The following is a 144,179-nucleotide window of genomic DNA, read 5'->3' as shown; positions in this document are numbered from 1 at the left end:
TGAGTCCTGTCCTTAGAGCTCTACCACTTGAGCCTCAGCACCACTTCCGGCTTTTTGCTATGTATGTGGTACCGAGGAATCGAACCCGGGTCTTCGTGCATGCCAGGCAAGCACTTTAACCACTAGGCCAAACTCCCGGCCAAGACTATTAGACTCTTATCTCCATCTAACCATTGGTTATTAGAAATAGGATAGGGAATGGGGGGAAACAAGATGAGGGGCAGGAGGGAGGAGGGGAATGGAGACCAAGACATGAGAAAGGGTATCAATGTTTGTGAAGTAATGCACCTCCTATCTGGTGAATATAATGTAACCCTTCTATTAATTAAAAAATGTATGGAAAAAAAGAAAACTGGAAATGGTGCTGTGGCTCCAGGGGTAGGGCAGTAGCCTTGAGCTGAAGAGCTCAGGGAAAAAAAAAAATCAGCACATCTGATATTGCTAGTTCATACAACATAGATAAGAAACTAAAACAGCATCATACATATTTCTTCAAGCCCCTATTCAATCTGATGACAAAAAATATTTTCAATTCTTGCTAGTGTTATTTGAAATTGCAAGTCTGCCAGCTAGGTGTAGATGTCTTCGACCTGTAGTCATAACTACTTGGCAGGTTAAGAATGGAAAGATCACAGAGTTCAAGGCCAGTCAATCAAAAGATTTTGTTTATAATCCTTAGCTTGGCACAGTGGTACTTACCTATTACCCTAAGCTAACAGGGAAACTCAAATTGGGAGAACTACACTTAAAAGCCAGCTCAGGAAGAAATGTTCAGAAAACTTCATCTCCACAGAGGGAAGCTGGATGTGATAATGCACACCTGCTATGCCAGTGACTTCTAAAAACCTAAAAACAGGGAGTCCTCAACTTGCAGGTAGAAAATGTAACGAGTAAAAATTTAAGTCTGTGTAGTACAGAACCTGACTAGTATATATAAGATCCAGAATTCAACTTTCAGTACCAACAAGAAAAAAAAATAATTCTGTCTGTTTATGATTTCCTTTCTGGTTTTTTGCAAGGGTATATCTAATCTATGAGAGATTTACATTACATCATAAGGGAAGCATGTGGGCCTTATCTTTATCTATCTGAGGTGATATTATAAGATGAATGCATTTCTACTTACCAACATCTGTGTTCATATTTCCACTTCCTCCCCCCTCAACAACGCTGCAACCCTTGTTACTGTACTTGATAACTCTCCTTCTAAAAGAAAATAGGTATTCCACCCATAATATGTCTCAGATCTATATCTTCTATTTTATAATTCAAAATTTTCCCAAATTGAAAATCCCATCTTGCCAGTTGCTTGGGGTAAAACATTGAAGTTTTCTTTGAGGTATTTTTATCTTATAAAATTATATTGCTTCTTACCTCCCCCAAATATCCAGAGATTAATATCACTTATGTGAATCTACATTATAGCTCCCTCATCTAAGCCATATTAAATCTCATCTGAATAATTACAACAGTTTTCTGCTGCCTTTCTACTGTCTCTGATTCTCTCTTGACACTTCAAACTCAGAGCATCTAAAATGATCCTGGTAGGGGTCAGACCATATCATGTTGTCTTCGTGCTTGAAAGAGTGAAAGACATCCTATCTCACACAGACAATTCCCATGAGACAATATCTAAAAGGAATTACCTCCATGTTTGTATGAATGCATCCTCTGAATGCATATAATGTCTCTGAACTTGATCCCCAACTCTTTTCCCCTACACTGTGGCTATATCAGCTTCCTTGGTTCCTCTAATATGGAAAGCATACTCCTTATTCAGGAGCTCTTTATTGAAGTAGCACTTATTTGCTTTCCTTGTGAGCTGAGAAAATATCATGTCTAAGACACAAGAACTACTTTTTCTTCTTAGATGTCAAGTACTATTTATTGTCACTCAGGAATATCATGAAAAGTCCCAAGACTGGGGTTAGGAAGCATAGGCAGAATAAAAGAGAAAGTGTAGTGGCTCCGCTAAGAGGGATGTCTAAGAGGAGGTGGAGTCAAGGGACATCAAGGAGGAAGAGTTAACCTGGGGCATCACTTTTGATGCATTTCTAACACATCTGTCCTGTACACCCCAATTCTTCCATAATCCATGATGAGCTTAGGTTATGCAAACTCATTTTCATATCGGCAAGAAAGGATTAGGAAGGTAAATCTTCAGAGGAAGGAAATAGCATGGTGCATTTTGAAGTTGATGCAGTATAAATGATTTTTTAAATCCATTCTATTGTATTATTCATGCACTGAATGCCACTTGTGGCCACGAATAAATCAAATTTAACAAATATTGGTTAGCCCATGGTGGCCCAAAGTTACTCTAGAAGGCAGAGTTCAGCTAGAATACAGTCCTGGGTTTCATGAACAGTGAACATGAAGACCTTTGTCATAATTAAAATTAAGAAAGACACCCTCAGTCTCTTAATGAATCCCTTTGATAAACAGAAATTCACAGAGTCACATGTAATTGCATTTGAAATTCAAAGTAGATAAATATTGCAATGCCAAATCAGATAGATAGGAAAAAACTCATTGCTGTATATTTATACTGCCCATAACTTTCTGAAACTTTTGTAAATCCACCTTTGAAAACACTTTGAAAGTATGTCCTACCACTAACTTTCATATAGCCCTGGCCTGTGAACTAAAATTATATTTTACATGTAAAAGTAAGTGAGAAAAACTTGTAGAGCAAATGATCTGATCTCTATGATTCATAACATGTACATGGAATTCCAAATTTCAGTGTCCCGAAGACCCTGAAATAAGTCACATTCACCCACATTGTCTGTGGCTGCTACTAAAAAAAAAAAAGAAAATGAAAGAATAAAGAAAGAAGGGAAGAAAGAAAGGAAGAAAGAAAGAAGGAAAGGAAAGAAAGAAAGAAAGAAGGAAATGAAAAAGAGATTTGCCAGAGATCTCATAGCCTGCAAAGCCTGAAATATGTATTATTTAGCGTCTGTCAACAAAAGTTGCCCATCTCTAGTGAAAAAGTAATACCGTCTTTTTCTAATAAGAAATTAAAATCCATGGGGATATAACATCTTAAGGTTCCAAAGCTGATATATGTCAGAGACTTTAGATTTCAGTCAGCTTAAACCCATCCAGGGTCTTTCTCATTCTACTTCAGAGTACAGAGTACTGAGAGTACTAGAGAATATAAGAAAGTATCTAATCTATGAGAATCAGAGCACTTTAAAGTTTTAGGATGACAAGGTGTTGGCTCACTCCTGTAATTCTGGAAACTCAGGAGGCTAAGACTTGGGGATCAAGGTTTAAAGCCAGAACAGACAGATAAATCCATCAGACTTTTATTTCCAATTATCCAGCAAAAGGCTGAAAGTAGTGACATAGGTCAAGTGGTATGGGAAAAAGCCAAGTGAGAACAACAATAGGCCTTATTATGTGAGAGGGCAAGGTGACCTGTTAGTTTGGACTGAATTTGGTGGAGGTCTCCTGCTCAGAGAACCCAATTTGTTGTTTGCACGTTTTCCTCTCTGTTCACAAGTTTGAAAGGTCACAGATTCAGGGATGTGGAGCATTTCCTGTGATAGAAAGCATTACAAATATCCTGAGAGAGTTGGGTGTGGATGGGTCACACCCTTATTCCTAGCTACTCAGAAGGCTGAGATCTGAGGATGGTGATTCAAAGCCAGCACAGGCAAAAAAGTCCATGAGACTCTTATAGCTAATTACACACCAGAAAAATGTAATGCTTAGACTCTGAGTTCAAGCTCCACAACAACAACAACAACAACAACAACAAAAGAAAAATGAGGGGAGTTCTATATTTAGTCTTTTGAGGACTGCCATACTGTTTTCCATAGTGGTTGGACGAGTTTACAATCCCGCCAACAGTGTATTAGTGATCCCTCCTGTCCACATCCCCTCCAGCATCTGTTGTTATTAGATTTCTTGATCCTGGCCATTCTAACTGGAGTGAGGTGGAATCTTAGAGTTGTTTTAATTTGCATTTCTTTTATGAGAAGAAATGTCGAGCATTTCTTCATGTACCTATAGGCCATTCTTATTTCGTCTTCAGAGAAGTCTCTCTTTAAGTCTTTGGCCCATCTTTTAATGGGATGGTTGTTTCTTTGGAGATTAGGTTTGGGGGTGATTCAATTTTTTGAGCTGTTGACCCAGAAATTCCACTACTTGGCGTTTACCCAATCGTCCAGAAACAAGGACATACTAAATCCACTAGCACAACAATGTTCATTGCAGCACTATTTACCATAGCAAAGATGTGGAACCAACCCAGATGTCCCTCAGTTGATGAGTGGATCAACAAGATGTGATATTTATTCACAATGGAGTACTATGCTGCAGTCAGAAAAAAAACGAAATTGCCCATTTGTAAGGAAACGGAAAGACTTAGAAAAAAATCATATTAAGTGAAGTAAGCCAGACTCAAAGGAACATAGGCTCAATGGTTTCCCTCATTTGTCATAATCAGTAGAAACCTTGGGCTCTCCTAGCAGAGATTCACAATAGAACAAAATCTAGATACATAAGGCCATATAGAATGACACTAAATGTAAGGACCTCCAGGATAAGGAAACAAAGGCCATATAATGAGTGATTGTTGTCCTTAAGTACTATGTTATCTCTCAACTCTTATTGTCCCTTGGTTATCTGATATTGTTACAATATTCCACCTTGTTATCTGATATATTTTATATATGCTTAATTGGTTATTTGAAATAGGAGAGGGTAGAGGGGAAATCAAGTTGTGGGGGGAGAAGGGGGAGGGAAATGGGGACCATGACATGAGAAAGGGTATCAATATTTGTGAAGTAATGCACCTTCTATCTGGTGAATATAATGTAACCCTTCTATTAATTACAATAAAAATATATGAGAAAAAATAAATGAAAAATGAAAAAAGCAAAGAGAAGAGAAGAGAGAGAGACAGAGAGAGAGAGAGAGTATTTGGGAGAGATACACTCAGCTTTCTGCTGCAGGCCACATTTTTATTTTTATTTGGGAGGAGCTGACACACATCTCCTCTGTTTGAATAATGGAGGTAATTATACATTCAAGGGATCATATTTTAAGCCCCCTTAACATTTAAGAACCTTACTTCAGGCAATCATGAGAAAATATACAGGAGGATTACCCGAAGTAATGATGGAAATCATACTTCTTCCAGTCCATTGCTTAGCACCGAGACCTCTTCACCATTCCCCTCTGTTTCCCATAGCCTCTTTGTTGGTATCCCAGGCCTCTCAGGCCAACCCATGTTGTCACCTAAAGCCTGATAGTGTGAAGACACAGGCTTAGAGGAGAGCCTCTTGGGAAACTGCTGCTTCTTGAATTTTCACACTGACTTGTAGCCACAGCTCTGAGTACGACATCTTCCGTGTGTCAGCAAACTGGGAATAGAACTGAAGTTTTCCTTTTGTTCACACTGCAAGAGTCTGTGTAGGGAGGAAAGTTCCCTGTGGCTCATATACTCAAGGTGATAGACATTTATTTGTTGAGCAGCTACTCCATGGCAGCCACTTTAGAAACTAGGAATAAATCAGTGGCCAGAACACGGTCCCTAAGTCATCCAAAAGGCCTGTGATTAGTCAAGCCAGGAAGATAAAGAAATAAAGGGGAGATTCAAATTTGTGGTGAATTAGATATGAAAGATCTAAGTAAGGATTTCCCTCAAGTTGCTTAGATGTTTTTCTCCCAGAGCTAAATGACTCAAAATACGCTTAGAATTGGCCAGGTTAGGCAGTCACAAGAAATGTTTGTGCGGTAGAAGATAAGTCTGAAGTCCTGGTAAAAAAGCCAAGGGAAGGTTCAACAAATCTGTGGAGAACTGACTGAAAATCAGGTTGATCAGTAGGGAGAAGTGAAAAGAATAGAGATTCTAGAAAAGCTACTAAACCATTTCCCAACTGTGAATATAACCCTGAGGACAATACAGAGCTTCTGAAAGTTCTTGATCAGGACAGTCCCATACATAATAGGATGCAATTTGCTGCTTTCATTTTACCACGAGAAGATACTTTCCTCCCCAGAGATTACACATTTTGACCATGATTTCATTTATTGCAGATATATCGGACAATAGTGCTACTACTATGAAAATAATAATAATAATAATAATTAAAAGATCAGTATTGTTAACATGATGTAACACTTTGTTAAGCACATTATGGTTTCATTTAATTCTTCTTTTTTTTTTCTTTTTCTGATCCTGAGGCTTGAACTCAGGTTCAGAAAAGCTGAATGTTCTACCACTTGAGCCACAATGCCACTTCTGGCTTTTTTGTTGTTGGTGGTGGTGGTGGTTTTGGTAGCTAATTGGAGATAAGCTCTCATGGGCTTTCCTGCCTAAGCTGGCTTTGAACTGTGATTCTCAAATATCAGCTTCCTATATAACTAGTCTAATAAACATAAGCCACCAGTGCCTGGCTATTTCAGCTAATTCTTAACACTCTCTTATAGGACAGACATTATTTTTTTGTAACTACTAGATAAGGAAAGTGAAGAATGGAGGTTAAGTAGCATGCCTAAAAGGGTCCAAATCCTAAGCAGAGGAGTTGGAATTTAAATCCAATGTAGTTCAAAACCAGAGCTGAAGCTGAGCATAGTTTAAGAGTGAAAAGAAAGATCAAATTTAACTTCCAGCCAAGATTCTCAGTGAGTGTGAATGTGGCCTTGCTCTGACTTAATGTTTCATTGTATTTGAATGAAAGGATAGGCTACAGAAATTCAACATCAAGGTATTTTCTAAACCTAATATCAAGATAATTTTCATTGTTGTCAGCAGAAAACAAGGAATTCAATAGACCTTTCGGCCCTTACCTCCTGAAAGAGAAGAAATAATGAATAAACTTAAGTCTCTCTAGAAGACATAATTTACATAGGGTATAATTCCATTCCTCTCCTTTTCTTCCCTTACCCATCTGAGTCTTCATTCCCAGAGTTTGAGGTGGAAGCAAACTACAGAGTATAATTTCCATAAACACGTGTTGACTGTCAGTGGATCAGAAAAGACAAAAGCACTAGAACCTGTCCCTCCACTTGTCACTGTCAACAAGCTTTGTCTTCTTTATGGTCCATCAGCAGTGACAATAATCCGAAGCTATTTTCCCTCTGTCATTTACCCTTGAAGGTGGTCAGGATGAGATAGCTCATTAAAGAAAAATCAACACCAGGGAAAGGGAAGTAAGTGTTAAGAGATAACCAAAGAATTCAGTTAGGAAAATGCAAAAATTGTGTTTTTCTGGGTTGAAGTACTTAGATGTCTTTCCCTGAATTTCACACCTCTGTGTTCAGAGCAACAAAGAAGTTATGATTGACCAAAAAAAAAAAAAAAAAAAAAAAGCTGAGGAAAAGAAGAGAACCTTCTTGCTTCATTGTGCTCAGGCTGCCAGGATAGTATTAACATTCATTGTTGGCTTTAGGTACTAGAGACATAATTCAGTGGTCTCACCTTCAGAATTCTTAGACTTCCTGGAACCACGGTTTAAAGTCTTGGCAAGCTTGGGTCATGGCTTCAGTCTATATCTCTTTAGCAAATGCAGTGAAGAGTAAGTGATTTATGGTATGTTCTTCCTGAAATGCTCTCTAACCTCTGGCCACTCAGTGGACTTTGAAATATGCCCCCAAGGATCCTTTATCCAAAGACAATCTCTGGGTACTTATTATTCACTTTACTACTGTGGAAGCTCTTTAATCATTGTCTCTATATTTGCTTTAATCTAGAAACTGTCAATTTATTAGCTCATAATATGCCTGAAGCTTCTCAGCATCTTACAAAGGGAAAATCTAGTATAAATTTAGAAGATGATTCTGAAAAGCCAAATTGGTATGGGAGGAAGATATGTTGAGACAAAATAAGATAATTACAGTACAGAATTAAAGTTTATTTTTTAAAAAGTGCTTCATAGTTTAAATGTAGTAAGAATTTTTAATTGCAGGCTATAATAACAATGAGTGAGTGAGTAAAAGGATTATTATTTATTGTGTGCATGAAATGATTCAGTCCAAAGGATTTTTTAATATCAGAGTTTTTGAAGTTATCCTGAATGATTTCCTAGAGAAGACAGCCAGAAAGGAAGGAAGGAAGGAAGGAAGGAAGGAAGGAAGGAAGGAAGGAAGGAAGGAAGGAGAGAGAAAGGGAGGGATGAAGGGAGGGAGGGGAAAGAGGGAAGAAGGACAAAAAGGAGGATGGTGAGGAAGGAAGAAAGGAAGGAAGGAAGGAGAAAGAGATATGGAGAAAGAGAAAGAGAAGGAAGGAAGAGAATGAAGGGAGAGAGAATGATAATTAATGTAGAGGGTTAGCTCTGGTAACAGACCAGAATTGTAACTTGAACATGCTAAATAGAAGATAAAAGTGTTATAATAGGAAAGAGAGAGGATTACTTTAACTTCAAATTATACTGCTAGATTCTTGTCTGCTGATTATCCTAAGGACTGACCATAGCTAGATGTAATCTAGCTATCGTTCCTGTAATAAATAAGTAACCCTTGCTTTCACATCCTTAATCTCTGGCTATTCATGTCTGTCCATCTCCCAGAGTTGTTTTATTGTCAAGTGAAACATTTAGGATTTTGTTGTTGCTTGTTTTGCTTTGGTTTAGTTTTTTTTTTAACTTAGTAGACTATAAAATTCACCTAGTTCATAGCATTAACACGCTGTAAGTGAAGAAATTAGTATATGGATTTTTACACATGAAATTCCAGATAAAATATGACAAACAGGATTTAAATCCTGATCATCTACTTCCCCCCAAGACACTATACTCCCAAAACTTAATTCTCCCAAATAAGCATCACCTTCCTCTTTATCGAAGTAATAGTGTCTGCTAAGGCAGAAAAACATTAGACTTCAAAACCGTCATTGAAAATGATGCATCCATGTGTTGTAAAACCATTGCAATCATTTGCAAGAGGGTCTCAGCACAATATTTCAATTCGCTGGTTTAACAATGGGTTCTGCCTGCCTTTCCAATTAACCATCCCTGTCACTGTTATTTTACCAAAAATTGAACTTGGAGATTCAAGAGAACTTCAGTGCCATCTTCTTATGGACAAAAAGTCTGAATTTTAAAGAAAGTAACATACAATCATAAAATTTTAGAACTTGAAGGGGTACCAGCATTTTGTCTACCTTATTTCCAAATTTACAGAAATAGATATATGAAAGTGCTTAATTATTATAAACTTGTGTTTTTCATCATCCATAAGTAATAACTGTTCATATTACATGTATAAATGTCAAATCTTTTTGCAGGAAATATAATTAGATAGCCACAATTGAGAAATAATTTTCTCAATATAGTCTCTCTTCCTTTTCAAATGGGTAACAACTAGTATGACACATATAATTATGAATCTTACAATTGAATTTTTTGTTGTTTATGTGGCACTGAAGAATTGAACCCAGGGCTTCATTCATGCTAGGCAAGTACTCTACCACTAAGCCACATTCCCAGCTTACAATTTAATTTAAAAAATTGTATTATATTATTGTATTATAATTTCATTATATCATTATATATGATACAATATATACTCTATCTTTATAGTGACATACTATATACTATTTTATGTCTATATGATAAAGTACTATATATTTATATATTATCTATACTATAATATTAATGCATATAATGATATGAGTCATCATTAATGGACAAAAGATATTCTCTACTAGTTCTTGGAATTTAAAGACTTTTCATTTATTGGTAATAGTGAGGGCAAATGAATGGGGAGGGAAAAGGTGGGAGAATATGCTCATAACATTCATGTATGTATGTATGTATGTTAAAACGGATCCAAGTTACTTTAGTGAATGAATGGCATTGGAAGAGTTGGGGGAGGTTGACAGATACAAGGGGTGATATTAATAAGATACATTGTATGCATGTATCGACAAGGAAAGCTCTTTGTACAACTTCTTAGAGATAATAAAAACCAGCAAAAAAATTGAAATGTGTTTTAACTGTGTGTGATCATATATTATTATTCTTAGAGTAAGCCTTGTAAAATAATTTCAGTGATAGACATTTAGCAGATGAGTCCAGAAGGTTAAGTGATACATCTCACGTAATGTGTTGTTAATGTCTTCTCCCTTCACAGTTCTGATATTCTTCCCCCAAGTCCACATGATATTTTTCTAGAAAACCTCACCTGATTATCTTTTTTTCCTCCTACTTATAAAGTGCTTCAGATTTCCACCCCATTTCTCCTTGATGCCTCCATTCTGGGGCTGAGAAATTTCATACCAGCAACAATATACTCTGACTTTACAATTTGCTCTGAACAGCAGGGACAGCCAGGCAGACACCAGGCATCACACACCATTATGAATCTGTCAGCAATTAGAATTCTAAACCCCACTCGGTTTTTACTTGCTTCAATCAACTTGTCACTGCAGCAAGGATTATCTACTTTCTCAACATAAACATCAACAGAGTGAGTGCAAGGCTTGCCTCCTTTAGGGAAGGCTCTGCCAGCGAGAATGTTAAATAGCACATTCTGCAGATGAGAAGATCTGGGGCTTTAATGGGCCATAATTAGAGGGGGCAGAGCCCAAACTACCCTTTGTGTGAAACTTCAGAATTTTGTGCTTTAAGTTTGGGAGGCAGTTCAGAAGCTATAAGAAAGGCTGTGTCTCTTTCCCCTCCATAACTTCCATAACTTGAGCTAAAGAAAAAGAAACAAAAAAAGAAAAGAAGAAAATGCATCCAGTGCAGTGAGAATCAAAGGCTTTGGGAATCAAGTTGCCCACCCCCTCATTCAAGGGATTAGGAAACTGAGATCAAGGGAAGAAAAGGCTGGGGCCAAGGTCAAGCTTGAGACAGCCCAGAGCCTGACACCCAGCCTCCTTCACTTCCCACCCTATCCACTTCCCCTGCAAGAGTAGGATTGAAGCAATGTGTCCCTTTCTCTCGCCAGGTATGATTGCTGCTTTACATTACTTTCAAAAGACCAACTGAGGGCAACAAGTATGAGTGCAGAGCAAGTCCACTGAGGTACCTGGAGCAGTCTTATTTCATCTCAAATCCCTGTGAAGACAGACTGTGTAAATATCCAAGTCGAAATCAATTTCATTCTTTTGTCACAAGTCATTTGGTTTTAAAAATTGCCTGAGGAAGCCAGAGGTAAAGGACAAAGAGTTTGGTATCTTCTACCACCTCCAATACCTAACAGTTTGTCCATCTTCACAATGACTTCACAAATCATCATTTCTATTACCGCCTTTCATTTACAGCCAACTGAAGTACAGCATAACTTTGCAAGGTTATGGTAATGACAATGACAAAAACGTTCTGGTTCAAAAATCTTCACTGCAAGCATGTAAGTAAGATTCTAACAATCAGAGAAATCTTTCTTTCACAAAGATGTTCTGCTCCCTACTGGTATAGCTTTGGCATTCAGAAAATTCTGGAACACTGATATCAGTAACAAACTGGTAAAGAACCAAAAAAGTCACCATAGAAGAAAAGGGCATTCCGTTTGTAGGAAGGAAGCCAGAGATCTTGGAGGGATGTGATGTGTGAAATGCAGGCTGGGGGTTTAATGAGTTTGAGGCGAGAAAAACCCAAGCTTCAGGGTTACATTCCCTGGCAGCGTTGAGCCGGGCTGGTTTCCACATCCTCTGTGGCCAAGTTCTATTTTCGAATGTACCCTGCACCTCAATCTTCTCACACAGCTGTGGCTGTCTATTAACTTTTATGTATGGCCTTCCATTCAAGTAAAGAGATCTTGGTCATACTTGACAGATCTGGGGAAAAGGCAGCAGTGAGAGAAAGGCAGGTAGAAACAAACAGATGGAGATGGAGCAAACAGATCAGTGGGGCAGGCAATGATGACTCTATAAAGACTAACAGTAAGAATCAATGGGAGATAATACGGAACTGTCCCACTCCATAAGAAACATTTTATTCAGTACCCAAGAGCCCCTGAAAATTCATTTGCTCTTAATGTTCCTTTTCTAGCTCAGGTATATATCTCTTGAGATCTTAACTCATGGAAGAAAATGTGAGAGTTGAGTGGTTTCACCATGCTCTCACCCTCTACCCTTCAGGAATCCCTTCCAAAGTGCAGAGCTGTCAAGTTCTGCCCTGAATGCTTGGGCTAAGTAGATGCCCAGCCCAACTGAGGAAGCTATGTGCAGGCTGGGTTAGACGCTCCAGATGCTAGGCACCACAAGCCGGGTCATCATCACAACATCTACGCACCCATCACTTAGTAACTCCCAAGGAGACCCTTGGGGATACAAAGGGGGGTGAGGTCTCTAGAAAAATGATTCCTTTTGTTCCCTTAAAAAGAGCTTACTATACCGGGGCATAGATTGTTCATGCCTGTAACCTTAGCTACTCAGGAAGTTGAGATCTAAGGATGGTGATTCATAGCCTGAGTAAGAAGGTTCGTGAGACTCTTTACCTCCAATAAACTACTCAGAAAAAGATGCAAGCGGTGCTGTGGCTCAAGTGAGAGTGTGAGGTCCTTGAGCCAAAGGTCAGGAACAGTACCCAGACTCTGAGTTCAAGCCGAGGAACAAGTAAAGGAAAGGGAAAGGAAAGGAAAGGAAAGGAAAGGAAAGGAAAGGAAAGGAAAGGAAAGGAAAGGAAAGGAAAGGAAAGGAAAAAAGAGCTTACTACATTCATGAGACAAAAACAAAGAAACTTGAGGTGGAGTGGATACAGCTACGCTTGCCTCTGTGTTATACATCGAGAGGGTGACAAAGCCTCTATGTATAGGTCTTGGCTCCTGCACACACTTCACTCTGTTACAACTCAATGTCAGCAGTAGAAGAGCTCCTTCCCACTACCTTTTTTTAATAACTGACAATCATAGGGTGAATATCTTATTATGTTTTTTATTTTAGTCAGTCATGGGGCTTAACCTCTGGGCCTGGTACTGTCCATGAGTTCTTCAGCTCGTAGCTAGCATTTGAGCCACAGTGCCACTTCTGGTTTTCTGGTGATTAATTGGATCTAAGAATCTCACAGACTTCAGTGCCCGGCTACGATTATAGGATTGAGCCACAGGTGCCAGGCTGGGGTGAATAATTTGCCGATGGCCTGTGTAGCAAGTCACTAGAGAGCAAGTAATTTGGTTCTGAAGTCAATGCAGTTTACGCTAAATATGTTTCAGGCCTTCTACTACAATCTGAGTGGATTTTACTATGAAGCTAAAAAACCTTTCAGAATATTTCTCTTGAATGGTTTTTTTCTGAGGTTCTGAGACCTTAGCAATGTGCTCCTATGTGTTCTTTTCCTTCTCTAATTTTCAAAAGTTAAATATGTAAATAGTAATTGGTTAAGAATTCTGTTCCCTTCCAATGTACCTTCCTCTCCACCCATCCCTCTTCCTCTCCTGTCAGACATTAACATGATTGTTAACATGAATGAGATATGGTAGAGACATGGTACAAAATGGACTAGAATCTAAATTGATTAGTCCTCACATAGTTTTTTGCAGAATGGCTCATGGATAAAATTATATGATTCTAGCTAGGTGAGGATGGCTCATATCTGTAATGCCAGTTACTCAGAAGGCTAAGATCTAGATTCTGGTTCAAAGCCAGCTCAGGTAGGAAAATATGTGAGACTCTGCAGTTAACTAGCCAAAAGTCAGAAGTGGAGATATAACTCAAGTGGTACAGTGCCAGTAGTGTATAGAAAAAAAACTTAGTAAGAGTGCTAATGTTAGACTCTGGGTTCAAGCCCTAGTTGTGGTATACCCACAAAAAATACTAAATTAATAAAAGAAAATATAAAGAAAGAAAAATAATGTGCTTCTAAGTCACTTCAGGAAAGGTTGAGTTATTGCTTACCTTGCTATAGAATTGGACTCCAACAATACTTTTGCAACAAACTAGTAGGACTCAAAGGAAGGGCAGGGCCAAGCAAATTTCATATCTTGTAAAGAAATGAACATGCTCTAAGGAATTGCAGCCCAGAGAGCCAAAAAATAGTGGAGAAAAAGTTGAAATACACAAAATACACAATGCCAATTAGTATTCTCTTCAAATGCTTTCATAACTCATGTGTCTTATGTCAAACAAACTTCCTAAATGTTTACCCAAAGGAAAACAATTTTGAAAGAACCATTACCAATAATGAATTATGAACTGAGTAAAACCTACTTAAACTATCAATACTTTTATAAAAATTCATTTAATCATCTGAGAAAAGATTATTATAATTATAGAAAATGGTGACTTTTAAGTTGTTGTCATAAAAGAGTTCTATGCACGTGTATACAGCTTTATAAACAAAAATATGGTATTTTCAGGGGAGAATTCAAACTGTGATTCTCTAGAAAAACTAACAGTTCAACAAAATGAATACCAAGAAACTGGTGAGGGGTAAAAAGAAGAGAGTCAGATGAATGAAAGGGAGGAGAATACAGTCATAATATTCAATGTATATACCACAATATTAAGTGGGAAGTTTGGACTGGGAGAGGTGGGAGAGAATGATGAAAGTAGTGACATCAATCAAAATTCATTGTATTCATAAACTGATTGATTGAATGGTAACTCCTTTGGAAAACCACTTAAAGATTAAAAAAAGATACTACCCAATCTGATAAAAAATTGTTATATGAAAAAGTTATCAACTCATATGCAATCAGTAATGAGAAGAATATAAAATAATAATAGAGTAGTATATTAACAATGGTAGGGCTGTCTTCTAGATTTGGGCTTATCATTTTGAGTTTTTGTGTTTTTATGATTGTTTTATAATTAATTTTTGTCAACTAAGGAATATTAATTTGTGCCTAATTTTGCATTCATAATATTGTACACATTTTTCCTTAGGAAGCCTCCCCTTAGTTCATATTGGCATCTAGCTTCATGAAACTTAGATCTACCTTCTTTCTGACATACCTTTTGAGTGAGTTTCCATTAATCACAGGCTCACTGAGAATGTCAAGAACCTTCCTGGTTGGGAGAGGCGGGTGTTTGTATACCAGGAATCCAATCCCTCCAGTGCTATCTCCACTAGAATTTAACAGTTTGAAGGAGTATTAGAATCATGAACTTTATGCACAGGAAAAAAAAATCCCCAATGGCATTCTAGTTATGTTCATTCAAATGCTGGTTAGAGAAGTAAAGCCTTTTAATACTTCACTATTACTCATCAGTGTTGTGTTTGTATACTGCCTATCTCCAAAGCAACCAAATCATATAATATCTTTTCAGATTTTACCAAATTTTATTTAACTTTGCCCAAAACTTCTATTAATCTATGTCATTGTATAGAGAGAAGGGACCCAATTACAGTGACAGCATATTGAAATCTGATGTATTTTCTGCTTGGAGAGCTGAGATGAGGATAAAATAAGATGATGAGTTAAAATATTCTAGTTCAGATACCAACACATAAGTGCTTGGTAAATGTAAGCTTCTCATTGGATGATTCTGTACCCGCAGGTGAGCATTTTTCAACTTGGGTTCATGAAGCATCCTGATGCCCGGAGGCATGTTACAGTTCCTTGAAAGAAACTGTGGTCACAGCACACAAGCATTAGATTGCTTTGCTCCAACATGCACCATGGATTGTAAATATGAAGCAAGCAACCCAACCCATAGCATTTGTGCAAACATGAGTGGTTAGAAAACCTTACTGGAAACAGATTTTTGAAGCATTTGTCATCAGAATATCTAGTTGACTCAACTTTCCAACTCTCATTTATAGGACCTTGGTCAAGTCATTCTATTTCTCTCCATGTTCACTCTCCTATTGCAAAAGAAGGATACTAGTAACTTACGGACATATAGAAGTATTATAATTAAAAATGTGATAGATCTTTATAATCTAGAGATAAATAGGCAAGGAGAAAGCATTATTTTTGCACTAACAAAATTAGGCAGAACACCCAAGTAAATCAGCCAGAAAACTTAAATTTCATGTGCCCCTACTTCAGGAGAATTATCTCCTGATAATTTCTCTTTCAGAATCATCAGCAAAAGACAAGCCTGAAACACTGGGACAGGATGATTGTAAGTGTTTACAACCCCAGTAGTGTAAACATAAATACTTATCTAAGAAAAAGAAAAAAAAAGGTGTTGGAGAAAAGCAAAGTTGGTCACAGTATTATAATTTCACTGAGGAAAAAAGAAATAAAATATATCAAATTTGATTATATCAAATATAATCAAAAGATAACTGAAAATAATCATTTTAAGGAAAAGAGATATGAAATAGAGTGTTGGTGAATATCTTATTCTTTCAGGAGGCCAGCCAATAAATAGAAAAGTAATTTAGGTTTAAAAACTACTGGTTTCAACACAAGCTTTTCTATAATGGTTTATTTTCTTAAATAGTTGATAAAATATAAAAGATAATACAAGAAAATCATGAAGATTTGTGTGTGTTTTATATATGTTTAGAACCATCAAGACTTTCAATATCATTCTTCTATGGATTCCACTCGGAGTCATCCCTTTCCTTCATTCTATATCTATGTTGGCAATAGGTTAGCCTCTGGGCACATGGGGCTATATAATCTAAAAATAAAAATAAAATGGGCACTGATGGCTCCTGTCTGTAATCTTCACTAACAGGACACATCACTGTGGCTTATGATTCATGAGAACCTTACTTCCCATTAACAAGAACAAAAGATGAAAGAAGGAAGAAGGAAGGAAAGAACAAAGAGAGGAAGGGAGGGAGGGAAAGAGGAAAGATTAGTAAGGAAGGAAGGAAGGAGGCAGAAGTTGATGTGATACAGTGGTTTAGTGCCAGCCAGGGAATGAAAACTAAGTGAGAGTAGAAGGTGTTGAATTCAAGCCCCAGTACTAGAAATTAAGTAATAAATTAATTGACTAAATAGTTAATGTCCGCATTTTACTCTTAACTACCATATTCCTTACCCAGTAGCCTCTGTGGAGGGTATCATAGAATGAAAGCTTACAGAATTTTCCATACTTACAAAACTATCAGTATTATTATATAGTACTGGCCTATGTACTTACTCTAAACAATCTCATCCATTTTTCCAAGTTTTAACCAGTAGTATTCTACTATTCATAAATAGATAATTCTATCTATCAGCTAAGACCATGTCTGTTGAGCAATACACATGTACCAATTAGACAGGAACATTTTTACTTGATGACCTTCAAATTCAACTTACCTAAATATAGACATATTGTATTTCTGGTCACACACACACACACACACACACACACTTTTCTTTTCTCAATTCCTACCTCTACTGTTGAACCATCACCTGGAAAACTTGAGAGTTGGATGGCTGGTTACTGCTTGTTGCTCAATCTCCCCAAATAGTTGGCTGGAAGTTTATCTCCTTTTCCTGACACACCTCTTCTAACCTTAGTCTCTGCCAGGTCATCATGTTCTGATTGCTCTAGGGGTGACCTAGGCTTCCACGAACTGAACTCTATTTTGAAGTGGACAAGCTACTACTTACTGGTGCTCTGTATTTCACTCAGATGGTCATCCGTGTGATTTCTTTCCTTGTAACATGTCATCCCTCACTTCTTGTAGCTTTTAGGAATATATGGAGTGTCTGCTATATATTTTTTGATGTAACCACAATAAAGTATCTGGGAATAGAAAAGCCTTTGGTGAAATCAGGCCACTGTTCTTTACACAACCAGGGAGAAGGCCTGCTCAGTTTATACTGCTTTATAAAACTACACCACAAAAAGGCAATTGTTTCACAGATGCTTGAGCACAGATTACTCCATCAATATCAGAAAGCACATGTAGTAAATGTCTATTATAGGGAAAAGGCTGTGCTACAGGTGAAATTGAGATGCAACCAATTAGTTTGCACTCAATCAAGGGAGATGTAGTTTTATGCTACCTTTTACCTTGGTCAAGTTGTGGATCTTCTAGAATGGAGAGCTCAACTTTTAACTTTTTTACTAATAAGTCGTTGGTACCACAGAAGTTACAGAGCTGAATATTACAATTACAGATTTTTTAGCTAGATTTTTTGGATCATTATAGGATCATTATCCTATAGTTTATCCAAACTCTTTTACTAAGAACCATGTAAACCTGACTGTGTTTATTCACCTCATTAAACTTCACATTCTCCACCTCAATGTTAAAAATGGCATCATATTCTTTTTTTCATACCAGTACTGGTGCATGAACATAAGGCCTGGTGTTCTCACTTGGCTATTTGAGATCCAAGCTGGCACTCTTATCGCTAGAGCCATAGCTCCACTAATGGTTTTTTTGAAGCACAAAGCTCAAAAAGTTCGGCTCAAGCAGAAAAGTCTGGGAGATTCTAATCTCCAGTTAATCAGCAAAATCATTCTGGTCTGCAGTACCAGTTATGAGTAGACAGAACGCAGTGAAAGCATACCCCCAAAGCCCCCCTCACCCTCCACATACTGAGTCAGCATAATGCCAAAGAATAACTACTTATAATTTGCATTTCTCATATTAGGGTGGTAAACTAGACATTTGAGCTACTGTGCAAGCCATGGCATCCACAATTTTAGAATGAAATATTCTCAAGGTAGAATAGTACATACCAAAAAAAAAAAAGTCTCGCAAGACCCTTTGATAACGTACCACATAAAGAGTGTGTAGCAAATGGAAATTTCATGTCAAAAAAAAAAGAAAACTATCATCTTTACTTATTGAATCTCATCAGTTAATTGACTTTGCTGGAAGTATGACCACATGAAATAGGAAAGAAATTTACCTGGTGAAAACTCAAAGGGAAAACTAGGACAAAACCAATGGAGAAAACTCTTTAGTGTTTTGTGTTTTTTTTTTTCCCAAATGAAAAATTAAATAAAATTTGGAGAACACTTGATGTAGATACTTCAATGTAGAATTAACAGCTTCATAAAACTAATGACTGTACACTCTGCAAGAAGTTGATTCTCCATCTATATCTTTTCTTAATTAATTCATTTATTTTTGCCAGTCCTGGGGCTTTAACTCGGGGTCTGGGTACTATCATTGAGCTTTCTTGAAGGCTAGTGCTCTATCATTTGAGCCACAGCATGCTTCTGCTGGAGCCAGCTGGCAGCGAATGGGGATTCCTGATTTAGGGGGTGAGGACTTAGAAGACAAGAAACAAACAGCTCAAGTCAGCAGCCCAAGACTGCAGCCTAAGGTGAGTTTAAGACTATAGCCTAAGGCTGTGAGCTTAAGACTATAGCACCCTTTATTCTTTAGCTCCAGTCTTATATACTATTCTTAAAACCAGGAAAGTATCACGGGTTACATTCATACAAAATGGTATTCAAGTCTCAGATAAGTTAAACAAGAAGCGATTGACATAGCCCAAAGTCATCATGATAACAGCTTATTTCCTTGTGTACTCAGTTGTGCAGGTCCAAGGTCACTCTGACTCCACACTTGGCCCCAAACATGCTTCCAGCTTTTTCCTGGGTATGTAGTACCATGGAATCTAACCCAGGGCTTCACAAATGCTAGGCAAGCACTCTATTACTAGGCCATACTCCTGGCCCTCCATCCCTCCATCTATGTCTTCTGTAGGTGAAGGCATCCTTGCAATATACTCATACTTCCACATTCAGTTCCTCCATAAAGAGTGAACAAGGAATGTAAAAAGGAGGAAAAGGAATTTCTGACATGCATAGGATAAGCATTATCTTAATACACGTGTTGATGGTTGAAGAACTTCATTCCAAGGCATTCATTCTGCGTGTAGAATATAACCTACATTGAAAACACGAGAATGTGTTAAACTTGCATGCACATTCCACATGGGTTTACTAACAGGACAGTATCTTATTTGCTTGCTAAGATTTTTTTTTTGTCGGTTGTGGGCCTTGGGTGTTGTCCCTAAGCTCTTCAGCTCAAAGCTATCGCCCTACTCCTTGAGCCACAGCTCTACTTCTGGTTTTCTGGTCATTAATTGGAGATAAGAGTTTCATGGCCTTTAATTTCCGGGGCTGGTTTTGAATTGTGATCCTCGGATCGCAATTGAGTAGCTAGGATTTACAAGAGTGAACCACTGTGCCCAGCTAGGAATTTTTTTTTTTATTGGGTATAAAATAACATATGAGACAGATTTTGATTGAAACCAGCCTCATGGCTTTATCGTATTTCATATTGGCTGTGGCCCTGAAATAAAAGATGACTCATATTATTTTGTCTTGGATTGTTCTCTGTATAAGAACAAAACCATCCAGATCAGCTGCCATGATCAGGTGAAATGAGGTTCAGTTAGGCCTCAGCTCAGTATTGGTCAATCCTCAGTCCTTCTTAAGGCTCAAATACAGTTCTTCATTAGCCTCTGGAGAATGGTATCTGCAAGAAAATCAGTAGGGGTGGCCCCATAACTGCCTTCAGAGATCATTGTGGGAGGTGTAGAGCAAAGGTGAGTTTACACACCAGTGACTAAAGTTTCCTGCCACTAAGCATAAGAAGTCACTCATGAGCAGCGTCCCTAAACCACAGCTACAGGATGTGGGCACAAGCCCTTGTATAATTGTTGGCCAAAAGCCAATAAGCATTCATCCTTGTGCAAATACTTGGGCCTTTATTTTTGTTGTTGTTGTTAACCTTTGGAAACCACAGGCATTAGCCTCACTCTTTCTTCCCCTTGGCACAAGTCATCTTCTTTTCTCCAACTTGGTCTTATGTGTATAAAGAATTTCTGAGGAGCTTTTAAGGCTAAATTTAATACGTTTGCCCTCCCTCTTCTGCCTCACTAAATGCCAGGCAGAGGTAAAACTGCCTCACAAAATATCTGCTGGCTCTTCTGGCTTCCGCAGCTTTGTTTGGGTCTTTTGATCAGATAGGAAATCAGAGAGCTCTACGAGTGACCTTAGACTTTAACAAAATAATAGTAATTTCTGGAAATTCCCCCTAAACAACTGTACCCTATTGTTTTCAGAATTAACCTAGCAGCTAGTACATATTGATTCAAATGGCATGCTTTTCTTTGGAAATAGAGATCTTGTATTGAAAATAGCAATAGGTTCAAAAAAAAAAGAATGGGGAGAATTTTTTGTCTAACATTAATATTGCCAAGTATGTATGGTCTTTTTTTGGAACAATTTATTTCTAGTTTCTAGAGTTCCACTTCATCATCTGTGAAATGAAAGCATTGGATTAGAAGGTTTCTGTGCTTGCCTAGCCCTAGGGCTCTGTGAATTGGCTCTTGGTAAAGCTTCTATAAAAGAACAATGGCAGTGGGCATAAAGGCAAAAGATACAACAGCAGCCAACTTATAAATGGTCTTCTCTTTCTTGCTTTAAAAGATGGAGAAAAGTCAAGATTCCTGAGAGGCCTCACTGATAAGTAGAAGATTGGGCATAGTGAATTTTGACATCTCTACCTCTTAGAAATGTGAGAGATGGCATTACCCTTGACATCCCCATGTCCTACATCTTGGCATCAAAGCACAGCTATTCCCTACTCTAGTCATGCATAATTTCTTTTAAATAAAAGCTATGCCATTCAGACATAACTGCATCTAAGCTAACATAAGGAGAGTTTTGTAACCTTCAAAACTTTCTAAGATATATCTGAAGACTGAGGAAACACTCAATGAATATATTCAAGCAGTATATGAAAGAATATTTAGTAGATATTATTGATGGAAACACCTGGATAAAGAAATTATCAGATAAGGAAGACCACCAACCAAGACATTTTGTTGTATGATATGCCTGGTACTTAATGTCTCATGTGTCTAATCCAATTTCCCTAATTCATAGTTTCCTTTGGGGAAATCAATGGAAAAAATACAGATGTTCTCTTGATCTCCTGGTTTATGCCTGCTGGGTCAGCTTAAGGACATCCAGTGAAAAAGTCAGCCAGTAGGTCCCAGTGACTGCAAAATGTAGTTAGCTTAAAGACTGATTGTCCAGGGGCCAGGAGTTTGGCCTAGTGATAGAGTGCTTGCCTAACATGCACGAAGACCCAGGTTCGATTCTTCAGTACCACATACATAGAAAAAAGCCAGAAGTGGTGCTGAGGCTCAAGTGGTAGAGCTCTAGCCTTGAGAAAGTCCAAGGACAGTGCTCAGGCCCTGAGCTCAAGCCCAGGACTGGCAAAAAAAAAAAAAAAAAAAGATTGATTCTCCAGTGTTCTGCTTCAAAAGTCCCTCACTTGCTGGGCGAGTTGGTTCAGCCTCAGGAGGCTGAGATCTGAGAATCAAGGTTCAAAGCCAGCAGGGGCACAAAAGGACCTGAGACTCTTATCTCCAATGAACCTTTAGAAAATGGGAAGTGAGGCTTGGCTCAAGGGTAGGTCTGGTGGTAGCCTAACTGAAGTGCTCACTGTAGAGTGAAAGACCCAGTATTTTATATAAAAGAGTTTAATCTCCTTTAATTGATCCCTCCCAAGATCTTTATGATAATCAGAATAATGAGTATCACTATCATAAATGATAGGAAATCTAAGTCAGTTTTTCAAGATCTCACAGAACATATTCAGCCTTTTCCAAAGATAACAGAGACCTAATTATCTGAATATTTATCTATAAATATTGGAGACTTCACATTACTGGCCCTCAACTACTATATCAGCTCTTCTTCAGCTATGAAACACTAGTAAACTTTCATAATATCTGCTTTATCTAGTCCTTCTTGAACATTTCGATTGAATAAGAGGTCTGTATTTTTTAAAAGTAACCCTTTCCATCATTGAGTATAATTATAGGCATTCTTATCTTGAACAACTACTTAAATTCTTGAATCTTTTGCTCATAATCCAGCTTGATTGGATCCATTTATCAGTTAATGGGCTATTTTACCCAATGAAAGACTTTTTTTAAAAAAACAAAATCCCTGGCTTCTAGCTGAATATGAGCACCATTGGAACACGGATATGTGAATCTCCAACAGAAATGCAAAGAGAATTTTGGAATATATCTTAGGAGATATGGATCATGTTTGGTTCTAGAAAGTATTGAATAGTATTATTAGTACAGATGGGATCTCAGGACTAAGACATGGGTTTCCCTCTACTACTCCTTTCTAAGTAGTATCCATTGATGAATCTGTACAGTGCCCTTTAGAAGACTGTGAACAGTCTAGCCTAAGTTACAAGAGGGACAAATATGTACAAAAAAGTCAATTGTCAGGATGATCCTTACTCCAGAAAATTTGCTAGACACTAAGAGGTGTCTACCAACAAGTGCCACTATCTTGAGGCATATGGGGATTCTTTTTGTAACAATGTTATAAAAATTTGCCAGTTACACCTGTGTCAGAACCACTGCCAAAACAATTCAATGAGTTTTCATTCCACTACTGTTGACAGGAGAGCTAAAGATTTCAACATTTCCTCTCACAGTCTGAATAGAAATTCCTTGCCTTGGGGGACTGTAACAATATTTGCCATTATAGGAGTGTGGGAGTAGATACTGTAAAGGGAGAAGATGGGGGAAAAAAGAAATATTAATGCCAGTAAACACGGGCATAATAAAATAAAATTTATTTAAAATATAGGTTCTGAATGTCTGTACCAACTTAATCTCTATGAATGAATTAGAGAAAAGCTTTGAAATTGGAGATAGGGCAAAAAGACTTTAAGCTTCACACAGCCAAAAATTCTGGATTGTTCCCTTTTAGTGTCCATCATGGTATCTCAATTTTGTATCTTGAAAAGGCAAAAATGATCATTGTAATAAATTTTACAGTAGACATCATTCAAAACTGTAAATAATTTTAATTGAATTGAGATTCAAGATTTAACAAAAAAAGAAAGAAACTTGAAGGGATGAATATTCTCCTGGGTTTTTCAAAATTTGATCTAAGTTAAGGAGGTATACAAAGAAGAAACAAGGAAAAAGCAATGGAAACAATGCAAATTAGGATAATGGTTTTGAAAATATCACATTCTGTGATATACATAGTCATCCCTGAGACCTTAGAAGGAGGAACCTGGTACATTCCCATTCTACTTCATCCACAATGGTCTCCTTTGTTTTTGTTTTATTTATCGGCCTTCTACAAACGATTTAATTAAAAGAAAAAGCTCTGCTATTAAGATATTTTAACAAAAATTATAAGAGGAAATGACCCACTGAAAACTGTTGATGTAATCAAATTGTGCTTTAAGAATCTTTCAGGCAAATACATGATAAATGAGTGGGAACAACTTAGAATAGAGATTTCAGTTAAAAGGCTATATTAGTAATCATTTGAGCTAAATTGAGAATTTGACCTAATATTGTCACCTGGAGAATAAAAAGCATTTGAATGTGTGGAAGATGAATGAGTATAGTTTCTTTTTTTCAGTATAGGGGATCAAATCTAGGTCCCTGAATGCTCTAGGGGAACACAAACACCATGGGGCTATACTTCTAGCTTGGTGTGCGGTACAATAATAAGTCACATGCATATGTGATATTAGGATGTGGAATGTACTTAGCAAAGTAGAAAAAACTTGATGGATTTCAGAGCTAGAGGGATTGGACCATAATATCTCACAGAGAAATCCAAGATGTAGAAGAAGCTAAATTTTGGGCAACTGAAGCACTGATATATGACTATTTAACAGAAATTCAAACTAAATTTTGTAATATATATATACATATATATATATTAGGAGATAAAGATTTGGAAGTCATTCTTACAAAAGTGGTATCTAAAATAATACACATGACCTAATGATAGACTAAATAAAGATCAGAAGGCTGAACACCAATGTCTACATTTAAAGGGCAGGAACAAGAATTTAAAGAATCTACTTGAAGTTCATAATCAGGCATTCATTTGATAGCACTATTTGAGGGATTTTACAGTATTTATTTTTCCAGCTTCAAGGAATTCTTATTTTGTTTTTCATATGTGAGTACTGAAATGTATATCTATCAATCTCATCAAGCTTTCCAAATTATTAAATATTCAAAGTCATCTACTAAAAGCAATTCATTGTTCCAGTCTAAAAATGTCATGATATTAAATGAAATCTATAACAGACATTTAAAGATGACATACAACAACAAAGAAGTTTTAAAAACCAATATTCCCACGGGCAAGGGAATAGCCAAGTTTGTTGCGATTTCCAATGAATGACATGAGGCCAGTGTAGGTCTCAATCAGAATAGGTTGAGTTAACACCATCAGTTCCTTTCTTCTCTCAGATCCGCTGGAAGTCTTGTTGGCATTCTGGATAGCTGGAACAAGCTTGGATACAAAGCCAGACAACTGAGGAACAAAAGGAGAAGCAAGAGTTAGTAAATGCAGAGCATCACCTGCAATGCCTCTCCAATGACCTGACTCCCTTTTCTTCCCCTTTTCCCTCTCCACCCCCTCCACTTCCAACCTGTTTCCCCAAGCTGGTCCTCATGAAGGTTGATGGTCCTTCTGGACTGCAGTTCTCCTTACTGCTTAAATACAAATTATTTCTCAGAGGACTCAGCATGGCTTCTGTTTGTTTTTTAATAAATTAGTCAGTTACTATATTATGTACATAATAAAATTATCTGCGTTGTCTTGTGTATTTTTCATTATGCACAAATTGTACAGCATTAAGACAATTTTAATAAATATTTGCAGATATTCTACTATGAGTCAGATACTTGTTGGGTACAGCTGGAAAATTAAATACAAGTTAAACACATTCTTTGCTCTCAAAGAAAATTGACTGTACTCCAGAATCTAAGAAATGAAGTTGTAACTATAACACAAAGAAATAAAAAAACAGAAATAGTTTTTACTAAAATAAGAAATATATAAGGTAAATGAGTTACCACAATCAGTTCACAAAAAAAGAGGCATAAAATGTTAAAGGAATCCCAAAGAGAGAGATGTCCCATGTAGTTAAAGATAGGGAATGACTTCAGAAGGGCTAGAATATAAGAATGGAATCTTCCAGTCCTATAAACCTTGTAGGATTATAATTCTTACAGGACTGGGAAATTCTATCCAATAGAAATGAAGTCCAACAGATTAGGAAGGGTGTAATAGATAAATGTTACCCTTTTCAGTCTATTTCTTTTCACCCCATCAAATTCTTCTTCTAGAGGTATTTCCTTTTTTATATATCTTTAGAAGAACCCCTGTTGGGTGCAGTAGCTGATGCCTGTAATCCTAGCGACTCCGGAGGCTGCTGGGGCTCGGGGGGGGGGGGTAAGGTGGTAGCCTTAAGCTGAATTGCTCAGGGACAGCACCAGAGTTCAAGCCCCATGACCCACAAAAAAAGAAGAAGAAGAAAAAAAGAAGAAACACTAACTTTCACTTAGTTTATATGTTGAGTTGAAATGTAATTAGCATTAACACATTTAGGTCAACCTAGTAAGAGCAATCCATGCTGTGGTCAGTGCTGGACCAGATATGAGCAAAGGAAACCAGTGTGATAGTCAAAGTAATTGAATCTAAGCTTGAAGATATCCATGGCCATTTGGCCACACCTGACTATGCACAAAATGTACAGAGAGGAGAGAACTAAGACTTGGATAGAGATAACATCTTGACAATGTCAGGTGAATGAAGAGATCACCCTAACTCTGACCAAGTTGACTGAGCCAAGATTTTTTTTTCTCTCCTTTAGTTAAGTCAGGTTGCATAGGATTTCTTTACTAATCATCAAGAGAAAGGCAATTCACTCCAAAAGCATTAGAAGCAGAGATGTACATTAGTATATAAATGAGGAAAGCTCATATTTCCACATTTCTAAAAACATTTTATATTCATTATTTTGTCCGAATAAAAACCCCTTATAAGGTAAAATATGTATCACTGTTCCTGTGTTAGACATATAGAAGCCATGGGACTTACTAAAGCCAGTTCACTTGGATACATCATGGTAAGAAAAGAGCATTAGGAATAAAGTACTCACAGTGACATTTAAATCTACCTCGTTGGCCATTGGCTTACTAGTATGAATCAGGACTCTCAGAGTTCATTTCGAGTTCAATCCAAATTGCTAAGCATCCTCTATAAAGGGATTATTGTTTTTCTCCTCTCCACATGAAAGTCAGTGTTTTATTTAGAGAACATCCCAAGAGAAATTTCAGTTACTACCAAAAGACTTGAAGCTCTCACCAGAATTCAAATGCTTCATACCGGTCCTATGTTGAGTTTTTATTTTAAGTCAAATTGCATTTGGGGAAGACATTTTAGTCCCAGTTCATGCTTCCTTTCCACGTGTGTTATAGGTAAATAAATAAAATCTATAACATATCTATCTTTACTGAATGACCTACACATCAAGGAAAACAAAAAGGCACATATATGAAAATTATGACTTGTGCTAGTTATCTATTCACTTCTCCTGATAGAGTCTCAGTTTGCTTACTAAAATCATACATTGCAATGTATGGCTATGTAGATAAGAATTTAAAAATTGTTAACTTTGATGGTATTTGTGGACTTCCAAAATAAACCAAGGCATTTGTCCCTATTTTTCCTTAAAATGATATTCACTTAACTAGAAATGATACTACGTAATATCAAATTAAAAAGTTAACATAGAGTAATTTCCCAAAGTCTAAACAGCTAACTATAACATAATATGATTTGTTTGTTTGTTTTTAATGTTATTTGCCGTGTCAAAGATAGAAAATTGGTACCTCTTATTTCTAGTTCCCAGACCCATCATCCTTTGGAAGGCTTTGAAATCATTCAGTGAAACAAGGTATCCTTACATAGCCTAAAGTTTATGAAGCAAAAAGGGGCAAAGAACATCCTTTCAGTGAAATCGCCAGTATTTCAGCTGAGTAAAATAAGCAGAAAAAAAAGTATTAATTGATCAAGGAGATAAAAGAAAAAGTGTAATGGGTTATTTTGCTTTTCTCAGTTCTATTTTTTAATCCAAGCCTAGATCAAAGTTATACAAATATTTGTAAATTTCCATTAATAATGTACTTTCTATATGATGATACATTATAATTCATTAAGGAATTTTTCAAGGTTCAGGAAGTAATGTACCTACTACCTGACGAATGTAACTATAAAACTCTATATATTATCCCAACAATAAAATACAATTAAAATTTTAAAAATTAAAAAAAGAATACATTAAAAAGTTGAATTTTTTATTTTTTAATTAAACTTTAGTGTATATTTCCTTTTGTATACAACTTCTTTAATAAAATTTATTTTTTAATTCCAGATTTAGCTATTACAGATCTTCTCATTACTATATTTAATAGTTTAAATTATTATTTTAATATTATAATGATCTCTGGAGACTATTACTGAGATAGTAGAGCACAGAAAATGTAGATTGGCCAGGTGCTGGTGGTTCATGCTTATAACCTAGCTACTCAGAAAGCTGAAATCTGAGGATCATGATTGGCAGCTAGGTATAAGACTTCTATCTCCAATTAATCACAAAAATAGGAGTAGAGCTGTGGCTCAAGTAGTAGATTACTAGGCTTGAGCAAAAGGAACTCAGGGTAAGGGTACAGGTTCAGAGTTCAAGTCCCAAGAGCGGCAAAAATAGGAAGGAAGGAAGAATGGAAGGAAGGAAGGAAGGAAGGAAGGAAGGAAGGAAGGAAGGAAGGAAGGAAGGAAGGAAGGAAGGAAGGAAGGAAGGAAGGAAGGGAGGAAGGGAGGAAGGAAGGAAGGGAGGGAGGAAGGAAGGAAGGAAGGAAGGGAGGAAGGGAGGAAGGAAGGAAGGGAGGAAGGGAGGAAGGGAAAGGAAAGAAAATGAAGAGATTAGAAATGGTGAATCACAATCCAATTTAGATGTGTTATTTGAGTTTGCAAACAACTAAACTTCTTATAGATTTCCTACAGGCAACCTATACATATAAGCTTGATCATGAGAAACCATGCCAATAAAAAGTTCTTTCCTGTAGGTAACTTTTCCTTGAATACAGATCCCAAATTTGAGGACAGGTTTTGCAAATTGAAGTTAAAAACTTAACCAAGGTAGAATCTGTAGGATATGGGAACAAGAGGTTTATCTTGTGTGATTGTTGCTCTTAACGTACTATGCTATTTCTCTTCTCTTTTTTTGCCCTTTGGTTAATCTCATATTGTTACTGTATCTGACTTTGTTACCTGGTATATTGTATATATGTTTATTTGAATTAGGAAAGGAAAGGGGGTAAAACTAGATGATTGAGAGGGGTGGGGGAAGGAAATGGGGGGAAAAAACATGAGAAAGGGTATCAATGTGTGAGATGTAATGCATCTACTACCTGGCGAATGTAACTGTAACCCCTTTATACATTACCCTGACAATAAAAAATAAAATAAAAGGCCTACAGGGCCTATAATCTCTAATCATCAAGCTCAACTCCTATGTCCAGAATACTTTCCCATAGGTCTAAACTAAAAATTATTTTTTAGTCTGGGTCTAGTGGCTCAAAACCTGTATTTCTATCTAATCAGGAGGGCAGAGATCTGAAAACTGAGGTTCTAAGCTTGCTGGGGCAAGAAAGTCTGCGACACACATCTACTGAAAAGCTGGAAATGCAGCTGTGGTTCAGTTCAAGTGGTAGAGTGCTAGCCTTCGGAAGAGAAAAGCTCAGAGACAGCATTAAGGCCAGCTTGAAGCCCCAGGACCAAACTAGAATATTAATATTAGTAATAATAATTACTTTTTCTATTATATTTCACTTACATCTTCACTCAGACATATCATCCAGTTATTGTTGTTGTTTCGTTTTTTAAGTAAAAGTCACATCATGGCTGTCAATCAAATTAAAGCAAGGTTTCTCTCCTATAGAACTATGTTATTTGAGTCCATATATTTTTTTGCTACCTGGTAGAATTTCTTCTGTCTTCTAAGGTATGAAGCAGCATTCATAGCATCTATCCACTAAATATCAATAGCATTTGTGCCCAAGGTATAATAACCAAAATTATATCCTGGCATTTCCATGTGTCTCCCAAGAACAAAAATCACTTATCTTGAAAACCACAGAACTTCAGGACGTAGAGTATAATGAAACAAAAGTACTGGGATCAGATAAGACCAATGTTAAGTTGTTCTCACTAGTTTTGTAATTTGAGCAGATCATCCAGCATTCGATAATTTGGTGTCCTTTCTATAAAATATGAATATTAATACTATCAATTTGTACACTTCTATGCAAAGATTAAATCCAAGGTTTGTGTATGACCTGTGCAGGTATATGTATATGCATGTAAATGCATGTGTTCATGCATTAAAAGAAGGGTTAAGAAAGAAGATTAAGAAAAGGCTAGAATTTTAATTCATTGAAAAGGCCATAAGGGAATATTGGTTACCTATAACCAATAAATATTAACTGCTTTTTTATTTGTTTTTGTTTTTACCAGTCCTGGTGCTTGAACTCAGGGCCTGGGCATTGTCCTTGGACACATTTTGCTCAAGACTAGTGCCCCCCTATCACTTGAACCACAGCACCACTTCCAGCTTTTTCTGAGTATTGTGTTACCTAGGAATTGAACCCAGGGCTTCATGCATGCTAGGCGAGCCCTCCATCACTAGGCTACACTCCTGGCCCCTTAACTATTTCTATCAGCATTGACATCATTGTCATCAAGTCCTGGTCTCTTAAAAGCCAAAATTGAATTAATCTCAACATTTCCCTCATCAACACCTTCTTGATTATTAAGAACAATCATGTTTGTCAAAATGGGTTAGTTAAATGTTTTCCTCTCCATGAGCTTCATTTCTTTAGAGTCCTTTGTGGCCTCATAATCAAAGTGCTAGGGAAAAAAGTTGACACTATTTCATACTCAATGAACTTAGCATTTCAGTGGAGTCAGATGCACTTTATTTCCAGTCATTTCTGTGAGCCTGCTTACAGAGAAACAAGCAGTGCAAGGAAAGGCAGACAAAAGGCCATGTACCCAAGCTGGCTCTTAAGATTTCAAGCACCTGAATTCAATCTGTGTGACAGGAACGCTGTGTCATCTGATATGAATGCCACCACCACATAGTTTTCTCTAAAAGCTTTTATACACCCACCTCTGGCTCCCTCCTTTATTCCAATCTTAAAAACAAAGGGTCAAGTTTTAACAACTCCAGTTACACAGAGGTTGTGTGTTGGTGCCGGTGAACTATCAGGGGCGGGGATAGAGAAGTAATCTTGACTTTACAGCAATTATTTACCAGCTGAGTGCCTGGGCCCCTGGTTGCTTCAGGTACTGTCTGCCAGGACTCCTAGGCCTAGAGTCTCAGTTTTCTTTATTACAACCATCATTTGCTTCCTGTTTACACTGGGCAAAGAGAGTAGGTTTCATGCCTGTAGGCTCACATTCCTTCACAGAGCAGGTTTTCCAAGCCTTCAGGCCACAGGTTTTAATCTCCCAGTGTAGGAAGGGAGGCAGCCTAGGCTAAGAATCAGTCCATTCAATACTGAATCCTTGCAATCCCTCATGAAATCACATGGCTTGCCAAAATGTACATACAGCATCCATGCACATTTTACCTCAGATAATCTGGGTTGGTAGTTTATTACCTACACATTCTAATTTCTATTCTACTAGTCCAGTTCCTCAACTCTCCACTGTACATGCACATGTGTACACATACACATGCATGCGCTTTAAGCTCCTTAAACTGAGTTTTATTTATCTAAGAACATTTCATATGACTGTAATTTGCAGCTTTTAACCATGTTTCCTTTACTTAAAACATCTTTTCTCACCTTCTTTGATGTTTAAATCATGCATGCCTTGATTTTTCACATCAAATGTCATCACACCTGTTAACATTTAGAATTATCTGTTCTCTCTTCCAGGCGCCCATAATACCTGTGAACCCCTCTATTAACAATTGTAGCACATTAAATAATAATTTGTTAATTACCTTTCTGCCTCCTCCATTTACACCACAAGTGCCTGGAGGGCAAAATCTACTTATACTTCTTGGTTTCCTAGGTTACTTAGCAGTGCTTCAGGTATCACTCAATGCTAGGGAGATATTCAGTGAGTATTTGTTAAATTAATGTGAAGGGGAGAAAGGAGGCTAAGAATATAAAACTATAATTAATTACTAAGACATCTGTATACTTTCAAGATGTTAGGGGAAAGTATATATGGTTGTTCTATGGATGACTTTGGTTGGCTATACATACATCCATGATCCATTCAGTTATCCACCAGATTTGGGCTCCATCAACCGTTCTTTGAAGCAGTGCAATACACATTTTCCTGAAACCCAGCTAAGTGAAGAGAAGAAGAAGAAGAAGAAGAAGAAGAAGAAGAAGAAGAAGAAGAAGAAGAAGAAGAAGAAGAAGAAGAAGAAGAAGAAGAAGGATACCAGTGTTGATGGTACACATGTGTCATGCTACATGCTAGCTACTTGGGGGGCTGAGATTATTAACTGGGCATGGTAGCACAAATCTGTCATGTTAGCTACAATGGCAAATAAGCAGATCATAATTATTTAACAAAGACAGAAATGGAGGAGGGGAGAAGATAACTCAAATGAGAGAGCATCTGTGTAACAAACACAAGGCATGTAGAGCTCAAGTTGAAAATGTTTTGTTGGGTTAGGAGATAAGTAACATTGTATGAAAAAAAAAGCCTTTTTTTTTGTTTGTTATGAGGCTTGAACTCTGGGCCTGGGGCTGTCCCTGAGCTCTTCAGCTCAAGGCTACCACTCTACCCCATGAGCCACAGCACCACTTCTGCTTTTCTGGTGGAGATAAGAATCTCATGGACTTTGGTGCCCATGTCGGCTTTGAACCATGATCCTCAGATCTCAACCTCCTGAGTAGCTAGGATTACAAACATGAGCCACCACACCCGGCTTGAAAAGAGCCTTTTGACTACTGTATTTGATGATGCTGAAGCTGTCTGTAGTTATTCATGTTAATGATTGATAAAAGGGGAAATGATGTGTTTTCCATAGCATTACATATATTTGAAAGTATATTGGTAAATCAATAGTAAGAAACTTAGTTTTAACATAATGTAATTGGGTGTGTTAATATGTCTTACTTGATACCTATTCCATAACTCAGCTTTGACCTAATGTTATATGATCTGATCACTAGATCAACTACCAAGATAAGACACAGATTTTTGTCCACCTGAAAATCAACTCAATCTGAAATTCAATGGATGTTTCAGACCTAACATGACTTAAAGTAAACTAAATTAACCCTTCAAGCCTATTCCTACTCCATTCATCTTCATACAAATTAGGGGAGACCTTACCTTCCAAAACCAGAAATGATATCATCTTAGATTTCATCTTCTTCTGTAACCCATCAGTTATATATTTGCATCAATTGCTATGCTGAATAATTTAACATGTCCTCATCATCTTTCTCTGTTACTGCTGCTAACTTAGTTTAAACTCTTATACTTACTACCTAGGCCATGGTAATCAGAGTGGGGCAATATATAAGATGAATTCATTATTTTCTATGAGCAATACTCATGCTTTCATGTACCTCTATTGCTTTTCACCAGATCCAAACTGCTGTTTTAATGTATCAGTGTACAATTTTAAACCCTGACCGTCTTATCTGCCTCCTATGTTAAGCATTGTCTTGCACAAAGGCAAGAATCTTGTCACATTTATGTTCATATCCATAGCAACCATCATTATAACTGCATTTAAAACAGGTGTCAGAAAATTTTGTTAAATAAAGAGATTCTAGGTGCTATGAAGAAGATTGGGTAAGAATAAGTTTGCATATTTATGATCTTAAGTTACTTTATTAGATTGCAAATCAATTGAAAATGTTAGCTGTGTCTAACTCATCTTCCATTATTCCCTATGCTGTACCACAATATATTTGTTAAATTGTAATTATTGCCAGAGTTTGACATAGTTATATCTATCTCTCATACTATGCTCTTTTATTCCAATCAATTCCTAATAGAAATGGAGGAAACAGCTTACAACACGTTGTAAATCATATGCTATGTAAAGAAATGTTCAGATTAATTGGAAATAGGAAAGGGAAGAGGGGAAACAAGATGACTGGGAGAGGTGGGAGGAGGAAAATGGGGACAAAAACATGAGAAGGGGCATCAATGTGTGAGAAGTAATGTGCCCACTACCTGGCAAACATTACTATAACCCCTCTATACATTATCCCGACAATAAAAATAAAAATAAAAAAATAACTATTCATATTAAAGGGTTTCCAGATACCCCAAATTATTGTTTTTCATATTTATTATTTTACATTAGTATAATTAAGTCTTAATCAAAGCAATTCCTGGAAAAGTTCCTAAACACAAATCGTATTGTGACCCCAAAAAAAAGAAAAACAAAAGAAAAAAATGAGTCAAAGAACTGGATCCAAGTATTCATCACCTCTCATTCCACAAGGAGATCCTTTGTTTTCCTACTGAGCTAGGGCTTGGGGTAGCCTTTGAATAAGAATTAACTTGACATACAGCTAGCATTGTACTTAATGGCAAAAAGCTAAAGCCATTCCTTCTAAAATCAGGAATGGGACAAGGATGCCCATTCCCTCCACTCCTCTTTAACATAGGACTAGAATTCCTAGTCAGAGCAATAAGGCAAGAAGCAAGCATAAAGGGATCCAAATAGGGAAAGAGGAAGTGAAAATTTCCCTCTTTTCAGATGACATGATTCTGTATTTAAAGAACCCTATAGACTCCACTTCCAAGCTTCTTGAGCTGATTCAAAACTTTGGCAAGGTAGCAGGGTATAAAATTAACCCTCAAAAGTCAACTGCCTTCTTCTATGCCAACAATGAGAGGAATGAGGCAACAATCAGAAAAGCAACTCCTGTTGCAATAGGTCCAAAGGAAATACAGTACGGAGGAATTAACTAAGAATATAAAGGATTTTTTTTGGTAAAAACTTTAAAACCCTGAAAAAGAAAATTAAAGCAGAATTGGGCAAATGGAAAAACCTCCCATGCTCCTGGATTAAAAGAATTAACACCCTGAAAATGGCAATCTTGCCAAGAGCTATCTACAAATTCAATGCAATAACCATCAATATCCCAGTATCATTCTTTTTTTTAATAAATATAAGCCCATTCTTTATTTTTTTAAATTTTTTTCATATATTTTTATTGTAATTAATAGAGGGTTACATGATATTTGCCAGATAGATGGTGCATTAATTCCCATACATGGAAACCCTTTCACATGTCTTGGTCCCCATTTCCCTCCCCCCATCCCTACCCCTCATCTTGTTTTCCCCCATTCCCTATCCAATTTCAAATAACCAAATATAAATATTTCCGATATATCAGGCAACAAAGTGAGATATTGTAACAATATGAGATAACCAAGGAACAGCAAAAGAGATGAGAGATAACAGTACCTTAAGAACAACAATCATTCATTATATGGCTTATGTTTCAATATCCTAGAGATCTTTCATTTAGCATCCTACTATATGGCCTTTTGTATCAAGATTTTGCTCTATTGCAAATCTCTGCTAGGAGAGCCCAAGGTTTCTACTGATTATGACAAATGAGGGAAACCATTGAGCCTAAGTTCCTTTGAGTCTGGCTTACTTCACTTAATATGATCTTTTCTAAGTCTTTCCATTTCCTAACAAATGGGGCAATGTCATTCTTTCTGACAGCAGCATAGAATTCCATTGTGTACAAATACCACATCTTGTTGATCCACTCATCCACTGAGGGACATCTAGGTTGGTTCCATATCTTTGCTATGGTAAATAGTGCTGCAATGAACATTGTTGTGCTGGTGGATTTAGTATGTCTTTGTTTCTGGATGATTGGGTAAATGCCAAGTAGTGGAATTGCTGGCTCATAGGGGAGCTCCATGTTTAGTCTTTTGAGGAACTGCCATACTGCTTTCCATAGTGAACAAGTTTGCACTCCCACCAACAGTGTAGTAGTGATCCCTCCTGGCCACATCCCCTTCAGCATCTGTTGTTATTAGTTTTCTTCATCCTGGCCATTCTCACTGGAGTGAGGTGGAATCTTAGAGTTGTTTTGATTTACATTTCTTTTATGACCAGAGATGTTGAGCATTTCTTCATGTGTCTATAGGCCACTTTTGTTTCTTCTTCAGACTGCAATACCCATCAATATCCCAATGTCATTCTTTAAAGAAATAGAAGAGGCAATCCAAAATTTCATATGGAATAATAAAAGACCCCGTATAGCAAAAACACTTCTTAGCAGAAAGAACAGCCCAGGAGGATTTTCAATATTAAACTTTAGACTCTATTTCAGATCTATAGTGACCAAAACAGCTTGGTGCTGGCACAAAAACAGGCCCGAAGACCAATGGACTATAACTGAGGATCCAGATATTAACCCACAGATCTATGGCCACCTAATCTTTGATAAGGGAGCCAACAAAATAGAATGGAAGAAAGACAGCCTCTTCAATAAGTGGTGCTGGCAGAACTGGTTAAGCACTTGCAGAAAACTAAAGTTGGATCCTTCTTTGAAACCCAGAAATTCCACTATTTGACATTTACCCAACCGTCCAGAAACAGGACATACTAAAGCCACTAGCACAATGATGTTCATTGCAGCACTATTTACCATAGCAAAGATATGGAACCAACCCAGATGCCCCTCAGTTGATGAGTGGATCAACAAGATGTGGTATTTATACACAATAGAATGCTGCTGTCAGAAAGAATGACATCACCCCATTTGTAAGAAAATGGAAAGACTTAGAAAAAATCATATTAAGTGAAGTAAGCCAGGCTCAGAGGAACATAAGTTCATGGTTTCCCTCATTTGTCATAATCAGTAGAAACCTTGGGCTCTCCTAGCAGAGATTTACAATAGAACAAAACCTAGATACATAAAGGCCCTATATTATGATGATAAATGAAAGGACCTCCAGGATAAGGAAACAGAAGCCATATAATGAGTGATTGTTGTCCTTAATGTACTATGTTATCTCTCATCTCTTTTGTGTCCCTTGTTTATCTCTTATTGTTACAGTATTTCACCTTGTTATTTGATATATTGTATATATGCTTATTTGGTTATTTGAAATCGGATAGGGAAGGGGGGAAAACAAGATGAGAGTTGGGTGTGGGGGGAGGGAAATGGGGACCAAGACATGAGAAAGGGTATTAATATTTGTCAAACAATGTACCTTCTAGCTGGTGAATATAATGTAACCCTTCTATTAATTACAATAAAAATACATGAAAAAAAAGTATTAACTTGGCATATAAAAGTGTCAGATTGTTGCCAGAATGAAAGGAAAAAAATGCCTTTAGATTAAGAAAAAGAAATCCTTACTGGAAACACTTAACAGATCTATAGAGTACAATAATCGACTAAAGTGAACCAAACAACAATCCATTGTGTTTATATATGCAATAGTCATGTGCCTCTGTGTATACACATATTCATGCACATAAACAAACATATCTGCACATGCACATATACACCTTCTGTTCATATTTGCATTTCAAAAGAACCACAGTGGTTATCTTTTCAACTCTGCTGGTAGAAGATAAACTATTTTATACCCTTTCAACATCTCATTTTCTTTCAAAATTGATTGTATTGGAGTATAGAGAATACAACAAAGCATTATCAGATATTATAATGGGACAGGGAGTTTTCTTCTCTGTAATTCATAGAATTCATTCTCTATTACCCTGAACTTCTAGGAAAAGACATTCAGAAATAAGTAACTAATGTACTAGGTCTAAGGGCAAAAAGAAGATTTGCCTAAGAAGGTAATAGATATAATAACAAAACCATTTAGCTTTCACTTTGGCTTATAAGCAAGTTTAACTATTTAAAAATATGCTATGTATCTATATATATTTATCTATTATTTTAATGGCTAATATTAGATTTCTTTTTAAAATATTTCTTTGAGAACTCATACTGCTAAACCTTTTGACTCGAGTAATGGTATTCAAAAAGAAATATTAATATTATTATTGTGATGGTTAATATTAATTAGTATTGATTATACATTTTATATTAATATTAATTAGTACTAATATTAATCACCATAATAAAAAGCATAAGTTCAGAGGAGGCAATAGAAGAGAGAGTGGATGATGAAACCATCTCAGTGAATTATTATTAATAGTTAGCTTCTCTCTCTCAGTCTCTCTATCTCTGACATTCTCCTCAAACTTGTTCTTATATAGATGCCTTTGTGTAAATGCTAAGTTGTTCTTGGTTTTCATTTTATTTTGGTTAGTTGGCTTTGGGTGGTAGATTTAGGCTGCAAGCTGATGTTGATGCTTTGGCTGAGGAATTGTGAAGCAGGAATGTCACATGAACTTTAGCAACATGATCCATACGTACACTGGATGAACTTAAAGCTTGCCAGTAGCTTGGAGCCAGAGGTAAACCATGATACCATAAGCATCTGAGGACATCTGCATAAATCTTTAGAATTTCTCTGGAGTACAATAGATTCAATCCAATTTGACCTATATATTAAAATGAAGTTAAGTGATATCATTCATATGGTTCCCTTTTTAATAAAATATAAAGCTTACTAACTTTATTTATTCCTAGATATACAAATTTGCATAGAGAGATGTATCCTACATAATGAGAGAAATGTATCATATTCTATCCAGCCACACAGGTAATTTAGATGCAGATTGCCAAGTTTTGACTGTATAGCAAATGTGATAATATTCGGAAGTGAATAATAGAATGTTAAGGTAAATATACAAAGGATAGAAAAGATGAGAATTTCTTGGCCTGGAAGTACACATTTACATGTATATTTTGTGTTTTTTTCTGATAATGAAATTGCATCTTTCTGGGAATCTTCAGCCCCAATAGTTTTACTTCCTGACTCTTTGCTATGTTGAACACTTCAGAGACATGGTGGGAGTGGAGGGAATAGTACAAATGACTTAATCTACCACCTGAGGAGACAAGATTTGAAGACATACAAATAATCATAATTGTGTTATATTCTATGAAGCATTTATACACATATTTTTTTTTCCATTTGACCTCACAATGGACTGATAAGATTGGGGGGGGCAAAGATAGTATTCACTCCATGTATTTTAGAGAAACTACCAAAACTCAGAATAAGAAGTAACATAAACATGACCATGGAGCCATTCCTTACTAAGCATACGTGAAACTATTCCATACGTCTCAGAGCAACACAATCAGGATTCTAATAGAGAAAATTGTGTTCACCTGCTGACCACAGACGTAAGGAGATACAATAACTATTGCATTTAAATTAACAATACAATATTACATTAAGATAAATTAGCAGGATGGAGTATCATATTATGGTTAATATGATAGATGAATACATAGATAGGTTATATACATATGTATATATATACATATATATAGCCTATACTCTTTATTTACAATGTTCTTTTTTTAATTAGTCATGGGTTTGAACTCACAAAGTTCTATAAAGATATTTGGTCTATAAAGATTTTTATTTTGGCAGTCCTGGGACTTTAATTCAGGGCCTGGAAACTGAGCTTTCTCAAGGCTAGCATTCTACTAATTGAGCCATAGCATTACTTCCTGCTTTTTCTGTGTATGTGATAGCAAGGAATTGAACCCAAGGCTTTGTGCATAGTAGGCAAGCACTCTACCAATAGGCCACACTCCAGGCATCTTTCAGAAGCAAATAGCTTCACAAGCATAGCTAATCCAATGGTGATGCTTAAGCCGCTCACCTACCTTACAAATTTCAAGGAACTTCTCACTGCTGTACTTCATAGGGTGCTCAGTGAAGGTGGCATAAGGGACTTCAGTGGACCATGGGTTCCAGCGGGACAACAGGGACTGTTCATCTGGGCTGCCCCAGTAGATCCTAAGGCCTTCTCCTGGTCTTCTAGTGGAAAAAAATTATCCATAAGGTTAGCCACTTCCTTCAGATTAAAATAAAAGAGTGAGAATGCATAACTTCTCAGAGCCATTATATTTCTTCTGTGACAAATGGTTTGTTCGCCTGCCACCCAGTTAAATTATTATTCTGAGGAATTTAGGAAGTGAGAAGAAAAGGGTGAATCATTTCAAAGATTTAAGTTCAAAAGATTTCTGAGAATTCCACATGGAAATACTAGTCTGGAGTTTAGGACAACAGCCAGTGCTGGAAATTTGGAGGGAAACAGTGTCAGGAGTATAGAGAAGATGTGACAACAGCAACAATTTCCACATAAGTGGCCTAGAAAAGACATGGGACTTTGGACAGATCAGGACCAATAGGACCTTTAGAAATGCCCAACTTCTCAAGTCAGTGACCTTAGCTTCTACCTTTGCTGGTGCCTTGTTCACCTGATTCATTTCTCCCAGGACACCTTGGGGGCAAAGTGCCTGGCTCTTCCACCTAAATCACTGTCGTAAACCCCCAACATACAGAAGGAAGTCAATTGCCACAGAGACTTACTCATCTGATAAATTTAAGTGTAGAACAAGAGAAAGCGAGGTAGGAATATGGCAGAGGAGTGGGGCCACATTAAATAATAAAACTGTCATCTCTGAGGCCTGTTTCTTGAGATGTGGCCATCATAATTTAAGGTTTGTGGTTTCAGATACCACTAAATGCACAGAAATGCCTGGGTGCCTCGCTTTCAACAAACATTAAAACTAAGTGGCTTGTAATTCTAAGCAGCCCATGAAGCATTACAGAGGTCTCATTTCTTCTAGAAATTAAACTCTAGGATTTCTAGCATAGGGTGGTGGTGGGGGAGGAAGAGTAGCTTGATGATGGTACCTTCACAATGCTGTCACATCCTGTGTTAAGGACGGATTCCTTTGGGAGTGCTATCGTGGCTTCTGAATATTTATCCATGCACAGATATGTATAAACACAAACTCACATGCATGCATATGCCCCAGCCTTCAACTGGCTGATTGCTGGTCTGCATCTTACAAAAGGACCAGTTGTCAGATGTTTCAATGATTGTGTTTGAAAATTGATATTTGCCTTTTTTTGTATTTAGTCCATTCCCTATCACCACCCCTGACCACAAAAGTAAAGAGAGAAATAAAGAAATAGGGAAGAAAAAGACAGTAAAAGAAATGTTGGGTATGCCTCTGAAGTTTGCTTTCTAAGTGTTTAGATTCTTAGCTACTGCCCTGACAATCACCTACCCCTTCCTATACTTTCCCACACAATATTTTTTTCCTGGCCTGTCAATAAATCATAATAAGCACTATAAATAGTCTATGCATGCTAGTTAATGGGCTATTTTGAATTCCTTAAAACAACTTGCACAATAGAATTATTTACTGCTTTATATGTCAATTCATATGGTGGGTATCATTTTATTTTTAACAAAAGAAGATAAAAAAAATCTGACAAGATAACTTCCTTAATAAGTACATATCATATCTTTTACTTTCAGACAACTCCAAATGAAGTTGAATCATAAAATTCAAGTAGAACTTTATTGCTAAATACTTGATCAGTTTGACCACGGAAATGGCCTTTTAAAAAAGAGAGAGGGGGGGGAGAGATGTAGTATAATTATAAATATGCAATTTTAGTCAACTTTTGTTTCCTTGGCTGGAGAAATGAACCTAAAATGAAGTAATTTCCCCAAAGATAAAATTTAAGGTATACCTTATCTAGTCTACCATCCTCTTTACCTCGATAAATGTCCTTAGAGCAATTGTAGAGACAGCCAATGCCTTCATGAACAGAAATGCTTCATGTGATAGTAACCTATGCACATTCATGTGAGACAATAAACAGGATGACTGTCAGGATGATAATTATGGGCAAGCCATATTTCCCTTCTGAACCTCAATCTACATTTAGCCTAAAACATTTCTCTTTCTGAATCTTCCTGAATAGAGTTTCCCATTCTGAAAAGCAACATGGCTTCTGCCATGTTCTAGAGAGCCTTTAGAGTATTCAGCTATTTGGTGGCCTCAGTAATTGTGGGTGTGGTAGGGAGCCTGTAGTCACCAAAGCACTAACACTCACCAGTGAAGGACATAGATCATACAGAAGAGCAGCCTCTGGCTTATGGCTTCTTTAGTGTGGAGAAATAAAATAAGCTCTCAAGGTACAACATACCTTATTATTTTTGGTTGTGGTGTTTGAACACAGGGCCTGGTGCTGTCTCTGAGGCTTATCTCCTGAGGCTAATGCTTTACTACTTTGCTACATAGCATACCACTTCTAGTTTTCTGGTGTTTCAGTAGGGATAAGAGTCTCACAGACTTTCCTGCCTGGGCTGGCTTCAAACTGCAATGCTTGGATCTCAACCTCCTGAGTAGCTAGGATTACAGGTGTGAGCCATCAGCACCAGAAAGACTGACTCAAAACAAACTGCTAAATGTTAGTAACTGTGAAATTACTAATATTGTGACATTATAGAAAATATGGCAGCACTGGGAGTGAGGGGGAGAATATTCAGGGAAAGAACTGTGACTCTGTCTCACTGAGTTTTATGGTAGGCTAATGAAAGCAGGGGTACAGTCTCAAATCAAGAATGACAAAGCCAGATCATTAAGCAATGATACTTTGGAACTCTCTTCCTAAATCCTTACTGGATGCCAACCATGCATTTTGACAGTTCTGTTATCTTTAGGCACTAATGTGATCTTCCTGATATTTAGAAAACAATAATTTTGTGAGGAACAAGAAGATGGGACACTACTGTTTCGTATGTATTGTCAAACTAACAAATATTAAATGCTTACCATAAATCTTAAAACCTACCATTAACTGCTAAGAATTTTATTTTATTTTTTTAGTTTGATTCAACCTAGACAGTAATGTTGATGAGCTACTTTGGTACACATAAATGTGGCTACAGGAAATAAGATAAAGAAAATTACCATAAATAATCAGATCACCAAATCAAGAACTGCTAGTGAAATGGAATAAAATGCAGGAAGAAAAACAACCATGATCACTGGACACAGATAAGATCAGAAAAGAGAAGTAAATCTGCAGTGCAGAGGAAGTATCAGAATGTTCTGCCCCAGTCTACATACACTTTAGATCATAATCTTCCACTTGATTCTGAGTCCAACATTTATATTCTCTCTCTCTCTCCCTCTCTCTCTCTCTCTCTCTCTCTCTCTCTCTCTCTCTCTCTCTCTCTCTCTCTGTTTATGTCTCTCTCTCTGTGTCTCTTGCTCTCTCCCTCTCCCCCACACACACCTTCATTTTTTTCTTTCATTCATTAATTTATTTTTGCAGTGTTTTAACTTGGTAAGTGTTCCATTATGGTATGCACCCAGGTTTGTGTATGTTAGTATTTTTTTAAATTTTTACTATTTTGCTAGTCCTGGGCTTGAGCTCAGGGCCTGAGAACTGTCCTTGGACTTTTCTCAAGGCTAGAGATCTACCACTTGAGCCTCAGCACCACTTCCAGCTTTTTTCTATATATGTGGTACCGAGGAATGGAACCCGGGTCTTTGTGCATGCTAGGCAAGCACTCTACCACTAGGCCAAACTCCCGGCCCGTATGTTTTTAAAATAAGTTCTCTCTCTTTTTCCTCTTCTGGACTGTCCTTTGACCCCAAGTCTCCTAACTATGCCTCCCAAGTAGAAGTAATTATAGATGGGGCCCCAGGATACTTTTGTGTTTAGCTTACACTTTTCAGTAAATATTTTATATGAATTATTTTCCAATCTTAAATCATTCAACCAGACCTCCATTTGGATACTTACATCAGTCTTTCAACTCTCTTCTCTCCAGACTAAGTAAGCCTACTTCCTGAATGAGCTTTTATAATGAATTCAAAACCAACTTTTAAATCACTCCAAAGTGGTTCCTGAAGCCATTTCCATGTTCTCTTTCTTCAGTGCCATGGGTTATGTATGAGAATTGTGGGTAAAACAATGAAGACACTTGAACCCTGAATTTCCAAAGCCTCCAATCTGATGATCTCTGGGACACTTTGACTATTATTTCCTTCCCAGACCTTGATATAGGGAGATAGGAAGAAACCCATGAGTCTCATCACAGAAATAAAAGATTGCTCATTACCACTTTTTCTTTTTTTTTTTTGAGGGGGGTGTCATGGGACTTGAATTCAGCCTGGGCACTGTCCCTGAGCTCTTCAGCTCAAGGCCACAACCTTACTCCTGGGCCTGGGCGCTCTCCCTGAGCTCTTCAGCTCAAGGCTACTGCCCTACTCCAGGGCCTAGTTCATTGTTCCAGAGCTCTTCAACTCAAGGCTACCACCCTACCCTTGAGCCAAGCCTCACTTCCCATTTTCTAGAGGTTAACTGGAGCTAAGAGTCTCAGGTCCTTTTGTGCCAGGGCTGGCTTTACTACTTATTTTATTCTATTATTTGTTGACGTAAAAAGAATATTCTCCAATTCTGCTAAACTTCAAAACTTCCCTGAAATAGAAAGAAGTAGAGGAGGGGCCGGGAGTTTGGCCTAGTGGTTAAAGTGCTTGCCTAGCATGCATGAAGACCCGGGTTCGATTCCTCGGTACCACATACATAGAAAAAAGCCGGAAGTGGTGCTGAGGCTCAAATGGTAGAGCTCTAGCCTTGAGAAAGTCCAAGGACAGTGCTCAGGCCCTGAGCCGAAGCTCAGGACTGGCAAAAAAAAAAAAAAAGAAAGAAGTAGAGGAACAGCTCTAGACTTTTTAGAAAAAGGAGGTCTGTAATAGAAAAGTTTAGGGATGCTAGACTATCTGAATAGTTCTTTACCTGCATGTATGTACACACACACACACACACACACACACACACTGAGCAGCAGAATTTTCAAAGATCCCAGTGCTTCCTTGAGTCACGTTAATTACACGTTCTCTTCAGTGACTCAGATTCAAAATTCTAAAGCACAGTTATTGGCAGAGCTGAAGGCCTCAGCAATTACAGCTTTACCTCCACAGCACACCAATAGAAGGCTTGCTTTCTAAAGCAAAAAAGCAAAGATGTTGAAAGAGTCAGGTTTACACAGAAGTTACTATGCATACACGGGGGCTGAGAACAACCCAAGCATGAAGAAGTATGTTTTACTCCCACAAAAAAAAGTTGGTCCAAGTTGAATGGAGGGAAAACTTTCTTCAATAGCAGATTTGGTAAGACAAGAAATTCTATTCTGTCAGGAAGAACGCTTCCTTGAAGACATTTTTAACTGAATTAGAAAAGATGTCAGACACTCATCAGCCGGGGTTAATTTGCTCATTCCACACATTCTTCTTTTGTGAAAAAGTCCATGCATCATTTTATATTGGACAACACCATCAGTCAGTCTCCTTTCGCCTTAATTTCCCACTCTTCTTCTATCCTGGACTTCAGAGATTTTTTTTTTTCCCCTCAAAGGCCCTAAGCATCTAGTTCACAGAACTGAACAAAAATGCCTTGGTTTCCAGAAAGAGACATAGTAGCTTCCATTCTTACCTTGGTCAGCCACCCCTCCTTTCTACTCATCTCAAATCTCAAAGCTCCACCAAAGAATTAAAAACATAGCTTGAGGCACCAAACTGAGATTTATGAGGAAGCGCAGACATTAACTCTAGCTCTAAACTCAGGGCGTGTGCTTGTAAGTATGGGTGAGCAAACAGAGGAAGGCCCTGAGGAGGGCCGGCACCCAGAGTGGAAAGCAGTTCAGAACAGTACAATGAATTTTGTTTTCACATCTCCTTTTTCCTACCTCACAGCTTATATTGTTGAAAGGCTGGTCTTCCAGACCCGTGAAATGTTAGTCCTTTGCTTATTTAATTGGGACAAAAGCAGGGGCAAAGTTGGCACCCTGGAGGGTATTCAATGCTCCTTTGCTCATTGAATGACCTCAGAGGAAATATTTTCCATGACAAGAACCCAAAAGACGCTGGCACAGAGTCAGACAATAAGATTTGCAGAATGTGTTTACATTTGCTCAGTGTCCCCAGGCTGTTCCAAACCCATCGGCAGGTGCTGCCTTTATCTGTTCTCTTTGCTCACCTGGCTCCCTCCCAGAAGTTTCCAAGGCCTTGGGCCCTGTGAGATTAACCATTTACTGGCAAGGGTAACTAAGAAATTGTACGAGTTTGGGGGCAGGAGGGAAAAGTAAGGGAGAAAATAGGTAATACCATAACCATATGTTTCAGAAAAGCCTCGTGGTTCCATGGAAAGATCCTTCAGTGGGAATTAAGAGGCCTGGGCTCAAAAGCTGGGTTTGCTAACTAACTTGCTGGGTGACTTGAACCCTTTACTTCCCTCCAGGAGTCCATCTGCAAAACCAGTGAGTTACAGTTACGTCCCCTCCAAAATCTTTTTTCTGCCCCCAGTAAAATAAGATCGGTCCTGAAAGGGAAGGATAATTGCTATTCTAAAAGCTCAATGTTCACGAGTATGAGAAATCTTAAGAGAGTTGCTGAGAGTCACAGAGATCTAAGCTCTCTTCTTCTAGAACTAAAACAATGATCTTACAGGAAGAAAAATATCTAAGGGCTAAATCAAAAGCAGAAATAAAAAGAAAAAAGAAAAAGCATGATTACCAACAGGATAACTAAGAAAGAAGCTGTGCATCTCTTAGGCTGAAAGTTTTTAAGAAACATGGAACCTGATTGGAAACTTCAGAGGTGGCCATGAGCAAAGCTGAAGGGAGAAATGATATAATGTTCACACCAAAGGTGTGAAAAAGATCGCACCACTTCCAGTGTTAAGATGTACACATGCATCTGATTGCCTATTACTCCACTTTCTGAATGTTTACATATTACAATCGTAAGATCTCTGTACAGCAGTCAATAAAATCCTAGCGCTTTCGTTAACTTAAAGTATCTTTCTTTGTGGCTTAAATATGAATATAATATTTCTGGATTCCCATTCTCAATCCTTCGAAGAGTGGAAATACTGGCTTAGGTAGTATCTCAAGGTATTCTAACTCAAAAAAAAATCCATGAAGGGATACAACTATCTAATATTGGGTTTCTTTAAAGTAACACAGGAGCATTTATTATTCTTTCCCAGAATGGGTGAAGTGTTTGGAAGTCATTCTAAAACTAACATAATTATTTTCATAAACAGATTATACTAAAAACAACTTCTTTTATTACTTAATGAAAGTCATCTCAAATTTCACATGTCCTAAAAGGGACATCATTTATGTCTTACGGTTTTGACTCTTCAACTTCATCAACACAGAAATTGAAACCTAGGAAGTTATTTCTATTAGTAGGTATAATAATAATACAGCCACATAATATCTTCTTATATATTTGAGTACTTTTTCTATTAAGTCTAGCTGTTAAGCCTACAAAATGAGATGATTTCACAAAGCTCTAAAAGATGCTGGAATGTCAGGTTTCTGAGTTGCATGTCAGCTGTCTCCTCCATCACCATCAGGCTAATTTGATTTTTCTACATATTATTGTCAGGAAACAAAAAAATAAAAATTCTAGGTAAAGGACTAAAAACATCCTCTTTTTTTTCAGATCATTTATTATTGTCTACCCATTTTGTAGAGAAAGCTTTGGTTTTTTGGACTCAACTTAAACTAATGTAATGGGTGAAATTAAATAAGTTTTGGATAAATGAGGAGAAATTATATTGTTCTTTTAGTCACAATCATCTAAATGGCCCATTTCAAGTATGTTCCAGTGAGAATGCAATGAATGTGATCCCATTAAAGAATATCATGATGACTTCATTTTCACTGATGAGATGGCATGTGATTTTATCATTCTTGACAGACCTTGGCATTTGTCATGCAGAAATAGTCTCCTAATCTGAATATCCTTCAAACTTTTAAGGATATAACTTCTACAATATTTAACAGTTACTCCAAGTAGCCACAGAGAGCGTCCTCTAGAGAATGTTAGCATACAAATTCGGGACAGGAGCAGCTTCTAAGAATTGAACGTGTGAAAGAAAGTTTCATTTATTTAATACATGTTTACTGATCTCAACTTTGGATGGAGTGCTAGGCAAATATTATTAAAAATACATCGTAACAAGTCTCAGAGAAACTCAGAGTAAGAGTTATAAAATGGGCAGCCTCTCATCTGAATGTTGGTGAGTAGGAAGGTTTTGATAAACCAAGTTTGTCAAAGAATGACATGAAAGGAACTACTGAGAAAAGGAATCATGAGAGCAAAGATATTTATGCATTTATGTTTAGTGCATTACAGTGTATGTTTTTGTGGTGATCATATTTATTTTCACTTGGGCCACTGTTGATCAGAAAGAGTGGACTAGAACCAGACTAGAAGTTAATAGGAGTTGGGATGGAGGGTGGTTGGGCAGTAATGAAAACGGCCCAGACAGCAGGCTAATCCTAACATAGAAGCTACTGTGGAGGCACTGCCAAATCCGTGGAGAGTGGATTAATTAAATGAGGAAATCTGGTTGTGTTGGCCAAACTGAAAATCATCGGACAAAGAGGGATTGTGATCGAAGAGGTGATCAGGATTCAAAGCTAAGCCACATACCCTCCTTGGTCATGAGCTGGGCTGATCCTTGTTTTAGGTCGGCACCCTGCTGCATGTCACTAAGATTTCAGGTAAATAAAAAACAAGAATATTGAAGGTTGAGTGGTGGTAGTGGCACTGATAGTAGAAGCAGAAAAATAAAGGTGAAACATCAAATGAACCTTTATCTTCAATAGGTTCAATTGTCATTTAAGTAAATTAGCAAGTTCCATAATCTGATAAATGGGAATAGTGATATTTTCTCATAAATCTAGTGTAATGGGTTAAATATAATGAAAGATAGAGTCTAGCAGCAGTTGAGGAAGTAGTAAACTCTTAATATTTGCTAGCTAGGCTGCATCCTGTGCCACATAAAAGATTTTTGCATGCCTCATCCAATTAATCCTCATGAAATTCTTAATACTTTACCTTTGTGATTGTTGTTCTTAATGTACGATGTGAAGTAATTTCTTTTCTCTTTTCTTCTCCGTAGGGTTTATCTCATGTTATTACTGTATCTGACTTTGTTACCTGGTATATTGTATATATATATTAATTTGTTTATTTGAAATAGGGAAGGGAAGGGGGAAAACAAGATGATTGGGAGGGGGTGGAGAGAATGGGATATAAGAACATGAGAAGGGGTATCAGTGTTCAAGAAGTAATGCGTCCATTACCTACCTGACATAACTGTAGCTCCTCTACACATTATCCTGACAATAAAATACAATTAAAAAAAGAAAATGGGAACGAAATGGCTAAAAACACAGAACTATTAAAATGTTAGATTTATATGCAGATATTTCTGATTCAAAAGATAGATCACTGCCCCAGTCTCCCAATCCAGTTTCTTAAGCATGACTTGCAAGATTCAGAGGGTCAGATCTGAGGCCTGGTTAACAAAGGAGACATTTGATGACAGTGATGGTAAATGTCACCCACTTCTAGAAATGTTTCGAATAAATGGCTGGATTGAGGCTAAGTGTTCAGAAATGGAAGATGCCCAGACACCAGAGATCTAGTAAAGTTTCAGATCTTTTTCTTGCAGATGGCAAAGCAAACCTGACATCAGGAGCACAACACTGAACTTGCTTATTTCCATTCTATGACACACACAGCCAGCACTGAAACTAAATGGGGACTACATAAAAGGACTAAAAAATAATTCACTGTAACTTAAGCATTCTTGATACAACTATGGGACTAGATTTCTCCTTTTATTTTTTTCTGTAAGGGTCATTTATTGGTCTTTCTCATGGGAAGAATAACTTATCTATTTAAGATCAAATATCAATTATAGCAGCAACTAGTAAGTATCAGGAAATGTTAATATTTCTAAAATTTCACAGTTAGGTCTTAGCATAAGCTTACATGGTAGATTGGTAAACACTGTTTTACTTGACAAAACTGATACACAAAGTCATCAAGTAGTACGTGATGGAGCTAGCAATAGAATCAAGGACTCCCTGATTCCAGACACCCTAACAATTCCCATAGTATCCTATATGAGCAGATACAAAGTCCTTAGTTTAGAAGTCACATTTTTTTTTTTCCCTTCAGTTTCTCTTTCAATCCACCCGCTACCTTCTTACATGCGGCTAATCCACCCAACTCAGAAACCAGCTCAGGAACCTCCAGTTGCCAGTCAAAGTCAGAATTATTTTTCTCAGCCTGAAAGCCTTTTAAGTACAATTCTATCCTACACTCCCAATATTCAAAACCACAACTCCTCAGGCTCCAACCCAAATGATCCAACTTATTCAGCTTGTGATCATTTAACTAAGCTGAAATGATTCTGTAGCCTTGTCTTTTATCATCAAATGAACTGGCAAGGACTCAAGAATAGGCTCCCAGACAACACTGAAATGAGTAGACCACAGTCCGGGTCTGTCAAAACAGAAGTTGTTCTTTCTCAGATTAGAGTGTTCTTGCTTCTACTGCTTTTGTCTTCCCATGGACTGAATTTGTGAAAAACATTGTTTTGAAAGGAGCTCTTAGGATGTTTCCTGTTTGTTTAAGGAGAAGTGGGAGAAGGTCTTCATGAATTTTAAGATGTACATAAATGAAATTTTTGAGAGAAATGCTCAGAACCAGAAGGGTTCTACTTTGGCATGTAGGGACATCCACAGCCCTTCTTTGAGGTCAATTTACCACAGTTATTGCCATGTTGTGTCTATAAGGAGACTTTTCTGTGCTACAAGTCTGCAGGGGGCAAGATGTGAGGACAGCCCTTGAGAAGCTACCAAGGAAAATGCTATATAATGAAAGGAAGGTTTGGGGGCTACTCCCTCTATTATAAATTGGGACATTTGGTGAATCATATGGTCCTTAGGTTCAAGTAGGCTTTTGTCTCAAGTAGCTTTTTGTCTCCCTTTCACAAAAGAAAGTGACTTTAGAGTGCTCCTAACATCAAGTATCAACAGGCCCACAGCAGCTTTTTTACAAAGCTTTTTTACAAAACATTTTTTCAGAATCACATTTGTGCCTCTTTCCCCTCCAAGGAAACTAAGAGTAGATAGCCTGGATTTTCTGCAGGAGAGTTTAGAAAGAACAGGTTTCACAGCCTCCAAGGTTTACTTCCAGCAACCTGGAGGGACAATGGGGAAACAGCAGGGCAGGAGGTGCAGAAGACTCTCATTGACAAATTAGGAACTCAGTTTCTCTTCACACTTTCTGTGGATTATGCTCCTGAAAGTGCAAGCATTTTGCCTTTGGGAAGAAATTGAAATGGAAGAAGTTTCAAGAGATTATACACAATTATATATATGCTTACTGATTTTTCCCTTGCTCACCTAGCAAGTTATATAGACAAAGTAAAAGCTCCTATCTCTTACTAGCATGCACTTAGTCTACATTAATATTTATTCCGTTATTATCATAGTTAACAAAAGAACCATTCTAGTATTTGGATATTTGAAATTTGATAGGGAAGGGGGGAAAATCAAGACGGGTAGGGGGTGTGGGGGGGGAGGGAAATGGGTACCAAGACATGTGAAAGGGTATCAATGTATGTGAATTAATGCACCTTCTATCTGGCAAATATCATGTAACCCTTTTACTAATTACAATAAAAAAAGAAATATAAAAAAAAAAGAATTGGCTGTTCAGCAGCCCAATCTATCTTTAACCCAAGTGATTATAGTCTACCACCCATTGGCAAAATTTTGATAACAACATTCTCATGCTTTTTATGAGTTACTTTGACAGAACAAAAGATGATGACTTAGGGTCAAATGTCGATGCTGGCATTACTATATAAACTTGGAGAGATGAGTTTGCCTCTCTCTCATGACCTCTCATGGTACTCATCTATCCTAACTGTTGTCAGGATGCAGATAAGGTGGCTGATACCTCTCTATCTAGATTTAAAGCACCCCTTGAGAAAAACCCTGAAAAGTAAATGCAAAGAAGAGTAATTTCTGAATTATCTTGCATTCCTACTAGCTATTTTTGTCCAAAATCTCAATTCAGAACTTTTTGGAGATGAAGATACTTAGCTATGTAAAAAAAAAAAAAACTCAGGGTATTCTGGACTTTTAAAAGAGACATGATTCACCTAAATTTCACAGTGTAATAATTGCCTTTGGAAACACCATAAACTAAATTTTGCTGAAGATTTTGATTTCTTTATGTTGCAAGAACATACCTATGAGGTCATTATATTGTTTCTTATTCAAGATTTCCCTTGAATATAAGAACTATCAGGCCATGTTTATAAATGTCATCTGCAGCTCCTTTCTTCCTAGTCACTCCTCAGGCCTAAGAATATGTCCTCTGCAGCAGGATATTGCCTCAGAGGAGAGAAATATCAAGAAAAAAAAAATCAACGTAATCCTTGAACAAAATTGCATGGCTGTTTAGGTAGGGAATTTGAAAGACTTCTATACTAAATGTTGTTTAAACAATTGCTGACAAATGTGAATATGCATATGAATCACCTAGGATCTTGTTAAAACATAATTATGATTCATTTAGCCTAAAGTGGGGGCTGAGCTTCTGAACTCTGTACTTGAAAATTTTCAGCTGATCCTATTGCCACTGAGTTCATATCCAAGTAAGTACTGGGATGAATGTCACCAACTGGGAATTGGAAAATGTCCTTATTTTGAGAGCTTCTTGTGCAAGGTAGGTGGATAGGCATAGCTCGGTAAAGACCAAAGAAATGCTACCAAAATTGTGGGCCCAGATCATAGGACTTGGCTGAATAATGGAGTGCATCATGGAATTTATCTGATTGGAGAAATAAAGCAAGAGGTTTCACTATTGAGCACTCACTGAAGGCAAAAATCCAAAAAGTGCAGTTCAGATAATTTTCTTATACAGTAATGGAATTACCTAAAATAGATCTCCCCAAGATTTACTTTTCTGTTAAAAAAAACATATCATGTTTACTTTAAAGTGATGCCACTTTCTATAATAGAACCTCTGCTTTTGTCTCTCTCTACTTTTCTGTCATTTATTTATTTTAAAAACCAACAACTGAAACTGACATTTAGTTCTTCAATACTGTGTTCTTCATTTGACAAACGGAAATTACTCTTGCCAGCAGATTTCTCCTTTCTGAACATGTTCTATTTTCCCCAAAGTTTTTGTAAAGGTACGTGGTTAAGTCAGGAAAACAATATTCCAACAGTAATCCCATCCCAGTGTACTATGCTATGACAGCCTCCCCTTTCCTCCTGTGGGCAGCTTATCTGTTCCTTTAGCCAACAACAACAGTCATTGTACTAGTGATTTGCCAACCTGCCAGCTTGCCTGGATTTCAGCATCAAATATGGCTTCTAAATTCTGATTTCTGTCCTCACAAGTAGGATTCATTATAGCCAAGAAGACAGTAGGGGGCAGCTGGAAAAATTTCGAAGTCTTTGTCACACCTGCCACTGTTAAACTTCATTGTGAAGAGCTTATTTTTGTTTTCAAATTGACTTTGGGAGAAATTAGGCATGGAAAAGATAACTCATAGTTTAATTCCTCCTTTGGCACCTGATCTTTCATAAAGAAGCTTTTGATCAGAAACTATAAGGCAGAACAAACAAAGTTCCTGATGACTTATTTAGGCTAAATGCTCAAGGCAAAAGCAAAGAATTGAATGTGTAATATTTTGGTAAGACAGACATTGAGTTACCAGCTCGTCATTGAGTGTATCATTATTGCACAAATACTTCCTGAATTAGGGAAGTAGAATCTCGAAGAAGTTAAATAATTGATGCTATTCTGTACAACGAAGCTTAAGAAATTATTTTGTTAAAAAGGACAAGAGACGATATTTAAAAATGAAAACAAGTCTTCTTTCTACAACATAATTAGGAGGTAACAGAAGAGTCCTGTGTCTGACAAATTATTTCTATGTGCATTATATGGAGTATTCAAAGGGTTATTGGAACTAAGATGGAAAAGTCTGAAAATAGTCTTTAATCTTGCATCATCCTAGTGCAGTCATGTATACTTCTGGGAAGATATACTAATTTAAGTTAAAATTCATGTACACACAACCCAAAAGCAGGTACAAATGAAGGTTTCCTTTTATCATATCCCTATATCAGTTCACAAAGTGTAGAAGACAAAAATGAGTCTCAAGACTTAAGTCTCAAAGCAAGTTCTTTATAATTAAAGGGTCCAACAAAATAATTTCTCGTCATTTTTTTTCAATTGGAGCAGCCCTTGAGAGAGGTTATGTCAAGTTATGAATTCTAAACAAAAAGTGATTTGTATTTAGAACAGCATAGAGACAGTGTGGAGTAAGTGATATAAATTCTGAACTATAGCTTACCAACAACATTGTACACTCAGCAAATGTGTGCTGAGTGAAAAATATACTGCCCTAGGCAGTATGCATCAGAGATGAGCAAGGAAATTCCTCAGCAACTGGATGCCTGTAGCCTAATAGGAGAATCTGAGTTGATTAAGAAAGATCAGATGGGGAAAGCCATGAGAGGAGAAACTAATGTGGCAGGTAGGATGATTCCACATCTGACTTGATGCCCAGTCAATTCTAAAAGAAGCAGTAAATTAATTAGAACATAAATGAATAAAATGTGGTCAAAGCTTAGGGAAAGTTTATTAAAAATAACACATAAACCAGGCACCCAGGATTACACTTGTAATCTTAGTTACTCAGGAGGCTGATATGAGGTTCCAAGTCAGACTGGACAGGAAAGTTTATGAGACTTTGATTTTCAATCAACCACCAAAAAGCCAATAGAGGAGCTGTGGTTCATGTGGTAGAGCACTAGCCTTGAGTATAATGGTTCAGGGATAATCCAAGCCCCAGTGTGAAAAGAAAGAAAACAATTAAGAAAGAGAAGAAAGGGGAAAAAAAGGAAAGAAAGAAAGAAGGAAAGGAAAAGAAAGGAAGATAGAGTTATGGACAAAATCAAATAGATAAGGCAAGTAACGATTATTATCTGAAGGTTGAATGCTTTAAACAAGTAGTACCTTTCCAAATTCTTACTCTCTGTATCTCTCTATAACCCTCTATCTCTCTGTGTGGTGAGGTGTGGGTGTTTGTGCACAAATGCTCTATGGTAGATGTTGGCCTGGAATGGTAATACCCAGTGCTAATATTAATGTATTTATGCAACTATTTTTATATTCATTGTTATACATATCATCAAGTTTTAAATCTGATATTATTTTCTATATTTATAAGAAAATTCAAGTTCATTACTATAAAGGTAATATGTTGTCTACACACTCAATTCCAGGTATTCTTCCCTAGAATCTTAAACATAAGTCCTCTAAAGAAACCATCAGTCCCCTATCAGCAGAGCCACCTGGTGAGAAAAGTACATGAAGAAAGAGAATTCACCTATCCCATTACACATTTTCTTAGGACTTCATAGACTACAAAAGGAAGAAACTGCAAATCATTATATGGAAATACTTATATGTTACAGTACAGTTATAACTTCATAAATATCAGGGAAGAAGTCAACCAAAAAAATAAAATAAATGAAATAGAAAGTATTGAAAGCTACTCTACAGAGTTTGTCCTTGTGCTGTAACATTATTCTTCGAACAATCCATGTGTGAGGAAAGCTTTGAATAGAAGAAGAGGTATGAACTATCAGTGTTTTGATTTGAAATGATTAAATGGACAGAAATTTGAGGGGCAAGGTACTTGTAGGGGAGGATAAAGCATGGTGAAACAGTCAGGAGCCTTTGTGTAGAAGCTTTGCTGGCCAGGGGGGAAATAAAAGAAGAGAGATTTCAGAATCAAAGATCACTTTAATCTTTACTTGGGTATACATTTGAAAAATTATATCATATGCTCTTCTTTCAGAAGATCCTGAAGTTTTCATTGTTAATGAGTAAGAAGACTCATTTTCGGGGTCTGGGAGTATGGCCTAGTGGTAGAGTGTTTATCTAGCATGCAAAAAAGCCCTAGGATGGATTCCTCAGTACTATGTACACAGAAAAAGCTATAAGTAGTTCTGTGGCTCAAGTGGCAGAGTACTAACCTTGAGCAAAAACATTCAAGGATAGTGCCCAGGCCCCGAGTTCAAGCCCCAGGGCTGGCAATAAAGGAATGAAAACAATAAAAGACTCACTTTCATGAGTGATTGTGTCCCTTACCAGAGTGATCAATGGATGTGCGGGGAAGGAGGCAGGTTTACCTTTGGCTCTATTGTGCATGAATGATTCCATGGCTTAGAATGGAAATAAAAGTATTCCCATTCTTTCTACTCCTTTCCTCATCTCTGCCAAACTTCTCCTGTGATAAAAGAGAGAAAGAGAGAGAGAGAGAGAGAGAGAGAGAGAGAGAGAGAGAGAGAGAGAGAGAGAGAGAGAGAGAAATCTTCATGATCCAGATTAGAAAGCCCTCAGCTTAAAGTTCACAAGAAAAGAAGAAAGTGGCCAACTTCTCCAGGAATCTTGCCACCAGTGCCTATTCCCCATTTGAGGAGGTGGGAAGTGAGGGCCTTCCTGATAAACAGACCAGGCCTTCAACTCTGCTGAAATTGGGGGCCAAGTAAAGGGCACTGCTAAAGGAACCACATCATCACCTCATTGAGAACAACACAGATATGGGTGGTACACAAGCTCTGGCAACAAGTCACCAATCTTAAAGAAAAGAAATTCCTAACAAATGACACAAACCAATTAAAGAGCTGCCTAAACTAAACTCAGCTCTGAAACAGAGGTCACAGTTCCTATTAGGCAGAATGATCTGAACAAGAGCCAACACAGGCAGAGTGGTACCTGGAAATGACTGAAGCCTGGCCTTGAATGCAGCCTAACATACACTACCAAAGTCCCTGTCTTTTTGTCCACTCACCTCAGAGAGGGGTGTGTGTGTGTGTGCGTGTGTGCGTGTGTGTGTGTGTGTGTGTGTGTGTGTGTGTGTGTGTGTATGTTTGCCAGTTCCTAGCTCAAACTGTCCCTGAGCTTTTTGCTTAAGGTTAGCATTCCACCAGTGAGCTACGCTCCACTTCTCACTTTTTGGTGGTTGATTAGACTCTTGTCTGGGCTGGCTTTGAACCATGATTCTCAGATCTCTGTTCCCTGAGTAGCTAAGATTACAGGTGTGAGCTACTAGCTCCCAGAAACACCACTTTTTTGTTTGTTTGTTTTAACACTTCCCAACTTTCCTTTCTAATCTGGACAGGCTTCTCTGCTTAGTGCCATGTAGCCTTACATTACAAAATGTTGTAACCTTCAAAGGACACACAGGAAAGAACTCAGATTGGGAATAACCTCCACCATCAAAAGCGTTGCTTGGTCATTTGCGGACATTTTTGTGGCTTATTCTCTTTAGAACTTAAACCCAAGAACTTAGAGCCAATCTTGATCTTTTTCTGGCCCCAAACTTTGTAAAGGTAGTGGTAGACAAAACTGAGCATCTATTATAGGCGAGGGTTCTTACATTGTATTGTTTCTTTTAATGTCCCCATAACCCTAGGAGCCCTGCAAATTGTTATTATTTCTGTCTCATAGAGAAGAAAATTGAGAAAGAGGGAGGAAAGGGACATTTTCTAGGGCCACCAATGTAGTATATGGAAAGACTAGCTCCAAAGTGTAGGACTGTTGTTAACCAAATATAATTACTGGTTGTACATACAATTTAATGGGGTGGGGGTAGGGGAGACACATAGAAAGTACAGGCAAGCAAAAATAAGGAAAATTACATCTAATCCCACCACCCAGAGATAATCACTGTTACAATTCCATGTAAATCCTTCAATTGCAGAAATTCTAGTTACTTTTTTAGAGTTCCTACACTGAGACTGGAAAAGTTTTTTTAAGCAAATTACATCTTTTGGTATCTGAAAGTATCCTGAACATACATGTCTGATACACATTTAAAAAGTGAACACATAAGCAGGTGCTGATGATATACACAGCCACTCAGAAAGCTGAGATCTGAGGATCATGGTTCAAATTCAACTGTAGCATGAAAGTCTGTGAGACTCTCTCTTATGATTAATTAAGCAACACAAAACCAAATGTGTAGATGTGGCTCGAGTGGTTGAGCAACATCCATGAATGAAAAAGTTAAAGGGAGCTAGGTAGTGACGTCTCATACCTATAATCCTAGCTACTCAAGAAGATAACATCTGAGGATTGATGTTCAAAGCCAGACCAGGTAAGAAAGTCGGTGAAGTTCTTATTTCCAATGAGCTACCAAAAGAGCCAAATATGCTATTGTGGTTCAAGTGGTGGAGAACTAACCCAGAGTACAAAAGCTCAGGGACAGTAACTAGGCCCTAATATCAAGTCCTAGGAGTGACACTAAAAACAAAAACACTAAGGGGAGTGCCCAGTCTCTGAGTCGAAGCACTAGCATGAACGCATGTGTGTACACGCACATGTGTGCTCACACATATACATACACATGCACTGCATGCATGAGATTTCCATGAAACTCCACAACAGGGCTTGAATGCTGCTTGACACCTGGAGAATTAGAAGAGGGATTTATGATTCTGTAGGGCCAGTACCTCAGGAGCTAAACTGGCAAAGCTGAAGCCCATCCAGAGTGGAGAGAGTTCTCTAGTAACAGCCAAAGGAGCCCTCTGTGAACCACCCTAAACTTCCTGGATGGCTGTGGCCAGAATAAATGCCCTCAGCTTCAGTCTGTCCTTTTACCAATTAGCAATGACAGCTTTTGTCTGCTCAATAGTCACAACTGTTTTCTGTAGTTAATGCCATAAATATTCACAGTCCTTTGAACAAAAGCACTAGACAAACAAAAGATAATTATTAAAATCTAATAATGAAGGGCTTTGATTCAGAGATGAATTAATTTTCCATGAAGTTACAGGAGTTATGATGTTGTCTCTCTCAGACCTAAATCATCAATTAATAGTAAAACAATCATCAAATAACAGTCCTTTCTTTCCATAAATAATAATGCTGAAGTTGATGATGAAATGATGATTATGACTCTCTTGGGCACCATATTTCTATGTCCATTGTGGGGCTTGAACTCTGGGCCTGGGTGCTGTCCCTGAGCTCTTCAGTCCAAGAATACCGATCTACCACTTGAGCCACAACACTGATTCCTTATCTAATCCTTTATTAGTAGCCTTAGGAAGGGATGTATCAACTTTCTCACAGGGAAGGAAACTTAAATTTGACAAAGCATTTATAAAAATAAGTAGATGGCTTCATTTGATTCCCACATTTTCTATCCCTGTCCTGAATGAGGTGGTTTTTGTTATTGTTGTTTGTTTGTTTGTTTTTCAGTCATGGGGCTTGAACTCCGGGTCAGGGCACTGTCCCTGAGCTTTTCAGCTCAAGGCTAACACCCTAGCCCTTGAGCCACAGCCCTACTTCCTGTTTTCTAGTGGCTAATTGGAGATAAGATTCTTATGTTCTTTAGTGCCTGGGCTGGCTTTGAACCTCAATCCTCAGATCTCAGCTTCCTGAGTAGCTAGGATTACAGGCGTGAGCCACCACGCCCAGCCTGAAAGTGCTTTTTTTTTTTTTTTTTTATGTTCAAAGTGAACATTCTTCCATCTGAGCCAAAGCTCCACTTCCAGCTTCTTTAGTAGTTAACTGAAGAGAAAAATCTCATGGAGGTTTCTGCCCAGGCTAGCTTTGAACTGCAATCATCAGATCTCAGACTCCTGAGTAGCTAGGCTTATGGGTATGAGCCACAGACACCTAGCTTTTGACTTAGACATTTTAACATAAACTCTTTAGATAGATTGATATACGATCATAACGTTTTTCACATTTACTTAATTTCCAAAATACCCCAATATCAGCATTCATATTCACTATTTTGAGGAGGTATTTTTTTTTTTGCTGCTTTAGTCCTAGCCCATATAACTCACAAGACACTTGCAAAAGTTCTTCCAAACATACTAGTGCACAATCAAACATATCCACTTTTCTCTGCCCTTAAACCATTCAGAGATCACTTCACAAAATGGTATTCTTTCCAAAGAAAGCCAGTAACTATTCAATAAATAATCCTTTATTTGTTGGGGTATCTTTTTTCTAAAAGAGCACACATATCTCTTTGTTCTATTTACCACTGAGGGGAGTTAAGGAAAAACTTTCTTTGTTAAGGTGCCCTGTGAAAAATACTTCAAAATGCAACTTTCTATTGTTTTATCCCCTAAACTAGATTTCAAAGCATGGAAGGTGTAACATGTTGAGCAAAGGGAGTTAAATGGTTTTAGAAAGATAAATAAAAGGAAGGAAGCACAGGAGCCATTCACTGGAATAGCAAGGAGGAAACACATATTAAAAAATACCAATATTTGGGGCCCGGAGTTTGGCCTAGTGGTAGAGTGCTTGCCTAGCATGCATGAAGACCCAGGTTCGATTACTCGGTACCACATACATAGAAAAAAAGCCACAAATGGTGTTGAGGCTCAAGTGGTAGAGCTCTAACCTTGAGAAAGTCCAAGGACAATGTTCAAGCCCAGGACTGGCCAAAAAAAAAAAAAATACCATCTTTTAATGGGATGGTTGTTACTTTGAAGATTAGTTTTGGATTGATTCAATGGGCCAAAGACTTAAAGAGAGTCTTCTCTGAAGAAGAAACAAAAATGGCCTATAGACACATGAAGAAATGCTCAACATTTCTGGTCATAAAAGAAATGCAAATCAAAACAACTCTAAGATTCCACCTCACTCCAGTTAGAATGGCCAGGATCAGGAAAATGAATAACAACAGATGCTGGAGGGGATGTGGCCAGGAGGGATCACTACTACACTGTTGGTGGGAGTGCAAACTCATTCAACCACTATGGAAAGCAGTATGGCAGTTCCTCAAAAGACTAAACATAGAGCTCCCCTATGACCCAGCAATTCCACTACTTGGCATTTACCCAACCGACCAGAAACAAGGACATACTAAATCCACTAGCACAAAAATGTTCATTGCAGCACTATTTACCATAGCAAAGATATGGAACCAACCTAGATGTCCCTCAGTTGATGAGTGGATCAACAAGATGTGGTATTTGTACACAATGGAATTCTATGCTGCTGTCAGAAAGAATGACATCGCCCCATTTGTTAGGAAATGGAAAGACTTAGAAAAGATCATATTAAGTGAAGTAAGCCAGATTCAAAGGAACTTAGGCTCAATGGTTTCCCTCATTTGTCATAATCAGTAGAAACCTTGGGCTCTCCTAGCAGAGATTTGCAATAGAGCAAAACCTTGATACAAAAGGCCATATAGTAGGAAGCTAAATAAAAAGGATCTCTAGGATATAGAAACATAAGCCATATAATGAATGATTGTTGTTCTTAAGGTACCATGTTATCTCTCATCTCTTTTGCTGTCCCTTGGTTATCTCATATTGTTACAGTATCTCACTTTCTTACCTGATATATTGGATATATTTGTATTTGGTTATTTGAAATTGGATAGGGAACGGGGAAAACAAGATGAGGGGCGGGAGTGAGGGGAGGGAAATGGGGACCAAGACATGTGAAAGGGTATCAATGTATGGGCATTAATGCACCATCTATCTGGCAAATATCATGTAACCCTTCTATTAATTACAATAAAAAATATGTGGAAAAAAAACAAACAAAAAATAAAAAAAATACCAACATTTTTGAATGGGTGAAGTTGGAAAGACAAACTGCAAAAGTAAATCACATTGCAAAGGTCTTTTCCATTCACCTGTAGTATTGTATACAAATTCATGCCCTTTATTCTTTGGCAGGGAAACATTTCCATATCCTAGAACCAACACTGCTTGTTATAAACTCAATTTTTTAAATTTTAACATTTTCTAATTTTCTCATTAAAATCCCATTCTAAGTTCTATGTCATGGACAATGAGCAATTAAAAACAAAAATAATATTCTACATTTTTATTAATAATTAAACACTGAGCCAAATATAGGCTTCAGGTAGATATAGTATGCATAGTCTATGGCCTTTGTTAGGGATGAGCATGCCTATTACTTGAGATTTTCTGTAATCCTGTTTGTGAGGTCTAAGAAGATAATGAGGCATCAGTATTATTTTTGAGCACAGAGATAGTTGATGCTAGTGGTATTTTAAGAAGATAGTATGATTGTGTTAAGTTGAATGGATTTGGGGACTGGTGGGAGTGCAAGTCAGAAAAGTTTCATGGTATTTGAATATTTACTTAGTTCACAGATAGTTTCAATCAATAAAAACTATCCATCTTCACAGTACTATTGAAGTATAAGCAATCAACATTCCCAGCTTATAATGACAGCAAAACAAAGAGAATTTAAACAACCTGGCAAAAAGTATATCATTGGTAAATGCCTGAACCTGAACCTGAAAGGGTGCTATAGAATTCCCAAGTCCAAGCACATGCATGTGTTATTATTATAAAGCCAGAGGATATCATAGATATCCTTCCTTTTTGTTAGGCTTTGCATTGTTGATGTTTTAACCAAGTTTGGTTCCTTTTGCTTAGAATCCATCATGCTTCCAGGGGTTGTGGAAATGTCACATGATCTGGCGCTGACACAGACTAGCCCTCTGAACAGGATTCCTACAGGCTAATTACATCAGGGGCATCCCATCCATATCCCTGAACCAGCAAGAATAATAATAAATGACATAGCACTAAATCTCTGACACCATGATCTTATAGGGAACAGAAAGGAGACCCAATAATTAGAAAGCCATCTTCAATGACTCCAGTCCTTGCTTTTGAACCCCAAATCAAGCCCTGTAAGGAAGTTGAGATGGCCTGAAATGTTCTTTCCATAGTAGCCTATGGCACATTTTCTCTTTCTCTGCTGTATTTCTTTCTTTTTTTTTTTTTTTACCATTTGTTCCAACAAAATCTTTTTTTTTCATTTTAATTTTCATTATAGAAGTAATGTATAGAGGCATTAGAGTTCCATTCGCCATATAGTAGGTGCATTACTTCTTATACATCGGTAGCCCTTCTTATGTTTCTGCTGTATTTCTTTTATAATAAACATTCCTTTCCAAAAAGCTGCACAGGTAAATAACTAGGATATGATCATAATCAATGAAATGAGAAATAAAGACAAAGTAAGACAGTAGGAATGGAAAGTTTTAGGTATGAGTAACATGGCAAAGACAGATTTGATAGAATTTGACAACCTGATTAGATTGAGGAGAGAGAAAATGAAAAAAGTTAAAGATGACTGATTTTTCTAGTCTGGATAATTGGGAAGATAATGAGGACATCCTCATAAATAAAAGCCTTCAGCAGAGACACAGTTTGTTGGGGGAGTCAGAGATAGGAGAAGATGCTGTGTTGACTGTGAGATGCCTGTGGGGCATACAGGTGGAGAAGCCATGGGGAAGAAATGCAGGTGTGGTGCATTCCCCATCACTGGCCCCCCAGATGTGCTGAAGGCCCAATCAGCTTTTGCCAGCCAGGGTTTTCAGTCTTTGAAGCTCACGCTTTGAGACATAACACATAGGTGAGTGACACCCAATAAATCCGCAAACGTCGGCAAAGCCATGTTAATTTGCATACGTTCCAAACAAATAGTATTCGGCTCAGTGATGTAGTGATCATTTAAGAATTCCTTTCTTCCTCCACAAAGCTGTCCTTATGAAATACATTAATTTACTCCCATATGATAACTGATTCTGTTAAGATGTGGGAAACTGCATGTTGGATAAAATGATAGTCTGTACAAAATTAGGTCTAGGAGAATCCCTGTTTCAGTTGGGGGTAGGAACAGAACTGGCAGAAAGTGACATTGGTGCTTTGCAAAACCACTGAGGTCTCCTACAAACTTGAGTCTGTTTCAGTCACCAAGGATTTATGATCATGAGATTGACTGGATTTGCCCCTTCTGAAAAGTAAGCAACAAAACAAAATCAAATTATATGGTAAATGGTATACAAGTTTTCTCAATCATCTTCTGTGTGGTCCTAGGCAATCCCATCCTCCTGGGATGAATGTTGACCTTAGGAGTTAGGCTTTTCCTCCCCACTGCAGTCTCGCTACAAATTCCAGAAACAGCTAACCGGAATATATAGATTTTGCTATCTTCGTTTATCACAAATAGCATCTGCTTCTTACATACAATATGTTACTCGTTTTCAAAAAGTGAAGCAATTACATGATTGATCCAAATCTAAACATTGTGCAAACTCATTTTATTATTTAGCTGAAATTTGGATGTATGCATACACACATACACATCCCTGCCGCATCTTTCTTCTGAAAGTTTTTGTCTCCCTCTCATTCTTAGACTCTTTTCCTTTCTCTTTCCCCATTCTCACTCTCTCCTCTTTTACTGTTTCTGAAATTTTAAGCTATTTTAAATATTATCTAAAGATCAAAATGCTAATTTCCATGAGTTAAGTGTTGTGTGATAAAGTCACATTTTGTCATTGTGGAATCAGTTCCCTTTTTTTTTTTTTTAAATTCTCACCTAAAAACTTTGTCTTGCAAATCACATCTTGAATTTCTGAGGAAAAAAGCTATTTCAAGAAAACCATGTTTAAATTCTGCTTCAAGAGTTAACATTTTGGGGTTGGGAATTGTAATAGGGCACCCACATATATACATGAGGCTGTGGGTTTAATCCTCAAAATAAAATGTTACTATGTTAAGGCAGTCATTACTTAAATACTTAGGATTCTTCTGAAAAATAGAAAAAAAAAACCTCAGTATCCTTAACCAAAATAACAAATGTCTCTGTTACCTTCCTTGCCATCCTTGTATAGAAACCTAAGAAAACCCAATACATGATTATTCTGCAGAGGACTGGTCATGTGACATGGTCTGAACAACAAGAAAAGATGGGTACTCCCTAAAGAAAACTTTCTGAGGAGAGAGCCTATGAGAAGAGTAAGCCCTCGGTGAGGGAAAGTTCTTTATCTCTTGTTCCTTCCTCCTTTCTTTGTCTGAAGTGGAAAAGCCAGGGAAGGGAAGTATAGCACCCGCCTACACCCACCAAGTACAAACACAAGCACTGTTGTCTTCCAGACAAAGCAGAAGGGAACAACAAAAGAAATTTCTGACCTTGATTGCCCCATCCTTGTGTGGTTCGTGGGCTCAGTGTCCTTCCAACTAAACTACTGGTGGGACTGACATATTAGGAGTTCAGGATAGGAATATACTAGTCTTTCCCAATATCCACTAGAGAAATGCAGCCTGGCCTCATGACAATAAGATAAAGAACAGAAAGTAGAAGAATGAATGCCCAGACACCAGCTTATCATCCCATCTCTCTCTATCCCAGAGCCATTGTGTCTAATAACTGAAATCCTCTCGAAATGTCTGCAACATTACTTTCTGTTTGACAAGATATTGGAGACATTTCTCTGCTTTCACATGCCTATGTCTTGTTTGTAAATCTGAGATTATGTCTTTTCCCATTCTCCCCCCACCCCCCCAGCCTCAGCTCTGTTTCCATGCAGGGTTGTTAAGTCCCAATTCCTAACATTTAGGAACATTTGGTTGTTCCTGTCTGGAAGAGCAATAACCTTCCTCTGAAAGTACCTTACTAAGAAACCTGGTTAGTCAGATCTAGTCTGATATTGATTCATTTACGTGAAACTCCTTATTCTATTCTATGAGTTTATGTGACAAGGTAGGCCAGATGCCCTCAGAAGGCCCTTCCATCTCTGACTCCAACGACCTCTGAGTGTTGTCTCTGGAGTGGAGCCCACCAACAATGCATGTCCATCTACCACAGTCCAGTTCTTTAAAAGTGCTTGTTCGGGTTCACATGTACTATGGTTCAAACCATACTTCTCCCTTCAATGAAGTAACTAGTTTTGTAGAAAATAAATGGTGGGGGGGGTGTGTTCATGTTGTATGATAAAGCAAAAAACTGGAAGAGGAAAAAGCAGATGGTAGAGGAGTACAAGCAGCCATTCCCTTCCTGAAGTCAATGGAGAAGGGCAACTACATAGAGTAGAATCCTTATAGTATCTTTGCATCAGCTTTTCTCATTGAGCCATTGACCTGTCTTTGATTTAAATGCAATCTGATTGTGAAGGGAAGTGGGGTGTTCAGACATCTTGTCTGTTGCAAATCCTGAAAATGGCTAAGTAAAACAAGAGGTAGTGTTAACTTCTATATCTGGCTTTTTAATGGCTTAATAAATATTCAGATTTGTCTCCTGGTTCTGCTGCATAGTGCCTTCTGGCACATAGTTTACTTATGTCAATAAACAGAAAATAAATTTTATCTTGAAGGACTATTGTGAGAATTAAACAAACCCATAAGGTGGTGATATCACATTTCTTATCCTGGATTTTAATAACTTTAAGAAATAGGCTGGGAATTTGGCCTAGAGGTAGAGTACTTGCCAAGCATGCATAAAGACCGGGGTTCAATTACTCAGTACTACATACATAGAAAAAGCTGGATGTTGGGCTGTGGCTCAAGTGGTAGAGCTCTAGCCTTGAGAAAGCCCAAGGACAGTACTCAGGCCCTGCACTCAAGCCCTAGGATTGGTGAAAAATAATAATAACTTCACTCAATGAGTTTCTGACATAGGTATTGCCCCACACTTCCAATCAGAAGACCTTCCCTCTTTGCATCCACGACTCTACCCAATAACATTCGTGAAAGAGCTGTTGAAAATATCAACTCTACAGTGCATAAAAACTAACTGCATTCAGCCATTCTCTATTAAAACTAATTAATTATATGGCATCAAACCTTCCAAAAATGATATTATAAGAAAATGTTATTCTGTTTCTTCTTTTTTTAAAATTAGTATCAAAGAAACTATTTCTTGTCCTTGTTAAAAGAAACTCAAGAGTCTCAGGGGAGGCATTTCCAGGGCTCAAATCTGGCCAAGTTGTAGCCATTTTAATGTAAAGTTATTTCTATCAATCCATTCTGGGTATCTCCTAGCTTAACAAAAAACAAAATTGGCATAAGCATGAAGTACAAGTAATTGAGGTTTTATATAAAAATCAAAATGATCTCTAGGATATGGAAACAAGAGGTTTATCTTGTGTGATTGTTGTTCTTAATGTACTATGTTAGTTTTTTGCACTTTGCTTAATGTCATATTGTTACTGCATCTGACTTTGTTACCTGTTATATTGTATATACCTTTATTTGTTTATTTGAAATGGGAAAGGGAAGGGGGGAGTACAAGATGATTGGGAGGAGGTGAGGGGAGGAAAATGGGGACAAAAACATGAGAAGGGGTATCAATGTGTGAGAAGTAATGCACCTACAACTTGGCAAATGTAACTGTAACCCCTCTATACATTACTATGACAATATAAAATAACAAAACTTTAAAAATTAAAAAAAGAAAACAAAAAAATCAAAATGAGGTCAATGAACTCTAACCCTTCAGTAATTAATATATAAACTTTCTGACAATTTAGATTGTGAGGTAGGTCACGCAGATATGACACATGAATTCCCCTTAGGAGTGGGTTGATTTTAAAGTTTCCTTTTCAGGTATGCATGGTTTATGCAGTAATCGTAATAAAAGAGAACCACAAATTCCACATACACAGCATCAGTCTCTCTGAACCAGCCCAAGCATGTCAGGTTGCAGAGCACTTAAACCCACACACCAGGAGTTTAACTTGAGCTTGGCTGTGGGACTTGGATGAGACTTTCACTATTCAGAGACAGAAAATATTAATTATCATCAAATCTGTCATTATCTCCCCATCCCCCACCCCGCATCCTCATCTTGCCTATGTGATCCTTTCTCCCTCTAGCCAATAAAATGAAAAGCAGTGATTTGCTGAGTAGATTGTGGTTTTACTCAAAAAAGAAAAGGAGCCAGCTGTGTATGCCTATTTGAAGTAATCAAAACAGGGAGGTGGAAGAGAATTCCTGGAAGTGTTGTAAGGCAGTTTTGCAGGAAAACCCAGAAAATATCATTTTACTAAAGCAACTACAAAAGAAGAAAAGAGGAACAGGAAACAGGTAAAAGGAAAAAATGTGTGTGTGTGGGGGAGAGACAGAGAAAGAAAAAGAGAGAGAGCAAGGAATGAATAACAAGTGAGAGGGACAGAATAGAGACAGCAGAAATTATGAATGAGATACTATAGGGCTAGCAGAGTGGCTCAAGTGGTAGAGTGCCTCTATATCAAGCATGAGATCCTGAGTTCAAACCCAATACCATCAAACACCCCAATCAAAAAAGAAAAAAATAAGAGAATTCATAATAAGACACATAATCTTGTTTAGTGTCCTCTCCCCTACTCTTTCTGCCATTTGAACTGCATGTCCAGACACATCCAGGTTTTAAAGAGGGTGTAGAAGCAGCAGGAGAGTTGGCTTAGTTTGTTGGAAGAACACAAACGCCTACAAGGTGTGATTTCAGGAGTGCCTGGATAACCCATTGCCCAAAATAACACCACCTCATCTACTGGCTGATACCTAAAATTCCATTGTTCCGGGTGCATATTTTTTTGGAAAGGCCTATGATGCCTGTTGTACTGCCCTGGGTTAGACAATCCTTTCAGCCTGGTGCAACATTTTAGATCAACTTTGGGGTGGCTTTGAAGGTCTTTCTTGGGTGATAGTTTGGGCCCTGAGATAAGGAATAAAGGAAAGGTGAACCTAGCCAAACGTACTTGTTCTGGGAAAAGTAACAAACCAGAAAAGAAAGTTGTTGAGGACAAAAGTTACTTGTTCAGCTACAGGACTCATGCAGGGCTGTGATGGATTTATAGTTTTTATTTTGAATTTTAAAAGAAGGGAAAAAAGAACCACTTTCCTTCAGATTTCACATTTACAACATTATGTGCCCCATAATTAGTTCAACAAAGTATTCCAATCTCTCCCTCTTGGCTCTCTGTCTCATCTCTGTGTCTCTGTCTCTGTCTCTCTCTCTCTACAGTCATATGAGAATCTAAGATAATGAAACTCAAGGATTGGTTGCCCAAACAGCTAAAATTCATATTATATTCATTCAGGTTCTATACAAGTCTCTCCGCGCTTGTACACATATCATGTTTACTTTATAATTTTGGTAACAATTGTAAGGCTGCTAAAGCTATACTAGGTTTTCTTCATATGGAAGAATGTGGCAATATAGAATATCTTCCAATCTTGTTAAAAGTCAGTGAAAAAACAATTCCTTAATTGCCAACTTTCACTTCTGTAAGAGGCAATATTGCTTATTGGTTAGGAGCTTAAACTTTGGCACAAGGCTCCTAAGTTCAAACCCTGTTCTACTTGTTAGCAGTTATTTTTCTTTAGATCAGTTCCTTAGTTTCCTCATTTATAAAAATCAGTTAAGTAATAATGGGTACCTTATAACATACTGAGTTAAAGTATATAAAGATAATATAAGAAAGCAAGCTCTTACTAAGTTCTATTATTATACCTTAGCCTCTGGGTCATATAATCATGTCCAAAGTAGGAACTAAAAAGAGTGAGCTTGACATTACTGGTTTCATGGAGCTGGAAACCACCTTTCCTAAATACATGCCTTCTGAGGAAAAGTAGGTACATAAACAAAGCTAGTAACAGTTAGAAAGGAGGGAGTAAGTACGTGGTTGTTAGGTAGGCAAATCAACACTGGCTATTACCATGTTCCATCCATTAATCTTTATTACCTTACCACTCTGTGATACACATACTATCACTCTCATATTACAGAATCTAAAACCCAGAATAGTTAATTAATGTGCCCAAAGTAATAGAAACAGCAGTGGCAGAATTACTGTTTATACCAGTCTGCAAGTTCTGTATTCATGCCTTTATCATCATCAGCTTCACTTGTAAGCAAGACCCAAGACTTCTTTAGGTATCCATGTACACAAGTGCATCCTATGGCCAATGGAGCTGTGTGTAAAAGGTGTTATAGTTTCCTCTCTGTTTTTTAGTATAGAAGGAAAAACAGAAGTAAGAGACTATACAACAAATACAAAGCTTTTCAATTATTATTCTTATTAAACAGAATGAGGCATTTCTATAAGGATTTCCCTCCACTATGTAAATGTACACTCACTGAAGCATATAATATCAAACCTTCGTATCAAATCTAGCCTGCTGGTAATTAGAATAAATGAAGCTATTGGAAACTATTAGAAAAACATATACCTCTACTCCTTAATGTATTATTTATCATTGTTTCTACTCTACAATATTAAGGCCAAATAATTGCAACAAATAATCTGTCATTTATAAAATCTGAAATATGTACTGAGCCTTTTAAGAAAATGCTTGCGTTTATCCACCCTCCATCTCTGGCCTCCAGGTTTTGTTTCAGACTTTTATTTCATATAATGTACAGTCATGCCAACAATACTGAGCATAAAGCACTCAGAACCATAAACAGCATCCCAACTACAGCTTCTAATCCATCACTCTTAATTTCTTATTTTAGGTGGAGGATAATGCAAACAACAGTAAATAGGGTAGATTTGGAAGACAAGGAAAGACTTTCTTCAAACTCCATAACATCTACCTAGCATTGATGTCTGCACTCACATTATGGTCTCGACAACCTGAGAGGCACAGTGTATGAAAATACTTTTCAGATGGGAGAAACTGAGATTATGTTAGATCATGATACTTGCAAAGACGAGAATTTAGGTTTCCTCAGACTGTGAGGCCATAGCCAATTTCACTTATTGAGTACATGGACTATAATGAGGTAGTATGGCACATGGTATCACTTACCCCATCAGAAGATGATGAATCTATTTGAGAGAGTAATGTGTTCATCAGTAATGTGCCTCACAGAGGCTGTTTCCAGCAGCTCACGGTGTACTTAGAAGATTCAAGGGAGCTGGGCAGTGGTGGCTCATGCCTGTAATCCTCACTACTCAGGAAGCTGAGATATGAGGATCAAAGTTTGAAGCCAGCATAGGCAGAAAAATCTATGAGACTCTTATCTCCAATTAACCACCAGGAAATCAGAAGTTGCCCTGTGGCTCAAAGTGGTAGAAAGTTAGCCTTCAGTAAATATAGCTCAGGGACAGTGCCTAGGACCCCAGTTCAAGCCCCATGACTGACACACACACAAAAAAAGCCAAGAGAGTGACAGTGTAGTTTCCTCTCAAACCCTGGATTGTGATTTATCTCTTTCTACCCAGAAAATTCTCAGCCACACCCAAATGCTCAGCTTGGAGAGACTCAATGTGATGATTCAAAGAACGCACTACTCACACCATTCACTGTTTCAGAATATTAAGGCTACAGTAAAATTTTAACTGTACAAACACCGAATACCCTGGAAAGAAAATTGATCAGATCAAGCAAGCATGGGTTACTTGATTTAAGTTCCTTCGTACAAAATGTTCACACTGTGAAGATGTCCACTAAGCTTGGAGACAGAGATTCTGAGAAAAGATAGCATGTAATGTTCACACCCTGAAACATGTTTATGGATAAAAGAAATTAGGCTTCTGAGGGCTCCAGGGACCAAATAGCTCTTATAGAGTAGTTAGAAAATAGAAATTTGCACAGTTCTAAGAACTGAAACAGGCTGCCTAAGTAGATAGTAATGTCCCACTACTGACCTTGTTAAAGACTTTTGTCTGTTAAAATAATAGATATTCCAGCATACAAGATGAAGGAGTGAACTTATCCATGGATTGATATCACTCAATCTATGATATTGATATTGTTCCTCAATATTTTGGTTATCAACGTTGTTGAACTTGGCTACACATATTATTTTCCCAGTGAACCTTGTTAGTGGATTAATGGATTTTCAGAACATAGAGGGACTTACAATATTGTGCCCCTTACAAAATCCCAATGATTTTTATTTGGGGAGACTTGAATCTTAAAACTTCTAGTAGAATATTTACATTTAGTTACATTCTGAATTTTATTCTGTTTACTGAATGTATCCTTCATCAAACTATTAAACCACCCAAATCAATTTCTCTACACTTTTTTTGAAATCTCCACATATCTCAGAATCAAGTGTGATGTATATGTGTGTGTGTGTGTGTGTGTGTGTGTGTGAGAGAGAGAGAGAGAGAGAGAGAGAGAGAGAGAGAGAGAGAGAGAGAGAGAGAGAGAGAGAGAGAGAGAGAGGGCATTTAAGGGGTCTCCTTCCTAGTCTGATAAGGTCTGAAATAATTAGACTTACCCTACCTCACACTCAATGGTTTAAAAGCCCTGGGAGAACTCAAAATGGTAAGGGAGGTTGCCCTTGTTGGGCAGAAAGCCACGTGCTACATTTTTCACACAGACCTCCTGTTCCACGTTACTTCCTTTCTAGCCTTCTGTTGCCAAACCACCATAGTTCAGCTAATTCCACCTCAAGCAGCATCTCGCAATTACAGTGGAGACAGGACTGGAGTTAGAAATGAAGTAATAAGGAGGCAAAGAGAGGAGGCTAGCATGATTCATCCCTAAAACATGAAGGGTCATTAAAAATATATATGTGATCCAGTAAGCACTAATTTTACCCACTAACTAAAAGAAAGGGAAAAAAATGAAAATTAGGTGTTTTGAAAAAACCCTGCCTCTCCTTGGTCTTTTCCCAAGGAAGCAGCTTGCTTAAGGGGGCCTTGTATGTATTCCAAGCTGAGTGCCAAACTGTCACCATAAATAATCCTAAGGTATTATTTAGAGCAGCCATAAGCCAAGGCAAGGCAGAGACCCGGAATTGTTGGCACTGTCTCCTCTTTACGTTTTAGACTTAATATATAAAATCCACTAAGCTTTTCCAAAATTGAAATCACTTAGACATGTATACTTTAAAGTATTCTTGAGATGATATTTGGGCATTCATCTTAGAGTCTTAGACTTTCCAGGAGAGAAAAAAAAATGAGAACTATGACATCATACACCACTAAATTTTGCTCCTAATTCATTTTTTTATTTTATTTAACCTCTAACTCACTGAACTTTCTTTTCTTATAATTGGTAACAAATGTTGGAGGTCAAGTCCCATTTCCTCAAGGAAATGTAGGTGAAGGAGAGAGGGAGGAAAATCCTCTGTATTTCCTATGCAAAATTTATAAGTTGGATAGCTCACACAGAACTTGAAAGATTACACATTTAAGGCTGGGTTACCAGCTCATGATACTATTTTGGAAGTGGTAAAATCTTTAGGAGATACAACATAGTAGGAAGAAGTTAGGTCCCTGGGGATATGATTCTGAAAAGGATAGGGGAACCCTACCCCCTCTTGTTCTCCAGCTACCATGACATGAGCAGTCTTACTCCATTGTGGAATCCCCCCCATCATTCACTGCTTCACAAGAGGCCTCAAATCAACTAGGCTAAGTGAACATCAATTGAAACCCTTGAATCTGTCAAAATAAACCTTTCTTCTTTCCTTTGATTTTCCCCACAGGTATTTTGTTATAATAATGGAAAGATGACAAGTATACCTCAATAGTAAAATCCTAGAGAATTCTCAGAACTATTCTTTTAATATTCAGTTGCTATTCTTCCCACTATACATATGAGTTTTTGAAAGAAAGAAAAACCAATCAGGTGGTTAATATCCTTTGAGGCCATGGTCTTATTTAGTTCTGTAAAAAAGTAATAAAAATTGGCTGTGACCTTGAAATATATCTAAACAATTAGAATAGATAGAAATTAGGGGTTTTTTTTGACAATTGAAGGAAATGGCATTTTTATATAACTGGACTTAGAGATCGTGTTTCCTATCCCATCATTAAGGGATTTCACTACAGTGATTGTAAGATATCCCACTCATCCCATATTTTTTATCTCATGCTATTTACAAGAAAATTGGCAGAGCTTGGCTGAAATAAGTGGTACTTTCTATCAGGTTTTTTAGATCTTTGAAACAGAACCATTAACTTAAAAAAAGTCTTCACAAGTATATGTGAAAAAAGGGGACTTTAAGAGTTTTTTTTTTAATAAAGTGCCTTGAAGCATCAAGTACTTGTGGTACAAAATAAGTTATTAACAGGCCATTCTCAACATCCATTTTTCCCTCTGGCTTCCAGATAAATACAACATTCTTTCCAAGTAGGAGTGGGTAGATAACCTTCTCCTTAAGTCACTCTTTTGATACTGGTCAATGGAAAAGATCCCAAGGCAATTTCTAATGTGCCTGGGCACATTCTCAATTTCTGTGGGTTTCTTAAAGAGCATTTTTTTTTACTTCATGGTTGTTAAGAATATTTCAGACATAAAGTAAGGGCTACTTCAACACAAGGACACAGCATAGAACAATAAACCCAAATCTTAGAAGGACTATGGACTAATAATGAAAGACTATGTGGAAACTTAACTTTAGCACTTTTTTTGGGGGGGGGTTAAATTTTACCATCTCATTTGAGCAAGATCCCTCTCTCATAGTTCCTACAAAACTCTGTGTTTACATGAAGTAACATTTGTTACATTGTCATAATCATCACACTTTTCTACTTCTTCAATCAAATTGGAAAGATGCCATAATTTACCTCTGCAGAACTTGGCTCTGGATGACTTCACATCTAACGGTAACTGAGTAAATTCTGAATTAATGACTGAATAAGATTCAAATAAAATCAAGGAGTGACAACTTCAAGGGAAGTTAATTTTCACTCAATAGCAAGACTATTCTTACTAAAGTCTGCAAAAACCAAGCAGGCAAAGCAAAAAGTAATGAATTCTATCTTACTGGAAGCTTTCAGAGTCTGGATAGCCACCTGTCAGGAATACCAGAGGGGGAAATAAAGGTGCCTGCTTTGGGTGGTCTCCAATTCTCTGATTCTCTTACTATTCCATTCCAAAGCTCGAGCCTCATCATTAACCTCAGAGAAGAATCTCTAGCACCACCTTTCTGTAATATGGGGTGCTATAAACAGGTTTGTTCTTGGCTCAGCTAGCTAGTGAAGTTCCTGATCCTGATTAATTTTGAGCCTCTGCAGCAAATAACTTAGGGGTCCAGTAGTAGAGAGCTTGTCTAATATATACAAGTTCCTGGGTTCCATTCCTAGTCGCACACAAAAAAAAAGAGGAGGAAGGAAGGAAGGAAGGAAGGAAGGAAGGAAGGAAGGAAGTAAGTAAGTTAATTGAGAGGGAGGGAGGAAGGGAAGGAAGGGAGTTGAATGGAAGGGAAGGAAAGGAAAGATGAATAAAAGAAAGGAAAAGAAAAGAAAGTGAAGAAAGAAAAACAAATTACCTGAAATTATCTGAAGAGACTGAAAACTGAGCTTAGTATACTATTGACCTGATTTAGATTGCAAGCATGGCATCACAATGCTGTAAGAACAAATCATATAGGAATCGCAATGCATATTAGTCAAAGAAAATAAAGACAAATCAAATCTAAAGCCTGACCACATCCTTTTAGTTTACCTAAACTATCTCACTGGGGCCTCAAAAGGAGGTTCATCTAGAATCACACAGCAGGGGCCTGGTAGAGTTGGCACAAAATTCCGCTGATTACAAGGCCAGAATTCTTTTCATTGCCTAATGCTGAGAAGCCCACTATAATATAACACATAATTATACAGGTTCAGCAATACAAGTCAAAGCAGATCCCAAACGTAATAATAGATGCTTAGACTACATATGGGAAAAGCATGCTATAACATGGTTAGCCTATGACGTGAATAAATTATAAAGGGATTGATTGCACTGTATTTTTCCCATCAAGGACTAAGTTGTACTACCATAGTATGTGGGTCATCTGTACTCTTAACTGTGAAACATAAGGACTCACTAGAATCTAAACCAAAAGATTGGGGCATCCAAGTTTACAGAAAACACTAAGTACACAAGCACCTCTTTAGATTTTTTTTTTCATAGAATAGTTCATTTAAATTGACTAACTAACCTGAACAGCAGTTGCTATTATCTCTGTTTTCACAAATGAGAGAGAGCTTGGAGTCTTAGTTAACCTCTTCCCATGTTGCCATTAAATAAGATCGAGCATGCAAGCCCATATTGGTGTGGTTCTGAAGCCCAGACAATTTCCTGAGAGATCAGAACACTGCAGTTGTTCAAGTCCCCATAAAGAAGTTTAATTGTATATCAGACACTTTTCCCCCTTGGGTTTCAGGTAATCTCTAAGGCCCCTTCTAGCTGTGGAGATTCTTATGATGTAAGCAGTAGGCTGGGAAAAGTAAATCGTCATTGACTTTTATCCAATAATAGTGTATAATATAAACAATGTACAACATCCAGGATATGGAGATGACTTTGTTTTCTATTTTCTGCCAGGCTACATGTAACTGTATTGTTTTTCTTGGATGTTGATACTGATTGGGGGACTTCAGTAAAGAAACAACACATTTACAGGGTTTTTTTTGTTCATTCCACAACGTGCAGGACTCTGAACAGGTGCAGCTTAAATAGGATTCATCTTGAAGGTAGCCAGCAGTCAGCTAGCATTGCAAGATGTAGGTCATGAAATGGATTAAAAGTTTCTCAAGTCTAGGAACTGAGATGTTCCTTTACCTTCAAACTAACTGATCTTAGTGGACACCTCGTGTGAAGAAATCCACCCATCTTCTCCAGGTACTATAGTACGGTAGGAAATATTCCACCTGGCATAAAGATTAAGAGACAACTCCTCTATTCATGGTATAGTGACTTCACATTCAACAGGAAATTCACATTCTTTACAAAATAACCATCATCCTTTCATTATAGAAATGTTTATGTGTCTAATATCATAATATATGTAAGGCCTTCCAGATTCCAGGACCCAAGATGATTATTCTCCCTAGACAAAATTTTATCTGATACTTCCATTATCCTTGATTACTTCGCCTCAAATATGAGGATTTAACTGGAGGCATTTTTTAGTTGCTTCTGCTAGCAGGAAAAGCATGTGCTTTGTGTTATACAGTCATATTGGTTATCCCAATAAACCAGATGGCTTTGGGGCCTTGAATGTTTGATATTCTTTGTTTCAGTTTCTTTATCTGTAAAATAGAGATGATAGTGTCTGGATAGTGATGAGACTTGAATGCACAAGGCTATATTAAAAAAAAAACAACAACAAAGCATCTGTGTCCTGTAGATGTTTGGTAAAATGGAGAAGCTATAGTAGTTTTTACCACTCTATTCAAAGGACCGATAACCAGTGATGATAGAAATGACCTTCTCTGACTCAGACCACCAACCTCCCAGTATCAGCTGTGCCTCCACTAGCTATGGGGTTCATCTGGAGGGGGGAATTTTAGTGCTATTTGAGTTAAGGCTACTCCTACACAGTCCTCTGGCTACCACCAGAGCACTTTTGCTGCCACCCAGCAACTACCCAGTGGAACTGCACGGATTTCAGACAATGGATAGTAATGTGAAAATCTTAAGAAGTTATGAGGGGAAAAAATAGACTCTACCTATCCGCTCCTGGTAATGAAGATCTACAAATGGGAGAAGAATGACATGGTGAGGTGGGGTCAAAGCCCAAGCTTCTGACACTGTCCAGGCACATTCAGATCCATATGACACAATTTTAGTAAACTTATCTGGATATTCTTTTTCTTTTTGTCATCATCATATTACTGAGACCCTAAGGGTTCCTAGATAATAATTATAAATTGTACAATTCTCGTTCCGAAGGATACCTGGAACACAGTCCTAGACGTAGCTTGACTGTGTCCTCATTGCTTCATAGGTTTGTCATTGTTTAACTTTCAGAGAAAAGAGATAACTGAAGTTAGCAAGTTCATTAATGAGATGCACAGACTTAAATTTGACATCTATTCCCTATCCATCTACTCAGTGAATATTCTGTTCTTTAAATGTTCCTGAAGAGTAGATCTCTGGTTTTCTGAAAACAGAAGAAGACTGCGAGAACTATGAATTGCCTCCTTAATTCTTTACCCAGTTTAGCCATCAGGGCTCTTGACCGTGCTGACCTAAGATGTTGAATTAAGAAATCTGAACCCAGTCCCTTGAAATTACCCTGTAGCTTCAAAAGTTTGCATTTACTGAATTATAAAAGTTACAGTTTGGGATAAAATGTATTATAACAAGCATGTTTTTCCTGTGATAAATCAATAGAAACAAATCTAACCAAACATCCTCAATCCCTGGTTCATTGTTAAGGGTAGATACTCGTGAGGATGTAACCTATCTACACAGCCTCTCGGCTCATGCAGATCTCTTCACTACTCCTCTTCCCAGTTTCAGTTTTAGCTGGTCTTTCCTTCCTAAGGCAATTTATGTCCTTAAATATGATTACAATTTCTGATGTAAAAAGTGCACAATTGGAACCAAAAACAATTTATGGCTTATTAGTTGGAAATATTTCAAAAATATAAGAGTCCTATTGTGTCATTGACACCACACATTGTTACGAAGAATATGTTTAGAGTGGATTTTGGTGGGAAAGGGAAAAATAAAACATATCTTTCATCCAGAAAATTAGAGTAAATTATCTTTTTACTTAGATTTTCTTGAGTGAAATGTTGATTTTTTTTTCCTGTGTCATTTTATTCTTGTATTCTAGGAAAAAGGAAGGAGGGGAGGGAGGGAGAGAGGGAGGAAAGGAAAAAGGAAAGGAAAGGAAAAGAAAAGAAAAGAACGGAAAAGAAAAGAAAGGAAAGAAGGAAGAAGAATGTTGACTGGGGCATTCAGAAACAGTTATAAGATTTAATTGCTAAGTCTCAAAAATCCCATTCTGTAAAAGAAATACATAAAATAAGAGGATTTTCCCCATGAAGAGAATAGAAAAACTAAATCCCCTGTGCTCGCAAAACCAACATTTAAAAATTGCAAGTAGCAAGAGCAAACATGAGAATATGTCTTCTCATAAAGAGTCTACTTCTCTAGTTCTCCAGATTTTAGTATTTAGCTCCATTTGAGAAAACTACTCTTTCTCTTTCCAGCCAAACTCTTGGCTTCAATTGCATTCACATTGCAGAATTCTTCCATTATGACACCGAAGGCCTGGAACCCTTTCCTAGAGAAATGCTCTCTCTGACATCCAAGGGCTTTCTTGTTATTCAGAGAAACAGTCTCAGATTCTTAAGGAACTTCGAAGTAGGTTCCCTCACAGTAATTGCAGTATATGTTTGGGGGAGGGGGTTCTAGGACATTCCTCAGAAAGGGTGGGATTCTGCCCTCTGCAGGAATTCCTAGGCAATAATGTCTCGAGGAGGTATTTCTCATTTAAATATAGCTTCTTGGCAACCAAATATTTATCTGGAAGAAATTGGGAGTGGCCCTGTCCAATCAGGCACCTGGGCTCACTCCATTACTCCAAAATAACAGGATTGTGGCATTTGGGGAACTCCTCCCCACAGAGGTTTGCCAAGAAATAGCTCAGCAATCCCCCATCAACCACCCATCCTTGTCAACACCCCTCCCTAGGCATTATGAGTGAGTGGACTGCACCACACCCAAGATCAAATCCAGGGCATTCTTGGCACCAATCCTCAGGGCAAAGTCAGGGTGTGCATAACAAAATTCTCGCCTATGGCCCTATTCATCACAGCATGTAAAACAACCTGACCTTTGCTGCAGATGGTAGGTCCAACGTTCCAAAGTTTTCACACTTTTCCATGCAAGCCAGTCTCAAGTGACTGCTCCACTGGATCAAGAATCCAATAGAATCCAGTGATCCTTGCCCTTAAGAAAGTGATATTGAACAGCTCACATCTCCTTTCCACACCAGGATTGTGCCTCCTATTAGGACTGACTGAAAGACATGATTACTCATTTTTCAGTGGTTTAATCCATCCTACACACTTTCTCTGTTCCAATCATTTACTCAGCATTCATTGAACACCCAACGATGTGTGACTGCCATATACTTTTGCATCTTCATGACTCTTTAGCTTTTTCCCCCTCCACATCCATAAATTCCTACCTCAGGGCTGGGAATGTGGCTCAGTGGTACTGTGCTTGCCTAGCATGCACAAAGACCAGGGTTCAATTCCTCTGGACCAAACACAGGAAAAGCCAGAAGTGGTGCTTTGGCTCAAGTGCTAGAGTGCTAGCCCTAAGAAAAAGAAGCTCCAGAACAGTGCTTAGGCCCTGCACTCAAGCCCCAAGACTGACAAAAAAAAAAAAATCCTATCCCCAAATGAAATTCCCACAATATATGGCTTCCATCCTTCACTTATGCCTTGTCGTAGTTTTCTATATATTTAGTTTCTCAGTTAGACCTCAATTAGACTTCAAATTACTTTAAGATTGGTAATTTATATTCCATCCTGTTTTCTCTATGGGAATTAGGAGGCCATTTTCTTGTTTGCATTTTATAAAAACCTTGAATAACACATTTAAGAACAACTTCTACACTCCCATACAAAGCATATCGAGTTGGATGGAAAGCAAATAAAAGCTAATGCTGAGGGAACACCAAAGACAGCAACAGCTTAGCCCGCTTGGGTGTGATTTAATCCTTTCAACCCCACAGAGTCGATGCCCTTAATGCCATTTTACACATTAGGACACAGTTTTACACAATTTGTATGCCAAAGTCCATTGTGACAGATCTGTGATGGGAATCATGTTCTGTAAAATCCTAAACTGTATAAACATTTTATTACAGAAAATTGCAAGCCTTAAGCCAGGTGTGGTGACTCACGCCTATAATCCTAGCGCTACTCAGGAGGCTGAGATCTGAGGAGTAAGGTTCAAAGCCAGCCCGGCAATACAAAGCCACAAAACTGAGAGACTCTTATTTCCAATTAATCACTAGAAAAAGGGAAGTGGGGCTGTGACTCAAGGGTAGGGTGGTAGCCTTGACCTGAAGGCTCAGGGACAGCGCCCAGGCCAGCCCCATGACCCACAAAAAAATTAAAAAAAATAAAAAAAGGAAAGAAAATGACAAGCCTTGAGCCTTGTCATCCACTAACTTTCAGGATCTGAAAAAAAAAAATTCCCTTTTTGTCCAGGAGTGTGACCTAGTGGTAGAGTACTCACTCACCTAGCATGCACTAAGCTCTAGGCTTGATTCCTCGGTACCACATACACAGAAAAAGCCAGAAGGAGCGCTGTGGCTCAAGTGGTAAAGCACTTAGCTTTGAGAAAGCTCAAAGACAGTGTCCAGGCCTTGAGTTCAATCCCCATGACTGGCAAAAGGAAAAAAAAAATCCCCTTTCTTACTCTGTGAATTTGCTAGCTGTGATTAAACCAGTCTGCAACTAATAGAAAGAAAATACCATCTCCAGATCAGTTGCTCTTCTCTTGATAAAGGAAGAAGAAAGCTGGAGCACAGGGACAGAAGGGCAGCTCTACAGTCATCAGGAAACCAGGCTCCTCCTGGGAGCCTTTTGTGCCATCCCTATGTCAGAGCCCCAAACCTGGTTTATAGTCATGTCCTAGAGCATCCACAAATGTTACAGTCATCTCAAAGGTAAAATAATAAAAAAGAAACTTTAACATCATTTAACCAACTTCATACTTGCTAGGTTGTTTCTGGGTTTTTGTTTTTTTATGAGATACAATCTCACTATATAGCCTCTGTCTTACCAGTTTTGGAATTATAATCCCAGCTGCTATGAATGTAAAAATACATAGAAGCTAACTGCTATGCATTTTTAGTAGACTGAGAATGAAAGTATTTTTTAAAAAAAACATAAATATGGACTATATCAGTGGTTGTAGGCCTTAAGACTAAAAGAAGCATGGGAGGATGAAAAAGAAGAACAAAGAAGAACTCTACATACATGGAAGAATAATTATGTTGGGAAAGTTAGATAAAATATTAATCACAGCTTGCACTGCCTTACACTGCTTCCTCTCATTCTTTTCCACTCCTGGGGCTCCAAATTTATGCACATATGCTCAATTTCTGTTACTAATGTTAATATCACAGTATATAAACTCATTGGCCTCTCCACTCCTTGCCTATTAGCATGAGGTTCTTATCTTTCTCATTTTATAGAAACAAATTTGGGCAAAAATTTAGAAGACCTGAATTATTTACTCAAGAGATGACAGCACCTTCATCATCTAATTTAGCCATTTTCCTGTTACACTGGAGTAAATTAGGACTCTGCAAGAGGAAGAAATTTAACAAATAAGAGAGAAATGTGGTAGACAATCATTCAGATATATTTACAAGCCAGCGTTGAACTTTCTTTTTGTATTTCTCAATAGTTGTCCTCAAGTAATTAGCATTAGTAAGGACATTTGCTCTTTATGAGTGAGCAAATGAAAATGAAGTCACCTTCCAAATGCTAACCTCATCTCCATTCTCAACAATCTCAACCATAGCTGATTGCTACCTCCACTTCTTAACCTCAAAGACTTCTTAAGAATTCAAGGAAGCGCCACAGATCTCTTAGTCTGAAGGAAAGTGCTACAGTAACAAGATGCATTTTTTAAATTTTAATCCTTTCAATCTCTCCATCATCACTGAAAATGGCCTATGTTTATATAATAGCTTTTCACCGTGAAAAAGTATACTAAATCACCAAGAGTGATTTATGAACATTAGCTCATTACATAATAAGTACTTATGCCAAGAGATAAGTGGGCAATTTGATCCATTTTATAAACTGAATCAAGATTCTCATAGTTTCTCAGCAGTCCCATAGTTTGTGGCTAGGGTTTTCCAACAGTTTTAACCAGGAAATTCTTCAGTCTCTGGTGAACATCAGTGTGAGTAATACACAAAGAACTGTTCTAACTCCTCCACAAAGACCTTAACTTATCAACACTCCAAAACTCATCTCATTTTCAGAGTCCTTCAGGCCATTCATATTCAGCAGATGTACATCACACTGGCATTTTTATGTCCCCAGTTATTCAAGGCACCTTCTTTACCCCAATCCTAAGATAGTTTCCAATGATGGCTCCTTCATGATGTTCATGCTCTTGTGTAATAGCTTTTCCTTGAGTGAATGCTGTGTTTAATGTCCTAGAAAACAGAGCATAGCACAAGTGATGAGATGCCCCTTCTAGGATTTGGTTCCTCTCTCGTCCAACCTCTTTCTTCTCATTCTCCTTGGTTCCTTGTAAGGGAATGCAGGTTGCCAGTAGCTTAATGGAAAGGCCTACTTGGCAAATAACTGTTACCTTTGGTAGATGCCATGCATAACTCAGACCTACCAACAACCATACCAGTGAATCTGAGTGAGACTTTTTTGGGTTAAACCTTAAGATGCCACAGCACAATTTGTACTTTGATGGAAACTTTGAGAGTGGACTCAGCTAATCTATATTCACATCCTGAATCCCCCCCAAAAGGGGATTTTTATATCTGTTGTTTTTTTAAAACTAAGTTTTGAGGTAATAGCAATAGGTGAATTCATGTTGTTTCTCTTTCAGAGCCCTGTTCACTAATGTAACTTTATAGCACTTACTTCATGATTATTGACTATGAAATCAATGAGGTCAAAGCTTCTGGCTCTTTCATAATAACTGTACCACAGTAGCCAGCACAGTACCTGGCACAAGACAAGTGCCCAGTAAATGCTAGCTGAATAAACCACTTATCTCAATCATCATCTCTTCTCTCAGGCACCACAGCTAATAAACATAAAGTGCATCTTCCACTTACAGGCTCATAGTCTGACCTTCCTTCCATCTTCACCCACACCACAGAAATTCAAGCCAGTCATTTCATGCCAGAGAATTTACTTCTTCCAAGACTCCCACCCAAGCCCCACCTTCTTTAACCCACTGTCCCATTTCACCTTTTGTTTTAATGTATGTGTGCAGTGATCTTGAGGCTTGAGCTGAAGGCTCACACGCTGTTCTTGAGCTATTCTTTTTCTTTGCTTCAAGGCTAGCACTCTATCACTTGAGCCTTTCCTTTCTGAAGGAAAATGTCAATTGCATCAGGCTCTTCTCTCCCACAAATTTCAGCATCTCACATTCTACTATGACTAACCCTCCAAGTCCACCCACTATCATCTGAGGACATTCAGGAACTTCTGCCACATCTTCCCAGAAGCAGGGCTTCAGACACATGGAGACTTGGCATGATCACACTGTGGGCGTGTGTCTGCTTATGCCTATACTTGGTGTACCTGCGTTCTACTCCTCCTTTGAAAACAAGTTGATAAGTATCCACCTCCTTTTTGGGACTCTTTCGTCCTTCCCTGTAGGAATTCTCTTCTACTCCTGTATTCATGACACTTGGGCTTGCTGTTGGAACCCTAAGGAAGACTAACATGGGAATAACACCTGCTTCCCTAAGAGGCTATGACTCATCCTGGTAACAATGTCCATGTCTTGTCATGCCACTTGATCATGTGGCCAGAGGTCAGGATAGAGACCCACTGAATACTGTGGAGACATTGGTTGGAAAGGACATCCATTTAAGGAAGGTGATTAATTGGTGGCTTTGGCAGGGGGGGAAAAAGAGCACAAATACCTCCAGAGCTAAGAAAAAGAGGGAAATACATTGGTGTCTTTCATCCTCAGTGTTTGCAAAAACAAGAAAATGAAGCTCCCATCAGACCATTTTTTTTAAATTAAAAGTGTTTCAAATTCTTTTGGAGCACTGGATTTTCTGGGTAGGTCAACACAAAGTAACCAGCATCACTCCGATCTCCCTTCTCTGTCTTCTCAGTTCCACTTCTGGAGTTATGCAACCCTTTGGGGCGGCATGCATTCCAGCTATTTGCTCTGTGCTCATAATTAGGTTGTCTAGACAGGAGATGTTGCTAGAGCAATAGGAAAATATTTTACAAGGTGTTCCACAGAACCACACTTATAACAGTGATTAGAATGCACTGACAGACGCGAAGCCAGCAGAATCAACCTGGACCAACAAGCTGATTTCACCCAGAGCAGAGGCACTTTGAAGCTCTCATCTGAAAAGCAGGTGCCAAATTAGAACTCTGAGGGCACAGAGCAGACCCCTGGCCTTTGGATCCATGGAAACATGGCCGAAATGGTAAGATGATGTCTAAGGGGCATCTTCTGCCCTGCCTCCACATGCGACAACAAGGGACAGATGATCTCCACTTCTGTACCTATCTCCACAAATAGTAGGGGGTGAAAGCCACAGCAGTCAGGTTGCAGGACTTTGATTCTCCTAGATAATGTAGCCCTTCTGCTCTGCAGAATGCAAGTGTAAATATCATAGAGAGATAGATGCATAATGGCTATCCTTACAGGATGACATTCCCTGGCCTGATGTCCCTGCTCAGCTTTGGAAGACACATCATTATTTTTCACAAACATTTTGGAGATACCCTTTTCACAGGAGGAATAGATTAGGTGAAATCATTTCATTCAGTAAGATGAATGCCTTTTTGGGAAATTGCTGTACTAACAGAGTACTGTGTGAGAAGATAGTTTTTGTATATTTAAAAAAAAATGTGATTGCCGGTGTTTCTTGCCTTTAATCCTACCTACTCAGGAGGCTGAGATCTGAGGACCAATTAAGCACACCAAAAAAGTGCAATTGCTAGTTTGGAGAGAGAGAGAGAGAGAGAGAGAGAGAGAGAGAGAGAGAGAGAGAGAGAGAGAGAGAGAGAGAGAGAGAGAGAGAGAGAGAGAGAGAGAGAGGAAGGGAAGGGAAGGGAAGGGAAGGGAAGGGAAGGGAAGGGAAGAGAAGAGAAGAGAAGAGAAGAGAAGAGAAGAGAAGAGAAGAGAAGAGAAGAGAAGAGAAGAGAAGAGAAGAGAAGAGAGGGAGGGAGAAAAATGCTAAGGGGCAACAGCAAGACCCTAAATTCAAAGACCATTACTGGTGAACATGTGCACACACACACACACACACACACACACACACACACACACACACCTTATAACCTCTTAGAAAACTATGATTCAGCAAAAGGAAGAGAGTTATATTAGAAGTGTAAATCCAGATGTAGGTCCCTGATTCCTAAACCCGTATCTTTCTTCCAAACCAACTATATACACCTGTAGCAGACAAAGCCTTATTAAAAACCAGATTTTCTGCTAGGCAATTGAGTTATATTTTTCCATTGAATTTTCAACACAGGCCCTAGAGACATTCCATTATGCAACCTTTATCCTCATTATTCAACTAGAGGAAGATCTGGTCCTGGCTCCCAGACAACCTAACTTCAGAGCCCACTCTTCCCTTTCAACCTGGTTGTTACAGACCTCAGCGAGGAACAGAGGCAAGAAAAGGGTCTAATTTTTAACACAATGGAGGAAACGTAAGAACTAAATGCCACCTGGAGTTGGTGGCTTACATCTGTAATGCTAGCTATGCAGGAGTCTGAGATCTGTAGATGGCAGATGGAAAGCAGCTGAGGCAGATAAATCTGAGACTCTTATTTCCAGTTAATCAGAAAAAAAGTAAGAAATGGAAGTGTTACTCAAGTGGTAGACCACCAGCCTTGAACAGAAAAAGATAGCAAGAGCTCAAGGCCTTGAATCCAAGCCTCAGTATTGCCACAAAAAGGAAGGGGGGGGGATATGTAGGCAAAGATTGCACTCTAAGAACCTAAGAAAACCCATTCAGATCCTCCCACTCATAGGTGAGTCTGAAATATTTGACAATCAGAATTTAGTACTTTACAATCTACTAAACACTTTCACATTCACCATTTGAATCTACAATTCTCCCATGAGTTAGTTGGTGGTTGGTGTGTGTGTGTGTGTGTGTGTGTGTGTGTGTGTGTGTGTGTTGGTTATGGGGCTTGAAGTCAAGGCATAATGTTCTCCCTGAACTGGAAATTGAGACCCATTAAAGGGATGCTGTGTGGTTTGGCACACACCTGTAATCTCAGCCCTTGGGATGAAAATTATGAACTACATCCTATAAGACCCTGTCTCAAAATAAAACTAAAACAAACAAAAAAAGAGTTTAAGTTATTTGTTCAAATTCTATCAACAAGAAAATGATGTGATTATGATTAGTCATAGCTTTAGCCTTATGATTATTTCTACTTTTCTTGGAGGTTAAACACAATTGGACTGCAAAAATTAAGTAAATTTTGTAAGAAACTTTAAGTAAAAAAATTTAAGTGAAATCTATTTGTCCAGTTGTGATAGAAATGAGGCTTAGAACTCATTACTCAGAAAAGAAATGATTTTAAAAAGAGAGAGATATGCCCGTAACCACGTATCCAGGAGGATAAAGCAGCTCACTACTACTTCCTGGTGTTGTCTCTGATGAAGACTCTTATCTGAAAAGACTCTATCTGCCTTCATGTTACAAAAGAACTTATCCTGAGTTCTTCTTTTTCTTACCCTGCAAATTAAGCCAAAGGTATATTAGACAAAACATGGAATACATTGGCTCATGCTTTGCTAAGTATTGATAGTCTTTCCCATGAATGAAGAGAAGCTGTAATTCCCCTCACAGGCAAGGTAGCAGCACCCAGAGTAACAAGGTAGAAGAAATGAGGGGAGAAAGAAGAAAATCAAATCACAGAGGCAAAGGAGGGCAAGGCCCTAAATTCAAATCTCAGTCAGCAAAAACTGAAGAATAGGTTCTGAGACCCCAAAATTCAGTAGTTGATGATCCTAGAATCTCTTGGCCTTCCTTTTGATTTTGTATAAAATGTAGCAAATCCATTTTGCATCTTAAGGGAGAGAAGAGCACTCAGTATCCAGTATCAGAATCCTACACAGGGAGCACAGTGTTAGGTCATTTCCCTTGCCTTAGCAAGCGAGCTGGCTCAAACTCAGCACAGGCTTTTCTCTGGAGACAGTTTGTCATTATTTAGCAATTGATATTTCCCTTGCCCCCTACTTTTTTGTTTTCCTACCTGCTGTAGCCTTCCCTCTGACCTTCTAATGCTGACTTCATGCTTGAAAAGGGCCAACTTTGTTGGGAGCAAAGATAACAATCAAATTAATCTACTTACCTGCATGTTAACAAAAGCTTTAATCTGGGAGAGAAATCAGAACTTGTTAATACCTGGTGTCTATGAGGCACATTACAAAGTGCTTTCAAGCCATGTCAATAAAACCTAACACTATGACTGCTAATGAGGAAGAATGACTATATTAATCTCTCCTTTTAATAGATGAGGGAATGAAGGTAATAGCTGTAAGATTGGAATGGAAACCTAGAACTCTACCCTTACCCCTGTACTAGAAGACAGAGGCTTGGTAAATACCTCCACACAGCACTTAAACAACAGCCCTGAATCACACAACATTTCTCTCCAACCCCTACATACAGAGAAAACCCTTTATTGTTCACCAGCCTGCCAGCTGCTGGCACTGGCTTCTCAGTCTAACCACAGGATGCAAACCTGGAGAAAGCTTCACAGGTTAATTAAGAGGGTTGCAATTACACCAACTCCCAGTGGTAATAATTGGATGCCTTATGGGAAATTAAATCAAATATTCCAGAAAAACGAATCTTGGCTGGAAAAACAAATGAAAGAAGGGAGGCAAAGGATGGGAGAATTTGAGAAATTTAGGGCCAAGGGGCTCGTGGCTCACATCTGTAATCCTAGATACTTAGGAGACTGGGACGGTTCAAAGCCAGGTTGAGCAAAAAGTCCATGAGATTGTTATCTCCAATTAACCACATACACACACACAGTGTGTGTGTGAGCTGTGGCTCAAGTGATAGAATGCCAACATTGAGTGAAAAACAGTGTGTGAGCAGTCTCTGATTTCAAATTCCAGCGCTGGCACAAAACAAAAAGGAAAAGATGAGAAGAGAAAGCATTTTACCAGATGAAATGCAACCAACGTCTAAGTAAAAGATAAAGCTATTTGTATACTTAACAACATCAATCGAGAAAAAAAAAGAAAACTTTACTTTTTGGAAAATTAGCTATTATTGATACAAAATCTGCAAATACAAATCAATGAAAGAAAACTATCTCAAACTAAAGAATACTAATACTAAATAGCCCTCTCTGTACCTGTATTTAATATCTAATAGCATATTAATAATGGCATATTAATTACAAGTGGAATCCAAGTATTAAATATGCATAAGTATATAGCAAACACATGACAATTCATTCATGTGTTTCAGATGGAAAAGAAAAGTGAATGTGATCATCCTTATAATAAGCCATGAAAGATATGGAATAAGCTCAAATATATATCAGTAAAAGAAAAAGGCTACTATATGATATCAGGAAATGATAAAATCATAAAGACAGCAAAAAAAGTGTTTTAGACCTAGTAATTCCACTTCTGGAAATCTATATAGAAGATACATTGCCTATTGAACAAAATCCCATATGTAAGAATATTTATAGCAGCTTTATTGCTAATAGCAAATGTAAAAATCAGTATACATCCACAAGGGGCTTATATTAAACTAAAATGTATTAATCTGAGATACTGAAAACTGATAAAGATCTGTATATGATTATATAATACATCTTCATTGTATGTCATCATTAAATGCATGCATGAGATACAATCATTTATATCATATGCTTCTATTATATAAAAATACACAATAAAGGTCTATAGATGCGTTTCTAAATGTATATAAACATTTGTATGTGCACATAGATAACTATATTCATTTATGTTTCCTTTTCTATTTTCTTTTTTTTCTGCCATTCCTGGGGCTTGAATTCAGGGACCTGGGTGCTGTCCTTGGACACATTTTGCTAAAGTCTAGCACTCTGCCTCTTGAGCCACAGTGCTGCTTTCAGCATTTTCTGTATATGTGGCACCTAGGAATTGAACCCAGGACTAGGTGAGCACTTTACCACTAGGCCACAATCCCAGACCTTTTTTATGTTTCTAACATTTCTTTGAAATTAAACAAGAATAATTGGGTATTAGTGGCTCATGCTTCTAATCCTAGCCATTCAAGAGCCTGAGATCTGAGGACCTGGAATCAAAGCCAACTGGGAAGGAAAGTTCATGCAATTCTTATCTCCAGTCAGGCTCAAGTGGTAGATCACTAGCCTTGAGACAGCAATCAGAGGCCCTGAGGTCAAGTCCTGGGACAGACATGCATGAGTGTGCCTGTACGCGCATGCACACACACACACACACACACACACACACACACACACACACACACACACACACACACACAAACAGACAAAAAATTGGCATTTCCTGTGGAGAGAATGCTGAACTGAGACTCTGGAATGAAAAAGATCTTATAAATAAAAGTGGCGTTTTTGTGACATTTAAATGTATTGTAATATTTTTATATTATTACAAACTAATTCTTTTAAATATAACTGAATTAATGAGTTAGTAGCTTCTTGCATCAATGAAGAGTAATGTGAAAATAGTTCTGATTTTTGTTTTTGCTTTGTTTTATTTTGTTTTTGTGGGTCATGAGGATTGAACTTGGCCTGGGCTCTGTCCCTGAGTTCTTCAGCTCATGCTACCACCCTACCCCTAGGCCTGGGCATTGTCCCTGAGCTCTTCAGTTCCCAGCTACTGCCTTACTCTTGAGCCAAGCCCCACTTCCCATTTTCTAGAGGTTAATTGGAGATAAGAGTCTCAGGTTTTTTCATTCTTGGGCTGTCACCCTGCACTAGAATTAACTTCAAATGGATCAAAGACCTCGAGGTAAAAGCCGACACACTGAAAACTTTACAAGAAGGAATAGGAGACACACTAGGCCTCCTTGGCACAGGTCGAAACTTTCTCAATAAGGACCAAGAAACACAACCAATCAGAGAAAGGCTGGATAAGTGGGACTGCATTAAACTGCAGAGCTTCTGTATGGCAAAGGACATAGCTAATAAATTAATTAGGAAGCCTACAGAATGGGAGAAAATCTTCACTAACCATACAATAGACAAAAGCCTCATATCTAAAATATATCAACAGCTCAAAAAATTGAATCACTCCAAAACCAACCTCCAAAGTAACAACCATCCCATTAAAAGATGGGCCAAATACTTCAAGAGAGTCTTCTCTGAAGAAGAAACAAAAATGGCCTATAGACACATGAAGAAATGCTCAACATCTCTGGTCATAAAAGAAATGCAAATCAAAACAACTCTAAGATTCCACCTCACTCCAATTAGAATGGCCAGGATCAAGAAAACTAATAACAACAGATGTGGCCAGGAGGGATCACTACTACACTGTTGGTGGGAGTGCAAACTCGTTCAACCACTATGGAAAGCAGTATGGCAATTCCTCAAAAGACTAAACATAGAGCTCCCCTATGACCCAGCAATTCCACTACTTGGCATTTACCCAATCGTCCAGAAACAAGGACATACTAAATTCACTAGCACAATAATGTTCAGTGCAGCACTATTTACCATAGCAAAGATATGGAACCAAACTAGATGTCCCTCAGTTGATGAGTGGATCAACAAGATGTGGTATTTATACACAATGGAATTCTATGCTGCTGTCAGAAAGAATGACATCACCCCATTTGTAAGAAAATGGAAAGACTTAGAAAAAATCATATTAAGTGAAGTAAGCCAGACTCAAAGGAACATAGGCCCAATAGTCGCCCTCATTTGTCATAATCAGTAGAAATCTTGGGCTCTCCTAGCAGAGATTTACAATAGAACAAAATCTAGAGACATTAGGCCAAATAGTAAGACACTAAATGTAAGGACCTCCAGGATAAGGAAACAAAAGCCATATAATGAGTGACTGTTGTCCTTAATGTACTATGTTATCGCTCATCTCTTTTGCCATCCCTTGGTTATCTCATATTGTTACAATATTTCACCTTGTTATCTGATATATTTTATATGTGCTTAATTGGTTATTTGAAATTGGATGGGGACGGGTGAAATCAAGATAAGCGAGAGGAGGGTGGGAGGGAAATGGGGATCATGTCATGAGAAAGGGTACCAATGTTTGTGAAGTTATGCACCTTCTCTCTGGTGAATATAATGTATCCCTTCTATTAATCACAATAAAAATCATTTTAAAAAAAGAAAGAAAAGGACATAAAATCGAATCTGCCTTTAGGAAGTGCAATGAGAAGGCTTCACAGTCAGTGTTTGAAGATGGCTCTCCTTATTTCAGTCCAAAATGTTTAGCAATTTCATTGCATTCCAAGATCATAACAAGAACATACTCACTTTAGCAATCTTCCTCTGCAGACTTGGTTAGCTGTCAACATTTCTGCAACAGTTGATTTCACCCCCCTCTGAGCTTTGGGAAGATGCCAGAGACCTCCAGAGCTGTTAGTCACCTTGAGTTCTAACCTCTAATCTTTATAGAACAATTTCAGTTCTGGATGTTGTCAAGTAATTTCCTACCTCTACTCTTTCTTGCTATCTGTTTGTTTGATGTTGGGGCCTAGCCTCCATCTCTGAAGCCTGATTCTGGCTCAGCTGCAATTAAAGGGCTTTGTCCAGGCATTTGGTCTTTTGCATACCTCTCTTAAGGCTGTGTACGTGACTCGATTGAACCCCCCGCAGTTTCGCGGGTCTCGCAGCAGCTCAAGTCTGGCGCGCTTTCCTGCACCTGTCCTGCCCACTACCTGAAAGCCCCACCCAGACCCTTAGTGGTAGCACAGGGGCCCTCTTCCTATTGGCTAGCTTCCCAGTGCCCACCTTCTCCTACCCTAACAGTATGTAACTAATTGTCTGAGGCAATAAAGGAGGAGAGCATCGGAGAGCATCAGAGAGAACGAGAGATCAGCAGAGATCAGCAGAGAGATCTGATGCGCTTTCATGGTTAACACTGCTTCTGACTCAGCGTGGTTTTTTCTTCCCCGGTGACTGGGGGAGGGCTGGGTCTTCGACACTTACCATCTCGCTCGGCTCCCGGGGGACTACAGGCTGGCCCTGTGTGTCCCTCCCCGTTCCCGTGTTGCTGCCCCAAGAGGAGCAACAGTTTGAAATCTTATTCAACTTCGTGTCTTATTCCCTGCATAATGCCTATTCAACCATGATTAGAGGCTCAAAGGTTTCTCCAGGAAAAATCTACCTAGCTGCCACATGCATGACATCAAGAACCTTTCCTCAGGTTGCAGCTTCCTAGTATTCATTTTGTTAGGCTATATGCTAGTTGTTTTAAAGGAATCTCTCCTGTATACTACACTTTCATTAATACTGGTGTACACTTGTGCATCGATGATCCCCTGTGGCTATTCAATTATTTTTACTTGCTTATATTTATAAATTGGGTATTGAAGTGTGAGTGGAATGAGGTCAAAGAGGGGCAGATCCACCAAGACAGGAAGAGTGAGAGCACATAATCATCAGATTTAATATGTATATGTGAAAATTGAACTAGAAGGGGATAGATGGAATTGAGAGAGTCGGGAGGAGGATAAAAGGAGTGAGCTAGACCAAGGTACATTTTTACTCTTACACCGACAAGTTGAATTGAAATCCCTTTTACAATAAAAAAAAACTCTGCAAGTGAAAAGCAAAATCTCAGTCAATCTATTTTTACTTTGGCCCAACTAAATTGCCTTTCATAGACAGGGAGAGAGGAGCATAAGAAAGGTTCTAGCATGATGGAATGATGAGGGTAAAGACAGTGAGCCATCCCAGCTGCAGGGCTACCCAGAGACCAGACAAACACGATTCAAGAGAGCTGAGCTGATATCAAATTCAAGTAAAAAATTATATTGTGACATTTTGGTATGCATTTATCCCTTTACCAACTTTATAAATATTTCAACTTATTAAAAAATAAGAAAAAGAACATGCTTGCCTTGTTCACATTGCTCTTCCTTCCTAATATTTCCTGGTTAGTGGTTTTGTGTCTGACATAGACTAGAACTCAGTGATCTGTCTGATGAGTTCCACTGTAGAACTTGAAGGTTCCCCCTGAGTTCTCCAACATACCATACAAATAAACTGCATTAGTGACCTCCTGGTGTGCTTTAGCCCTCCTGCATCACACCCCCAACTTTAAAGCTTCATACTCACTTGTCTAGTGATATCCCAGGGAAGGCAAACTTGCCCAGGCAGATGCGACAGACAGCATGGAGGGGGATTTTTTGCATCTGCACATAGCTGAGCATGATGAAGTCATATTTGCAGATTAAGAGGGTCTGGTCTGTGAGCAGCAAAATCTTCTCCTTTTCATTGTTCCAATGGTCAATCCTATGGGAAAAGCAGAGCTGAAGACATTGCCTTTGCAAAGTAAAGGTGAACAGCATTCACTGATTATCACAGGCAGAAAACAGTGAGGAGAATCACCACAGAACCAGTAAGACTTAGAAGTGCCCAATTCTACTCGTTTTCTTCACTGACCCTATGACTAAAAGAGGAAGGAATCTGAAAGATGAGCCCAAAAAGTTTTTCAACCAAGAGCTCAGAAATTACTACCCTGACAGAATCAGCCACATCAATATCAACTTTTGTTTTGTTTTGTTTTGTTTTGTTCTTTGCTAGTCCTGGGCTTGAGCTCAGGGCCTGAGCACAGTCCTTGGATTTTTCTCAAGGCTAGAACTCTACCACTTGAGCTTTTTTCTATGTATGTGGAACCTAGGCCTTTGTGCATGCTAGGCAAGCACTCTATCTCTAGGCCAAACTCCTGGCCCAGCAATATCAACTTTGTACCATGTTTGTCTTCAACTGATTCTTACTTCTCCCTGAATTTCCTACTCTCTAGAAATCTTGATGGACACACGTTGCCACAAGGACAGCAATAACATCTCATTATACTAAATCTAGACATTAAGAGTCACCTACTACAAACTACTGAGTGCTCATCATCCAAGCCACATTACCAAATGAAGATAAAGCAAAGATTTAATATAGACTAGCACTATTTTTTTTTTTTTTGCCAGTCCTGGGCTTGAGCTCAGGGCCTGCGCACTGTCCTTGGACTTTCTCAAGGCTAGAGCTCTACCACTTGAGCCTCAGCACCACTTCCGGCTTTTTTGTATGTATGTGGTACCAAGGAATCGAACCGGGGTCTTCGTGCATGCTAGGCAAGCACTTTAACCACTAGGCCAAACTCCCGGCCCTAGACTAGCACTATTTAAAGTGCATCCTGCCATACCCTTTTTGTGAAAAATACAGTCAAGTGACTGGAGCAAGGTTTTGAGGAACTAGACACAATAGAAACTAGATAAGAGTTTATCGGTTTGATTTACTTCCGAAGTAAGAGCCTTTTAGGACTCAGACAACTCTGACAGTGTCAAGAACTCATCTGAGAGAGAACAGGAAACAATTGGAACAGGACTTCTGATTAAAGGAGACTGAAGGCATTCTATAAATCTTGTGGTCTATAGCACCACTCTTGTCTCTTTAAACACTGCAGCCATTAAGATTTAGCATTTTGTGATGATTGCTTCAGTACATACTTTGTACTAAACAATGGAAAAGGTTGATTTGTGTTTGATTTTTTCACCACGAAAAATCAATCTAGCTTGCAATTGTTATGGACACTCTGCTTCTGACCATTCACTCCACAGGTACCATAGTATAGTTTGAAAAGAAAAATAGAAAAAAAGAGAACAAAGAAAGAAAAATGAAAAAAAAAATCCGGAGTGATGAAATTTCTATGTTCCCTTCATTAAATGTCATCTTCTGACTAAGGATCAAATTCATACACATAACACAAAACCTCACGTCTCTTACCTTGACTTCTACCTAGAACTGTCATCTCACAACAAGTTAAGAATAGCCAATGTTCAAATCATGATTCAACTATCATATTCAAAAATGATTTTATTTTTATTCCAGTACTGAGGCTTGATCTTAGGACCTTACAATCTTTCTTGGCTTTTTCACTCATGTCTGAGACATTACCATCTAAGCCCCACTTTCACTTCTAGATTTTTGGTGGTCAGTAGGAGATAAGAGTTTCACAGACTTTCCTTCCTGCCAGGGTTGACTTTGTACCATGTTCCTCAAACTTCAGCATCCTGAGAAGCTAGCATTAGAGGCATGAACCACTGGCGTCTAGACTTCAACTGTAGACATCTAACCCATAAAATTCTCTGATAGCATCCTGACCCTTTCTGCTTTGTAGAAGGCGTTTACCACAGCTGATTAAGAAGGAATGATGTATAAAATATTTAGTAATGGATGACATATGGGTAATAACTAAAGAGAATGCATCCTACGAAATGGAGTGAGATGTGGCTGGCAGTAAATATGGGCTGTGTATCAACCTTATATGTCAGAAAATGTGTGCATGTGTGTGTGTGTGTGTGTGTGTGTGTGTGTGTGTACAAGAGTTTGATAATGTAACATTGTAGGTACAACCTTCCAACTCTATCATTAACTCTGCAAGATTGGATTTTTAAACTCACTATGACTCAGATTACTTATCTGTAAAATGGAGACAATTCTGGTATTCACTTTCTAAACTTGAGGAAAGGATTAAGGGAGAGTATTCCCATTTAGGGTTCTATAATTAGATGTATTAGTAATAGTAGGAACTTAGGTTACTAAGTAAATTTGAATTATCAGATATATGCCACCTTCAATGTAGTTGAAAGACAGGAAAGAAAAATTAAGACTTGAATTAATGAGAGAAGAAACAGGAGAAAATGTGAGCAAGAAGGAAATAGAGATAAAAAATAAAGAGCAAAAGCCAGGTTCCAGTAGCTTACATCTATATTCCTAGCTACTCAGGAGGCTGAGATCTGAGGATCATGATTCAAAGCCAGGCCAGGCAGAAAAGTTTATGAAACTTTTATCTCCAATTAACCACCCCTCCCTAAAAAAAAAAAAGAAGAAAGAAACAGAAGAAGAGGTATGGCACAAGTGGTAGAGTTTTAGCTTTTAGAGAAAAAGTCCAGGTCACAGTTCCCAGGCACTGAGTTCAAACCCCAGTACTAGGAGAAGGGAAACAAAAAGAAAGGAAGGAAGAGAAGAGAGGAGAGGAAGGGAGGGGAAGAGAGGGAGGGAGAAAGGAGGGGAGAGGAGAGAAGAGAGAGGAAGGGAAGTGAGGGGAGGGGAGGGGAGAAGAAAAGAGAGGAGAGGAGGGGAGGGGAGGGGGAAGGGAGGGGAGGAGAGGGGAGGGGAGGGGAGGGGAGGGGAGAGGAGAGGAGAAGAGAGGAGATCAATTCCAGGCCTAGTCCATGACAGTCATCTCATAGGAATATTACATCAACATCCACCCACACTCCTTTGAAGAAGGTTACAGCCAAAGTCATTCTGCTAGAAGGTGGCATTTCAGTTAATGTACTGTTGAAAGAAATAGCATAGAATCTAAGAGATCTGCTTTAAGTCTCCATTTTATGGTTTCCACCCACTTTCACACACAGCGCTATTCAGCGCCTCCTGCATGGAGAGAAACAGAATTCTGGATTATTGGCTTTACACACTGAGTCTTAGTCTGGAAGAGATCGGGACTCTGAAATGTCTTATCAGTTATCTACACAAACTTCTCTAAATAGACTGAATCTAATTAGCAGTATGGAATAAGCTGCTGCCTAATAACCAGACTTGTTCTTAGTCTGGGAAAAAAAAAACCACTGGTTAAATGGTTTTACTGAAAATGTCAGCACTCCATAATGAGATTTTTTTTTTAAAGGTAAAGGATTCCGGGGAGGGGAAAAAGAATTCTTTTTAGGAACACAGTGTGCTGTACTGTGACACACACTGCATAATTTTTGTGCTGGGAATGACTGAGTTCAAAGTAAACACACACGTTTATAAATAGTGTACAGCCACCAGGTTTAGCTCCTGGATGCTTGGATTTATTTATTTAGACTTCAATCACATCTTCTTTTCTTGAGAACTCATGGATGAAATTTTACATTCATTTCTGTGATTACATCTTTTAAAGTCTGTTTTTCTCTCCTGTACTGTGTATTTTGCAAAGAACCAGTAAGAACTTACTATGGTGGCTCCACAGCTGTAGGCCTCCAGAAAAGATTCCTAAAATATATTAGTAAAGAATGAATCCCCCTTTCTCTATGCAACCTGTATGTCTTGACTCATACTGATTGAAGAATCTGACCTTCCATTTTGCATGTTAGAATATTCCCCCGTTAAGACAGCATATTTTAAAAAGTTATTAACTTTGGTGAAATGTGTATGTCACCAGAATGAGAAAAGTAGGCCACGCAGGCAATCTACATTATAGCCCCAATTTTATAACAATAGCAAAGTAATGCACAGCAAAAGTTCTGAGGGGTGAGATTTGAATTGACTTGTCTTGCTTTTATGTATTTTTATTCCCTAGAGTTTTAATTTATTTTGTCATGAAAATATCTCACCTTTATGATAATACATTTCTAAAGGAAAATCTTCACATATCCTTCAAGTTTCCAGCTTACATGTTTTCTATTTCATAGAAATAGAAACATAGCCTTACTCTCCAAATGCATGTCATCTTTCTTCCTTTACACACACACACACACACACACAGACACAGACACACAGACACACACACACACATACATACACATACACATACATATACCCTTTTACAGGCCATAGTGACCCTAAACCAGCACAGGCCTAATTCTTATCTGCAATGATTTCCTGTGCCTAGCCTAGAGCCCCAAAGAAAAGCAGTTTCATGAATGGGGTGATGGCATTCTTTCAGATGGCAGTATAGAGTTCCATTGTGTATAAATACATCTTGATCCATTTGTAAGGAAATGGAAAGACTTGAAAAATCCTATTAAGTGAAGTAAGCCAGACTCAAAGAAATACAGGCTCCGTGGTTTCCCTCTTTTGCAATAATTAGTAGGATTCTCCTAGCAGAGGATCACAGTAGCTAATAGCTATGTACATCTCGCTGTGTAGGATGAAGATTCGTGAAATGAACTCTAGGAAATGGAAACAGGAGGTTTATCTTTGTGATTCTTGTTCTTAACCCCCCCTCTCTGTGTTTTCTTTTTATCGGTTATGTCATGTTGTTACTGTATCTGACTTTGGTACCTGGTATATTGTCTATGTCTATTTGTTTATTTGAAATAGGGAAAGGAAGGAGAAAAACAAGATGAATGGGGAGGAAAATTGGGATACAAACATGAGAAGGGGTATTAATGCTCAAGAAGTAATACACCCAATACCTGATGAATGTAGCTATAACCCCTCTATTTATCACCCCACAATAAAAAGCAATTTCAAAACATACCTAAACATTGAAAAAATAAAAAAAGAAAGCAGTTTCACCAAATGATCTCGGTATGGAATGAAAGCATGGGAACAACAACAGAGCAAGAGAACAAGATTCCCCAGTGTCACTTCTTGTCACCGCTCTTCCCCACTACCCAATGACTGCCTCTCCTGAAAGACTGGACCCCTAGCTCCTCCACAGAGCCAACCAGCAGTGTGCTGTTTCCGCAGATAACAGCACTTCCACCAGCAGAGGGCAACAGTGAACTAGCAATGTCAGACCAGACCTATCCTGCACATTTGCTGGGACCACACAGTAACCCAGTTACTCAAATCATCCAGCTTCCTTCCGAGCAGCCTCAGCCTCAGCTCCAGCAGTACTTTCACTTGCTCTTTTAAGACTGTCAAATCAGTTTGTGGTTTGGAAATGATTTACCAGAACAAAATTTCTTCTAATATTCTCTCTCTCCCCCCCCCGCCCCGTGTCTCTTTCTCTCTCTCTCTCTCTCTCTCTCTCTCTCTCTCTCTCTCTCTCTCTCTCTCTCTCTCTCTCTCTCTCTCTCTCTCTCTCTCACACACACACACACACACACACACACACCACTCAGCAAAGTATTTCCCCTTATGTTGAGAGACTATCTGTGATTTCCAAACTAGTCTTTTGAACCCCCACTCTTCTCAACATGCCTTGCCTCTAGACAGGAAGAAAATAACATGGGTAGCCCAAAGTCAGCAAGTCGAAAGGAAAACACTGAATCATTCATCTCATACTCATTCCCTAAGCACCCACTGGGTTCCAGGCCCTGAAGAGAATCCAACTGGGGTTGACCATTCAAACACAAACAGATGAAAAACACATGGCATTGGAACAAAGCAATTTTCCTTCTTCCTGAGTTAAGTGGACTCTTGTAAAAACCCTTTGCAAAGTAATCCTCATATTTTTGTTTCAATCATTTGGTTACTCTTTCCCTAGGCCTCACCAATTTGTTTAAAATAGAGACCCTCAAAGAAAACACTGTATTCTAATAAAAACCCAATGCCACAAAAATTCCCTCTTCCCAGCTCTCCAAACTTGGCTTCCAGTAATTCTTTTTTTTTTTTCCCTCCCAACTACCCTGTACTGCCAGTTGTGTTTCAGGCTCTATCCTAGCCACTGGGAATACTGAGAACATATTACTGATTTTAAGGAATCCAGAGCCTCTGAAATGTGAGGATATTATGTAGGGAGAAATAACATGGCTCCCCCTAAGATGTGCTGTAACTTGATCAGGGTTACTTTAGATCTGCAGGGGCAGCCTCAAGTGTCAAGATACCTGCCTACTGCCCACAGAGCTAAGAAAAAGGAACCCAAGACACCTACTATATGACGTTTCTGTCATCCTTGTACATGTGTGGTGAGTATCTCAGTGACAGAAGAACAGAAATGACAAATTACAGATGATTCTATAGATGTAAGAAAAGGGAAACAACTCAGAAGAAATGATTCATTCCTTCAACACTTTTTTAACCTGTGTTTCATGGGGCAGATGGATTATCTGCCGAAAAGCAGATAAGATATAGAAATACCCACTTACGAATTCTGCAAAAGTCTTTTGTTTTCCTAGTAAGTGAAATCATATTATGGGTCTTATTACATTGTTTTTTAGTTGGTTATATGGGGAAAATGTTACTTGGTCATCAAATGATAAAGAGACTTGTGAGTTCTAAAAGTATAAGAAGTACAGGAAAGTCTGTGAGATGATTATTTCTAATGAAACAGCAAAAACTGGCAGAGGAGGTATAGCTCATGTAGTAGAACACCAATTTTTAACCAAAAAGATAATTCCAAACTAGAATGTGAAACTCTAGGTTCAAGGCCTACTAACTGGGAAAGAAAAGAGGAACAAAAATGTGGCATAGATCTAGCACTGAGTGGCAGAGCCAACTTTAGCTTCCAGAGTTATGTGGGCCCATCCCAAGCTGTTCAGCTTCCAAGTGGCTTTCTTTATGCTTCCCCCGAAGCTCTGCTTCCCCTATCTCACTATCATCCACAAGAGAGTATTTTAAAAGCTACACAAGAGAATCTAGATACAGCCCACCCTTTACTTTCTCCTTAAAACTTTATAGAGTGCTCTATTAAATAGCTCTCATCTTCTGCAGCACAACAGGAGCTCTCAAAAGCTCCAGCCTCTGGGAGGGAAGGGGGAAATGTCTCCTCCCTTGCATTCATTTTAAGGGATTCACTTGATAAGAAGCCAGGGAGGCTGGCAGGAGATGCAAGGCCCTATGGTGAGGAGACAGCAGAGGAAAGCAAGGAGACACAAAACTGAATGGATGTTTACATCGCCTCCATTGTCTTATTTCTTTAAATGGAAGAGAATTCTGCTCACTGTGCTGTGCATAGGCCTCTTTGGATATAGGAGACAAAACTTTCACCTGACCATTGGGGGAAGGGTGCAGGGGAATATTCTATAAAAATACTTGGAAGAATACCCCAGAAATCTAAGAACAGAAACCATAACAAACTGGGAATATACCAGGGACCTTTATTTAATTATTTTTGACTCCACCTGAACTTTCATATTCACCCTCATAGAGCTTGCAAAGCTCTGTATCATCTAGTTCAGACCCTCAAGGGGAGAATTCTGTTCCCCCTGATTCGGTTGGAAGGATACATGTCCCTTTGATTCACAAGCAGGCTAATAGATTAGTTTCTCTATCCAATCAGCAATAAAATTTCACTGTATAAAATAAGATTTATTAAGGGGGAACCCTTAGGCATTGTCTTTTTTATTTGTTTGTTTTTTAGAACTATTTCTATCTATTCTACTTCTTTGTATTTCATTAAAAATTGTTAGGGAAAGGGGTGATATTGATCAAGATACATTGTGCTAATAATCTGACATGGAATTTTAATCTCTTTGCACAGCTACTTTAAAATATTTTTTAACTTCAAACGAGTTGTTAGAAAAAAATCTTGTTTATATCTACAAAAGAATCTTGCTGGGATTTTGATAAAATTGTGCTAAACCTGTAAATTAAATTTGAAGAGGCTTCACATCTTTACCTTGCCGAGTCTTCCAATCCACACAGTGATGAGATCATGCATTCAGATTGCCTATGACGTCTTTCATCAGGGGCCTATACTCATCAAGCAAGTATTATATGCATTTTGTCACAGTAATACATACTTATTAGTATCCCTTCTTTGTGCATGATTATAAATACTATGGTATTTTTAATTTTGGTTTTTATTTCTTTATTGCTATTACATAAAAATACTCTATAATAAACAGGCAATGGTGGCTCATGCCTGTAATCCTAGCTACTCAGGAAGCTTAGGTTTGAGGATCATGATTCAAAGAAAATCCATGAGACTCTTTTATCTCCAGGAAGTCAGAAGTGGTGCTGTGGCTCAAGGGATAGGGTGGTAGCCTTGAGCTGAAGAGCCCAGAGACAATACCAAGGTCCAGAGTTCAAGCCCCATGACCAAACCAAAAAAAAATTATTATATACTGACAAAGTACTATATATACTGACATAGTACTATACATTAACATAATACCATATACTTATATGTGTGTGTGTGTGTGTGTGTGTGTGTGTGTGCATGTATATCTATTTCTTGCATCTTGCAGCTTTGCAAATTCTGGAGTTCTCTAGATAGACTCACTTCATATGCAAACAAGGACAGTTTTTATGTTTTCCTTTCTGCACTATATTCTATTTCCTTTCCTGCCTAATTGTACTAGATAAAACTTCAAACAGTGTTCTAAATCTTGGGCAAAACCACAGAGTTTCACATAGCACAATGGTATCTCTAAGTTTTATGTAGGTGTTCTTCCTCATCCAGAAGAGTTAATATCATGAATGCATGTTAAATAGTTTACAAATGATTTCTCTGCTTCAAATCACATGGTTCTGTGAAGTTTATATCCATTGAGTTTTTAATAATTCAGCATTTCATCTCTTAAATAAACAATTTGGTCAAGAAATTGAACTATGTTATATATTAATGTAGTTTATTTGCAATTATTTTTAAATTTTCTGAATCAATATTCACAATAAATTTTGATCTGTAGTACTATTTTTGTAGTATTTTTGTCTAGTTTTAGTGTGAGATTATACAAGCCTCTCAGAATAGGTTGGGAAGCACTTCCTTCTCTCCTATTTTCTGGAAATATTATATATAAATTGGTGTTCACATATAACAAATTGGTATTCACATATATAATAGAATTCTCCAATGAAACCATATGGGCCTGGAGACTTCTTTCAGGGGAGGTTTTAAATACAAATTAAACTTCCTAATTGTCGAGCTATTCAAGTTCTCTATTTCATGTCAAGCATGTTGTTTTATTGTATGTGTATTGAAAAATTGGTCCATTTATTGTAAGTTGTTAAATGTATGTGTATAAGGTTGTTCACTGCAATTTTTTATTATTTCTTTGATGTTTGCAAAATCTGGAGTTATAGTTCCATTTCATTCCCAATATTTGTAATTTCTGCCTCCTCTGTTTAAAATTATGTTTGTTAGAGATTTATTAACTAAACAGCTCATTTAGAGAACTGGCCTTTGATTTTAATAATTTTATCTGTTGATTTGGATGTGTGTGTGTGTGTGTGTGTGTGTGTGTGTGTGTGTGTGTGTGTTGATCCTGGGGCTTGAACTAAGGGCCTGGGCACTGTCCCTGACCTTTTCTTGCTCAATGACTCTTATCACTTGCACAATAGTCCATTTCCAGCTTTTTAGTAGTTAGTTGAAGACAAAACTGACTTTCATGACATGTCTGGATTCCAATTGCTTCTGAGATCCTCAGATCTTAGCCTCCTGAGTAGCTAGGATTACAGGCATGAGCCATCAATGCCCAGGTGATTTACAAACTTTATGATGAATGTTAACTCTTATGTCTATTATTTCCTATTGCTGGCTGACTTTGTGATTTTATTTCCTAGCTTAAAAAAAAAGAAACAGAGCTTATATTATGGATTTTAATTTTTCTTTAACTGGTAAGAGCACTCTTCCTAAATCATGCACATTTGTATTCTCCTTGAGTTCAATGTACTTTTCAGTATTTTTTCTGAAACTTTGATCTCTACATTATTTAGAAGTCTATTATTTAGTTTCTAAAAAAGTTTCCTTTAATCTTTTTGTTATTGATTTCCACTTTGATTCCATCATTTTCAGAGAACATATTCCATTCCATGTTTCATTTCTTTTAAATCTTGACAAGATTTATTTGTGGCTTGGAATATGAGACATCATAATATTCTTGAAAAGAATGAGTGTTTTGGATGTTATAGGGTACGATATTTGATATATACTTATTACGTTCTGCTTATTGATTGTTGTGTTGAGTTTTTCTTAATCTTTATTGATTTTGATAGAGATGTTATATAAATTATTGAGGGAATGGTATTTTGGTCTCTATTGATACTTGTCTATTTCTGCTTGAAGTTGTTAGTTTTATTTTATATATTTTATAGCTCTGTTGTCCGATGCACAATTTAGCTAGGTTGTATCCTCTAGACTGACTTTTTATCATTTCCCAGTAGTCTGCTTTTTTTCCTGCTAATATAATCTACTGAGATTCTGTATTTTTGTACATAGTACAGCATTTGTGGAAGCACAGTAACTAAGTATGTCTAGTTATATCTCCTGAACAGACCAATGGGAACAGAGATTTCCTTCTCTTTATAATGCTTAGTCATTCTAAACTCTTCCTATCTTTACCAGAAAAAGGCATTTGGGAAAAATTATGAGCCCAATAACATCTTTTTTTTTTTTTTTTTTTGCCAGTCCTGGGCTTGAGCTCAGGGCCTGAACACTGCCCTTGGACTTTCTCAAGGCTAGAGCTCTACCACTTGAGCCTCAGCACCACTTCCAGCTTTTTTCTATATGTGGTACCGAGGAATCAAACCTGGGTCTTCATGCATGTTAGGCAAGCATTTTAACCACTAAGCCAAACTCCCGGCCCACCCAATAACATCTTAAATTTCTTATGAATCAGGTACCATTTTTACAAGTAAGAAACTATAATACTTGTCTGTGTAATATCTGTGATTCCTTATAAGTACTGATTACTTCCATACTGAGATTGAAGTCTAGTTTTCTTTCATGAAACATAATATTGTTAGGTTTATTATTTCCAGAGTCTAATGCCTTTTAAATAATGTCAACATATCATCTGATATCCTTCAGTTAATCAAGCAAGAAAGGACACCTGTAGCAATCATGAAAGAAATATAAGCCCAATAGTATGCCATAAATATCAAACAACTTATAAAATAATAGTACTGTTCTGAATTTGTTTTCTGGGTGTAAATGATTACCATAAATGGTGTCAGGATTCCAAGGTGAGATCATTGAACATGCTTTTGAAAGCAGTGTTGGCCCTCTTGAGTGGGTAAGAGCTAGTTCCCACACAACCAAACATACAAGGGAAAGGAGAAGTTAGACCCCAAGAGAATGACAAGACATTTTGAGGGCACTTTATGTCTAGTAGACTTAGTGGGTAGAAATTGCCCATAGAGCTCCACTGTGCACTTCCATAATAAACTATGCCTCAAACTTCTCAACCTAATATTCAATATTCGTCTCCATTCTTGGCTCCTTCCTATCTTTCTATCTTGTTTCTAGCTCTCTCACCTTGAGCTGTTTGTTTTCTAAAGCCTGTCACAGTGTAACACTGTTCATATTATTCCTTGTTTCAAGAGTCTTCCCTTTTTTCATCATATGTTCTTGTAAACTCTTTCTCCTTTTATATTAGGCATCTTATTTAGATTCTTTTTACAATACCAATGGTGTCTGGGTTCCCATAGAATCATTTGTAGGACTGTGTATCAGCACAAGTCATATGCTACTGTAATTCCATTTATTTATTCCTCCCCACAAGACTTTCTAGAATTTTCAATACATTTTTTCTTATTTGTCTCTGAATGTTCCTCACTTAGTAATATCTCAACTTACTAATGAGCCCAGTACTTATAAAAATGAATATATGAATGACTATCATGACACAATTATAATAGGAAGTCCAACTTTTGGGGCTGGGAGTGTAGCCTAGTGGCAGAATGCTTGCCTAGCATGCATGAAGCCCTGGGTTCGATTCTTGGTACCACATAATCAGAAAAAGCCAGCAGTGGTCCCATGACTCAAGTGGTATAGTGCTAGCTTTGAGAATATCCAAGGACAGTGCCCAGGCCCTGAGCTCAAGCTCCAAGACTGGCAAACATAAAGAAAGAAAACAAATAGACAAAGTAGTAGTCCAACTTGTATGTAATATAAAACATGTAGTAAAAATCATTGCAAATATTGTATATTTTTTTCAAATCTTGCTAAAGGCTCACGACTGAAATCCTACCTCCTCAGGAGGCTAAGAAAACCAACATGAGTAGGAAATACTGTGAGACTCATATCTCCAATTAACAACCAAAATGCCAGAAATAGAGGTGTGGATCAATTGGCAGAGCAAAACTATTTCAAGGCCCTTGGTTCATACCTAAGGACTGGCCTACACACACACACACACACACACACACACACACACACACACACACACACACACTTACTATCTTAACATCTACATTCATTAGATGATAATAATGGCACCCAGAAAATATGAGATGTGCACAATCAAGGTCAATTAACCAGCAAGTGATGAAACCAGGCATTTGCATGCACCAGACTTCTTTCACTTCTTGGTTCTTTCTGAGTCTGTCCTAATCAGTTACAGTCATGGGAAAACAAACATTTCCAAGTACATCATGACTGTAGTAACTAAATGCCCTCACTATCCTGTAATGCAGGTCACTCAGGGACCATTAGCAATCTGGATGAGTTTGCTGCCATAGAGAATTTATAGAAAAAAGCAATGTGCTTAATTAAATGATTGTTGAAAACACCCAGCTGGTATAAATGGATTCTGGCAATGGAGCTACTTTTGTTGCTGCCAGAGTCCTGCCACAGGTCATTAACATCTTGATAGATTTGAAGCACTTTTCAGCTCGAATGCTTTCACCCAAGGACAAAAGTAAGTCTTATTCAGCTTTAAGGTACTTGGATGCCCAGAGACATGGAGGCAGGAATTAACAGATATAGCCTCCAATGGAAGTGTCCATTAGAGTTAAATTTAAATCATGATAGTCAAGTTCTAAGCCATGCTATGTATCATAAATTGTACTAGGTACTGGAAGATGGGATTAAACAAAGTGAATCACAGTGTCTTCACTATTTCCACAAGGAACTATTCTCTATAGAGTAGGATGAGCCAAAGTAAGGGAGTGAAATGATTCTGGTTGTGTTAGTGCAAATCCATTCTATGGATTTGATAGCCCTTGAAAGATAGGGAGGGTCTAGACCAGTAGTAGAGAGGAAAGTCATTCAAAGTCATTCCCCAAATTCCTGATTTGGGGAAGAGGAGAAAATTCAGTTTGACTGACCCTGTTTCTAAAGATGTACCATATTTAAGAGGTCTGAAGTAGGCATTTCATACAGATTTCTAGGACTTAGGACTGCAACAGAATTATGACTAGATAGTAAGGAGGGATCCATGTTAGCGCATTGACTATGAGTATGAGCACAATCTGAACGAGTGCTCAGATTTAATGTACACAAAAAGGAGAGCTCATACTCTGTGGTAGATCTGGGATTCATCATAGCTAATATATTCCTAGCTCCCAGATACGCTAATGCTGATCTTAGGATCACAGACTTGGTAATAGAGACCTAGAACGCATAGAAACATGCAAAGAAAAAAAATATGAGATTGAGTAAAAGAAATCTGAATGTTCAAATAATTTGCATAGTACTTCCCTTCATCAATGCTTCATGACCTAGACAATTACAAATCTATTCTTTCTAGTGTTTTGGTCTATTTTCCTTCTAATTATTGTTAGTAGTGCTTTCTCATTACAGAATTAATGAATGTATTATCTCAGTTAGATAAAAGAGTGATTGGCTTTAGTCCATAAGCATCAATTACCATCCCCTACAGGTATCTGACATTTTTTTTTTCTAGTTGTTTCTAGGCAGAAACTAAATAAAGTCAAATGAACTAACAAAAGCCAGAGAAATCTCTGGAGAAGAAAAGAAGGAAAGGTCCTTGAACCTGCACAATGAACCCCTGACCCTTCTACCTGCAAACAAAAGACAATCAACAAAGAAACTAGACACAGGCACAAAGATCATTTAACCAATTTAAGCTGCAAGTGATCACTGTGTCAGGAGATGAAAAATCACAAATGCAGCAGGAGCAATGCAATGAGAAGACAACTAGGTGGGGAGAGAGGGGTCACAAAGTCAGGCTCTCCTGTGACCCTTGATAAATCTTTGCCCTTGGACAGGTCATTTAATATCAGAATTTCTTCATCCATAAAATAAAGCCAACAGTTCTTCCCAGGCTGTCTCCTGGGTTGTTTGAGAACAGGTGAAAAAGTACCATGCTGCTCTGCAGATCAGTGTAGTCCAGAGAGGCAAAATCCTGCCTGAAAGTGAGTTCCTAGATACCTGCTCTTCAATGATCCTTTGTCTCCTAGCATTCTTTCTTTCTTTTTAGGTTTAAAGCTCTAGGGAAGCTTTTTGTTCTGGAAAAATCTTCTTAAATTAAGCAGAGATACACTGCAGGCTTCCACTTAGTCCACCAAGTCCAAGAGACAGAATCCTCTGCTTTGTCAAACATGTTTCTGATAGAGGAACCACAGTGGTCTCTGCAGGTCATAGAAAATAGAAAAGGGAAGCCTTAGGTCTGAGAATGGTGGCAAACATTTGTTATACCAGCACTCAAGGGACTGAGATAGGAGAATTTTGAGCTCAAGGCCCATTCTTTACATAAGGAGAGGTGGAAAGGGAGGAAGGCAAAGAGGGACAGAGGAAGGGAGGGAGAGAAAAGGAAGAAATACAGGGAGGGATGGAGGGAGAGAATTAAGGAAGGAAAGGGAGAAATGAGGAAGGGAGAAAGGGAAGAAGGGAGGCCCTTATCCATTGAGAGATGTCAATAAAATACCATGGCATACATGCAATCTTTGCACAGCAGTGAAAGGCCTCTCGGCACAAATCAGGCAAACGTAATTGGTGGACCCTCATTTCTGCTACGTTATGTCCGTGATCATCTTCCTCTCCTTGATTCCTCATTGAAATCTGTACATATGGCTTCCTACTTTGTGCCACTGCTGTGAAGTTTAAATAAGGAGGAACACTTGTAAAGTTTTGTAGTACTTTTATCAGAAGGATAAATGTAGATTTCCTTTTTAAAGTATACTCAAAATTGTTTTGAAGTTTTTTTTATCTTTAACATATATCACATATTTCATTTTCCCCCAACCATAAAGTATTTTTCTGTGATAGTGATAAACACTTCTTACTCAGTTGTTTATAGTTAAAAGAAAAGGAATATGCCCTGGAAAATGTGTGTAACCACTAGAAGTTTGAAGTAATTGTTAAATAATAAATAAACAAATAAATCTGCAACAACCGCATGATTACCAGGGAAGGCACTAAGAAATAAAATAGTACTATTTAAACATCATAGAAATTATATGCCTTATAATCCTTCCAGTGGCAACTACACAAACAGCACTTATATGATACATGTTATCTACTTAACAAGTCATATTACTAATATATAACCACAGACTTATGATATATGTTATGCACTTAATAAATTATACTATAAAATATGATGATCTTTAGTAAGAAGGCATGAAAAAGAATTAGAATGTTATACACCAAAAATTCATGCTGTATTTGTTTCTTTCATGAGCAGTGGATTTCTAATAAACTAAAGAAAATGCTAACAGATTGATGGATTAAAATTTTAAAATTAGGAAACTCCCAGAGTTTGCAGCTAGCATCATAGGAACTATTAGATCCAGTATTCAAAACCAGATCTTGCCAGGTGTGGTGGCTCATGTTAATCCTAGCTACTCAGGTGGCTGAGATCTAAGGATGGCAGTTCAAAGCCAGCCCCAGCACTAAGGACCATGAGACTCTTATCTCTAATTAGCCACTACGAAACCAGAAGTGGCACTGTGGCTCAAAGGGTAGGGTGGTAGCCTTGAGCTAAAGAGCTCAGGGACAATGCCCAGACCCAGGGGTAGGGCAGTAGCCTTGAGCTGAAGAGCTTAGGGACAGTGCCCAGGCCCAGAGTTTAAGCCGCATGACCACCACCACCAACAACAACAAACCAGGCCTCCCAGGACCATTTCTTCCATGCCACACTGTTTCTTCAGTCCTTCTTTTATTTTACAGTCTGCATATTGACACTAAGTGGGTTTTACATATTTGTAATAATAAAATACTTGGACTGAGACTGGGTGGCTTGGTGGAAATAATCATGGCGCATACTAAGTGCTTTTCATAAAAATGATGAAGAAAAAGAACTACTTTATTCCCACCAACAGAGACAAAGCTTCTCATTTAGAACACAAAGAATAAGAACAGCAATGCTTCCCCCAAATACCACTTCACACAAATGTGTCTGGAGGGAAGATCACATCTCCTGTTCCTGCACTACTATTGACAAAGACATCTGGAGTCTATTGTGCTGAAGAATCACTTTGTGGCCATCATAGCATCCTTTCTGAGGCTTTACCAAGTGTCAAGATGTTCTCCTTGGTACTGGCTTAATGAATCATTTCTAAAAGCACACATAATCTCTTTAAAGTATCCTTTTTTCAGAAGATCTAACAAAGGGAGGAAGAAAAGGAGGTAAAGGTTGAAATAAACACCAACTTTTCTTTATATGTGTGCAGGTATGTAAGTCACTGTGATAGGCTGGGCTAAATGCCTACACGCAGACAAGAAACTTCTTGAGATATCCATAATAATTTAGCTCTGTGGGATCTAGCTAGAGTTTAAGACTACACTTTTGCAGTTCCTCATTCTGGCCTCTCTGTTCTTTGTGTCTTCTTCCTCAATACCATCAAACATACTTTTCTAATTTTAACCCATGAATAGATCCATATCAATTGAGAATATTAAATGAACAAAACTTTAATAGGCTTCCATGACTTGATTTTTAGGCTCTTTGCCTCTCTGTGAGGCACAAATAGAAGAAACAAGTATGTCAGACTTATTCACCCCTGTCAAGCTCCACTTGAAAGATAATATCCAGACTCATCTGTTACACTCTCTACTCATCCTCTCCTGTGGAATGCTCTGTGGACAGTTGAGACAGTCCTCACTAAGTCCTGCAAAAGCTGGAAGACAAGATGGTCAGGCAAACTAAGTAAGATTGTGTGCACAAAGTACTTTCTAAAATGTTTCTCTATGCTGTAGTTTCTCAATAAAGTGGAATTATACTCTCTTCCAAACACGGAATCATGATCCAGTCAACATATCAGTTTCAGGGCCCCAAACCCAAGAGTTACTAAGGATTTTCCTTATAATCAAGCATTCACAATACCCAGCTATGTTGGCTATTATTACCTCACAACTCTTGAATGCACCATTCAAGAAATGTTTTGAGATAAATAATGGAATTCCATTTTATTTATTTTCTTAGTTCTTATTTCTCTTTTAAAGTAAATGCTATGTGATTCTTTTGCAATTGTGAGCACCATAAGTATGTTGCATGCATAAGAGGTTTAGAGGCTTTTGTGCGTGTGCATGTGTGTGTGTGCGTGTGTGTGTGTGTGTGTGTGTGTGTGTGTGTGTGTGTGTGTGTGTGTGTGTGTGTGTATGTATGTATAGTGGGTGGGGGGAGGTCATGAGGCTTGAACTCTGGGCCTGGGTGTTTTCCCTGAGCTCTTCAGCTTAAGGCTACTGCCCTTCCCCTTAAGTCATAGCCCCACTTCTCATTTTCCAGTGATTAATTGGAGAGAAGAGTCTCATGTTCTTTAGTGCCCAGGCTAACTTTGAACCTCAGTCCTCAAATCTCAACCTCCTGAATAGCTAGGATTATAGGCATAAGCCATCACCAGGCTTGTTTTTATATTTTTATTATGTCTAGCATGCACTCAGTATCCACAAGATAATGAGAAGAGCTGATGGAGACTGCATCAGCTATGCACCCAGAACACAATCTTCTATCATCTTGCAGCTTTCTGCCTGGCTATAACAACCTTCCCAGAATTACCCATGAAGATTTTCTTCACTTGTCATTTATCATTAGACAAAGATAATGTTAACCTTTGATACGTTTTTTAATGATGGAATAATAATTCCTAAACTTTTAGTGCTATTATAATGCAAAAGCTGCAGGCAAGACCCACTTTTTAAAATTTTATCTATGTTGTTAACATATTTCCAAGAAATTTAAAAGCAAAAAATCATCAAAGCAATAAATCAAGAAAGTAAGCTCTGTTCTGTTGTCTTTACCAATTGCTGTGGTATAAATATTTCCAAGTTGGCTAAATAGACACTGAAAACAGGATATCACTGAAGGAGGAGTTAGAAACAAAAGTGCAGTCCCCAAATACTATATATTCCCATTGTATCAATATAGTAGACTAAGTAGCTCCCAAAACATGCTCAACAGCAAAATAAAATAATCAGAATGTGATGTATTTAAATGATTAACTATGCTATATAGATACATATATATGATGAAAGTATTATATGAATTATTCTTAATGTTTAACAGCTTGCTCTTATGATTTCTGAAATTTTACTAAATGCAGCTTATGAATGAACCCAAACCAGCAGATTTACACCAGTGGCTTAGACCCTCACTGCTATAGTACAAGTACCTAACCTGTCTGTCACTCTGCTATTCATCCATTTAGCCTTAACACTTCAAACATACAAGTCAAAAACTCTCATCCACCTTTCCATTTGAATAGAGCCTTAAACAGGCTAGGTGTGGTACAAATGTGTTTAATGGTAAAACCACATCTACCCATGCAATTTACAGTTTTATTTATTTCATTTTTAATCTCACATGGTTCTCTCTAGAAATATTTTTGATTATGGAGGGGGCTTTTCTACATCTTCACTTGGTGCATAAAATAAATGCCTTATGTATTATGTTACCATTTTAAAATATGAAAAACATAGGCATTTCAATTCATGTCTAGTCATAAGGATTTTAGGTAAGGTTATGAATGTGTAGGGATCATCCTAAAATATAAATATGTTTTCCATTTTCCAACCCTTCAGTGGCTTCCTTAAAGTTTCTTAACATGGCACATGAGGCCCACAAACATTTCTCCAGACTCTTCTCTCTACAATTCCCATCTTGCTTTCCTCTTTCAAACTACTTCTAGAAGTCACACTAATCATGTCTAAAGAGTTCTCTGAGTTCATCAATTACCCAGCACCAGTACCTTACACACTTTTTTAAAGAATCAGTCCAATCAGCTTCGAGGTTAGTACAGGCTACTATTCACCTGCATTGCTCACTCACAGACATTCTCCATCTGACCACTTTATGCTCCTAATCTTCATTTTTCATTTTTAAAATAGTAATCATAATAAGGATCAAGGAAGTTAAAGATAATTCGTGAATGTGAACATTCTCTCTAATAGGCTCTTCATAAGAAAAGGCCTTTTACTCTTCATCTTTATCAAGACAAAATCCTTATTTTAGAATAAACATGCCTCAAATTTCTGATGAGCAACCAGACATGTTTCATTGGCATGGAAAGAGCTGAAAGTCAATGGGTTTTTAAGTTGGAAGAATCCCTTCGTATACAGAGGTATATGAGAAGAATCTTATATAGTTGGTATGGTTGGAGAACAGCTCCTTATTCTTGAGATCTATGTGTATGGATCTCATATCATTATAAAAACAGGCAAGAGGGTAGGAGGAGTTCTAGGTTCTTGCCTTTCTAGCTTGCATGTTTGTTTCTTTTGTTTAGTTTTTTGTTTTGTTGTCATTACAGCACTGAGGTTTTGTTTTCTTATTTCAGTTATTACTGTTTCATTTGCCTTTCTCTACTGTTGATATATTCTAATCTCTCATCAAACAAAGTAAAAGACTGGAGCTGTAAACAATCATGCAAAGACTCCACAAATGATCTTCCTTCTGACAATGGGCCTCTTTTTTGTGTGTGTTTGAACAATCAAAGAGACTCAGAACCCAGTCCAGCCTCCTGAATCATCTGCTTTACAACTTGCAGCTTTTTCTATTAGATAAGGAATCACGGAGCCAGTTAATAAATTCAACAATCAAAGCAAAAAGTGAGTACAGTCTCACTGTGTAAACATGACTAAAACCAAAGAAGGAAGAGGAAGGTTCTAACCTAGAGCAATGCCAAAAAAGGACCCTAAAGAATCACCATTTAAAGAAGCTAGATGGTTTCAAAGTACCGAGGAAGAACAAGTAAATACGATTGCATGAAATCCCATGGGCACAAGATACCTTAATTTTAATAGATGAGAAAAAACATGCAAGCAAGAAAGGGAAGGAAGGAAGGAAAGAAGAAAGGAAGGAAGTTAGTTTTCAGGTATACCTTACTCACTTCATAGCTCATTAATATCAGAGCTGGAGTCAAGGTTGTGTCCTTAGGGAGTAGCTATTCATATTTATCTGAAAACAAATGGTTTCACTATTCATTCCAGTTGATATTAAATCATGCTCAAAGAATGGTGAGCCTACCCTCAACACGGATCATATAATCACATGTATAGCACTCTGTGAAGGTAATATCAAAGAAAATACCATATTTTCACTCCCTATCATCTGGTTATAACTACTTACTCTGTCAAGAGCCAGAAACCTTGAATTTTCTCTCCAGATGTCTCAGCTATATGACCCTTCAGGTCTTCCATGGCAGTATCAATGGCACCTGGCTGGAAGAAGGAAACATTTAGTTTAAGGAAGATGGCACCCCTTTGTGCTTATGATTAGTTAGAATATTCAGTAGCAGTTCTTCCAGATACATAACAAAGCATGAAACATAAAGTTTTCTACTCGAGCTCTAGGTTTTCTTAATTTCTCCCCTTAGGTAGAACAAAAGCAAGGTAAGTAATACATTCTAAAGTTTTACTCATATTTTCTTATAGAAATGGAAGCAGCCAATTTTAGTATTTGCAACAGGAAGTTCAAAGCATTTAGTAATCTTTTTCTCTCTCCCTTATCCTCCCTTTCTCTTTTACTTTCCTTCACTTGCCATTACCTTCTACCCCCTCTCTTCTTCTCCTCCCCCCCCTCTGCAATTCTCTCTCTCTGCAATACTGAGTATTGAACTCAGATCTTCCTCCCACTTATTCAATAACCATTCCACCCACTGAGTTGTGCCTCTGGTCCTTTTCCTTGCAGCTGTTTCAGATAAGTTCTAACACTCGTACTCAAGTTAGCCTTGCAAAAGGCAGCTTTAAAAGTTCTCTAACTTTGGACAGGGCATGCAGGGGCAGAGGCTCCTAGAATGGTGGTTAGCCATTCTGGCCTGTTAAGGATAAATGAGCACTGGAAAAACAAACCAAAGACCCAGTGTATGTTATCCTTAACTTTTGTGCACCATGCTTTATGGAAAACCTTTCAGTTTCTCCAAAGGGCTAATCCATTTCAACATTTTGAAAACATCAGTGTTAACTTTGAATTGGCAGATGTAACCTGACCAACTCATGTTTGGTACCTTTCAATAAAATTATTGAAATGAAAAACAAAAAAGGTTCCTTAACTTTGACTCTGTGCCTTTTGATCTGAGCTATTCCTTGTTTCAGTGAACTTGGAAATCACCATGGGTTCCAACTTTGTGTTATAGACAAACAAGCAATGTCTTCCTCTTTTCACTTGAAAGCAAATAGCCAAAGAAAATCAGAAGTCTATATTTTTTTTCTGTTTTGTATAGTAATAAAGTATTAACAACCTCTCCAGAATTCCTCCTGAGGCAAAAACTGAGCTAAATAGTCCACCAGGACATAATTTTATCTTAAGACTCTTAACTAAGGTATACTGTCTTCAGTTCCTGTCCCCATTTCTCTGTATGTAACCTGAATCTAATGTGTGTACCCCTTAAATTCCATTTCATATCAGAATTACTAGATGAGTATTCAGCACATATTTATAGAATCATCATGAAAGTTGATTATTATTCAATCAGTTTGGGTTGAGACCTGAGCCTTTGCATTTCTTTTTCTTTTCTTTCTTTCTTTTTTTTTGTTTTAGTCCTGGAGCTTGAGCTCAGGGCCTGTGCACTATGTTACTGCTCTACCACTTGAGCCACAGCTCCATTTCAAGCGTTTTTGTGGTTAATTAGAGTCTCGTAGATGTTCCTGCCGGGTTGTCATTGATCCTCGGCCTCCTGATGAGTAGTTAGGATTACTGTTGTGAACCACTGGCTAGAATTTGCATTTCTAAGAAATTCCCAGATGGTGTTCTTTGTTGGTTTGAAGTCCATGCCTCATGGCACTGCTCCATGGGATGTTATTTTCAACCCTTGGCTGTACAAAACCATCACCAAGGAGCATTTAATAATTTCAGCATCAGCATACTAGATTAATTATAGTGGAAACTCAGTAAGAAAGGTCCTTGTATGAGAGTAGTAAAAATATTTAAAGCATCCTAGGTTATCTTCATGTTCAGCCTAGATTGACAGCCATGATAGCCCAGGACTTACAAAGTCTTGACCGTTTTATTTTAGTAATGAGTCACTTCTCAGTATGAGGAGCATTTTGTGGAGTTCCCCTAGTTAATAAGTGACAAAAATCAGACAAGAAACCTAGACCATTCCATTTTAGACCCCTAACACACTACTTCTACCTTCATTCCCCAAACTAATGGCATTAATGACAAATAGACCATACTATTTTATGTTAGTTTTCTTAATAATAAGACTTTAATGTCATATTCTTAGCCCTCTATAAAAACTATCATTCCTAATCCTCCCTGAGTTGATGATTCTCTCACAAAAGCACTAGCCTGTCTAGTGACTAATTGCTAACAAAAGAGAATTTTGACATTAGCCTGTCTAGAGCCTATTCAATTACCTCTTCCTTCCAGAGAAGGATAGTTATATGCTTTTCCTTTGGTTGTTTTTAAACCTCTGATAAAAGGCTTCAAAGAAGTGGAGCTATGGTTCAAATGATAGAGAGCTAGCCTTGAACACAAGCTCTCTGAGATAGTACTTAGGACCTGAGTTCAAGCCCTAGGACGTAGACAGGAATTATTTTGCTGGATGTGGGTGGTTCATGCCTGTAATCCTTACCTATTCAGGAGTCTAAGATCTGACAATCACAGTTTGAAAAAGCCCAGGCTGAAAATTCTGTAGAACTTTTATCCTCAATTAAATCAGATGAAGTACTAACATTGACCAAAAGGAGCTAAAGGACAGCACCCAGGCCTCCCGAACCACCCCCCCCCAAAAGAAATAAACAAAAGAACCTCACCTTTGAAACATTATGGAAACAATGCCTATTTATTAAGAAAAGAAATCTGACAGGGCGAGGGAAAGTGGCAGAAAAACATGGGAAGCGGTAAAAATGTTCAAGAAGTAATGTACCCACTACCTGATGAATATAATGGTAACCCCTCTGTATATCGCCCCAACAATTAAAAAAAAAAAGAAAAAGAGAAATCTGACAGTGGAATCTAATCATGAAAAATGAAACAAGATACCACTAACTACACATGTAATCCAGGTACACTGGTGGCTGAGAAATGAGGGTTGAGATTCAAAGACAGCCTGGAACAGGAAGACTGTTCCCCTCTTATATTTTTGTCCCCATTTCCCTCCCCCCACACTCTCCCCTCATTTTTCCCCTCCTATTTCAAATAAACAAGTAAACATCTATATAATATACCAGGTAACAAAATGGGATACTGTAACAATATGAGATTAACCAAAGAGCAACACAAGAGAAGCGAGACAAACATAATACATAAAGAATAACAGTCACTTATAATTAAGCTCTTATTTCCATGTCCTGGAGGCCCATTAACTTGGCCTATTCCTATATGGTCTTATCTGTGAGACTCTTATCTCCAGTTAACCACCAAGAAAACTTCAAGTTGAGCTGTGGCTCAAGTAGTAGAGGACCAGCCTTGACCAAAACTCTAAAGGACAATGCCCAGTCTCAAAGTTTAAGCACCAGTACTGAAAAAGAAAAACAGAACAAGAGAAATAGAATTGGTTCAAATGAAGCAGTGGTAAAAAGTACAATGCTTCATCTGCAGAGTACCTGCACACACCAGTGACCTGTTCACTCCACAGAGCCCACGCCATCCAGGCATAGGTGAGAAAATGCCTAATCGAAACAGTGACCTGTGTTTGTGTCCAGATCTGTCATTCATTAACTTTGTGACTATATCTAGTGATTTGAATTTTCTGTTCCTCTATTGTCTTAACTGTGAGATGACAGACTAGATGCAACCAACTTTCTCAATCAAGCAGATGATCAAATCTTCGTATATACCTTGTAGAAAATAGAAGAATAGCGCTTACAAGTGAAAATTGTGATTCTGTCATTTAAACAAGTTTTGCATTGTTTTGTTTTGTTCTTTAGTTGCTATTGGACTAAATGATTTTGAGCTTCCTATCAAGGGCTGATTCTGAGTTGTCAGAAAGCTGAAACTTTATGCATTGAGAAATCAGTTTCTGGATCACAAACAAATTTATGCCTTGAATTGCTGCTGTCATTGAAGGTTTTGTCTACATTCCTCATTTCCAGTGATCCTGGAAGCACTGTTGGCTGTCCTGGAAGGAAAAATCCCTATGATCTTTTGGCAATTCTCCCATCCCTCACCTCAGTTATCCTTGCAGAATAACTCTGCCAGGCCCCATGTTCCAAGTCTTCTTAAAGAACAGTGCTTTTGTTGATCACTTTCCCACTTAATGTGCTCACATAATTTTGGCCTCACAAATAGGACTCAGTGGTGAAACTAATACTTTTCAGAAAAAATAATGTAGAGTAGGAGAATAATAGAACGATCCTAAAATAAGCATTTTTGTTGAGTCCTTTTATACTGGGCACCTTGCCAAAATTATGTAAAGATGAATATAATCATGTAAAAATTTTCCAAATCCTGCAATCTTCCCTACAGAAAGCGACTGCCAAAATCTATCAAAATGAGAAATGATCTATGCTTTGATCCAAATACCCCACCTCTGTGAGGTTATATTTGAGTAATTCTTTCATGTGTGTAAAATAATTTGTGTATGAAAGGTTTTCTGTATCCTTTGTGTGTGACTAAGGAAAACTGGAGAAAAATGACACAACTAGTTTTGGTAGAATACAGACAGATGTATTACAAAGGGCATTCATATTATGTAGTAAGATAAATGTATGAAAGCGTGCCAGGTGTTAATGGCTCATGCCTGCAATTTTAGCTGAGATCTGAGAATCATGGTTCAGAGCTAGCCTGGGCGAGAATGTCTGTAAACTTCTTAGTTCCACTTTGCCACCAACAAAGAAAGAAAGGAAGCTGGAAGTGGAGCTGTGGCTTAAGTGGTAGAGCACAAGCCTTGAGCAAAGCAATCAAGTTCAAGCCCCAGTACCAGCACACACATCAAAAAGAAAAACAAAAACGAATATTGAAATATTTAAGAATACAAGGGAAGTAGCATTTTGGGATCCATGACAATACTATCAGCATTCTGTGCATTTGTTTGCTCAATTTGTTAGATGGATAAGATAAAAACAACGGAGTTACTAGGAGACAACAGAGCTTTTAGACGATGTCATGAAAAATCCTACATTAAAATAGTGGTAGTTGCAATAATGAAATGCTTTATCGTCACTCTCATCATTGTTAATATTAAATAAAAGAATTGTCACAGCAGAAGTTGAACAAATAAATCTAAAACTCCAGCAGAAATTAAATAGAAGAACACCAAATAATAGGCATATATCACATTACATAACATAATGAACAAAATTGCATCATAATGAAGCTTATAACATTGTTGATCAAAGCAAACCTACTCCTGCTTTCAAGGCCAGTCATCACTCAAAAAACCCCCAGCGCCTTGTGGTGTCTTCCATATAGTAAGCACTTTAGCTAGACAGGAAGAGGAGGAAGACATGGGTCAGGAAAGAAAGAATGTGCCCAGAGAAACGCACATACGCAGGTTTACCTAGAGGAGTGCCAACATGACTAAGAACGTTCTGTAATGAACACACTGGTAAGAAAATCAGCTCCAAGTCATATGTGATTTGTAAAGACCAAGCAAATTTGTCTTTCCCAGAAAATTAAGAGAATGCATCTTAATACATTATCAAGATAGATTTGCTCCCCTCACAAATCATTTTGATTACAGCATTTTTTTAAATCTCAATCTTCAAGGAATTTTAATCTGAGGAGCATCCAGAGTCCTTTTCCCAATAAAATGCCAACTTTGTAGACTCATATAGGAAATAGCAATAAAATGATAAGGCATATTCTCAATGTGAGAGCAAGTCACAGGGATCCCTCTTGCAAGAGAGTGGAAAAGGGAGAGACTATGAAAGCCAAATTAGTGTCATGGAAGCAATGACATCTCACTACACAATGGGAAGTCCTGAACCTGCTTATTAAAGTCTCGTTGCTCACAATAGAACACAGGCTATAAAAAGGCCACGGGGAACTATTAATTAAATATTAAAAGATCAAATAGTTTTAGTCCCATTAGTTTGTATGTAATTTACATGCTCAAGTATAAATTTAGAGATAATTTCTCATCCTGAATTGCTTTCAGCTTTCTGATATGGTATCTGCAAATATAGAGTCCTACAGGGAGTTTAAAAATATCTTTTTCCATGTGGATTAAGTATTGTTTCTTTCATAAGAAGTTGCTTTTGAAGATCAGTCTCCACAACTAAGATGATTACCATAATATACCTCAATTTATTAGCCTTGAGGGATACTTTTGTTCAGAGAAGGCACTAGGCCTTTTTATAGCTATATCTAAGCAATAATAGAAGATACACTAAAACCCAAAAGAAAAGGTTATCCAAGCATACTGATGGAAATTGGTTTAAACTTCAACCTATGTGGCCTCTAATTTATTTTCCAAGGTCAGAGATGGTATAGATAGTGAGAAGTGACATGAGTCCTGGATTATAGGCTTATCTTTCAATCTTGGCATTGTCCTAAAGCCAGTTGACCTTGTATGCTTCAGGAATGGATTGAGCATTACCTAAGATATTCTACCTCTGAACAATATTTGCCAAAACTGATATGGAGAAGTACAGTTTTGGTAAATAAATAACAAGTTGGAAAATGGAGGAAGGAAACTCCCAGATTGACAAGAAAGAACACATGTCTTTTCAGGGAAATTAACTAAGATCTGAGTTCCTGATGCTAAAAATGCTTTTTTTTTTCAAATTTGTTTATTTGAAATAGGAAAAGAAAGGGGAGAAACAAGATGAGGGGAGAGGATGTGGGGAGGGGAATGGGGACAAGAACATGAGAAAAAAATTTCACGGAGAGTGAACTCATTTTGCACTAGGAAAATGTATAATCAATTATTGCCTAGTCAGTGCTTAAGCTAATAATATACATCATTTCAAGAAAAAAATGAATAAAAGTTCTTTTTGTCAAAAATGAATTTTCATATGCTTGCAAATCTAACTCAAAACACATGTAATGTATCTGTTTTCTTATTATTCTATTTCTTATTATTCTTCTAGTGCCTGAGAAATTTGAGTTCCATCCTGCCACCTAAGACAAGGAAGAACTTTCCAAATTTAAATTATACAAACAGGAAACAATCTAAATATTCAACAAAGGTCAAATAAATTGTTGAATATACCTATAGTGGGATATTACAGAGTTGTTAAAATGATGTTTTTAAAACATATTGTTGCAATGGGTAATAAGAGTTCACATAATCCCACTTGTACACTACAGCTATATAGAAAGTAGTGAAAAGAAAGAGCTTCAAATGATCATGAGGCTTATTCAATGGATTCTTACTAACTTTAAACACTGAAATTATGGAATTCATTTTGCTTATTCCCGTTTTCCCATTTTTCCTGAATAAGCCACTTCCTACCTGATGATCTTAAAAATCTGTTAGTGGAATGCTTGGCCAAGAATTTCTGCACCTCCCCCCCCCATCCCTACACTACGCTTCTTGAATTGTAACATGAGTCCTTTATGTACTTAGTGTTGAGTACATTTTTTTTCTAACTGTGGCATGCCATCTTGGAACTGTGGCTGGAGAGTTGGTGAATTTTAGCTCTAGTTTTGTCATTTACTGCATTCTTCATCAGGTCAAAGCTCATTAATGTGATATTTAAGTGAGGTACTTCCACTTCTCTGAGCTCAAATCCCTTCTGTGTATGTATTACTCTACTCCAACTACCACTACACCAACCGATTTGATCTCCAAGCTAGTAAAATTCCATTATTTATTTTTAAATACATATCATTATAAATTCCAACTGCTGCATTTTGTGTTTCATTACTCTTCCATGTGTTAATGAATGTTCATTATACTCATATGCCAAAAAGAACTCTTCAAACCATGTTTCCTGGTCTAGAGAGTTTTTTTATAGACCTACAAAATATGTTCTTCACATTGACTAAAGTCATTCACTGATAATTCTCATAAAGAGGTCATATACTAATTTGCATGCTAGCAAAAGCATTGGAGTCACAGTGAGAAGTTTCAAAGTCTAGATGAAGCTTGTCTACTAAGACAATGTGACTTACAGAACTGACTTAGTTTCTTTGAAACTTCAATGTGTTCACTTTTAAGACAGATGGTACATTGTCCCCTGCTTGCCTTATAGTAGTGCATTATAGGACTAAATATATAAAGGATGTGAGTTATATAAGCTACACAGCCACAAAAAATTAAAGAAATACCATATAAATATGTATTAATGTCTCTAGTTGCTCTGGACAGTGTCCATTTAGCTAAGCTGGAGCTACATTTCCTAGAATTGCCTTTCCTATAGTTTTTCAAATTAGGCTTGGCTACATGAGACATTTATAAAAGATGAAAAGGCGTAAGTGCAACACCCATTGTTTTCCATGCTGATAATCAAGGCAAGTTATTATGCACCATAGCAGCTCTTATTTATGGCAACTATAATCTGAGTTCACGTAATCACAAGAGGCAGCACTTAAACCTGTTTCTTCTTTCATTATAGTTTGAATACACAATGTACAAAGCATTTTCTAGAGTTTTGTCATCTCTAATGTAAATAGAATTCTGTTACCCCTGATAGGGGTAAAGATACCACTTCTAAAAGTGACCTTATATTAGTAAAGGTAGAGTTGGTGGGAGACAGACAGGGGCCCCAATTTTCCCTTGTGAATTGCTTCATGATGAAGAATTTCAGTTTTGCCATGCAGTTTTTTTCTTTTCTTACTCAAAGTTCACTATTTCCTGTATACAGCTTTCAGGACCAACTTCAGGCTATCACCACATGTAAGAATAGCAATTTTGCAAGACATTTTAGCCAGCTCTCGTGATTTTACCTGCTCCCAACAGTAACTCAGTGACTCTATCAATGTGTTATTCTTTCTCATCAAACCCTGACATCATCCATACCAACCATCATAAAAATTCTAAAGAATGCTTTCATTTCCTTTATACCTCTTTCACACAATTCAACTTCACACACTCAATAAAGTTCTTATAGTTTGGAAAGCAAACCATAGCTTGACATAGGCAACAAACACTCATGCAAACAGATACATTTTTAGCACCTACCAAAGTACCTTGTAAATAGAAGTCGATGTAACACTTAAACACCACACATACACACACAGTTTGTTTAGCTAAAACTTTGTCTTAAATATGTTTTTCAGGCTACCAAACCAGGATTTATTAGTTAAATAGTCACAAATCATTCATCCTCATTTATATGATATTTAATTGATACAATTTTTAATGAAGATATGACCCAGGTCCACATTAAAATTGGATGATCTCTTGTCACAGCACACACTTTTCAAATTTGCTTTCCTTGTTGCATAGTAATGTTGACAAGAAGACTAACTGGGAAAGAAAAATCATTAGATACAGGAGAAACCTTAGCAAAGACACAGGAAACCCATGAAACGTTCTTTCATCAACTCAAATAATAGAAAGATAGGGGTGTGTGTGTGTATGTGCATGTGCTCATATATATGCCAATACTGGGAATTGAACTCAGGCCCTGGATATTGTCTCTGAGCTTTTATAGCAAAGCTTGCACGGTGACACTTGAGCCACAACTCAACTTAAACCTTTTTGGTGATTAATCAGAGATAAGCATCTCATGGACTTTTCTGCCAGAGGCTGGCTTTGAACCATCATCCTCAGATCTCAGCTTCCTGAGATCTAGGATTACAAGAATGACTCACCTGCGTCTAGCTTTAAGAAAGCATTTTTACAAATCATATCCACTTATTTACTTTCCCTGCTCCACTGCACAGATGTGAACGCTCAGCTACAGATTGTAGCTACAGACTGAGCTCTTGAAGTGCATGCTCCCACGCTGAAATACCAGAATCTTAACATCAATCCTGAAGCGTCAGCCCATTCTTAGCAACTCTTTCGTGCAGCCTACGTTATTTTTCCAAATAACACTTTCACAGCTTTATATTCTAGCTGCTGCTATGTTACAGATTCTCAATTCATAACATAAAAAAACCTCTTTTCCAAAGTAAGTTCAGTTTGGGGCAGTACAAGAGTTTGATTTAAAGCGTTATATTTGCTAGACAGGTTCTCTGCCTATGAAAAAATGTCCCTAGCTGTTGTTGTGGTGGTGGTTGTTTCAGATGGGGACTCACGCTTTTACAAGGAGACAATCCTGGACCATGCTGTTATTATTTTTGCTTCCTATAAGGCCAGGATAATGGATAGACACCACTACTGCTGGTTTAAAACGTTAGTTCTTTGAGGCCATATTTAGCATCCACACAGTACTAAGAACAAAATCCAGGGAGACTAGAGGAACTGTACCTCTTAATCTTCTCTGAGCAATCACAAGTAGAATCTTTAGCTTCTTTGAAGTCCATTGCACATAAGAATACCTAGATCATATCTGCTTTGTTTATTAAATGGAATTAATAATAAGCATAACAATTTGCCAAACATGTATTATATTAAAAGATAAGATGTCTTTTTTTAAGTTTTTACAAAGTAGTTAGAAGCATTATCAATTTTACCCGTGTAACGAAGTATTTCCGTGAGATATAGGGCTGGTGGTAAGGATTGGGATAGAGTGTTGACTTAGTCACACTTAATTGCCTTGAGATCTGTCTGAGGCTGGGGTCTTCCCGGCCTTCACGCCCCTCCTGCATGGACAGGTGATCAGCTTCAGAAGACTGGTCATCGTCTTCTTGTTTCAGAGACACAGGTTGGAATCCCTCAAAATTCCCAATTGTTGACATGTTTTTCAGCCTGTAGGAGAGTAAGAAACAATTCTTCCATCAGTAAAGGGGAAAAAAGAGGCATCTGTATCTTGGTTATGCCAAAATGTGGTATGATGAGCAAAACATATTTCCAAACTGTCAAATATCCATCTACACATTATCCAAAGAGAGTCACTAAAGGATAATGCTTAATGTCACCTATGCCTGTCCACCACCTGTGACCATTTGACAGATGAGAGGCAGAGACTATGAACAGAAAAAAATAAATCATCATCTCATTATTTATTCCTGGAGAACAGAAGTTGAATGAAGGAAGAACAATATGAAATAATTACAAAGTGATTTCTCTTCTAGATTTGCTTGAAAAAACTACAAGAGTAAAAGCTTATACCAGTGATATTACACTTTCAGGTCTGTTTTGTGAGCAACTAAGGGACCTAAGATCACTTATCATTCAGCACGTGTGTGTGTGTGTGTGTGTGTGTGTGTGTGTGTGTACGCACTCATGCACATGTGTGCCAGTAGTGGGATTTTAAGCTCAGAAACTTATTCTTTAATTTATTGTGTTCAATGCTGGCTCTTTACCACTTAAATGATATAGTCCCTTCTGTTTTATGCTGGTTAATTGGAGATGAGACTCTCTTGAGACTTCCCTGCCCTCCTGAGAAGCTAGGAGTATACCTGTGAGCCACTAGCACACAAAACTAAATTAGTTGTAAAATAAAGCAAAGAAAAAGAAAATGGAGCACTTGCCAGCCTTGAGGAAGGCATGTCTAAGCCATGCTTGCATTCCCAAGTTCAGGTGAATCATTCCTACAGAAAACCTGCTACCAATGCTTAATGGGCAGTTTCATGGACAGTTTCACGTCATGGAACTTGGAATTCACCTGTTCTTCAACAAAGATAAGTGATTTTAATTCAACTTCTCAATTCTTATGAAACACCAGAAGTGAAGAAAAAGATCCTTTCTCAAGCGGGTTTTCGTTCTGGTAATTGTGGCTGATGATTCAAGAGGTAGCAATAGCACAGTGCCATGCCTGTTATACAGTGCCTGTATAATAGGAAGGACTTCCTTACATGTGCAGGTGATTTTTCTATGGTAGATATCCAAATGGCAGAGACTGGCCTATATGAATACAAAGAAAGTAAAAGAAGAAAGGGAGGGAGGGAGGGAGGGAGAAGGCAGACAGGCAAAAATGGGGAGACAGAGGAAGAGAGAGACAGGAGGAAAGGCAGGGTGGACAGATAGCAGAATGAGACAGTGGAGAGGTACTTTGGCCTTGCTGGCAGCTTCATGCCTCATTTATGCAGCTCTGCCACCCTCTTAACAGTACATTGGAAGGAATTGCATTTCTAAAGTTTTCTCTACCCATGAAGGAAGGTTTGTGTCACTAGGAAGGAAAGCCTGCTTCTGTATTTGTGCACTCTGTGAACACAAGCCTAACAACAGACATCTGCGAAAGGCTCCTGTGCCTGGAAAACAGAGGGAGGATTTAATTAGCACCACTTCCTCTCCCTCAGGCTGTCTTCTCTGGAAACACTTGGGGAAGATCTGCACTCTGAGATCAAGCTGTCTGAGATCCAGGAAAGAAGGAAACTCTCAGTTCCATTTACATTTTGACAGCCATAAATAGTGGGAAAGGGGGGCCCAGCCACCCCATGCATGAAGGATTCTAGCTCTGCAAGCTTCATGGGGACAGATTCATGGAAGTAACCACAACTTCAAGACCTTTCCTGATAGGAGAGGAGAGCTGAATGTCTAAGCATCCCCTTCCATTCATTGTCCTCTCCCCTGAAAATCAGTTTATTTCTAATTCAATGAGAAAGATCCCCTGCTTATATAATACAAACCAAAATACTGAGATCACATTAATAACAGTAACAAACTCAAATTGAGCCAGATTTCATTGTTCTAAGATGGCCTAATTATGTCTTACGGGTGATCCATGGAAGGCCACCTAGAAATGGAAAAGGTCATTGATCTACAAGATTTTTTTTTTAGTAAATTTGTCTTAAATTTTCGCATGGGAGATAGTAAAGACAAAAGTTTCACAGAAAAGTAAAAAGTTAAGCTTAGGAAAAGAAACAATAGGCCAGGCTCCTGTAATCCTAGCTGCTCAGGAGGCTGAGATCTGAGGATCACAGTTCAAAGCTAGCCCTGCCAGAAACATCCCCTTGAGACTCTTATCTCCAATTACCCACCAGAAAACCAGAAGTGGTGCTGTGGTTCAAAGTGGTAGAAGACTAGCCTTGAGCTGAAAGGCTCAGGGATAGCACGCAGGCCCAGAGTTCAAACCCCCCAAACAGCAAAAAGGAAGGAAGAAAGAACAAAGAAAGAAAAAGAGAGAGAGGAACTGCCATACTGCTTTCCATAGTGATTGGACCAGTTTGCACTCCCACCAACAGTGTAGTAGTGATCCCTCCTGTCCTCATCCTCTCCAGCATCTGTTGTTATTAGATTTCTTGATCCTGGCCATTCTAGCTGGAGTGAGGTGGAATCTTAGAGTTGTTTTAATTTGCATTTCTTTCATGAGAAGAGATGTTGAGCATTTTTTCATGTGTCTAGAGGCCATTCTTATTTCTTCTTCAGAGAAGTCTCTCTTTAAGTCTCTGGCCCATCTTTTAATGGGATGGTTGTTTCTTTGGAGATAGTTTTGGGGTGGTTCAATTTTTTGAGCTGTTGATATATTTTAGATATGAGACCTTTGTCCTTTGTAGGGTTAGTGAAGATCTTCTGCCACTCTGTAGGCTTCCTAATTAATTTTCTAGCTATGTCCTTTGCCATACAGAAGCTCTGCAGTTTAATGCAGTCCCACTTATCTGATGTGTTGTATTTCTTGGTCCTTATTAAGAAAGTTTCGACCTGTGCCAAAGAGACCTAGAATATCTCCAATTTCTTCTTGTAAAGTTTTCAGTGTATCCACTTTTACTTCGAGGTCTTTGATCCATTTGGCGTTAATCCTAGTGCAGGGTGACAAAGAAGGATTCAACTTTAGTTTTCTGCAGGTGCTTAACCAGTTCTGCCAGCAACATTTGTTGAAGAGGCTGTCTTTCTTTCATTCTATTTTTTGGCTCCCTTATTGAAGATTAGGTGACCATAGGTCTGTGGGTTAATGTCTGGGTCCTCAGTTCTATTCCATTGGTCTTCTGGCCTGCTCTTGTGCCAGTACCAAGCTGTTTTGGTCATTATAGCTCTATAATAGAGTCTAAAGTTTGGTATTAAAATTCCTCCTACTCTGTTCTTTCTGTTAAGAATTGTTTTTGCTATACGGGGTCTTTTGTTGTTCCATATGAAGTTTTGGATTGCTTCTTCTATTTTTTTAAAGAATGACATTGGGATATTGATAAATATGGAACTCCCCTATGACCCAGCAATTCCACTACTTGACATTTACCCAATCGTCCAGAAACAGAGCATACTACATCCACTAACACAACAATGTTCATTGCAGCACTATTTACCATAGCAAAGATATGAAACCAACCCAGATGTCCCTCAGTTGATGAGTGGATCAACAAGATGTGGTATTTATACACAATGGAATTCTCTATGCTGCTGTCAGAAACAAACGATATTGCCCCAATTTGTAAGGAAATGGAAAGACTTAGAAAAAATCATATTAAGTGAAGTAAGCAGACTCAAAGGAACATAGGCTCAATGGTTTCCCTCATCTGACATAATCAGTAGAAACCTTGGGCTCTCCTAGCAGAGATTCACCACAGAACAAAATCTAGATAAATAAGGCCACATAGTATGATGCTAAATGTAAGGCCCTCTAGGATATAGAAACAAAAGCCATATAATGAGTGATTGTTGTCCTTAAGGTACTATGTTATCTCTCATCTCTTTTGCCATCCCTTGGTTATCTCATATTGTTACAATATTTCACCCTGTTATCCCATATATTTTATATATGCTTAATTGGTTATTTGAAATTGGAGAGGGTAGGGGGGAAATGAAGTTGTGTGGGGGATGTGGGGAGGGAAATGGGGACCATGGCATGAGAAAGGGTACCAATATTTGTGAAGTAATGCACCTTCTATCTGGTGAATATAATGTAACTCTTCTATTAATTACAATAAAAATATATGGAAGAGAGAGAGAGAGAGAGAGAGAGAGAGAGAGAGAGAGAGAGAGAAGTGAAAGGCAAATGATGTTTATAATGTTGAGCAAATCTCCTTCCTACAAATTCATGTAATGAGAAGTGTCCTAAAGAGGAAAAAGACAATACTTATTGTATATTTTGCATGATGAGTAAAAAATAAGAACCATTAAACAGCTAGTCATCAAGAAATGCTCAATAGCTATGTACCTATGACCAAATAACATCACGCTAAGCCGGGCATGGTGGCTGGTGACGTCTGTAATCCTAACTAATCAGGAGGCTCAGATCTGAGGACCGAGGTTCAAAGCCAGACCAAGCACTAAACTCTGTGATACTCTTATCTCCAATTAACCACTAGAAAAACCAGAAGTGGTGCTGTGGCTCCAGGCTCCAGGGGTAGGGTCATAGCCTTGAGCTGAAGAGTTCAGAGATAATGCCCAAGCCCAGAGTTCAAGTCCCACAACTGACCAAAAGAAAAACAAAAACATGATGCTAAATGATGCTAAATGAAGTGAAGTCCAGGAGGAAATGGAAACAAGAGGATTTTCTCCGTGGTTGTCTTTAATGTACTATGTGAAGTGTTTTTTTCTTTTGGTCATCCCCTCCATGGTTTATTCCCTGTTGTCACTGTATCTTATTTTAATATCCGATGTATTGTATATATATTTTTTAATTAAGGAAAGAAAAAGGAACAACAAAATGGTGAGAGAAGGGTAAAGGGTAAACCAATGTAACAGTAATACTTATAAGACAATAATTTGGAAAGGAACTCTACAACTTGGGGTAGCTAGTGGGGAGAGGAAAAGTGTGAAAAAATACGGAAATGTGCTACCTGTAAACCCTCTGTACATCACCCCAACAGTAAATTACATTTTAAAAAAGAAATGCCTATATCCTAGTGACATTCTGTGGTTATTAAAGATAAGACATACACAAAAGCAGAAACACAAAATGATCTTGTCTTTGTGAGTAAAAAGAAGAAGAGAAAAAACCAACAAAGATTGTTTGAACAGACTATGAGGAAATATTTAGCTTTATTGCAGCAGTAGGATGGCAAGCGATTTTTTCTTTTTTTTATAAATAATGAAATCACATTAACACTATTTTTGTAACAAAAATATACATTATATGAATATAAGCCAAATAGATTCCAAAAGAAGTTTTATCATTCAGTCAGAAACTAAGAATTCTGTATTTCTCAGTTGTCAGAAAATTAAAGAGCTAAGTTTAATATGGTATAGCTGTAAATAACTTATTTCTAGATCTTGATCTAAGTATAACTGTGTCTTTTCAAATAAGACTTCAATCGTCTCTCTGTAACTTTTTTTTCTAATATTTTAACAGCATGCTGGGTACAAATTACAGCTACAAGACTCTTGTCTGGCCCAACTCCTTTGAAACAGATCCTTCAAAAACAAGGGATTTACTTTGGGTCACACAAGAACACAGAAGAAATTAACTCATGAAATCAGATATTTAGTAGTCACAACTCTACTTCATTGTTATTTCCTCATGTTCAAGGGGAAAAAAATTAAATTTCCTGTTCCACAAAAAGGGAAAGAGAGAGACAGGAAAGATAAAGGAGAGGGAGGGAAGAGGGGGATACAAGAGAAGAAAGGAAGAAAAAAAGAAAGAAAGAAAGAAGGAAAGAAGGAAAGAAAGGAGGAAAGGAGGAAAGAAAGGAGGAAAGAAAGAAACAAACAAAGAAACAAACAAAGAAAATTCCAGAGTAGTTAATTTAGCTCCTTTCTTGTGAAACAAGTATTCACAGGGGTCCAATGATGTAGTATCTGCCTTTGATTTTTTTTTTTTTAGGTAAATAGAGTAAGTTTCTTTGAAAGTGAAAAAAAAGGAAAGCTGTGCAAGTAATGAGGAAGGACTGGAGAGTGAGACTCTCCATCTCCCCCAAACAGGAGTCTGATGGAGTCCTCTAGCTATGTGGTTATTTTATTTTCTCATTATTCTAGAGAGCTTGAATCAGAAGCAAAGGCTGGGGAGCTGGGCAATGTTATTATTTCACAAGAGTTCAATAAAGAGATAATTTGGTGGCTGGGAGCATAGCCTGGTGGTACAGTGCTTGCTTGGCATGCATGAAACCTTGGGTTTGATTCCTCGGTACCACATACACAGGAAAAGCCGGAAGTGGTGCTGTGGCTCAAGTGGTAGAGCTCTAGCCTTGATCAAATGTGTCCAAGGACAGTGCTCAGATGCTGAGTTCAAGCCCCAGGATTGGCAAAAAAGAAAGAAAGAAAGAAAGAAAGAAAGAAAGAAAGAAAGAAAGAAAGAAAGAAAGAAAGAAGGAAGGAAGGAAGGAAGGAAGGAAGGAAGGAAGGAAGGAAGGAAGGAAGGAAGGAAGGAAAGAAAGAAAGAAAATTTTGGCTACAAAAACAAGACAGCCATTAAAAAGAGATGTATAACCTAGGAATTTTTCATCAGGACTTCTTCCTAAGGCCCAAGCCATCATTTATCTGTGTTCCCTAACCCCTTTTCTCACGTACTCTCAGGAAGTCTGCTTGAGCCTTCTACCCGCTCTGCGCACCATCGAGTCAGCACATTTTATTGCTCCCTTGCTTGCTCTATAACTTTTGTCAATATCTTGATACCTCAGAAAGTCATGTGAGAATTTTGAATTCATAGAGCAGGTATCTATGTTATTCACAAGTTTTTTGCACTATCAAATCAGATCCTTAGGGAGACAAGCTGCCAGTTAACAAGCCCTTGCTTATTTGTACTGCCATTGTGCTGCTCTACTCAGGCAGCTGTAACAAAACACCTAAAGCTGAGTCTCAGAGTAGCAGAAATGCAATTCTCCTAATCCTAGAGATTGGAAATTATGAGAAGCAGAAATGTATTCTCATAATCTTAGAAGAATGGAAGTTCAACATGAAATCACAGAGAATTGCCTCCTATAGAGAAGACAAACACTGTCTTAACCAAGCAGAAGGGATGGATGGAAAGCATAAAAAGGGCCTAGATGGGTTTTTCTAGTTCTTTTACAAGGCAAAAATAACACCTATGAGGCCTCACCTGTCAATACATACCTCTTGATGTACAGAGGATTGAGATCTCATCATGAATTCTGGAAGTGATACGAATATGGACACCAGAGAATCCCACTTTTACTACCATGAAAAATGGAGTCCAGAAGGCTTTGTGTCTCCCCTGAGCAATCTACTAATTCACTAAAGGTAGTTAAATAAGAACGATAAAATTGAAACTATGGGTTATACAAGACTAAAAATCTGATATCCAGAAGAATATTTGTGGCCAGATCAGGAACGTAGAAAAAGAAGTCTACAGCTTACTATCAAAGACTCTTCTTCTTCTTCTTCTTCTTCTTCTTCTTCTTCTTCTTCTTCTTCTTCTTCTTCTTCTTCTTCTTCTTCTTTTTCTTCTTCTTCTTCTTCTTCTTCTTCTTCTTCTTCTTCTTCTTCTTCTTCTTTCTTCTTCTTCTTCTTCTTCCTTTTCCTCCTCCCCCTCTTCCTCCTCCTCCTTTTCCTTCTCCTCTTCCTCCCCCACCTTATTTGTCTTTTTTGCCAGCATTCTTTTTGTAGGAATAGAGATAGGAAAAAATCTGGAGAGTTACTTTGGGTTAATATTTTCAAGACACATTCCCCAAAATAAAAAAAAGAAAACCTCTACTTTTAATTTTGACATTTTGTAAAGGTAATTTATGTGAATTTATATGTGTAGCCTTTCCTGAGACTCTGTGAGAACAGCCAAGGGATGTGCAGTGGATAAACAACAATACTCTAACACCTTGTAGATCTCCAACAAACCTGCTTTTGTGCCAGTTGAGATAAGAAAATTGGCAAGCAGCTCTTGACAATTTTGCATTTTGTGATAGCATGCCAACAAGGATGCTATATGTGCTGGGAGAAAGGCTTGAAGCTCACTTGAGGGAAGGTCTTTTCTCTCCCTACTCCTCCCAGGCCAAGCAGGGCTTTCTGCTGTGCTACTGGTGCTTTGACACAGAAACAGATGTGAAAAGAGGAAAATATGGGGCCAGGAAAGAGAAACAAATTCCTCACCTCCTTCCCTCATACTGACCCCAGACACATCGCTTTCTCACTTCCCCCTCTGTACTGTAGGATTTTCATCTACAAACTGAGGGCCCAGATTTAGGGAGTGTGAAAATTACTTTCCTGGAAACTACTCCTGGGAGCACTTGAAATCTGGGTGGACTTCCCAGTCACCCAATCCATTTTAGCTAAAGCAAACCCATTGATTGATTGCTCAACTTCTGATACCTTCATATGTGGAGGTGGACATGGGGAAGCAGTGGCCCAAAGTATTCAAGGTGAAAAGTTGTTGGATGAAACAGACCCTACATTTCTTTGTAACTCAATGATTCTGCAAGGTTTCCTTGGAATATTATAGGTCCATGACTTTAGGGATTGCTCATCAGTGGTCTTCTCCCAAGTCATCTTCATCACAGAGCAAATTAATTCCATTTAACCAGAATGCTGTGGAGTAAGTGGAAGAGCTTTGTGGTGACAGGCATCAACTGAATGTTTATCGTCGAGATTCTGCGTGTTTTCCTTAGACTTCCCTCTAACTTACTTGGAAATCTACATGGACTGGGGTTGGTAAAAACAGCAACGTAGATAGCTAGGCATCTCACCATAGTTGAGTAGGAAATGGGCTAGACGTGGCTATTTCTTTTTCTAAAATTTAACTTAATTTTATTGTAAATGTGATGTACAAAGAGGTTATAGTTACATAAGTAAGTTAATGAGTAGATTTCTTGTTGAACATAGTTCCCCTCTCCCTTATTTTTCTCCCGTTTTCTCTCCCCCTAAAGTCAGGAATCTTGTTCAACTCTATTTTCTTGTTGTTGTTAATCATGGGACTTAAACTCAGAGCCTGGTTTCAGTCCCTGAGCATTTTTTGATCAAGGCTAGCATTCTACCACTTTGTACCACATTGCCCCTTCTGAACTTGGCTATTTCTGCTTTTTAGAACAAAACAGTTTATCGGTCTGCTCAGAAATTCACACCAGATATTAATCATCAGATAGATTTCTCCAAAAATTCTGTAAGGAAAGAAACTGATAAAGACCAGAATATTGATCCTCAGGACTCGTTATCTGATACATATCCATGAATATTTCCATCTCTCTCCCAACTCAGGTTATGATAACACTTGTGCTCCTTGCTCTGGTGGCATTTGATTCTGTAATCAGTGTTTTATTTCACTCACAAAGACAGAAACAGAAACTTCAGTCAGGCACTTAGTATGTGAAAAATACAGCTTAAACACTACATCCAATTTTCCTGCAAGAACCAGTGGCTGTCCTGCTTGTTTCTCCTCAGTGTTGGAAAGGTGAATGCCATAGTGAGTGGTCAATAAATGTTTAAAGAGTATGTAACAAATTTCTATGTGAAGGCAGGCACAACTACAGCTTTCACATCTCACAGACACATGAACAACCCAGAACACAGTGTTTAATCTACAGATGCAGTGTAGACAATGTCACAAAAACATAGCAGATAATTACAGCCCTTCTAGACATTGCATTGTGAGGTATATATGCAAAAAACGCAGAAGAAATAAAAGATGAGAGTAGAGGCAGAGGGTGGTGGCAATTGAGATATGGAGAAAGACCATTCAAATTTGACCATAAATTAGATATGTAGAGGGCATTCCATAAAGGTATGACATAGAAGAAGATGTGATCCAAGGATAACATATGATCAGCATACATACCACAGCCAGATGTTTCTGGATAGGAATTTCTTTGAAGGAATTTGCCCTAGAATCTGCCTTCCTGTGAAGCCAAACCTGACTTCCCATAAACAGATTAACAGAATTTCAGGAAAAGCATTTATCCAACACTCCTTTTCCCATTAAAAACAGTAATGGGCCAGGCACGGTGGCTCGCAACTATAGTCCTAGCTACTCAGGAAGCTGAGCTCTGAAGATTGTGGTTCAAAGCGAGCCTGGACACTAAAGTCCATGAGACTCATGTCCAATTAACCACCAGAAAACTGGAAGTGATGCTGTGGCTCAAGGGGTAGAACAGTACTCTTGAGCTGAACTGCTCAGGGACAATGCCCAGGCCCCACAATTGACAAAAAAAAAAAAGTAATGTTTGGAGGTAAGATCAACTTACCATATATGCATATTTAGAAACATTTTAATAACAAATTATTGTGTAAACTTAATACATTAATAAAAATCTAACTTATAAGGTCTTAAAATACAGTCAATATTTTAATGAATTTTTATGAACAAACATCTTTACAGCAGTGTAACCTACTCTCAAGTAATTACCAATATGTAGATTAATAGCTTTATAAAATAGTCACAAGTCAAGAAATACCATACAAATAATAACTTAACAGGATTATTATTTAAGCCAATATCTATTTGATTCCGTGTGACAATTCAAGACTCTTGCCAGATGTTTTGGTATAATCAAAGCCAAAACACTCTCTTTACAAATAATAACCAGATCCTCAAATGAGGACAGGGAAATAACTTAATGAGGTCGCAAAGCAAATTGAAGGGAGTGACAAGTCTTCATGCTCCTTTTCCATATTCTGACTGCCTTAAGTTCACAGGAAGGCTTAACTGGTTGCAGAGCAAGAGAAACCTGTTCTCTATAATGAGTGCTTTCTATAGGGGCCATAGGTTCTGCCCTACAGAACTGAGCTCTCAGGTACATCTAAAGACCACACACCAGTTCCCACTCAAGCAATCATATACTGTGTTAGGAACATCTGACATGTAGCAGACGCATGGATAAATACAGCAAGGAGTAAATGAGACTGCCCAGTTCATTTCAGCAGATGCTTCTCAAAGTCTCCTCTTCCATTCACATGGATCGTTGTGGCATCTGGCTGCCACTTTTCCAATGAGTATAGCACACAGAGAGTGAAAAACCACTGGCATCTTCACATTAGGAACAGTGCAGGCTAGCAGAGAAATTTGATTGACAAGAGAAAAATACATGCACACACATACACATATATACTGATATTATAAACCTAAATTAAATATATATTGAATAAATAATATACATTCAATATATATTATACATATATAGTTTAATTTGATTCTCATGGCCAAAATTTTAGACGTATATCTTCCTGTTTCTATATTGTGTTTCATTTGTTATACCAGAAAGAAAACTATTCCTTGGTACCAGCATATCTTTCTTAACTAAGTTCTTGTGACTAGAATCAGTTCATACATTCCACTGTTTTTCTTCTCTTTGATAATGATGCATAAACCTTCCAGAAATTTTCCTTGCCTTATGGTCTGTAGAACTACAAAATCCTAGTTGTTGCTCTTTTGATTTTTCCCTTCTTCCTTTCTCAAGGCTTAGCATTCCCTTTAGGAAGAATGGGGTTTTACATGCTATTATTTATCAGAATACACTGTAGGTGTTTCTTCTAAGTGATCTTCATTATCACTGTTTCCCCATAATCTTTGCATATGTGCCGCCTACACCTTTATCTCCAGTCCAATCTCTCTGTCTCTCTCTGTCTCTGTCTGTCTCTCTCTGTCTCTCTGTCTGTCTCTCTCTCTCTGTCTCTCTGTCTCTGTCTCTCTGTCTCTCTGTCTCTCTGTCTCTCTGTCTCTCTCTCTCTCTCTCTCTCTCTCTCTCTCTCTCTCTCTCTCGCTCTGTCTGTCTGTCTTTCAAAACTACAAACTATCCATACATCTGTCAACTAATCATTGCATTTTAATTGAGTCACAGGAACCTCTAACTCATCAAATCTAAAATAAAACATCATTTTGTTACCTCTTTCTTATTTCTATTTCAGTGAAATAAAGCAATGGTAAAAACTTTCCCAAACCACAAAACTTCCTGGTACTCTCTTCTTGCCCAATCCTTACCTATTGTGTATTATTTAATCCTGTTACACACCTACTGAAGTCTCTGCCTTGCTTCATTTCTAATCATAACTTTAGTCATCTCATCTGTTTCATTAGAAATGCTTTCTAACTGGTGTCCCTCTTGTTTTATTTTCCAATGTGTGTAGTTCACAGGAGAAATACAAATCTCCTAAAAACACGAATCAGATTCTGCTACTGCTTTCTTAACCTCCAATGGCCTCCAATGCACACTGAATAAAATGTGACCTTCAAGGCATGTTCTGTTCATGATCTGAATGTAAACTTTCCCATAGAGGATCGTGTCTCCCCAAGTGTATCTTCCCTCCTTTCCTTTTCTCCCCTCCCCACCAGCTCCCTGCCCATCATGGTACTTATACTCTGCATTTTAGCCATACCACTCACGTTCACTCCCATAAATTCACAAAGCTCCTCATTTCCCAAACCCTCTCTTTCATTATGTGAGCATCAAGGGCAGGTGGGGATTTCCTCAGATAATCTCATCATCCGCTGAGTTGGGTACCATTTTACTATATCTCCTTGTAATATCTGTTGATCTTTCTTGAGCTGCATTCTGAGTTCTTATCATACAGTATGGCAGCTAAAAATTAGCTTGCTTTAATGTTCCATCTCCCTAGTAAATGAGATCCCTGATGATAGGGACAGGGGGTTTTGTTTACTCTGGCTAGCTTTAGGATCATAGAGAGCACATAGGGTACATCCATTATGTACTAGATAAACAAATTCACAATGAATGCATTCACTCCATAAAGCATCTGTGACAGAACATACAAAAGGATGGCTAGGGATAGTAGTGGTTGTGTGTCAGTAGTCACAATATTTAGGAGACTAAATAAGGAAGATCATTTGAACCAAGGGTTCAAGGCCAATCTGGATAACAAAGAAATGCCATTTTTCAAACAAACAAACATATTAACATAAACAGAAAAAGAAGGAAAAGGAAATTGGATTTGAGTATAATTCTTCTCCAGGTCCAACAAGAGAAGATTTGAACTCCTCTCTTATAGATCCAGCTCCAAACTAGTTTCTAAAAGCTTAGCATGAGTAACAACTTAGAAATATAGTTCCCAGTGCTCACCAAGCAGCAGGATCCTAAAGCTGATCAACTAGTTCTTTAGCCATTGCCCAAGATTGGACTCTATGGGAAGAGTCTAGCTTGGTGAGAGAAGGAACTATATCCTCTTTGGTGATCTTGGCTGCTCACAGGATGCAAAAACTCTTTGTGTAATTAGTGTACTAATGGATATCACAGAAGATTTTTTTTCAATGTTAAAGACAGAAATTTTAAAAAATGTTTCTGCTGAAATGATTATGAGGAATAATGAAAATAACAGACTTTCCTAAGAGCAAGTCTAGGAATAGAAATAGTAGAGGAGAAATTTTCTGGAAACAATGGGCAATATTTAGAAGCAGATAGTGGAAAGGAGTAGAATAATGCCAGAAAGGTGCCACCAGGATTTTAAAAATAGACATTGCTAACATCTTACCTTGTTGGACACCATCACTGAAGAACAATTAGTGAAATAATGAGAAACACATTAAATTTCTACAATCTTGAATGCTAACTAAAATTGCAGAATCAGTGAAATAATTAGCTATGAGAAAGTGTTAGGATATCAGTCTAAGACTACTGTGACCTACTTCCATTCCACCTAGGAGAGGAGGTTTAACACCAGGAAATCAGCCTGTTCAACAAGATACCAGATTTAAATAGATCCGAAGAACACCATCCAGAGAGAAAAAGAAAGAGAGTGAAAAGATATCTAGAGCAATAAAAAGCGCTCCTTGAATTAATGAAGTAAAGAATATGACTGCAGTGAAAAAAAGTAGTTCTGCTTAAAGAATGGTATGTAGATTTGTTCTGAGACGACTTAAAGAAAATGGAAAGTTTAGGATGCTAAGGAATGATAGTTAAAGAAGTTCATATTTGTTTTTCAAAAGCAATTAAGTGAGAGACAATAGTTGAAGAAGAATAGCATCTGATCAAAATGGCGACACTTTCCTTTTCATGGTTTCAGTAAGAAAACATAAATGAGCTGGGCATGGTGGCTCATGCCTGTAATCCTAGCTACTCAGGAGGCAGAGATCCAAGGACTGCGGTACAAGGCGAGTCTGGGCACTAAAGTTTCCATGTGACCCTTATCTCCAATTAACACTAGAAAACCAGAAGTGATGCTGTGGTTCAAGGAATAGGGCAGTAGCCTTGAGCTGAAAAGCTCAAGGACAGCACCTGGGGCCCAGACTTCAAGTCCCACTACAGAAAAAAAAAAAAAAAAAAGAAAAGAAAAGAAACACAAATGGCTGTTTATGGTGGTTCATGCCTGCCATCCCAGCACTTAGATGGTTGGATAGGACTGCAAGAATGAGGTCTCCTGAGCTACATAACAAAACCTTAACCTGACTAAAATAAAACAAAGAAAAACCTTACATGACTATAAAATATATGTAAGTACATATGCACATGTGTATGTGAATATGGTTGTCATATTAGAAAATGAAGAAAGATGCACATTAATTGTACATTAATGTATGCTGTGAGATTTACTAATGTGAAAGCAATAGGGAAGAATATGGAGTATAAGACTAACACAGATACTTAGTAAATGTCTTGAGAAAATTAACATATTTGCATCTGCTATTCCATGCATGAATATGTATCACTGAACAAGTTTACTAGAAGCTTAGTTCTGGTCAGCCTTTCTATAAATGCCTTCATGTATAAACAATGGAGAAGGAAGAAGGATAAAAAATATCAATCTAAAGACTCATTATGTAGTATTCCATATTTCCACCTTTGAGTATTTTGTGTACCTACACATTGTTATAACTGCTCAACTTTTTTATCTATAAAACTATACATCCTAATGTTTATACTCATTATATGAATTTTTGAAGATCAAAGAAAACTTTGGAGGATACTCTATAGGCAATAAAGTACATCTTTTTTTTTTTTGGCCAGTCCTGGGCTTGGGCTCAGGGCCTGAGCACTGACCTTGGATTTTCTCAAGGCTAGCACTCTACCACTTGAGCCTTAGCACCACTTCTGGCGTTTTGCTATGTATGTGGTACTGAGGAATCGAACCCGTGTCTTCATGCATGCTAGACAAGCACTGTACCACTAGGCCAAACTCCCAGTCTCTAAAGAACATCTTTTGAACAGCCATTTTGTCATCAGAGAGGCAGAGCCTATTGGTAGTCCCTGAAAAAATGCAAAATAGCACACAAATGCCCAATGCAGTGAAGGAAGGCTGATGTCATTCTTGATGAGGACAAAACCATTGGCAAGATGGGGTAATGGAGGAGGGTCAATATGTTTGGATGAGGGGTGTTCCAGTTCTTTCCAGAAGGCAGTTTTTATTCCTAGGCCAGGGGACAAATAGATCTGAAGCATAAATGACAGAATTCAGAGTTGTCCACGTACTTGTCCTGCCTCTAGATTATCCCTTCAGAACAAAGAAGTAGCAGAAGGGCCTCTATACTTATGTAATATGTCTTAATAAGCTAGCTGCACCTCTAGGCTCCTCTTTGGATATAGGTGTCACCAGGAAAGGGTCAAGCCACTAGAATACGGTTTGACGATGTCTATGCATCTAGGCACTTCACCAGTGACAAGGCATGATCTTCAAAGAGATCATTGACATGTATGACATATCTCCATGTGAATGCTGAGGAATGTTTTATCTTTCTTTTCTAATAGGCTGGAACAAATCTCGAACGGTCAGTTCTATTCCTGCTTGCTATTGAGAAGGCAGAGTCTGATTATAAATGTTATTAGCATTTGACTGTAAATATCTATAATTCTCCAACCAAAGCCTAACAGCAGATAAACTTAAATAAGCAAAGGCCTTATATATTCTTCAAATACTTCATCCAGTGTAGACATCACTAAGATTATGTGAATGAATAAAAAGGCATCTGGGATATCAAAATATGAAATTTTTCCTTGAGTAGTGAGATAGATGCTTTTTCTCTTAATTGTATTTTCTCATTCACTACAAAGAACCTGAAAAGAAAATATCAGTTCCAGTACAAATATTTGAAAATTAAAACGTTTAAGTGTTTGTGCCACTTGCACAACCATATTCATTGTTGCACAACTTACCATAGCCAAAGTTATGAAAACATTCTAGATGCCCCTTATCAGTCAAATAGATTGAAAAATTGTGTTATAGACACACAAGGAAATTTTACTTATCCTTTAGAAAAAGTGATATTACATCTTTCGCAAAGAAATGGGTCTAGAGAAAAATATGTTGAGTGAAGGAAGTCAGGCCCAGACAGAAAAGGATCCATGGCTTTTTTTCATATGTGGGTGCTAAAACTAATATGTAAATATACAAGTAAACACCTAGTTGTATGTAAGTATACACAACCAAATTAAGTGAAGACTGGAATTTGCAGCAGAGAATTCAAATGCCAAACATCCTTAGAAAAACTAACTTACAGTCCAACAATATGAATCTCAGGAAACTGGCATTTGAGTGGTATAGGAGGCCCTTGTTGGGGCCTGACCTCCATCTCAGGAGAAGAAATCAAAGGGAGAGGAGTAGACAAATGTAAGGAGAAAGGGAAAATACAGTCATAATATTCAATGTACATCCTACGAGATTAGGATAATGGAAGCAACGGGCAAGGTTGGGCGGGATGGAGTAGAAAGATGAAAAGGATCACATTAATCAAGATGCACTGTATTTATAACCTGATTTGTAGAATGACAGACCATTTAAAAGTTGTATTTAAGAACCCCTACATTATCATCATAGACTTATTTTCATCCAGTACCCATCATTAAAGGGAAAAAAATATTTCATACCAAAGAAACCCATAATATAATTATATCTTCAGGAAATCTCTAAAGTTGATAGTTGGAAAAAAAATAAAATTAATAGCCAAAGAGAGACTATTTCCTACATACAGATAGTCAGGTTATCAAGCAATTTATTTTATCCATCAACTACAAAGTTCAATTTATTTTGTCTTTTCACCACGTTGAGGAAATAAAACAAGTTGGGGGAGATGAAAAAAGCATCTCAGAGACAAGGCATTTCTTACAAGGAATTAAGAAACTTCTAGAAAGGTCATGAAATTACAAACCTGTTAATGTAAATACTATGAGATGAAGATGGGGAGTATTTGTATTAGAGAAGCATAAGACATTTCCAAGGATCAGATTCTCTGAGAATAATGCACTTCAGTTCCAGGTGAACCAGACATAGTGATTTGGCAGGAGTTCTAGTCTTTGCAACAGAAGCCTTATCTCACAAGTCGTGATATGGAGAAGGAAGAAGTAGAAGAAAGATTGGTATGATACAAATAGTAGTAAAACTCTTTCTTTCTTTTCCTCCTCTGTTGTCCAAAGGGTGTGTGTGTGTGTGTGTGTGTGTGTGTGTGTGTTTGTACATGACTCTCCCAAATTACTTCATGCCTCTTGACTCTTCAATAAGTCTAATGACTTTAGTCTTTCTCACTGATGTGTACCTTGACGTAGTAGAATTAATAATATTTATTTATTTTTCATTTGTAATTATGGCTTTAATGGAAAAGTTTTTTTTTAGTTTTTATTCTATTTTTTTCTTTCTTTTTAATTTTGTTTTATTGTTGGGGTGATATATAGAGGAGTTACAGTTACATTCATCACATAGTGGGTACATTACTTCTTGAACATTGTTACCCTTCCCAAGTTTTTCTCCCACTTTTCCTCTCCCATCCCCTCCCACTCATCTTGTTTTTCCCTTACCTTTCCATTTTCAAATAAACATATATATAATATACCAAGTACCAAAGCCAGATACAGTAACAACATGAAATAAAATGTAAGGGGGAAAAATGAAAAAAAGAAATAGCTTCACATAGTACATTAAGAACAACAATCACAGCCCATCATGGTGGCTCACTCCTGTAATCCTAGTTACTCAGGAAGCTGAGATCTGAGGATCAAGGTTCAATGCCAGCCTGGGCACAAAAGGACTTGGGACTCTTATCTCCAATTATCCTCTACAAAATGGGAAGTGGGGCTTGACTCGTGTAGGGTGGTAGCCTTGGGCTAAATTGCTCAGGGACACCCAGTGGTAGGGTGGTAGCCTTGAGCTGAAGAGCTTAGGGGCACTACCCCAGCCGAGGTCAAGACCCATGACCCACAAAAAAAAAAAAAATAGAACAATCACAAAGATACACCTTTTGTTTCCAAATCGTGGAGTTCATTTCACTGAGCCTTTTCTTTTTTTTTTAAATATTTTTATTGTAGTTAATAAAAGGATTACATGATATTTGCCAGATAGAAGGTGCATTAATTCACATACATTGATACCCTTTCACATGTCTTGGTCCCCATTACCCTCCCCCACCCCCACCCCTCATCTTGTTTTCCCCCCTTCCCTATCCAATTTCAAATAACCAAATACAAATATATCTGATATATCAGATAACAAAGTGAGATACTGTAACAATATGATATAACCAAGGGACAGCAAAAGAGATGAGAGATAACATAGTACATTAAGGACAACAATCATTCATTATATGGCTTTTGTTTCAATATCCTGGAGGACCTTTCAATTAGCTTCATACTATATGGCCTTATGTATCAAGGTTTTGCTCTATTGCAGATCTCTGCTAGTAGAGCCCAAGGTTTCTACAGATTATGACAAATGAGGGAAACCATTGAGCCTAAGTTCCTTTGAGTCTGGCTTACTTCACTTAATATGATTTTTTCTAAGTCTTTCCATTTCCTAACAAATGGGTCGATGTCGTTTTTTTCTGACAGCAGCATAGAATTCCATTGTGTACAAATACCACATCTTGTTGATCCACTCATCAACTGAGGGACATCTAGGTTAGTTCCACTCTACTACTAGGCCAAACTCCAGGCCTGAGCCTCTTCTTATATGGCCATATGTACATAGCTTTTGAACTATCATGATCCTCTGTTAGGAGAATTCTAAATGTATACTAATTGTTACAAATGAGGGAAACCATGGGCCTATGTTTCTTTTCGTCTGGTTTACTTCACTGACTATGATTTTTTCCAAGTCTTTCCATTTGCTTACAAATGGGACAATGTCATTCTTTCTGATGGTGGCATAGATAGAATAAGAATTAATTACATTGCATTGCATTCAAGAAAAGTTTTCTCTTACATCTTTTGTTTTTAGTTCTCTGACATATGTAAATCTTTCATTCTTGATTAATCTCTAAATGTTTTAGTCACCAACTTAGTAGGAATTTTTTAACTAGAGAATTTCTTCCCTCTTTGGGTCCTGAAAATTATCCCTACTTTTGGTTTAAACCCAACTTTGTGATATGCCAAGGTCACTCACCTACAACTCAAAGATACATTGTTAAAAGAATTAATTAAGTCAACCTTTTCACAAGATAATGAACAAGGAGTTGTAAAGACATAAATCAATTTCATGCAGTTGATATTTTATCAGGAACTAGGAGAGAATATTTTGGATTTTGTCATTTGCCTAGACTTGAACTGAAGATCCTTAACTCAGCAGTAGGCTAAGGTCTTGTAGCAATCCAAATCTGTTAGTTTTGGTTTTCTCCATTTTGAAATAGATTCAATATTTATGTCATATGGGAATATAAAAATTAGATGAGTTCATGCATGTAAAAACCTAGCTGAGTAACTAAAATACAGTAAGATTCTAAAGCAGTTTTAAAGGCTTGGGGAGAAAAAGGCTATAAAGATACGTAATAATTAGTTGACTCTATATAAGAAGAACAAAAAGAAATGGGAACAAAGCAAATGGAATTGAGTGATTGTGTGGGAAGCTAAGTTGTTGTATCAATAAGCCATTTCTTCCTCCAAGGATTATTGCTGTTGCTGATTTTGCTATGTATGCAAAGTGGATACTGAATTACTTGCCCACTGAGATCCTAGTAACTCTGCTAGCCTAGAACTCCACACAGACCTAGACCCAGCCCCTATTCTAAATGAAAAGAAAGAGCTAGAAAACCATT

General features: G+C 37.8%; 1 protein-coding gene across 1 annotated transcript; it reads right to left on the bottom strand.

Annotated features, from left to right (window-relative positions):
* Positions 1-24,650: 24,650 nt before the first annotated feature.
* On the bottom strand, positions 24,651-124,260 carry Tprg1 (tumor protein p63 regulated 1). The gene is made up of 5 exons (XM_090331722.1): positions 124,036-124,260; positions 113,707-113,798; positions 92,981-93,157; positions 39,421-39,574; positions 24,651-25,093 (listed from the first exon to the last, which is right to left on the bottom strand). Exons 1-5 carry the CDS (start codon positions 124,258-124,260, stop codon positions 24,899-24,901), a joined length of 843 nt encoding a protein of 280 aa, XP_090187848.1. The 3' UTR covers positions 24,651-24,898.
* Positions 124,261-144,179: the final 19,919 nt, after the last annotated feature.

This window comes from Megascapheus bottae, chromosome 1 (assembly GCF_031878675.1).
Source record: "Megascapheus bottae isolate mThoBot1 chromosome 1, mThoBot2.hap1, whole genome shotgun sequence".
In the NCBI taxonomy this organism is placed as follows: Eukaryota; Metazoa; Chordata; class Mammalia; order Rodentia; family Geomyidae; genus Megascapheus; species Megascapheus bottae.
The sequence above is the reverse complement of the archived record's forward strand: the minus strand, read 5'-3'. Positions and strand labels throughout refer to the sequence as shown.

What these genes read in the sequence shown, in the direction of transcription:
- Tprg1 (XM_090331722.1), bottom strand. Translation starts at nt 124,260, where the DNA reads ATGTCAACAATTGGGAATTTTGAGGGATTCCAACCTGTGTCTCTGAAA. An exon ending in GGAAATACTTCGTTACACGG is followed by an intron (nt 113,799 to 124,035) that starts GTAAAATTGATA and finishes TCCTTCTTCCAG; the next exon opens with CCAGGTGCCATTGATACTGC. An exon ending in CCTGGGATATCACTAGACAA is followed by an intron (nt 39,575 to 92,980) that starts GTGAGTATGAAG and finishes TTTTTCCACTAG; the next exon opens with AAGACCAGGAGAAGGCCTTA.